The sequence below is a fragment of the Dromiciops gliroides genome, chromosome 2 (genome assembly GCF_019393635.1).
Source record: "Dromiciops gliroides isolate mDroGli1 chromosome 2, mDroGli1.pri, whole genome shotgun sequence".
In the NCBI taxonomy this organism is placed as follows: Eukaryota; Metazoa; Chordata; class Mammalia; order Microbiotheria; family Microbiotheriidae; genus Dromiciops; species Dromiciops gliroides.
The window spans coordinates 118776076-118920254 of NC_057862.1; the positions used below are offsets into that span (position 1 = coordinate 118776076).

Consider the following 144179-nt stretch of genomic DNA (forward strand, 5'->3'; position numbering starts at 1 on the left):
GTCCTCTCTAGCCACTGTGCCACCTAGCTGCCCCGAAAGATTGGCCTCTTCTCTGAAGAGCTGTCTAAAATACTGAAAACTTAAGGAATTTGCTCAGGCTCACACATCCAGTATGTGTAAAATGTGGGACGTTAACTCAGGTTTTGGCTCCAAAGCCAGCTCACTGTTTACTACAAAAACAAAACAAGGGGACAGATAGGTGGTTCAGTGGATAGAACACCAGCCCTGGAGTCAGGAGGATCTGAGTTCAAATCCAGCATCAGACACTAGCTGTGTGACCGTGGGCAAGTCACTTAATTCCAATTGCCTTCCTCCCCCCACCCCCCCAAAAAAGAAAATACTAGCTCTTAATCAATAAACATTAAGTTCCTGTGCTAAGCTCTGGCTACATTTAAGAGCTTTGCCTACATTATCTCATTTGTGAGATGATGCTGAGTTGACTAAAGACTATAAGGAAGGCACCAAAGGAATAATTATGTTCACATTGTGGATAAGGACTCAAAAAGGTTGTGAATTGTTCATTGTCACAGAGCTAACAAATGTCAATGATAGGAAGTCTTTGTGGCTCCAGGTATACTCTATGTATTATGACGTGGAGTGGGGGGGACACAGGAATGTATGAGGGTTAGTATGTCAGAAGCCTAACCCAAAAGATTGTTCTCTCCTCAGAGACAGCAAAGTCTAAAGGACTGTGTCCCCACCGTACAGATAGATGAGTTCAAGGACGATCAATAAGATGATGTAGTTGCACAATACCCAAGCTCACAGTCCAGATAACCATGGGGCAGTGGTGTTATATGTCCAAATTAGGCAAGGACCAGTTAGGAGTAAATGAGTGTCATTATTCCCCCTTGCCAATGAGAAGGTGTCGAGCAGGCTCGGAACCTCCCTTCTGCTACAGGCCTTTCCTCAGAACTGCTCACATCTTCCCTCTGGGATCGCCCTTCCCCTTATGTTGTTGAGATCTTATTTGTAATTTTCTTTTTTCAGACTGTTTCCTCCTGTTTTTTTGTTTGTTTGGACTCTTTGTATTCTAGTAAGTGCTTAATAAATGCTTTGTGGCAATTGTATCTGAAGGTAGTTCTGAAGAAACATCCCCTTGTGCTTTATCACAAGCATTATGCACCTACTGGGTACAAGGAACTTTATAAATTTAGGTGCTGAAGAATGACACAGGTTAAATAATGTTCAACTAGCTCCAAAGGAGTCTAATGGAGGTGGGGAAAGCAAAGCAAAGACAAACAAGGGTGATGATGTTGATGAGGGAATATGTGATAAGAGTACAGGAGAGATTCAGCAAAGTGAAATGAAAAATTTTAAAAGTGAGAGAGAGGGCAGGCAGTGAGTACATGAAGGATGTCACATATAGGTGGTGCAATGGATAGAGCTCTGAGTCTAGAATTAGGATACTTTCTAGCTGTGTGGCCCTGAGGAAGTCACTTAATTGTCCACGAGTTTCCTCAACTGTATAAAATGGGATTACTAGCATCTACCTCCCAGAATTTTTGTGATGACAAAATTTTACATTTGTATAGTGCTTTCTCGATCTTAATTGCTAGTTGTTATTTTATTTGAAACAGGCAATGAAGGAAGAAAAGACAAGAGAGGGTATAAAGGTGTGTGTGTTTTAGAAGGCAGGAGTGATGGAGGTCTATCCCTGGACAGTGCTTAGCACATAGTAGGTGAAAAAAGTGAATGAATTTAAAAAGTACTTAAGTGGTCACTACATGTAAAGGAAGAAGCAGCTAGGTGGCTCATCAGATGGAGTGCTAGGCCTGGGTCAGGAAGACCCAAGTTCAATGACAGCCTCAGACACTAGCTGTATGACCCTGGGCAAGTCACTTTGCCTTAATCTACTAGAGAACAAAATGGCAAACCACTCCCAGTATCTTTGCCAAGAAAACATCATGGGCAGTACGGTCAGACATAACTAAAGAACACTGTGCTTAGCAGTGGGAATATAAAGAAAAAAGCAGAAAGGTCCTTATGCTCAAGGAGTCCATATTCTAAGAGGGGAAACAACATATGGAAGAGGTTTCAGATGGAAAGGTCCCATGATCTCCAGCATACAACGAATGACAGAGGGAAATGCATCTTTTAACAAGTCATTTTCACTGCAGAGGGTGAACCTCTTGATGGTGCTGAGGAACTCTCCTCCATCTTCAGTGGCTGTGACTACCAAGGAGGAAGAGGACACAACACTTATGGTGAGACTTTCCAGGTTGCAACTCCTCAGTGGCTGTTTGCGTGGACAATAAATAGGAAGGACACAGGGTCAGGTGTGTATGTGGGGGGAACCGTAAATTCTTACTGATTGATTTTGGTTTTGTTTTATAGCAGGTGTCTATGTTAATGTCATTAAGTTCAAAGTTCAAAGGATCATATCCGTAGGATCAAAAAGGACCTTTAAAGCCATCTATTCCAACTCTCTCATCTCCCAAATTTGGAAACTGGCACCACAGAAGGTCAAGGGACAAGCTCAGCATTACATATATTGTAGGTGGCAGTGCTGGGATTCCAGCTGAGCTCGTCTCGTCCCGTCTGCTATCTGCTATCTGCTATCGGCTGTGCCTTCATTCGGACTGGTCCTTTAGGGGAAATGGGTATACTCCTGGGCTTACCACTGCTACTTCCATATTCTTCCTTTGTCACCATCACTCAGCAAGTTCTCTGTTGAAGTTCACTGTATTAAAATTTCCCAACCTGTTCAAATCATGGTGGAGGCCATATACCACACTAAAACAATTCTCTCTCCGTTCTCAAGGAATTCAGCGCTTGGTTTACTGCATTGCTCTCCTCCCCTAGTGGGGAAGTTCAACTCTCATACTGATGTTCCAATACCTAAACTTCTCAATTTCTCAGTCTCTCTAAGTATCATGACCTACACTTTCACTCCACTTCATCCACTGATAGATAGACATACCCTGGATCTTACCACTATCCAAAAATTCTATTTCCTTAATCAAAAACTCTGACATCCTTCTATCTGATGACCATAAGGGCCTCTTATCACTTCATCTCTCTCTGGCCTGGGAATTTATTGTGATTTGGAGACCCTGCCTTTGGGCTGAGATTAAAAAGCCTTAGGCCCTCAGTATTTTTTCTCTGTGTGAGAGGGACTGGTACCCCTACCCCTCCATTTCAGCTGCAGGGGGCCTCTGAGCCGGGATAACTGTGCCCACGAGATGCTGGAGTTTGCTTCGCCCAGCCCCAGCTCTGGGCACAGGGAGCATGGGGCTTGGCCGGCCCTGGGGCGGCCAGCCCCAAGTTTCACCTGAGAGAGAAGGTTAATAAAAAGAGATGCTGGGGGTTCACAAAAGAATGATAGAGAAAGCAAGAGAGGCTGACAGACAGAGGAAGGAGAGTACGAAGTTAGGGGGCTTTTCAGAGGAGTGAGGACGCCTTAGGGTTTTTCAGGGGGGTTAACAAAGCAAAGGGGGCTTGGAGTTAGAAGAAAGGAGCTGAGCAGTGAAAGCAAAGCAGGGGAGCTGGAGTGAAGGAGAAAAAGAGTGAAAGTTGGAAAGGACTGAAGGTGAACTGGTCCAAGTGGTGGCAGCACCCAGCAAACCCATAGGCGAGAAGTGGAAGATAGTTTAAAAAACTGACAGGTTGTATTTTAATTTTGTTATCCTTGTTTCTACATTTAACTCTAAGTTTATTCACCTAAATAAACCCCATATTTGCTTTAATTAAAAGAGGCATTTTAATCCTTTTTTCCTTATCAGTCTGAGAGGCAGCAGGGGAAGGAATAGCCCACATTATATTAATAGCAGTCAGATCGCCAGCCAGCCAAAAGTCCATAGATTAGGCCCACCAAGTAGTTAAAAATATTTTCACATTTGAATGGCAACCACGAAGGGATTTACAATCCACTTATAATTTTTCATATATCCCCCGTTAGAAATTTACAGATTAAATTAATTTTTTTTTACACTGGTCTGTGCCATTCCTAACCCTGTTCTTTGCTCATGTTAAGGACTCATTAAGGCCCTTTCTCAGGCCATCACTTCTGCTTTGATTTTTACTTTCTTTCTTTCCCAACCCTAATCCTCTAGTAAATCAATTCAACTCCACACTGTCATCTACGCTTTTATCACCCCCTCCATACAGCATTTACTACTGCTCCTTCCAAACCCTTGTCCCAATTACTCCCACTATCTGCCCATCCTCTACTCCTACTTCTTGTGCTACTAAACAAAGCAACAAGCAACCCAACTGACTTCCATTTTTTGTTGAAGGCACCCCCATTCTTCCAGTCTTGAAGGTTCATTACCATTTCCATCTCTACAATATCCCTCACTTTAGACTCTTTTTCTCAAATCACATGGCTACCACCATAGGCACTCATCACCTCTTGCCTAGATCACTGTCCTGGCTTCCTAATTATTCTCCCTGATTCAAATCTCTTATTCTATCCCATTTCATCCTTCATGTAACTATCAAAATGCTTTTCCTGAAGTACAGTTCTGAATATGCTACTGCTCTAATTTCAATGGCTTCCTATCATGGCCTCTAGGATAAAATATAAATTCTATTTGGCTTTTAAAGCTCCGAACAGTTTCATTGTACATCCTGTATTCTGGGGTTCCAATTGGCCATCTCTTTTCTTCATAATAGGCATGTCATCTCCTTTCTCCATTCTTTTGTATAGATTTACTCCCATGTCAAAACAGTTCAAGTACCACCTTTCTACAGGAAAGATCTTTTCAAGTTCTCCCCAACTGGTAGTGCCCCCTCAACTACCTTGCATTTTAACTGCTTTGTATTACTTCTATTTATTCTCTTTGCATTTATTCTGTATATATTCATGTATATAATTTTTGTTTCTCCCAATACAAAATAATGTTGAAAGCAGAGATTTGATTTGGGGGGGGGGCGGGGTGTATCTTCAGAACCTATCACAGTGCCTTGACATATAGCAGATACTTGATTAATGCTTACTGACTGGCTGGTAACTAAATATGGGGGAAGAAGGTCTAGTATGGGTGACTGAGATCGTGCTAAAACAAGAGTGGTGGAAATAAGGATGAAGATAGTGAATTCAGCTTGAGACACGAGTTTGAGATTAGAAGGAACATCAAAGTGGGAATATATCACAGAATCATAAAAATAAGAAGACTTGAAACCTGTCTATTCCAACTACAGCCTTAATAAGAAAATACCCTTCACATTGCTAATCAGTGGATGCCTAGTTTTGCTTAGAGACCTCTACTGAGGAGAAACCCTCCATCTCTGAAGACAACTCACTCTTGCTTTTGAAGAGCTCTACTTGCTATAAAATTCTTACTTAAATCAAGTTGCAGTTTGCTGCTCAAACTTTTACACAGAACTTGTAGGGTGTCCCCCAGGGCTAAGCAGCATAAACCTTATAGTTTTATAACTGAACCATGAAGGATGCTAAGAGACTGATAAGGCAAAGATGAAACATTCCAGAAATGAAGGGTAGTCTGTGCAAAGGATATAGAAAATAGTGTCATTTCTTTTTATTGGTGCAGTTCTGCCATGTATAGTGACGCTCTCGCCACAGCTGTCTCCTTTTATCCCCTTTTAAAGTGATTCACATTTATATATAAATTTTGTGACTCAGTAGGTTCATTTCCAGCTATTCTGTAATTTTTATAGTAACTTTGAATGGAATTTATTATCAGTCCTTCTCTTTTTAATATTATTGTATGGAACATGATTTTGTGGTTCATCTCGCAAGTTTGCTGTAGCCATTAATCATCTCAATGTTTCTTTACTCAATTCTCTGGAGTTTCTTAAGTGCAGTCACATCACTGACAAACAGGAATAGTTTTTATTTCCTCTGCCTCTGCCTTTAATTTTCTTGGTTTGTCTTGCTTCTACAGCTAGTATTTTTAGACCTTTTGTCAAGTAATTGGGGAGACGTGGGGACCTTCTTACTTGACCTATATTTGTAGATATTTCTCCACTGAAAACAATGCTAGTCCTTGGTTTTAAACACATTTTTCATATTAAAGGACCATTTTTTTTCCCACCTTAATTTCTGCATATAGTGGGCAGGAACTAGAATATCATGTAAGGGAATGGCATGTAGAGTGATCTGTTTAGAACAACTATGAAGGAGGCATAATGAATAATAGTCCTAAAAATAAAAACATTCAAATTTTAAGGCTTAAAGTGCCAAATGGATGAGTATAAAGTAGCCATCCTTCCTCTCATTAGTGATCACACCAAGTAGTGGGTCAATCCTGTTTGATCTGCTTTCCCTCAAGATATCTAGGCTCACCCACCCTTTTGCCATCACTGGCTTTCCTCAACTTCTGCTAATTCTACATTTTGGTGCTCCTGACACTATTATCAGAGCTGTCACACTTGTATTTTTTTTTTTTTGGTGGGACAATGAAGGCTAAATGACTTGCCCAGGGTCACACAACTAGTGTCAAGTGTCTGAGGCCACATTTGAACTCTGGTCCTCCTGAATCTAAGGCTAGTGATTCATCTGCTACACCACTTAGCTGTCCCCCTTGTACTCATTATTTACAGACTTTAAAAACATAACCTGGTTGAGTTCCCTACAAATCCATCAACGTTCATTTTTTCAGACAGGTCCACTTTTCCTTGAAATTCTCTTTGTATCTTTAGAATTTCATTAAAGACCCTCACATGCCTCCTAAACCAGTTTCTCCTGCAGATACATGGGATACTACTTATCCCTATTGTGAATTCTAATGTACGTCAGGACATTCCTTTTCTTCCCTACCACAAATTCCAAGATGTCATCCTGTGTTTTCCAACATGTCCACTTCACTAATCAATTCCTCCTTTTTGGTGAGAATTAGATCCAGCATAGAATTTTTTGTATGAAAGGAGGCTGAGAAGGAAGTGAAAGGAGGAGAGACATTCAGCAGGTGTCTGGATAACTTAAGATGTCCATCACGGTTATACTGTATCTCAATGGCAGGGCTGTGGTATTTCTCCTATTTCCTTTTTCTCTCCAGATTGATTACCTTGTAACAACAATGCTAATATTTATATAGAACTTTAAGAGTTAAAAAAAAGGAGAAAAAAAAAACTTTGAGTTGCAGAGCACTTTACAGATGCTCTTCCATTTGATTCACTAACCCTTCTTAGAGGTAGCAATTATTCCCATTTTACAGATTAGGAAACCAAGAGGATGAGTGACCTGCCAAACCGAGGGTTCATACAGCCAGTGTGCAAAGCAGGATTCAAACCCATCTTCCCAACTTAAGCTGAATAGGGTCTGGCACTCTACTACACCACTCTAGCAATGTTCAAGCAGGCAGTTAGCAATGTGGGACTAGATATACAGAAGATAGATTTAAAGGTAGCCATAAAGATTTGAAAGTAATTTGCTTGCTAACAGAAGCTAGAGTGGTGATCACCAAAAGAAACAAAATTGTGATAAGGGAATTACTTCTTATGAAACGAATATGTAGAAGTGATTAATAGAATCTCCACGTGTTCTTTCTTTACTCTTTAATAAATACTTAATGCCCCAAGACTGGTGCTAAAGCTTCTCATTTATAAGCAAACCCTAGCTAGCTTTCCCTACACTTGGGACAGAAATAGATTTCCACACATTTAGTTTTACTCGTCACAAGTTGGGAGTGCCTACCTGCTTTTAAACTCTTCTGTTTAAATGGGGGTTAACGTGCAAATCTTAAGGGAATTGACATAACTTAGCTTTTAAAAGCCAGCTGAAAGGACAAGATATTAAGCCATAAAAGCAGGTCATGGGGGGCGGCTAGGTGGCGCAGTGGATAAAGCACTGGCCCTGGATTCAGGAGCACCTGAGTTCAAATCCAGCCTCAGACACTTGAAACTTACTAGCTGTGTGACCCTGGGCATGTCACTTAACCCCCCCATTGCCCTGCAAAAAAACAAACCAAACCAAAACAAACAAAAAATCAGGTCATGTTGGAAGAGAATCTCCTGCTTCAAAGTGACTATTTTAGCCAGTCTTTCACTAGGGACAAATACTACAGGGATTATTAGGTACCTCTGTAAACTCTTCCTAATTTCTAATGAAAACAGAGCCCTATAGTACAGAGAAATTATATGAAGAGAGCCAGCAGGTTATGCTCAGAAGGCTAAAGTGTTTTCATATTGCAAAGTTGTAAAGTCTAAGGGCTTTTGATACAAAAGTTCCTTGAGAGGCCCAAAGCATGGAAGCAAGGGAATTGTAGTCATACAAACTACTTCCTTCTTGACCCTTACATATAAAGTCAGCATTAATTCTTAAATCACTACTTCATGTGTAATGTTTAATGGGAAAAGATGTGACCTGCATTTTATGGAGCAATGAAACAAACAAAAAAACCAAAAAAACCCCTGTACCCTAGGTACTGACTTTTACTTAAAAGATTTTAATCTTAAATTCTATATTAACAAGGCAATAAGCATTTATTAAGTACTTATATATGACAGACCTTGTAACAAGGTGTTAGAGTGATATAAAGACAAATGAAATATTTGTGTCCATTCCTTTTCAAAAGTGTATTTTATTTGTAAAAATCCACATTAGATACGGAAGCAAATGCTGTGTTCTGACTCTATTGATACATAGATGGGGAAAGCTTCTACATTTGGATCACAGCCACAGCAAGGAGTATCATTCACTTAGGTGGCTGCTACCTGGATTATCTGTTCCCTAAGTGACAAACTATGGTAAGAGCTTGCAAATTCAAACTTATGAAGAGATGACAAATGTCAAAGGGAGTAGGTAGTTTATGACCCCCAAAAGAATAAAAATTACAAATTTTTAAATGAAAAAAAAAATTTAGAATAGGTGATGACAGAGGCACTGGCAGCCAGTGTTACAGAGCTGAATGCTGTAATATTATAGTTCTTGAGGATCTTAATGGTACACAAAAATCTGCTGGGAAATATACCACCTGCAATTTGACACCTGTCAAAATCATGCATGTTATAAAATAAAAGACTTAACCTGAAAGGGAAGATTCCAGGAAAGGAGGAAGGATTTGTCATGAGGGAGGATAAAAATAGCAAAAAATGAGAGACAGGGACCATGCTCAATATAACAATGTATCTTCTTCAAATTAATGTATCTTCTTCAATAACAAATGTCACTTAATATAGATAAATGTGTCACAGTACTGATAAGTGTGCTTATCCATAACTATGTAAAAGCACCTGTCTTGTTAAATAGATTTTAATAAAATTCAGCATCACACCCACAGGATCAATTTCAGTTTGTATATACAATGGAAAAAAATGAAAGGGAGGGGCACAGCAGTGAGCTAGAGAACAGAGTTTGGGAGTTCTTTCCTTTACTGAGCACCTTTGGAAGTTCTGGGCATATGTAAACATGTGAACACTGACAGCAAAACATTAGTGCTGACAATGTTCAACACATTTAAATACCTTGATCCTTGAATACACATGAAATATTCTCTCCCCAACACCATCCTTGTTCCAAGTTTTCTTTAACACTAAAAAGTTCCTTATATAGCTATCCTAGAATACCATATCACATGATACTCTAAATTAAACTCAAAGAATATCTCATTTACTTGACATTTCAAGGGGATAAAGCACTCCATAAAAGTGAATATTCCAGACAACTAAAATTTATCACTCGTAAGTGCCACAACTTCTTAACCATTTGGAAGATTTCTGAAATGCATTACTAATTTTCCTACTTTCTTAAACAATATATACCAGGCACAACCTAACTTTTTTTTTTGTAATGACAGATCATCTACATGAGCAATCAATTATCATTGCTATGCTGTAATACAGCCAATATGCTCAAGATTTACTGAAGTAAATTTGCTGAAATAAATGTAAGTTGCCTGTACAATTAAATGACCCCATACTGGTAGGCTCATTGGCTGTCACTTTACAATGATCTAAGAATGCTTGCCTATAGCTGCAGGCTGGAAAACCAAGCCAGCAAGCTGATTTTAATGTGTCTCAAATAAAGAGTAAATGGACCCTGAAAAAGAAACTGGAAACCATCCTGCACTATGAGTAATACAATTTCACACATTCATTTTAGTTGCTCAATGGCTATTTTGTTTACTTCATAATCTCCTTCCCCTTGCTTGGTTCAATCTGCTTTCACATTTCTTTTCTTACAAGACTGTCACTGGAGGTGACAAGAGCCCTGGACATGGAGTCACAAGACAGGAGTTTTAATCCAACCTGTAACCTTGGGCAACTCATTATTTTACTGACCCTCAGTTTCATTAAAATGTCAATAATATTTGTACTAATTCCCTTGGGCTGGCTATTGTGAAGAAAAACCTTTATAAATTATGAAAACTAAAACTGCCTGATAGATGAATCAAATACTCAAAGCCATAAATTAATCTAACAAAAACTTGTGAGAGCAATTGCAAGTTTTCTGTCCTACCTCGCAATGTTCAGTCCCATGCCCAAACCACCATCCGGTGAATAAGGAGGATTTAGAAAATCCTACCGAGTGTTGTATACCTTGAGGTGGACCAAGAGAACTTCATTCTCCTTGTGTTCCTTAAGATCAAATTGAATGCATGTACAACTGTCATTTTGTTTTCAATCTCTGTGAAAACAGCTAGAGGAAGAAGTGTTCTCAATTATTTTTCTCCCAACAAATTTATTTATCTCCTCTCTCTGGTTCTGGGAACATTAATATAGAGCAACACAAAAAATATCCAGATAACAAAATGATAGGTATTAATAGGAAAGGTTACCAGTCATTCCTCTGGTGAGGTTTTTAAAATAGTGGAGGAAAAAAGGTGACTTGTATGGATTCACAAAAAAACTAAACTTGGGTCAGAAACCTAGGGGAAAAAAAGTTATTAATTTAATTCACTGAATTGAAATGCATTTTTTAAGTAAACAAAGTCCTCTGATATTCAGAATTTCATCATTTACAATTCACAAGAGAGTAGTTAATAATTTCATTTTATTTGAATTTTCAGTCACCTAGCTAGTCATATAAATAAACATAGGTAAGACATTGTTCTTCCAACGGGGGAAGCTGGTATCTGTCATTCCCTACATTAGAAAATCAGAATCAGAGACAAGAGTCAAAATCAACTGGCAGTGTGAGAAATGCTGAAACACAATGGGAGTTGCTTTGCCTTTCTTTTTTTTTTTTATTTAATCAAAGTTAAGACCGGTGGATAAACATAAATACAGCACAATTACTTCAGATCATTCTTCATATTTGTGTACATACAAACTGATGAACTTAATCCCAGTGAAACCTGCAGTCAGCAATGAAGTGCATACAGCCTTTCCTCCCCTCACTCAAAAAGAATTTTTTAAAACCACACAAACGTATAATCTCATTGGCACACACTCTCTCATTACAAATGATTCATACATAAATAGGTCGTGGGTGCAAAGAAGCTAATATGCTAACATATGTATAACCTTTGTTAATGAAAAACAGAAGCAGCCATAATGATTAAAATACATTCAGTTACTGATAACTAGCTGTGCCATAAGGGGCATTATCCAAAGAGAAATCGTGCTGCAGAGAAAAGCTAATAGATACACACACAATGAGAAAATGAACTGCTGCAAGGTTAACGCATGCATGTTTAATACTGGAAAAGCACAGCCCTCCAATATTTCTCCATGTTGGTTATAAAAGCCCTCTGCACTCAACTAAAAGTAAAATGATCTTAAAAGGATAATACTTGTAAAGTTTACTTAAGTCTTTTCAGCCACAGAAACTGCAATGGAAATAAATGTTCAGAGTCATTTTCAAAACAAAAACAAAAATCTATTCTTCTGATGACATGCATGATTAAAAGGTCTATGCAAGATACATTGCTCTACATTCCCAATGACTAGGAAAAAAAAGCTCAAGTCAATTTAGTTTGCAGATGGTCAAAAGGATTTTTGTATTCCAGCAGGAGTTCAAATCTTCTGAATCTTTTCCCCAACAACTACTGGATTTTCTTTTCTGATTTTCTCAGCAGCATCAGCTTTGTAATTGTAAGAGCAATTGTGCACATCTGAATAACGATGCACACCACAGTAAACATTTCCACACCGGCATTCAAACCCTGAAAACAGAAACATCAGCCTATTAGAGGCACAGGATCTTAGCCAAAAGGAACTAAAACATCATGGCTGTGATGGCTCAATGAAAAGACTTAACAATAAGAACAGGTCATATCAACACATCAACCATTTTGAAACCTGAGTAAATCTCAAGCCAAATCTCACATTTAGGGCAAACAGGATGATCCTAATTGCTAAATTAGTCAAAATAATGGGAAGCATGACTCAATGAGTTAAATGATATTTTGAAAACTAAGAGCTCTAATTTTGTTCCAATTGGTGTGATTCTCCATGTCTAAGTGACATCACCAATCTTGTGTGACCAATCCCATAGGATTGCTGAAAAAATGAAATGACGGTGTAAAATACGTCTCAAATTCAATGTCAGATGAATGCTCAACAAGTATGCAGAAAACTATTATCTATGCAACTGAAAGAAAACTAAGAAGTGAGATCCTAATGTTATAAGATATCATGGGATTTAGAGTTAGAAAGAATTTCATACATTAGTCATATCCTCTCATTTTTACAGATAAAGAAACTGAGGACCAGAAAGAGTAACTTGCCCAAGATCACACTGGGAATTAGTAGCAGAGCCAGAATTCAAAACTAAGTCCTTACCAAATCCAGTGCGCGTTCTACTCCATCACACTATTACATCCTAAGTTTAAATTGCCTCCCCTAAAAAACCAAACCTTTATAAAAACTGTAACAAACAACATGTGACTGATGCTGCACTTCACCTCTTCTTGCTTCCCTCTACCAGCCTCCAGCAGAGGTGCTAATGATTAATGAAAGAAATGGCCAAAAGATTAGCAGCTGTAAGAAAGAAAAAAAAGGTACTGTGGATAATCCACAAATTAATATGGTCATTACAACTACTCCTAATTTCTACCCAGTGGCTAAAAGCTACCTATTCTTATGCTGCCAAAAATTCTATAAGATGAACCATAGGAAGCAACTGGAAAATACAATGTAAAAAGTTCATCTCAGGAATTACCCTTCCTTTGTATGTCTAAGTGATTAATTAAAAGTACAATTAATCATACTAGCCAAAATTACATATATTTAATCATATTTATACAAATAGATCTCCTACATGTAACTTCATTTTGGTATTATTTAAAGGAAAAAATTTCCAATTCAAAAAATAATTACTCGATAGACTATTAAAATGGAAAAGGCTTTTTAAAAGGGAACATTTGGAGCCATCTTATTCATTACCAATTCTATGAATGTATTAAATGGGGGTTCAGATAGCATGATCTCTGCAAGCAATTGCTCCCTCTTATGGCAATACTCCAAGGCACAAAAGCAATGCGAACTGAAGTCACTCATAGGAAACCACACTTAGACGTCCTTTAAGTAAGTATCAGTTTAATCTTAGATAATGCATGTCCTTCGTTTTCTTACCAGTCAGTCCCACTTTCTTCCTGCACATGAAACAGCGATTCTTTTTTTGTTTTGGTTTGTCGAGAGACTTGTTTTGCTCTTCAGAGGGCTGCTGTGCAGTGTCCGATACTGAAGCTAACAAAAATAGGAATGTGATGCTGAAATGATCATCTGAGGAAATCTTGGTATAACAGAATCAATTAATATTAAATCTAGAAAAGCACACTAGATATTATTTACATCCAAACAAGTAGGAAACAGGAAGGGATCTGAAGCTTAAACTGGAAGAACTCATAGGTCAGATTAACTAACTCCAAGTTCCATGTCCCAGTATACCACACCATGCTCTCATTACAAGACTTAACTTCAAAACAGTAACAGAGATATTAAAAATTAAAATCTCAATTACAGGTTTCAAAAATGACAGGCTGGCCTGGCTAAGAATTCAGGTCACATAATTAAAGAATCAGGAAAAGAAAAAGAGGTATGAAGATAAAATTCTAAACTTAACAGAAATGGTTCCAGGAGGAAGCACTTTTTAAAGGTTAGGATTAGAATTACATTAACCAGCTGTACAACTATACAAAAATCCTGTGCCACCCATCCCCCATGCCCCAACTTCAATGGCTTTCTACCACATGCAGGACAAAGGTTATCTCTGCAACTTGATCTACTTAACACCTAACTCAAACCCTTTGCTCCTGTTGAACTCATCTATGTTGTTTCCCAAAAATTATGTTTATTTCTATCATCATAAGTTAATTCAATATATTCTCATGTCTAGAATGTCTAGTCTATGTTAATTCAATAACGTGTCTATTCTTCATCCCTATCTTTGCTTAATTAAGCTCTACTCTTTCTTCAAAGATAGTTTCAAGGTTAAGAATTTTCATCTTTTCCATAAAGATTCCTTTTTATTGCCCTAAACTTTAAGTAATGTCCCCTACCCACAAGTCCCATATCGCTAACCATCTGTAGTGCTCAGGTAGCACTCAAACAGCTGAGGTTATCTGACTTGGCTTCCTAATTAGTATAAACTCCCTGAGGGCAGGTATCTCATTTTACTCTCCCTCTCACCTATACTAAACACAGTACGTTCCACATAGATGCTTAACAAATATTAGCTATTAATGGTAGTGGTGATAATCAATTATTTTAAAAAGTTTTCTTGGTTAACTTCATATTCTTTTTTTAATTTAAACCAAGTATGACTGAGGTCAAAGTAACTTTAACTTGCCAAAAATATATGCTACTGAAGATTTCAAATAGTGTGCTCATTCTACTAAACTGATTTTCTGTATAAAAAGGAAGTGATAGTTGAAGGTAGTTTTATGGAATATGAAAATTCTATCCCTTCTGGAAAATAAAGATTTGATTGTATTGATTTAAAAGAGAGGAAAAGAGGTCCCACTATTAGCAAAAACTGTGTATGGAAGTGGTCAAATAACACTAGGCTGTGACCATGAAGAAAATCCAATCTCATTTTCAAAAACAGACAGATATCATGTCTAACTTGTATTTTCTCTTTATATCAATAAAAGTATGACATACAAACAACTTGAAACAGCCAGCACTATATTTTAGGGCAGAAACAGTTCTACTACAAGACTGTAAATTAAAAACTGGTTTGGACAGGTATCTGCACATTTCTTAAGTATTTACATGAAAATAAAGGGAAAATATTAATCTGTAATAAAATAGATCACCTTCATACCTAAAACCTTCACCAATAAGCTTTTACTGCATTAAGTATTTTTTAAATGAGCATAAGATAAGACACTGTAGTTTGTATATGAAAAAGAATGAACTTGGGGTTCTAAAGGCCAAAAGATCTGTCATCAATACTGCAAGCAATGAGAAAACTAACCCTACTAGACTAGTAGACAAAATGACAAGTACTTTATTATCTCTGATTCACAAAATGACTACTTTTAGATGAAAGTGTAAAACAGGAAGCTAATATAAGTGAATGAAGAAAAGTTCCTAAATAAGCTGTTGGCCTTAATTCAGGGTTAAATAACTTGATTTAAAGAGCAGGTAAAAGTTCAACAGATGTCTCGTGGAAAACTTTTTATTGAACTCGGGTTCAAAAGGAGACCTGATTATACTGTTAATTTTGATGGCACATATGTACTATCAAATCAGGTTTACAGAATCCCTATTTGTCATTGGCAAGCCTACACAGGTATTAGTAGCATGGTATATTATATTTTTAAGCCCCACTTTATTTATCTTGGTGGAGAGGGGAGAGTAGGAGAGTAGAGAGCTGAAAACAGGTCAAGATTATGGTAGGAAGAATGTGGCTTTCATGTTCAGCAGCTTCCATTATTTGGGTCAAATTTAGACTCAACCACTAGCCGTTAAGACTGTTTAAAAAGCACCAGGCAGGTAAAATTAGATTAATTATCCACATGGAGGATCACACTCAAGAGGAACAAGGCCCTCTGCTCTGAATCCTGTAAAAAAAAGAAGTGCATGAATAAAAAGTAGTACACAAAATTATTAGCACTTGTAAAGACAACTCTTCAGTATCTAGTTGTGTACTCAGATAAGCAAATTACGAAGTGAAATTCGTATTACTTGTACTCAAACTACAGACACATCATTATCTTAATATCTTAGGAAAGTCAGCAATGATAAATATTATAAAGAATGTACACTTATATATCATATTTACAGTTTCTTCATAACTCTGTAAGGTAGGTAGTAAAAGATGAAAAACATGACAGGTATATGTTGTATCTATTAATGAACACTTTCCTGGATGAAGTAAACCTTAACAAAAATGAAACAAATGATCACAATGTATACTTCAGCAGTAATACCACATTCTCATTTCAAAATGTAAATTAATCTTTATGGATTTTCTACCATTTATTATCTGAAGAACCGTCAGTGGATTACCCTTATTATGGCAACATTTTGACCACCTAATTCCTCTTCGCTTTCAAATAGCTATCTTGGGGGTGAGGAGGAGCACAGGGACAGGGAGTGTGAGAGGAAGAAACAGATGGCCATCACAAGAAGTCTCCTTTGTTTTTTTAAAGCTAAACATACCACATCCCATTGAGGAAGACGTAGGGAAACTGGAACACTAATGCACTAAGGGTGGAGCTGTGAACAGATCCAACCATTCTGGAGAGCAATTTGGAACATACCCTTTGACCCACCACTGGGTCTATAGCCCAAATAGATCACAAAAAAGGGAAAAGGAACCACATATATACAAAAAGATTTATAGACCTTTGTAAAGTGCTTTAAGGTTTGTGAAGCACTTTAAGTATCTTACTTCATTTAATTAGAAAAATGAAAACCAAAGGACTATCAATAACTTTAAAGTTTAAAAATTCAGGTTCATTTTCAACCTTCTACTGCTCCCTCATAGAATAATACTAAGATCTAGAACTGGAAGGGACTTTAAAGATCAATTTACTGAATTCCCTTCTTTTGCAGATATGAAATAGGTAATATAACAACATTCTTAAGGGCATACCGATTTAAGTAGGAGAACTAGGATTGGAACATAGGTTTGACTGAATCCAAGGGCTCTATCCACTATACTACATTTTCTTATAATTTCTAAACAACAAACACCAAGTTATCCTGAGATATAAGGTCTTAAACATCATAATCACCTACATTTACATAGGTATAATTTACAAAATATAAGGCAAACAGTATAAGTACTCTTATTTTAAAGACAGGACAACTAAGGCTCAAGGGGTTGTGTGGCTGATGATTCAAGAACTGTGCATACAAGTCTTCTAGTTCCAAGCCCAATGTTCTTTCTACAAGCTAATACTCCCTTCTCCGCTGCCACCCCATGCTAGTTATTTACCCTGAGACAAAGGAAAACATAAGTCTTTGTCTATAATAGTGGGTGCTTCAAGAATTTACAAGAGACATCAAAACGCATGTCAGCCAAAGGAATGGAAAATTGAGGGAAAAGTCAAAAAGAGAGAGATGACATGCAAATTATACAGTCTTCCCCTTTTATCATACAATCACATTTATGTTATAAGCTACCATATCAAACATGTCTAGCCTTTTATTCCTTATGTAATCCCAAATATTCAGTTGTCTTGAAAAACATGTTCACTTGAACTTTAACTGTTGAAAATAGGAAAAAAAAAATTGAGCTCATTTTCTTCCTTAAACTTTCATTCCTTCTCAGTTTCTAAAGTAAACCACTCTTTAGAAAAATAAGAATTTTTGAGGAAGTTCAAGATTTCCCAGGTTAACATAACCATCAATTTCCTTTTCTTCCTAAAATTCCCATTTTGCCTCCTATTCCAGTTTACCCTTAGAGATCATTCAATTGAGCACACTTGTTTTATAGATACAGAATCTAAGGAAGAAAAGTGAACTGCTTAAGTTCCCTGAATTGTATCTTAAACATTTCACTTGAAAACTCAGCTGAATTCTGTGAAATCTTATTCATTTTTACTGAGTGACCTCCTAATCACTTTTGTAATAAACTCAGGCTTCATATGTTTCAGTCTAGTCATTAAAATAGCCAGACCTGGGCCCTGTTCCTTCGGATTATCTCCTTTAGTTCTCCTCTTTTGTTTCCAAGCCCCTGTCTCCAAAGTAAATGTATCATTCTTTATCCTCTGATCTGTACTTTTTATTAGCACTATACATGACATGAGCCTAAAATCTATCAGAAGGGGTTTTTCCCTATGAGAAACTTTTTTTTTTTTAAGTGGGGCAATGAGGATTAAGTGACTTGCCCAGGGTCACACAGCTAGTAAGTTTCAAGTGCCTGAGGCCAGATTGGAACTCAGGTCCTCCTGAATCCAGGGCCAGTTCTTCATCCACTGCACCAGTGAGATGCAGCAGGGGCTGGGAAGCTCTTCCTGTGAAAAATGATTAATCTCAAGGCACTATAAAAGTCTAGATTGATCAACTAGATATCAGGACAGACATACCAAGGAAGTATGGGGAAATAAAAATATATAGCAGGAAGCTAAATGTTAATCAGGTGCTCTACTACCTGGTTGACCCAGGAGACAGATAATCCCAGAGGTCAGGATTGTCATATCAAAAGTCCCTCTTGGAACTTCAGGCGCTTACTAACTGTGTGACCCTGGGCAAGTCACTTAACCCCAATTGACTCACCAAAAAACCCAAAACAAAACAAAAAAACAAACAATAAAACTTCTCACCCACGCCATGACATATCCTTCACTTTCTAATCATTCTATAAAAATTAAAATACTTTTGGCTCAGGAAATACAAAGATAGAAGAATAAAAAACCTGAAGGTTAGAGGATACCATAAATCACAACACAAATAACTAATTAATTTTTGGTGACTCCTCTGTATATATTTTAAAGCAACTGTATTTTACATAAAATATTTTTTATTTAGAAATGCAAGATGTGTAGAGAACGTGGCATTTTCTTTTTAATTAGGCGTACATCAGAATATCCGCTTAACATTTCTTTCCCTATTTAGTTCATCCATTTTCACCTGTCTTCCTTTCTGTAAAAATTTCCTACTTATTCAGTGCCAGTCCTGTAACCATATTTGTTTCCTGATGCCGGGTGATGTTATCTTCATTTCTCCTCACCATGGATTCTGCTTTAGCCAACAAAGCTCCTTGTAGTCCTCTGTATATGTCTACTTGTATCACTTTGCCATCTCTCCACCCCACATTCTTGCTAAGAAAACATTCCTTTTACCTTCAAAGACTGAGATACATAAAACTTCCCTTTCCTAACCCATCTCCAATTGCCACCATAAGCATTATATTAATTTTCTTGTCTTTGGATATCTTTTGCAATCATGTGCTATATTTTATAGCTAATTAAGATTACAAAGCCCTTGTGGGCAAGGACAACACATCTACAATAGCTATACTAACAAACATACAATGCAGTTAATATTTATGATAATCCATTACTCTAAGTATGGAACACCCTAACTCATTTTGCATCTTTCCATAGTACCTACTATAGTGCTCTGCTCAAAATGAGCTCTGAAATACTACTGACTGAAGTATTACCAAGGGGCCTCACACTAATTCCCACAATAGTGTAATTTTTCTTTGATGTCATGAAATTTACGGCCAAATGCCTCCTTTTATCCCACTAATAATTCAGACTATGAGAAATGAAGAAAATAGCATGCAGTTTTATAAATGGCATCTGTTCCTATTAAATGCCATTCTGTGGTCACTTAAGGATGGAAAAGCAAAGTAAGAACATAAGACATCAGGCTGAGGTGGAAATCTGAACTCTGGCTTTGAACTGAGGGGAAAGTCTGAACTCAGTCTTTGGTCTCAAAGAAGCAGCATAGCAATCGATAGCCAAGTGGCAACTTCATCTGACTGTAAACAAGCAGCTGGTATGGACCATGTCTATTAGAGAATGATATATTAAACACCATTTTATTAGGGAAATTAAATGTTACTATGAAAACATAAATTTTATAAATTCTAATTTTTCACTGAAAACCATTTATTAATAAGTAATCAGAGATTTGCTTTGGGGGTAGGGGATGGGCAGTGTCTGTGTGTATACTCAAAGAAAGACCACACTAATTTAAAGGGATGGATAAGGTTAAAAGTACACTAAAAATTACTGTTGACAAATTTTGGTTAATTAAATTAAAACGGACTTTAAAAAAACCAATTTTACCAATATCTGTTAGACACATCTGTTTAGGAGTCTGAACAGTGAAATCAAATCTGTTTTTTAGAACTCTAATTAAGAAACAGTTACCAGTTGCAATGTTAAATAACGGAATCCTGCAAGAAGTCAAGAGTACAACTTACCTTGTGTGGAGTACTTATACATTTAAGTCTTAAATATTCTCTTAAATGTTTAAAAAGAATTTTACTAATTTAGTTTTTTAGTATCTCTATCATCTAAGTTCAGCAATTTTCACAGGTAATTTGCTCTTTCCTTTGGCATTGAATGTCAGAAGGCTACACAGAATTATGACGTCTAGGCTCATCTTGAGGTATCTCTGGATATGAGCAGAAGAAACTAAAGTATCAGTCAATGTGATGAAACATGAAAAAGGGTATTTATATAATACTATTGTAAGGGCACTTGAGCACTTTATCATTATTTCATTTTGAATGACAGTATAATGAAGGGAGCAAGTATATAACTCAGAAGAAACTTCCTCCTGAGGACAGAGTCCAATTTGTTAAAGAAAACTTTCCCACTTTCCTCCTTGTTCCTGTTGTTTAGGACTCCCATGTAGATCTAATATCCTCCTCCCACTCATCAACAGAGAAAGACAAGAAATGAATATAAAGCTCAGCCCTCCTATACCATTAAATACCATTAAATACCATCACCTCAGATCAACAGGGTTAAGTGAACCAGCTAAAAAGGAGGCTGCAAATTTTCCCCACAGTGTTTTTCTTTAAATGAGTTAGGCTAATAATAATTATCATTATATAAATATAATTATGTATCAAATAATTGTGTTATTAATTATTGTTAATATATGACATATAAATATAATTATATAACAAATAATTATATGAATTATTAATAGTTACAGTCAGGGCTGACAACCTCAAAACAATTACATTGCACACAGGAAAGAGGGAGCTAACTATGAGGTATAGTATTTTCAGAACCTCATCCCATTCTTATTTATGTGGTGCTCTAAAGTTCTTTTTGAGATGTATATAATTAGTTCTCAGTAAACTGAGGAGGGGAAAAGATCAACTGGGAAACACTCCTCTATTTTATCAGTTCCATCATATATTGTATGACAGAAATTTAGAAAATGCTAGTTCATAGATTTTTCTCAGTCCTTTAAATCCCACACCTTTCTGTTAAGACCTACAAGTTTATTTGCCTATACCTATTCCCTTCATAACCCTGGTGACTTAAATTTCATTCCCTCTACTGAAATTGTATTTTTGTAAGTCACCAATAGACCCCTTTTATTGCTGGCTTCAATGATCTTTTCTCTATCTTCATTCTTCTTAACAACACTGTTGTATAACAGTGCTAAGTATCTCCACCCTCTCACTTCTAAGATATTATGGTATTCTGGTTTTTATTCTACCTATGTTCAAGCTATTCCTACTTAAACTTCTCGTGTGTATGTTTTCTCTCCAACCGTCCCAGTAGGTTTAAACTTTGGCTTAAGTTTTTCCAGAGATGTCAGGCTATCCCTAAAGTCACTAGCTAATCTTGTCACTTCACTTCAGTGGCCCTTAATTTCCTCATTTTTAAAATGGTGGAGTTGAATGACACCATTTCCAAGATTAAATCCAGCACAGATTCTATTATTTCCCACTTTCTTTGCTAGCTCCCGTTTGCTCTGTTTAGCTATAGAAAAATTCCCAAGTTTTATCCTTTCTATATCCAAAGTCTCTCATTGAAACACTTGTATATTTTTTGCCTTAAACTGCCATCTTTCTATGATGATGACTTCCAAATCCATATGTTCAATCCTGATCTCTCACTCTCAACCTTTAAGTCTAACTATATATTAAAAATTTCTACTTGGATGCCAAACTCCCCCAACTCCCAAATTTAAAGCCAAATTCATCATCCTTCTGAAACAAGATCCCTCCTCTGTCTGGTATCAAGAGTCTCTTCTAAGGTCTAAAGATGCCTCTGAAGTCATTGTTGTTTCATAGTTTTGTTCATCATTTATACACAGTAGATATAGCCTAGTAATTTATGCTTTAAAATGTCTCTTTCCCTTCCTCTCCATTCCCACCACCTTAGTTCATCTGGCTTACTGCAATAACCACCTGTGTTATCCACTATGACTCTTCCCACCAAATCTGTCTTCCATACTGATGATCAAATCTTCATTAAAAAAACCTTTAAGTCATGAATAGTGTGCTGAACATAGAAAATGCTGACCACAGTGTGAATGATGTTGCATATCACTGGTGGGGAAGGGCAACTATAGCTACTGGATGTGCTCCCTCCTCTCTGGAGTGTAAGGAATGTGGCAGGGCAGGCGGCTTTAAGGATAATTAATGAAAGCTTCAAGACGAACTAATGATTGAGATCAAACCCCTTTGGCCTAAGCAAACCAAACCAATGTCCTATCATTAATAAGTTATAAACTAAGTAAAAGGCGGTTGATCAATTTTGTTCAGCTTTGAATTTCCTCTCTTTATAATAAACAAATACTATATATCATACTGTACCATTTGAGGCCCACTCAAATAGGAAGGGTTTTTTCAAGCTGGTAGTCAGTTTACCACATTCATTTAGTGATGCAATATGCTCAGGGACGCTGGGAAGGCATTAAATATAAAAGGGTCTCTTAGGAAGGGACATGTCCGTGTGCCTGCTCGGTCAGTTCCTCACCTTGCAGATCGTCTGTTTCAGGTACTGCTTTGTCCACAGATGTACTTTCCACTTGGGTAGATGCTACAGAGTCTGATAAAAGTGACTGATTTGATACAGGGCTAAAAGAGAGAAGGATAAATCTTTAGATTTAAAAAAGTCCGAGAAAGTTCATGTTTCAATTATTTAGTATTTTTAGATAATCAAGCAACAATCCAACTAATTGTAGTAGTTTGTAACAACATAAGGAATCAACAAAAGGAGGAATTTTTAGTACATCTAAATGTACTAGAAAACCAATAATATTTTTGAACTAAGTACTTCAGTTAGAAAGAAGTTCAAATGCCCCATTAAGTAATTCTTTCCATCAGAAGGTACAGTAGGAACATCTATAACATGCTTCAGGTACTAGAGGAAGGTGATATGAGTGACACAAAGAATAAATGCTTAAAAACCATTACGATTAAGGTAAACAGCCACAAATGATATGGTGGCACAGTGGTGAGAATGTGGACTTGGAGTGAGGAGGGCCCGAGTTCAAATTTTGCTTCAGACATTTAGTAACTGTGATTCTGGGCAAATCACTTAACCTCTCTGTGCCTCAGCTTCCTCATATGGAAAGAGAGGGGTTTGAATTGATGTCCTCTATAGTTTCTTTCACTTCTAAGTTAGGCCTTATGAACCTAGGAAAGTAGGAAATTAGTTTTGACATAATATATCAACTGTGGAGTAAGAACATAATGCAATAAAATTTGTTTAAAGTCTCTAAACTGACGGAAAAGTCAAAGTTAAAAATATACTAATGTACACATGAAGGAAGGCTTACTCAGTTTAATCTTCACTCAATGTATGGTACTATGTTTCAAAAGAATATGAAACAGACTTACATTCTTTAGCAAAAAATAATTTGTTAATACTGGAAAATATGTTGGATTTGGATTCACGAAAACAAAATGTCAATCATGGGTAGGACAATCAGCTACATGTATAACCTTTAAAAAGTCATTTGATCTACTAAGACCTCAGTCTCATCTGTAAAATGACAGAGAGTTGAACTACTTGGCTTCTGAGGTTCTTCTCAGTTCAGATCTGTGATCTGGGGAACAAGGCAATGAGCATTTTAAGCATCAGTTTACTTCTTTGTAAACTGGGTTCTAATACTATGTGCACTACATCCAACCCACAGGTAGGAAGAAAGCAAATCATCAAATCTTAACATATAAATGAACTTGGGACAGAGAAAACACAAGAGAACTTTATCAATAAATTAATGTTTAAAAACTTGACCAGCTATAATTCTTAATACTACAGAGGGATCCAAAGAATAAGGAAGTTCCCAGAGGGAAAACAAAGACAAAAATAAAATTGTTTTAATGTAAAATGAGAACAACAGAAGTTACAGACCTGGACATAAACCACCAGAATGAAACTCACTTTTTCACACACAATTCCTCAGGAAGCAAATGGGTCAAACATAAGTACTATATACTTTCTTTTTAATTATCTTTTTAATTGAGTCTTCAAGAGTCCTTACCTTGGCTGCATAGATGGGGAAGACGTGGAGTCTAATGTTGATTGAGCTTCTGGGACGTTGCCATCTGTGCACTGAACTGGTAAAGATTCAGACAGACTACTGACAGAAGTTGCTGTAAAAATACCACATTTCACATTAAAGTTTATATACGTTGGCAAGTTTTCCACTAAATATCAAACATTGTTTTACTACCTCATTTAGAAATACTTGTTACCATATACATGTTTCCTCAACAGATCTCCAATGAACTATTTTAAGCAAAGTAATAGTTTTAAGGTTAGAAGGATAAACTAGGAAGAAAAATCCACCCATTTTATTACTGTTGTTGTTTAACCCACAAACATCTCCCTAGTCTAAATCCACACATATGTGGTTGGTAAAAAACTTCAAAAGTGGTCTACCATCAAATATACCTTAAGAGTTTGAGGTTAGAATTAAATGTCATTCTCAGTCCAGTAGGTTATCCTTTCAAGTGTTTCATAAGTATAATGAAGACACTAAATGTGTACTGACATTATTGTCATTTCTAATACCTGTATCTAATGCCTACTTAAGTCCTTTAGCAATTTTTCCTCTAACGAACTTATATAAATATATATTTATATATTTATATATATAAAATTTATATATTATTATATAATTTATATATTTATATTTATATATATATATAAAAAACTCTAAAATCTAATCATCAGTTCTCATGAATATAATAAATACAAGAGTTAAAGCAAGAAAAAAGACCTACTTGTTTATATTACACAGTGTTGTTTTTGTTAAGTTTGTCCAATTCTTTGTGACCCCATATGGGGGGTTTTTTTTGGCAAAGATAGTAGTGGTTTGCCATTTCCTTCTCCAGAGGAAGAAGGCAAACATAGGTTAAGTGACTTGCCTAGGACCACAGTGCTAGTGAGTACTGAGGGCCAGGTTTGAACTCAGGTCTTCCTGACTCCAGGCCCAGTGTTCTATCTACTGAACCACCTAGCTACCTCCAAGGCAGAGGTTAAAGTGACTTACTTTTAAGGTGAATGCAAAATAGCAGAGATATTTCTTATTACAACTAGAAATCATTTAAAACTAATTTCTGTTTAAGTATCATAAGAACACTTTTGGAAATATCAACATGAAAATATAAAAATATTCTATCATCTACGGCAAAAATGCAATTAATCTTGAGGTGACAATTCTAATACAAGCTCCTGCTTATTCACTTGATTTAGAACCTTTTGGGAAACTGAAGTAAAAAAAAAATATATTTCAATATTAGCTTAAAGAAAAATCAGGGACATTTCCATTAAGTTGACTCTGGATTTTGATTTAGACTATGAAACAACAAAAAACAAACAAGGATTTTAGAAGCTGTAAAAAATAACTCATACTCTTCACTAAAATGTTTAAGGCATTTTTGTTTGTCTTTTTACCAGCCACTTATCACTATTAAACTGTGGGGACGCTCTTTTCTCCAACAGATGTCTTTTCTACTTATAAAGACATAAAATAACTCCCATTAGCTGGAGATAAAAATTTTCCCCAATGGAGAATTCTTAGTCCTCCATGCCTACCCCCTACACTCTGCAGATTAAGTAATACTTTCAAAGGTCTGCATGACAATTTGCAATATATTCTATAATTATCCTGGGTGAATAGTTAGTTAAAAGTTACCAAAGATATACATGTATCATACACACACATGTTCATATGTATATACACAATGCGTGTGTGTGTGTGTGTGTGTGTGTAGGGTGTGTTGTAGTAAGTGAGCAAAGAGTCTCTAGTTTATACACATTACTTAAAATAGATACACTCCTCATAAGAACTACTTACCAGGTGGGCTAATTCTACCATTACTACTATTCTGTCTTTGAAGATGTTCTTTATAGCATACTGAACACATGCCATTTGTACGAGGGTTTCCATAAAATCCACAGCCAGTGGAACAAAGCATAGGCACTTGGCTATGGTTAGTTTCTTGAGCCATGTTCCTCTCTTCTGTGCACCTGAAAATTATAGTCAGAGCATTCAGAGATAATACTCCAAGTGTTTTTTTCACATTAGTTTTGTATCATAAAAAAAAATATTTCTCTAAAAGCACATTATTTAGGTAACAAAGCTGCAATTCTTTTCCCCCAACAAGATAAAAATTCATGCTCCCTTATGTCAAACCAAACATGGAGTCAGAACAGAACTACAGTGGTTCAGGAATTAAGATAGTTTAGAAAAAGCTTGTCCTTAATATAAACTTAGGTTCTTAAGTTTCAGAGAGCTGTGGGAAGCTTAGAGCAAAGCAGTTCTTTTCTGACTCTCCAAGACTGGGCTTCTTCAATTCAAAAAATAGCCTTAATTAATAAAATATTGGATCCCTAAACCCAAGAGCAAAAATCTAACTGCTGAGAAATAATAGCACAGTTGATTTATAAAATAATAAAGCTTTCTAAACCATCAGCGTAGATGCCAGGTCTTCTCCAGCCAAATGATGCTAAAGTAACAGAATGATAGTGTCATTTGGCTGAGGGCTATCATTAATGGTGGGGAGTGGGGGGGGGCAGTTGGGGAAGCCCTCCATTGTGTCATTTTTCTACCATAAAACATGGCTAACATGACTGACATGACAAAAATACTACAGTTTCTTCTCTATGTTTGCAAAAATTCCTACATGGATGATAGTTAGAGATGAGTCTGTGCTAAAATAAAAACTAAGATATGAGGGAGAAAAGTTAATTTTGAAAAATTCAAAATTATGAAAACTATGCATTAGGAAGATTTTTCATGGATAATTACCTATAGTCTACTGCTTCACGTCTTCTGAGTCCATGAATCAAAGAAAAAAATATTAAGCAAATAGTAGCATCCTTACTACAGTTCACTGGATTAAAATATAAGCAACATATAAGACTTGATATGGAAAGGTATCAACTGCTACAAAATACAGATGGATGGGCCAGAAATTCATTGAAACATATCCTTGATTTTAGATCTTTAACACAGCTTTTGACTTTCCTAGCTTTTTGCATGGTTCAAATTTCTACATTTTATGTAGCATGCAAGAGAAATAGGTCTCTTTTTATAAGTACTTCCACTAAACCAATATATCAAGTAATAGAAAAAGCCAGGGAAATTTGTCTCAATCCAGACAAATGTTCAGTTCTCATATCCAATAAATGAAAGTAAAGTACTGGAAGAAGCAGAAACTAGTCAAGAGTGAAATCCCAGAAAATTCTACTAAATCAGTGAAGTTTTACATGGCAATAATTTTAATTAATTAGAGAGATTGGTTTATAATCTCGCCTCTCTCCCCTCCCACTCCTTCACCTCATCAAGTTCCTCTTAGTATTCTATTTGCTGAACTTTGGAGACATAAAATCAAGAAAATATAATAACCTTATCTTATTATTATGATACTCAAGTTTTTGCCTATTTCAAATATAAGCTTCTTGAGGCCAGAGATTATTTTGCTTTTTGCTTAGTTATCCTCAGTGCCAGTTTAGTTCCTGACATAAATGTTGAATAAAAAGTTCTCGATTGACAGTCCTTAAAGTTCAGCAGCTTTGTATTTCCATTTGTAACAAAAATCAAAATTATTTTAAAATACTTTTAAATTTGAAATTATATGATCCAGTACCAGATGCTGCTGAAAATGATGAAATGTTTTTTACTAGGTGCACTATTAACTTGTGTTATATATAACCTAAACTGGGCTCTCAGTGCTGCAAGGCAATCCTTTTACAATGCCCCCTAGGCAATTAACTCACTATTCCACTCACCACAGCAGTTCTTCCAAATACTTTCATCCTTCCTCAAAACTTCCAAGGTTTCCCCTTCTCAGTATCTTCACAGGAGTCCCCTTCTCTCCTCTAGCACTGTCATCATTCTGTTATAAGGCCCTTAGCATATCACCTCCATCTACTGAAGTAGCCAGATGGGTGATCTCCCTGCCGCAACTCTCTCCCCACTCCAGTGTACACTAAGCTGTCAAAGTATAGGTCTGAGCACACCATCCTCCAGCTCAGTAAATTCCAATGGCTCCCTATCCCCTGTAGGTTCAAATATAACATCCTCTGTTTTGTGTTCAAAGCCCTTCCCTCAGGGCTCCCCCCAACTTCTAGTATTCTTACTTCTTACACTCCTTACACTTACACTTCCTGACTTCAGGTGTTTTCACTGGCTGTTCCCTATATCCCGAATGCTCATCTCTGCCCCTCAGGCTTCCCAGGCTTTGAGTTTTAGCTAAAATCACTCCTTCTACATCAAACCTTTCTAGAGCCTCCTTAATTCTAGTGCCTTCTCTCTGCAGGACATCTCAAATTTCCTGTATATATTTATTTGTACATTGTTTTTTTGCATGTTATCTGAGAGAATGGATAGACTATTAGCTCCTGGAGAATAAGGACTGTTTTTCATTTTTCTTTGTATTCCTAGCATTTAGTACAGCACCTGGCACCTAGCAGGTGCCTAATAAATGTTTGCTGATTGACAGACTTAGTTGCAATATGTCAAACATATGAATTATAATTATACAGTCTCATAATAATTTTTACATTTTTAACTGACATTAGATTTGAAGAATAATTTTAAAATATTAAAACATGTTTGACACTAGAAATACAAGATTTCTAGAAATTTTGACATGATGGAATTTTGTTAAAGGGGAAATGGAGGAAGTTGAAGAATGGAAATTCTGAGGAAAACTGAAGAAGCCATATTTTTCAAAAAAACATTTTTCAGGGGGCAGCTAGGTGGCATAGTGGATAAAGCACTGGCCCTGGATTCAGGAGTACCTGAGTTCAAATCAGGCCTCAGACACTTGAGACTTACTAGCTGTGTGACCCTGGGCAAGTCACTTAACCCTCATTGCCCCGCCAAAAAAAAAAAAATTTAAAAAATTAAAAAAAAAAAAAAACATTTTCAAGGGCTGTTAAAATTTACTCTTAAGTTACTAAACATTTGCTTTAAACTTCAAAGCATAAAAGGATTCATCTACTAATGCAAAATCTACATTGCCCTTCCTAAATGTACAAGCGCTTTATTGAAATAGTAGTGTACCTTATTGACTATTTTGTTCTCCTCTTCTCCATGAACTTCTCAAATTCATCTTTTGTTACTTTCACTCCATCTGACCCATGTCGAAATTTTTCTTCACTTTGGAGTGGGTTTTTCTTACCCCATCCATCTTCAACCACCTACTTTTGACGTAAAACCACTTACTCTGATAATAACCTCCAACTACTATGTGTTTTCAATGAGATTTTGTATCTTATTTTAAATGTATGTGAATATTCTTTAGGATTCTAAATCTAATCTGCTCCCTCCAATTTGGGGTACGGTCTTTATTTGACTGATACTCAAATCTGCATTTTTACTCAAAAGGAGCTAATCAGGTCTGATTCTATTTATCAAGTGGAATGTGGGCCTGACATCTGCACAGAGTATCTCTGAGACAATTCCCCATGTAGAAGAAGGTACCTGCTTCCAGGAAAGGAAAGTCATGATATGTAATAGAAACACTTTGGAGAGACTTTTGACCATGTGAGGACATTCTGTAACTGATTCCAGACTGCTAACCACACAGTAAACAGCAGCCTTTTAACTAGGCTTCACATGTAAAACCAGATCTAGAGACATCTTTCAAAAGGCCTCAGTCTCAGCCTTTACCTCTCTTGGTTGAACTCTCTCTTTATTTGACTTGACTCCTTTACTTTCAAACATCCAGAGAAAGATAATGCTGTAGATAATGCTGTAAAGGGACAGGTCCTAGGCCTTTGTTCATCAGAGGCTGAGATGTGATCCCATTGATATTACCTGCCTCAGAGTTTATTCTTTCATTCAAGGTGAAAGGATGGAGGACTATGGCTGTAAGTTTTGAAAGGTCAGGGGAACTAGCTACCTGAGGTCTTTGAATACAGGCATCCAGCCCATGCAGGGTTTTGCTGCAAGCCCAGCTGATTGCCCCCAAAAGTGAGGAATGACCTTTGGGACCCAGGTCAAAACAGCCAAGCCCTCATCTGGGATAATGTTACATTTGGGCAAGAACTTTGTGAGACCAATGATATGTACAAACCACTTATGTCTGAGCCCATAGTAGTATAGGGAAGCATATGCCTTGAAAGTGCTGCAGGCAAAGGGAACATTTGTACTCTGTTCTTGCTTAATCACAGAAGAAAATATCGATTTGTGAAATTCAATTGATGTTAAGTTACTGGCACCTAACAGTGAGGGGAACACATCCATAATGGGAGTGTGAGTCAGTCGCATTAGAGATACCCCAACCCCTCACAAGTACTTCTAGAATCGTGAGAAGGGGATGTAGCAGCCTGACTCTGGGATAGTGAACCCAAAGAACACTTGCTACACAAATTAAAAAAGAAAAAAAAAGTAGTATTTTTATAGCTCTTTAAAGTTTGCAAAGCACTTTATATGTTATCTCCTTTGATCCTTGTACGGTAGCTGCTATTATTATCCCCAAAGCTGAAAGAAGTGAAGTGATTTGCCCAGTTACATAATTAGCTGCTCAGTTATCTGAGATAGGATTTAAATTCAGAGTTTCCCAAGTCCAGTGATGTATCTACTCTATCATATAGCTGGCAAAGCACTATGTAAAAGAAGCAAAACAGTGAAAGTAGCAAAGAAATATGGACTACTAAGGTGTGTATGTGTGTATACACATATCCTTGCAATTTTAAGTTTGAAAAACTACTTCTGGGGAAGCTAGGTGGCACATTAGATAGAGCACCAGCCCTGGATTCAGGAGGACCTGAGTTCAAATCCAGCCTCAGACACTTAATACTTACTAGCTGTGTGACCCTGGGCAAGTTACTTAACCCCAATTGTCCCCCCCCCCCAAAAAACCAACAACAACTACTTCCATTGCTATAACATTTTAATTATAAACCCTAAAATACAACACAGATATAGTGCTACAAGAATTTTAAATCATATATCATAGTTAAATTGAAATTGGCATATAACCACAAATGTTTTGGCATTTCTCCAAACCTAAAATACTCTAATATAAAGATTGAACTATGATCTTTCATTCTGTTAACTTAAAAGCACTTTCCTAAGCTTTTTTTTTTTTTTGGGGGGGGGGAGTAGAGACAGACATGAAGTAGGAGAAAATTTATAACAGAGTATTTTCTCATAAATATCCTCTTATTTTCCAGCCCTCAAGCTTGAAAGAAAAGCAGATTAAGAAGTATCACAGATGCAAATTATGAGGAGATCAATACCTTGTAAAGTTTAAATCCCTGATTATAAGGCCCTAGGCATAAACCAGGCTAGCTTGGTAAGGGGACAGTGTAGGAAGTGGAAGAGGGAAGGGAAAGAGCATGTTTCCCATGTTATAACCAACCATTTGTCGGATGACTAATCATATCAAAGTAACTTAGCCTGGCATTTCCAAGGAGGAAGTTAGGTAAAAGAGAATAAATGGAGAATTTAAGTCCTTAATTGCTATCCCACTATATTTAAGGAGAGACAGGGTGGTGGAGTAGATAGAGAGCTACCTTTAGATCCACAAGACTTAGGTTCAATTTCTGCCTGACCAATCTGGCTGGACAAGCCATTGAACTTCTTCTTCTTCTTCTTCTTCTTTTGTGCGGGGCAATGAGGGTTAAGTGACTTGCCCAGGGTCACACAGCTAGTAAATGTCAAGTGTCTGAGGCCACATCTGAACTCAGGTCCTCCTGACTCCAGGGTTGGTGCTTTATCCACTGTGCCACCTAGCTGCCCCAAGCCATTGAACTTCTAAGTCCTGTAGGCCATGCAGCTGCAGTTGCATGTGGTCCACATCACTCTGACTGAAACCCAAACCAGATTAAAATATAACTGGAAAATGTTTAGCAAGCAATTTAAAAATACAATGAAATATGGATGATTCTAATCTGTGGTTTCCTAAATCAATATGTAGTCTGCAGGTACTCATTTCAGTTTGACACTTGCTCTCTAGGCAGGTCTGTAACATTATAAAATGCAGAGGTGTCCACTTATTTAAAGAGGAAGTATCCTCATCTAAAAGTTTCCTATATAAATGAAACCTCCAGGGGGCAGCAAAGTGGCACAGTGGATAAAGCACTGGCTCTGTATTCAGGAGGACCTGAGTTCAAATTCAGCCTCAAACACTTGACCTTAGCTGTGTGACCCTTTGCAAGTCACTTAACCTTCATGGGGGGGGGGGGGGCGCGCAATGATTCATTAGCATGGGAGACACTAGAAATCATGAGAACAAAGATAACTTTGCCACCATCTGAAGAAACATAGCTATGTCCCTTAACATCTCTTGGCCTTAATTTGCCCATCCATAAAATGAAGGGATACGATTCAATAATCATTACTTATGTTAATTTAAAAATATATTCTTCCCAAATTCCATGCTAAAAGACTTAAAATACTGTATTTATTATTCTGAGGTGATTTTATAGCTCTAAAGAATAGAACCAGAAGAAAATGCTTGTTAAATTTGCTTCTACTCTTATTTCTCAGGTCATGACCTAAATTAAGCTCATTCCTACTATGATTTAGGATGATATTAAAAGGAAAACTTAAATGTTTTTTACAAAGAATGCTTTTAAATTGATAATTTAGGATCACAAAAACCTTGAAGGGACGTTGGAGATCTCCCTGAGGGTACAACTCCCTTGTTTTACAATAGAGAAAACTAAGGCCCCCCCCCCCCAAGATTAGCTGCCTTGCTCAAAGTCACAAGGAAGTAAACAGTAGAGCAAGGATTCGAACCCTCTTCCTGATTCCATAGGAAAGAGGACTAAGTATGCAAATACATTTTAACTATAGCTATTTCTCTTTGCCATCTACAACTTCTAACAACTCTTCCTTTGAAATGCTCTTTAAATCGTCCCCACCTGTGTTCATTCTTACTGTTAAGTGATGACCTTACTCGGTTTCCCTGTCTTCAGCTTCACCTTACTTAAATCCATACTCTCTCATATATATCTTATGCAGATAAGACCTCCAAAATACCCATTATCATGTCATTTATTCCCTAAAAAACCTGCCAATGGAGCCCAAATGTCAATATAAAGTCCTTAGTCAGGACTCTTTAATTTGACATTAATCCATCTATCCAATTTTATCTCCCTCTATTACCCAAATGCAAACACCTCAACACCTATGAGTTTGGTTTAATTACTGTTATTTGACCATCCAAATCTTCATTCCTTAACATAAGCCTCTGCTCAGATTCTCTGGATCCCTTCCTTCTTTTTCTTTTAAAGTATATAGCTGAAATCCCCATCACTGACCTCCAGGTGGGATTGCCTGTCTGCATAAGCACACTCTGATATCCTCCATCCTGAATCCCACTAGTCATGGTTATATACACTGGTATTCAAGAAAGGACCCCCGTGTCGAATTTATAGTAAAAAAGACAAAAGTTACATAGCATGAGCAGCTGTGGATGAATTGTAATCTGCATCTTTGGAGGGTACTTCAGAAAATCTATGAAATCTTCACAATTCAAAAAGAGTTGCCTATACCACTCATGTGTGGCATTTTATGGTGTGCCTTGCATGGTTATTTAACTTCTGTATGTATCTACTAAAATAAGAGCTCCTTAAAGGCAAGGACCGTGGTCTTATCTATAATTCTATTTCCTTAGCAGATTGCAGAATAACTTCCAAAAAAGTGCTTAATAAATGTTTGCTAAATGAAAGTGCATGGGTTTTATTGTCCCAATTAGATTATAAGATACTTGATAACAAGACTTACTTCCTCTGTAATCCCCAACAAAGAAACTCCCACCATGCTTGTCCATCTTAAGTATTCCATTAATATTCACTGAATGAAAAATGAGATTAGTGCTAATGTCATATTTGAAATAAAGTCCTTTTTAAATTGTAATTCGAAAAAACCATTTAAATTTTCATCTTATTAAAAAAGCCTTTCCTCTTTAGACAAACTAGTCACAGAGAAAATGAACACATCTGCTTTTATTTTAAGAATTCCATTTTGTAGACAGATGTATACCTAAGTAGGAAGATTACTGACTGCTAGGTAAGCAGTTAAGAATGTAGATTTCATTACTACTACTTGTGTTTCTCCTGGAGAGAAAAGGATTGGAAACCATCTTAATTATAAGGCTAGAATAACTTGTGGTAAGTGATCTCTTCTTTTCAACTTGGTAGCCAAACTGACTTTTCTATATTGTGATCTTCCAGAGAACAAAGGAAGATTGGAAGTAGGCATATTAGGAAAGCTAATCTATAAATTACTTCAAATCTGAAGACATGTTCACACTGATTATATAGTATAGGACACTTTTTCTGATACAAATTAACCAACTAAGTAGTGACTTATTTGACAACCAATAGAATTATGTGTAATAGCCTCTTGAGGCCAGAAGAGAGCAGAATAATAATGTCTTTTACAGGAAAATAACCACAGGTGCTTGCCAACAACTCATTTCATATTCAAGTTTTATATGAGACAGTAGGTAGGGAGGGGAAGAAAGAGATAGGCAGACAGAGAGAGAGAGAGAGACAGACAGACAGACAGACAGACAGACAGATGTTATGGGAAAAAGAAGGGTGGTCCAGAGGGCAGGAAAATATCTGTGGAGGATAAAGAAAGGAAAGGCTGTAATGGAATTAGCTAAGGAGTACTGCAATGACTCGCTTTGATAAAGAAGAGGGAAAGATGTTACTCACTCTGGTGAAAAAGTATAGGGATTTTGGATTTGGAGTACAGGCCTGCTACTGTACCAAGGATGTTCTGCAGTTCTCTCTCTGGGTAGCTGTTCCCACGTCCCTATGTCAGGTTGTCTTTCCCTCTGCAGCTTGGGCTGAAAGACAAAAGGTTTACATATGGCTGATGTGTGTAGAAGACTCAAGGATTACCCCCCCCCCCACACACACACACACACACACACACTCAATGATAATCAACTCATTCCCAAAATCCTAGGGCAAAAACATATAAAGTATATAAGAACATTAAAGCTTATTATAGTAATTAGAAAAATATCTTCCTCTTCCCCATCCTGCTACAAAATTTGTACCAAAGACCTTAAAGACCACAGCAGCATACTTGATACCACAGCCCATGTATAAGGACACAGCAGCTAACTATTGCTGAGAAGGGTACAAAGAAAAGACTGTACTGGAGAAGGAATGCTCATATTCCCAGTTAGTTCTCATATGGCCCAGTTCAATCTATCAAGTAACATGGGAAAAACTCAAACAGGGTTTCTAAAAACCCAAGCCTAATGCAGGTTGAAATCTCAGAATATTATTTCTTGCTTGATTCAATATTTAAGCATGCCTACATAGAAAGAGTATGGGCAGCTAGGTGGCAAAGCTGGAAAGTGCCAGGCCTGAAGCCATTAAGACTCATCTTCCTGAGCTGAAATCTACCTTAGACACTTACTAGCTGTGTGACCTTAGGCAAGTCACTTTACCCTGTTTGCCTCAGATCCTCATTTATAAAATGAGTTGGAGAAGGAAATGGCAAACCACTACAGTATCTTTGCCAAGAAAACCCCAAATAGGGTCATAAAGAGTCAGACGACTGAAAAATGACTGAACAACAACATAGGAATACATTTATCATACAAAAGAATAAGACCAAAAAAGATGCCATGATGAGAGATAACTGGATTACCTGGTGCCCTTTACACAGAGAGTGCCAAATGGAAATAATTAACAAGAATTTATAAAGCCATTACTAAATACTTGCCGATTATTGATTATGCCTAGTAGTTTAACAATAAAGTCAATTTCTTCTAATAGCAAGACATATACACCAGCACCATTTCAACTTATAAAAAGAATGGCAATACATGTAGCTTTCTCTACAAAGTTACTAATGACCTCTTAGCTGCCAAATCTAATGAACTTTTCTTAATTGTCATCTTTTTCAATCTCTCCATAGCATTTCACACTGTTGACTACCTTCTCCATTTGGATACTGTCTCTATATTTTCACAACTTTATCTCCTGGCTCTCCTACCTGACTGCTTCTTCTCTGTCTCTTTGAGTAGACTGTCAACCATATCATGTCCCAAAGCTCTGTCCCAGGGCCCACTTCTTTGTCTCTCTCATCAGCTCCCATGAATTCAAATACCATCTCTATACAGATAATTCCTTCTCTCTCTCTCTCTCTCTCTCTCTCTCTCTCTCATTCTAATACTCAATTACCAACTGCCTATCACACATTTCCAACTTTATGTCTGTTAGCTTCTCAGACTCAAGAAGTCAAAAACAGGAATGAACTTTCCCTTCCCCTTTTCCAAATAGGACAACCCTGTGTCATCCTCAACTCTTCACTTTTCCATATCCAATTAGTTTTCCCAATTTTGTGGTTTCTACTCATCACATCTCTAGTATACATGCTCTTCTCACTCAGTAACAACCCTAATTCAGGCATTTAACACCTCTCACCTGGACTACTGAAACAGATTTCTAATTAATCTCCCTGCCTTAAATCTCTTCCCACTCCAATCCATCAGCTTCTCAAAGTGCTATTCCTGAAGCATAAATATGTCTATCTCATAAAAGTACAGAGGTTCGGGCAGCTAGGTGGTACAGTGGATAGAGCACTATCCCTGGAGTCAGGAGTACCTGAGTTCAAATCCGACCTCAGACACTTAACACTTACTAGCTGTGTGATCCTGGGCAAGTCACTTAACCCATTGCCCTGTCAAAAAAAAAAAAAGTACAGAGATTCTCCATTACCTCCAGTTTTAAATATAAAAGTATAGTTTTTAATCTTTTATATTTTATTATTAAAAACAAAAAAGATTATTTCCACATACACATGAGAACACAATGAATGTATCGTATGAAAGTGAATCTCCATTTCAAACTATATGCTTTTCAAAAAAACACAAAATTACACATTACTTTCCAAACTAGACTACTTAGGCTTCCTTCTGAATTTCCTTCTGTTTTCTTCTGTGTATTTCTGAAAATGTTTCTAGGGTCATGACACCCCTCTCCAATTAAAAACCGCAAAACAAAAACAAAACAAAAAACCCCACCCCACTACATTGTAACAAACTGTAGTAAAGCAAAAGCCACATATTAGCCATGTCCATACATGCATCTCTTTTTGCACCTGGAGTTGATAATTTTTCTGTCAGGAAGTGGATAACAGGATTAATTCTAAGTCTTCTGGAGACATGGTCACTCACTACACTGAATAATAAGCTTCCTAAGTCTTTAAAGTGGTTTTCCTTTACAATACTGTTTGTTTTTGTATAAACTGTTCTTGTTCAGCTCACTTTACTATGCATCAGTTAAAATTGCTCAAGGTTCTCTAAAGTCATGCATGTCTTTCATTGCTTCTTACAGCAAAACAATATTCCATTACATTCACATACCATAATTGTCCAGCCATTCCCCAACTGATTTGACCTTAGAGTCTTGTGTTTTTTCAGCCACTACTCGCCCACCCCACCTTCCTTTATTTAATGCCGCTTCAAGATCAAGAAGTTTGTTTTATTTGTGGTAATTCCCCCCCCTCACCATCCTCCTTAAAACTCCTTTCCCTATTGCCACTTGTTTTCCTCTTGAAGTTCATATAGAGTGTCCCAAAAGTTTAGTGCAGTTTTAAGCTTATTAACACTTATCAGTGTACCCCAACAGTATATTGTAGGTCTTTTCTCTTGGTGACCTCATCAGGTCGCAAGGTGGTAATGATGATTTATACAGCCAGAAGGCTGCCAGATCTATATATCCAGCACTGTTTCTCTCTTAAGAGCCAGTTCAGCAGTACAAATTGCCTACTAGACTTTTAAAACTGAATGGGATGGGACAGCTAGGTGGCACAGTGGATAGAGCACCAGCCCTGGAGTCAGGAGTACCTGAGTTCAAATCTGGCCTCAGACACTTAACACTTACTAGCTGTGATGCTGGGCAAGTCACTTAACCCCAATTGCCTCATTAAACCAAACAAACAAACAAACAAACAAACAAACAAAACCCTGAATGGCAGGGCAGCTAGGTGGCACAGTAGATAAAGCACTGGCCTTGGATTCAGGAAGACCCGAGTTCAAATCTGGCCTCAGACACTTGACACTTACTAGCTGTGTGACCCTGGGCAAGTCACTTAACCCTCACTGTCCTACAAAAAACAAAACAAAACAAAAAAACCTGAATGGCCCTGTCATCAACTCAAACTAAACATGAATTCAAGGTATATAAAAGAAGTGTTCATGTCCAACTTTTTTGTGTAAAATCTTCAGCAAAGCCTAAAGCCTTGAGTTATTTGTCACATAAAGGTCATGATGATCAAAAATGAAATTCTGCAAAGTAGAAAAGCTTGAAGAGCACAACACAATACATTAGATTTGGAATTAGTTCTAGATCTGAACCTCAGGCTTGTCAATGACAATGCTTGTTACTAACTACTGTGACTTTGGGGCAAATTATTTTACCTTTCTAACCTAGTTTCTTCATTTGTAGAATAGGGAAATACTTAACACTGTCTACTTCATAAAATCATGTTGAGAGTGAAATGAGAAAGTAAAGCATTCTGCAAACATAAGCTAGTTATTACTACTACAAAAGATTCTTTGGAGAACAGATACAGAACTAAAGCAGGACACCCAAGTAGAATAGCTGTTTTTGCTAAGGTCAAGACAGTCAAAAGCAAGGGAGCCAGAGAAATATATTGGCAAATTCACATTTGTGCTTCTGTGAAAACTTGCATCAATATTAACCATTAGTCCACGTTAAAGGTGATGGACAGTTCTGTCAGGTAACATGGCTGACAAAGGTGACAATCACAAGATTCAGATTTGCAGTAACAGGTGCTGTAAAAAGATACTGCAATCAAAAAAAAATCTTTGAATGAGTACATAGTCTACAAAGACAGTTGGCTATATAACAGCAATTCCCACCCACAGAGGCAGCAACTATTGTTAGTAGACATTCTTGAATAAGGCTTCTACTTAGGGGATGGGGGAATAAAAGTTTCTTGACTGACAGTATAGTGAATGTTTTCCAACGTACTCCCCCCAAATTAATGCAATAAGCCTTCAAAATGGTGTACAAGTAATTCCATATAAAGTTCAATTGTAAAGTTACAAAAGAACTTCCTTTTCTATTTTTCCTGTTTCCCCAAAGGAATCAAGAAAAATACTAGAGGCTCATTTTTTTTTTAATTCAGGAAAATAACAATCAATTTCTAATAAGGTTAAAATATCAGAGTTATTATTTAAGGACAGTTCCTCCTGTGTTGAATGGCAAATTTTATTAAACATTTTGATATTTACATCTTTATACCACTGAATCCACAAAATTATGACTTTGGAAGTACTCTTTTAGCATAAGAAGTATGTGGTTGTAGAATACATAAAACTAACCACATGAGGTGCCTTCAAGGTACCTCTGATTATGTAGGAAAGCTTTTTGGAATCCATTTAATAAGTGGATTCCAACAGAAGACACATGCCAACCTGAAATCCAAAACTATTCTAGATCTGGTTCTTTATAATATACACAGAATCTGATCAAAGCAGACTACCTAAGCTATTATTTTATTCTAATTGGATTTGTGTGCAAGAGGGTACAATTCTTTAAAGAGGAATTCCTAAGGACCCCTACCCCAAAGCCCCAATTTCCCCCTAACACCCCTCAACTTCATATTTTGTTTCATTACTTTCAAATGAAAAGGGAATGCTAAATTGACACCACTTTCATACACTTGCTTAAAAGGGTTCTTTTCCTGTCTCTTAAACACTTAAAGAGTATATCAAAATCATTACAGAATTTCAGTTGGAAGAGCTCTTAGGGCTTTAGTCTAATTCCTTTAGTATAGATAGGGAAAATGAGAAGTGACTTTCTCAAGGTCACAATAGTTAACTTATGGTGGGGATTGGAACTCAACTCTCATTTTCCAGTTTAGTATTGTTTCCATTAGGCATTTTCTGTCATGAAATTTAAATTTGGCCAATAAAGGAAAAAATAAATTTCTTGATTTTAAATACATACAAGCAACGCATGCCTAATTTCCCCCGAAAAATGCAATTTTTAAAAACATTACCAAAATGCAGCTGATATCAATTTCAAATTTAGTTATCACACAAACGCCTTACTTTTAACTTTATTGTTTGCAAAGCTATATAATATAAAAAAGCATTATAATATAAACTTTATATATTATGGTCAATAATTATATATTGTATATAACTTATTATATATAATGCTGACTATAATTATTTCTGGGGGGGGGCATTAAAAACAAGCATTTATCAAGTAGTATGTAAGCAGTATATATGGAAAGACCAGTGAATGAACAAGTGAACTCAACGACTTAAGACTATTAAGAATATAAATACTTTAAAGCAGGGCAATTGTGAGGAAAACCTAGTATTTAGGAAACTATTCAAGAAAAAAGAAAGAGCTGAAGACAGGATATATTAATTGCTGATTTTTGTGGTACCTCTAATTCTAAAACAGTCCTATAATAATAACATTTATATTGTGCTTGCTATTACTAATTGTTTTGATGCCCACAACTTTAGGAGGTAGGTGTTATTATTATACCCATCTTTGACAAAAATGACTTGCCCAGGGCGGCTAAGTGGTACAGTGGATAAAGCACCGGCCCTGGATTCAGGAGTACCTGAGTTCAGATCCGGCCTCGGACACTTGACCCTTGCTGGCTGTGTGACCTTGGGCAAGTCACTTAACCCCCCATTGCCCTGCGCAAAAAAAAAAAAAAAATGACTTGCCCAGAGTCATACAGCTAGTGTCTAAGACCACACTGACTTCAGGCCCCTTGATCTATCCACTGTGCTTGCTATCACACTTGAAAAAAAAGTACAAATATCCAAGATTGCATGCATGCTAAAGAAAAATGATTCTATGTAAAAATCCTTGAAATAAGAACAACATAAAGTTCTTAGAACTTTAAGAGCAAATGATTCTATAACTTTTAAGACAAGGGAATCAAATAGATATTGCTTTCAAATTAGCAAAACCAAAGTTTAAAAACTTAAAATGTAACTAATGAAGATTTCCTGGATATAAATGTATTTTTAACGTAACTATCTTTATTTTTTAAATACTTAATATCATATATGTACATGGGCATATACTTACACCACTTGTGATTTGATCTTAGTAAGGAGCTTCTAGTAAGCTCCCTCCATCAATGCAGATCCACAGCTACTCTGCAACTTAAGAGTTTAAGAGTGTTTGAAAGCCCTGAGGGAATCAAATGACTGCCCAGGCTCATATGGCCAATAAAGTTCTGAATGGTATATGGACACAAGTCTTCCTGAAAGGGAGGCTAGCTCTCTCTTCAGCACATGGGTCATATCTCATAAAGAACACACAAGTTTAAGAGACAGAAGACCTTGATTTTTAGTCCTGGACTTTTTCAATAATTATCTGTTCAACCTTCATTATTTCACCTCTCAATCTGTTTATCTGTAAAATCAGGCAATCATGCTAGAAAACTGAGATTCTTTTGTTGTGCTTTAGATGTTTCAGTCACTCTTTATGACCACATTTGGGTTTTCTTGGCAGAGGTACTATGATGGTTAGCCATTTCCTTCTCCAGCTCATTTTACAGATGAGGAAACTGAGGTAAACCAGATTAAGTGACTTGTCCAGGGTCACCCAGATATTAAGTCTCTGAAGCCAGATTTGAACTTACAAAGATAAGTCTTTCTGACTTCAGGTTAGCCACTACATGAAATATAGCCCAGAGAGAACATTTGAAGTAAATATTTAATAGACTGGAACAGTAGAGAGGTAATAGCTCTGATTTACTACACCAAAGTCAGTAAGAGCCATATTTTTTAAAAAGCTGATTTATAATACTGCCACCTTGAGTCCAAACAAGCTGAGCTTCAGGGCCAGTGGAAAGAAGAGAATCTGAAGAGGTGATGTCTAAAGTATCGTCTAGCTCTAAAACTTCTGATATTATGATACTGGAATCTGTCTCCTAGAAAAAAGTAAAGAATCACAGAAGCTCCAGAAAGAAATGGATTCAAATGCATTCCTGTTTTTCTTCTAGGTATTATTATATGTCCTCTCTATCAAATTCTGGGGAGGGAGAGAAATACTGAAATTCTGGTATCCTAAACTAATTTAAAAATTTTTTTAAATCTTTTTTTCCAGTTTTACAGTTGTATCCAATCTAACTCAAACAATAACATATACAAGAAGTGAAGCAGGCACAATTTGATAACCATTAAAAGAACAGCAAAGTAAGTTCTTTTGACTTCAGAGTAAATATCAAAATTACTCAAGGGAAGAAAAAAAACAACTAAGCAACCTTTTGAAAAGTAGACTGCTGGGACAGCTAGGTGGCACAGTGGATAAAGCACTGGCCTTGGATTCAGAAGGACCCGAGTTCAAATCCAGCCTTGGACACTTGACACTTACAAGCTGTGTGACCCTGGGCAAGTCACTTAATCCTCATTGCCCTGCCCCCCCCCAAAAGTAGACTGCTGACCAAAGAAGAGAAAGAAAGCATTATGGGATGTAAAATGGACAATCTTGATTACATCAAATTAAAAAGGTTTTGCACAAACACAACTAATGTGGCCAAGATTAGAAGGAAAACAGCAAACTAGAAACAAAAATTTTATAGCAAGTTTCTCTAATAAAGGCCTCATTTCTCAAATACATAGAGAACTGAGGCAAATTTATAAGAATACAAGTCATTTCTCAATTGATAAATGGTCAAAAGCTATGAACAGTTTTCAGAAGAAATCAAAGCTATCTATGGTCATATGAAAAAATGCCTTCACACCTATGGGATTGGCTAATATGACAGAAAATTAAAATGATAAATGTTGGAAGGGATGTGGAAAAATAGTTACATTAAATTTTGGTGGAGTTGTGAACTGATCCAACCATTTCGGAGATCAATTTGGAACTATGACCAAACGATTATAAAACTGTGCACATACCCTTTGATCCAGCAATATCACAACTAGGTGCGTATCCCAAAGAGATCAAAGAAAAAGGAAAAGGACCTACATCTATGAAAATATTCAAAACAGCTCTTTTTGTGATGGTAAAAAATTGGAAATCAAAGGGAAGCCCACTAATTGGGGAATGGCTGAATAAGGCATGTTACATTATTGTGATGGAATACTATTGTGCTATAAGAAATGACAAGCAGGTTTCAGAACAACTTGGGAAGAATTACATGAAATTATGCCAAATGAAATGAGCAAGACCAGGAGAATGTTATATATAGTAACAGTAATATTGTCTGATGAAGAGCTGTGAATGACCTAGCTATTCTCATCAATACAATGATACAAATCAATTCTGAAGGACTAATTTTATTTTGTTTTAGTTTTTTTGCAGGGCAATGAGGGTTAAGTGACTTGCCCGGGGCCACACAGCTAGTACATGTCAAGTGTCTGAGGCTGGATTTGAACTTAGGTCCTCCTGACTCAAGGGCCGGTACTTTATCCACTGCGCCATCCAGCTGCCCCCCTGAAAGACTTATGGAAAATCCTCTCCACCTTCAGAGAAAGAACTGATAATGTATGAAAGCAGATTAAGGCATAATTTTCTTTTTTATTAGTCCATTTTCTCTTGCAACATTACTAAAATGGAAATGTTTTGCATGACTACATGTATAATCTATATAAAATTTCCTTACTTCTCGAGGAACGCGAGAGGGAACTCAAAATTTTAGAAAATTAAAGTTAAAAAATTTTGTTTACATGTAATTGAGAAAAAATAAAATTAAAATTAAATCCCAAAATGTGGACAACATACATGTCATCAAGAAATTTGAAAAACTAGGACAGTGATATAAAAGTAATTTCAATGTTCTCTCAAATTCTAACACTAGAACTGAGATTTACATTTATTCGTAGAATTATAAGCATGAATTATGTAGAAAAATCTTTCCCAGACTAAGTTTAAAGGTAAAGTTTAAAGGTTTGTCTTGGGCCAACTTCTTGAAAGAGGTACACCTTCCAGGTTCATATAGGATCTTAGGAAATACAATAAATATAAAGGTTTGTCACCATTTATTCTTGATATTCACCGATTACAAAACAAAGGGCTAAACAGTAGCAAAAGAGATAGAATATAAATTCCAAGGTACAGATTTTCTGAATGGTAAGAATAGCTAACGAAGTGATTCCCTTCCCTTGAATACTTTGAAAATGGGGCATCATTTTATGTCCTTAAAAGGGGAGTATAAGGGTAACTAGGCTTGAAATCAAGAGTACCTTCATTCCAATACTGACACTGCTAAGTAACAACTGTATGGCAGTAATTCTTAACTTCACTGATTAAGTCTAGTAAGATTTCATTATTTTTGAAATGTAGCATTTTATGTTCTAAAACAATGCCTTTTGACCAATATCCTATGAAATACCATATTACTCTTGGACACAAAAAAACTCTCTCACTGCTAAATTTATGAAGAAAAGACTGAGTAGAAATAGTAGAACTCTACAAATCAATTCTTATATTAGGCTAATGTTTTGCTTTTCAAGAGTAAGGCAATTGTAAAACATATTTAAAGACAAGCATCCTAACAAGTAGTTTAACACATAATTCCAAATGTACTTAACAACTACTTCAATGTAATCACTGTTTCTTTAACTAAATATTTATTACTGTTGAGTTTAAAATACCAAAAGTCAATTAATGATATAAAGGTTAACTTTTGGTATAATCTTTTCTTTTCAGAATATTGCTCCAAATTAGAATAGGACCTATTATTTACTGAAATCCTAATTTTCCACTATCATACAGTATATACATGTATACATATATTTAAAGAGATATAACTAGCTGTGTGACCCTGGGCAAGTCACATAACCTTCACTGCCCCTCCCAAAAGAGAGAGAGAGACTATTCAAAATTATATGTATATATAGTCAGTCAATTTTGTTTGGAGCTAAGTGAAAAATTAATCACATATCTCTAAATACCATATAGGGTATTTTTCTAAGAGGGAGAATTCCTGTAATTTGGAATAATTTTGGTATAAAAGAAGAAACATCACCACACGAAGTTTAGATATGAGTCTTAATGTTCACAGAAATACTTGTGGCAAGAGTTTTCTACTACCTTTTAAAACTATCACTACCCACGCCACCCTCAATAACCTACTCATGGCAGGGTGGGGAGGAGGCAGGGGGAAGAGAAGAGAAGAAAAGCAAGTCTTTTAAAATATTTAATCATGTTGATTTAACTACTGCTTCACAGAAACACAAGAAAAAAATTTATTCACTATGTCTAAGGCTCTACTCACACAGTTGAGGTTGATGAATAAACAGCTGTCCTGTATCTTGAGACAGACATTAGCTTCCTGACTTCCCTATCCTCATAAGCAGCTACTTAAAGTTTGAGTTTTATGCAAGAAAACATTTTAAAGCCTTCAGTGTTTTATTGCAGCAGACTTCAGTTTCATTCCTGTAACACATTTAATATGAAAGAGTTGAGACTGTTAAAATCCATTATGAACATTCTAAAAAAATCTAAAATTTTAAGGAACAGTTTCATTACTATTTATATCCATTAAAAAATAATCTAAAAAAAATTAAAAATAATGTTGTAAGAAAAACATTCCACCAGAAGCTTTTCATAATGTGGTTAATAAAATTTATGGATAGATTTAAGTTTAAAAAAAAAAAAGGGTTCCATACAAAAATATTCTCTTATTCTGTCTGGTACAGATCAGGAGCAAGCGCTACCTTTTGAAAAGTATTTGTCAACCCTCTCCATAACTGCTACCACCCCACCCCAAGTTCTCAGCTTGGTATGAATATTAAAATAATATTTTTTCTTATCTTCTTAATGGACACTGAGTTGTTTCACATAGACAGTACCTGACTTTTGCAAGACCTCATCATCCAAATACTAGACCTAGAACCCAAACCCCAAGTTCTCCAAGATGGGGAAGCATGAATTTCCCATTCCATTTGCCCTTGCTGGACTGTGTATGTTTGCATGCTATGAAAAGAATCAATTTTCTACCCTGAGTGGTGGTGAGGGGAAAGGAAGGGATAGTGGTCAGTCAGGGATATGCCATATTGGGATTTTAAAGACATTTCCCTGAACAATTCTTGCTACAAAATGGCAGGTACATCATATGTTAAATAAACTTTGGGGGGTTGTCTTGGGATTCTAACCATATCATTTATGTAGCTTCTACAAGTGAAAAATGGGTTATGAATTTCAAATATCTAACTTCCTAAGATTTTTGGATCACATACTGCAAATTTGGGAAGTGCCTTATAAATAACAAGATAACATCCCTTTCTTTACTTTTAACAGCACATACTAAATAAACATAGTCTTCGATTCTTTCTGCTCTCCAACTCTCCAAAGAAACCTCTCAATTTTCTTTTTTTTGGAGGGGGGAGGTGAGGAAATGAAGGAGAGGCAGTTTATGTACCAAGAAAAAAGTTTAAAGACTGAAAGTATACTAGAGTTTTTAATCAGTGGCAAAAAACCTAACTTTTAATTATTTTGGCTCCATCACTAAAATCTTACAATAGGTTTATTTAAACAGTAGATACTATTATCAAACACACACACACACACACACACACACACACACCAGTCACAGTTAGACCAACTAGCTGAGGTCAAGATTTTCTGTTTTATTTTTCTTTTCATATTATTAAGTGGCACATCAAAGTTGTGTTCTCATCCCTCAATCAAAATGCCACAAATGACAGATTTTCAGACTGTCAGAGCTAGAAAGAACTGCAGAGATCTAGTCTAGGGTCTTCATTTCAGAGATGAGGAAATTGAGATCCAAGGAAATGAAATGATTTGCCCAATGTCACACAGGTACTAAATAATAAATGTGGAATTCAAACCCAAGGCCCCTAACTCCAAGACCAGCATTTCCTATTAATACCACAAAAAGAGGCAGTTTGCTTCTGACACTACAATCAACGATGGACAAGAAACCACTATCTCCAAGATGAGAGATTCCTCTAGTTATAGCAACTACCTACAGGAATCTGTCTTTTGGTTGGCATGTTTTCTTTAGCTGAGTAATGATTGTGAAAAGTAACAGCTAACATTTACATAGAGCTTTACAGTTTGCAAAGTGTTTGACATTTATTATCTCATTGGATCCTCACACAACAAACCCTGTGAGGTGGGTGCTATTATTATTCCCATTTTACAGAAATGGAAACTAAGGCTAAGAAAGATTAAAGGACTTCCCAAGGGTCACACAGCTATTAAATGTCTGAGGCTGCATTTGAACTCTGGTCTTCTTGATTCCAGGCCAAGCATTCTATCCACACCACCACACTAAAACTCGCGGCTAATAAGACAGAGGATCTTCAAGATCTAGTTCCACCCCTTCATTTTGGAGATAAGGGAACTGAAGTAGTAGAGCTGGAACTAGATCCCAGGTCTCTTGGTTTGTGCTTCTGTCATATTCAGTATTTGCCATGGTGATTTTTAAAAAGAGGTGGTCCCCCCCCTCCATTATGTTGGGGAAAAAAATGTTTTCCTCATCTCATCCATACTAAATACATCATCTAATCGAAATAAATCAGAATCATGAAATCAGAATAACGTACTACTTTATACTGAAGCATCTGACATACCTGCTGTGCTATAAAAGGTGACCAAATGCACAGGTCCACTCATAATATTCCAAAAGTTTCTTTACAATCTAAGTTATAGCGTACATATACTGGTATTCGATTTACAGCACTGAAAGACATAAGTCAAAATCTCATAAGAATGTTACCATCTGACCATCTTTTAAACAGTTGTGAAAAGATTTGCTTCTAAGGTCTTTTAAAATGTGCTTCAGTAACATTTATTAAAACCTTATGGCTTTCAAATATATATTTGACTTTTACTATCTGTCTTCACTGGTAACCTCCCCCCAAAAAAATTTGCCTCAAACACTCTTAAATGGTAAGGCCTACAAAATTTTCCCTTGACTCTCTACACTTTAAATCTAGTAATTACCCATAAAATTGTTCTCTATATAACAATAAGGCAAACAACAAAAAAGGTAAGACAATATGCTAGCTTTATTCTAGGTGATACTAGTAAATATACACAATCATTTCAGGTACCTGACAAACACTTTCTACTCAAGGTAGAATAGAAGGCTACTAAGAAATAGCACTATTAAAAGGCAAGCAGAATGGCTATTTATATACCAGGTTTTAGAATTCTTGGTATTTCTACATCCTCTAGAAGAGGTATCACAAATATAGGTAGTTTAGTTATTCTCTACAATAGTAGACACTTAACTGGCTTTTTACAGAGAAAAGCAGTAAGACTGCTCAGAGATGACCCAAATACTAAACTTTGACTAAAAGCATGTATAATTTATAAACACCCTCTACCTTCCTTGATGGAGGTGAGTAGAAATTTTAAAATTCATCACATACTGTGGAATTCTAAACCCTTGAATTACTCCAAAAAAATCTGGGAGTCCCTGGCCCCAAAAGGATGTGTGTTTGCAGCTTTTAAACATAAAAGTCTTATACATTGTTAATGCTTTGGAAAATAACGTTCTAATAAGTATAAGTATGCAGGAACAAAACAAAAACTATCAGCTGGTTGAACAAACATACTCAAAACTTATCAACAGTTCCAAGTCAGTAAGGAGAGAGGTCTCTGATAGTATGCTGGAGAGCTCTTTTCTTGTCCCTATGCTGCTCAACTGTTTTTTTAATTAACTATTTGGAAGATGATGATATTTATTAAATCAGAAGCTAAAACAATAGCTAAACCATAGTAAGGTTATTGAGAAGTCTACTGAAAAGTTAAAAAGCAAGAAGACAATTGTTTAAATATATGATAGAGAAGACCTTGTGTTTGTGAAATAATTTGGGGGGGGTTTAATGAAACAGCTGTATAAAATCAACTGCTAAACAAGCTAACAATCAGGCTGCATTAAAGAAACTGAATTTCCAGACCACAGTTAGTAACGTAAGATTCCATATCACATCTAATAAAGAGGAATAATTATCAAAACCCTGAGGCTTTTACCTTGTAGCAGAATGGCATGTGACAAAGAATGGGAATAATCAATGTTGCAGTGGTAGTAGAAAGATAGGCAAACCAATACATATACTGTTCACACTGCTTGGTAGAGCCATTAATTGGTGCAAGCAATCTAACAAGGTAATTTCAAATTATGCTTGTAAAAAAAGTGAATAAAATGTCCACATATATTGACTCAAAAATTCCCCTGCTAGAAATACACCCTGAAGATGTTGAGAGAGTTCCATGGTAGCAAAAGAACTAGAGATAACATAGAAGGTCTGGGAAAACCTCGCTTCTCATGGTAGTATGACAGGGGACCCACTAGGACAAGATAGTATATACACGGTCAGATGCAATCACTGAAACAAATGTTTTTGTTTAGTTATTTCTGTCGGAGGGGAAGAGGGGATCTTTCCCAGAAATGTCTATGATATAAAACCAAAATAGATCAATAATATGGATTTGCTTTAAAATAAGGCAGGTGGTCAGTGATAGTGAGAACATGAAATAAAGACTTTCCTCAAATATTTTGTAATGCCAAAAAATGGCCTGCCACATAATCAATCGACTATATTAAACACCCACTGTGCAGCACATTATGGGGTTTACAATATAAAATACACATAGAAATATATTAATATAAAGTATAGGAGCTCTACTTAAGAGAATGAAAAGAAGCACTTAAAGGAGGAAGAAAGAACTACAACTGCCTCATATTTCCACGTTAACTCACACCGAACCAAAGGATCTCCAGAAATTTAAATATTTCCTGTCTTCCACATCTTAGTCAAACTTCAAAAAACAACTACTACCTATTAGCTGCCTTTTCTCCTGTTCCCCTACTATAAGAAAGAGACATATTATATTCCTACAACTGTGAGCTTGGTTCTGGCATCAAAACCTAATTTCTTGCCTAATCAAAATATCTTTTGATTGACGAGAAAAAAAGTCATTTTTTTTTCTTTTTTAAACTTTTAACTCTAAGTACAGGGCCAAATACACTAGTGTGAAATGTGAACAATCTAGTACAGACTAGTCTCTACTGTAGATATGGAGCTGAACCGGGTAAAGTTGAGGTTTGTAGTGTTGAGACATTAAATGAAGCATAAACAATCTACAGCAATGATTTTCTATGTCATTCTGGCTACCATCAAGACCTCTAGACAAAGAAGCACATTTTTTCATGTCACTTTTAGACTGCTTGCTTCTTTTTTGCCCTATTTTCAGTCACCCAACGTCCCTCTGAAGGGCCAATCCAATCGCATTAGACTGGTCTTCTTGTTCCACAGTTTTCACAGAATCATAGGATCAAATTTGGGGCTTTGAAGAATTTACACACCATCAATCTCTCTCTTCAATTATTCAAAGAGCCCAGCATCCCTTTAGTTAAAGTTGCTGCCTGGGGAAAAAAGGATTGGAGCAGGAAACCCAAAATACTGGAAACTTCAAATCCTAAATCCTAATTCCAAAACCCTAAAGTTTTTTTCTAGATATAAAAGTGAACACAGAGTGAGTTGCTTTGTAGAGAGTTTAAATAAAGAAAATATAGTCTAGGATTTGGATTTAATTAGTAATCACTTCTGGGCTCTGCATGTAACTTTCCCATTGGTCCTTAGAATGTTGAGCAAAAAAGAAAAAATTAAAACTCCTTTGAACAGCTGTTAAAATTTCAAGAAGTGTGTGTGTGTGGGGGGCAGCTAGGTGGCACAGCGGATAAAGCACTGGCCCTGGATTCAGGCCGACCTGAGCTCAAATCTGACCTCAGACACTTGACACTTACTAGCTGTGTGACCCTTGGCCAAGTCACTTAACCCTCAATACCCAGAAAAAACAAACAAAAAAACTGTTTAAGTAGGTGGGAGAGGATAGAACCGAGAACACATGTAGAAGGGCTGGCTGGCCTTGGCAGAACCATCTTTTTCAGAAAGTGGGGGGGAAAGGGAGAAAGAGGAAGAAATCAAGAGTTCTGTGTACAAAGGGAAGGAGAAAAGAGTGTGCTCATACCAAAATGGACTCAATTTTTTCTTTTCAATAAAGAGGCAAGGTCCTCAGTTGGAGAAGGGGAAAGGAGAAGATGTAGAAGACTTGATAGGAGAGATTTGAAATAGCTACTATAGGAAGTAAGATAAGCAATCAATTAGGGAGGAAAAAAGGACTGCCTTGCTATATAGTAAGGACTGAGGTTGGATAATAGCTATTTGTAATGACTGGGTCAATACAGTTCTTTTTTTTTTTTTTTTTGGTGGGGCAATGGGGGTTAAGTGACTTGCCCAGGGTCACACAGCTAGTAAGTGTCAAGTGTCCGAGGCCAGATTTGAACTCAGGTACTCCTGAATCCAGAGCCAGTGCTTTATCCACTGTGCTATCTAGCCGCCCCAATACAGTTCTAAGACTTACTCCAGCTTTGTTCACCAGCTCCTAGGTAGGAAAAGACTACAAAGGTGATATAAATAATACAGGGCTGTGGTTTGGCAAGACAAGAAAGGCAATATTATAGGCACAAAGGAGCTAGAGCAGAGAACAATGTAGAGCTGAAATGGCTAATTACTGGGTCATGGTCAAAGACAGAGCAAAGGGAATTCAGACAGGGGTAATGGCCTAATAAAATCCTAAGAAGTAGAGAGAATGGAGGTATCAATAGCACAGGTGAAGCCTAGGGAGGGAGGTAGAATGACAAAGCTGTGGACAGGTAGCAGAATGTAAGCATTTCTAATTAGCGAAGTAAGAACACTGGTGGGATTTAGTGAGATCTAGCTTATGACTATTTCTGTGAAAGGCTGACATAGAAACAGGTAGTATACTACTGTACTTGAGGAGGTGGAGGAAAGTGAAGGTTGGGTAGAGTTTGAGAGAGCATGTACATGGATCCAGTAGAAGGGCAGGAATTAGAGAGATGATGTTGAACCAGATGCTGAACTCCTTGGGATAGAAAGTAGAATGACCTGGGGGTCAAGTTATTACAACTACTGTAAATTGTGATTAGGTATAAATTTCTGAGTGGATTTCAAAAGAGGAAAGCTAACATAGTACAGGAAGTAAAGGGAGACTGGAAGTAAGAAGGTAAATGAGGAGTATTCTTCCCCTCGAAGACCAATGTGATGGGATGGAGTTGGGGGTGTGCAGTACTGCCAGTGACAAAAAGAATAGTGAAGGGTTCTGGTTGAGTGAAGGCTGATAGATGGAAGGACTATCAGAGGGCAGAGAAATTTGTTCACTATGGAATTCTAGAGGGCACTGTGGTCTTCTCACCCTGAAACATCTTGCCACACCTATAGCCCCTCTCCCATTGTTGAGTCCTCCCAGAAATTCTACTTTGAAGAGCCCCAGGCCAGACAACTTTCATTCCTCTCTTGGTTTTGCGGACTCCCACAACCTCTCCTTTCCTACACTGGGAGCCACCTCCAGCCCTCCTTTCCCCAAACCTCCCATGACTTTTCAGTTTCCTTTTATGTGCAGTCTTCCCATGTTAAAGTGTAAGCTCCTAGAGGGCAAAGACTTTCTATTTCCTTATATTTATATCCCCGGAGCTCAGCACAATGTTTGGCACAGAGTAAATGCTTACTGACTGACACAGTAGAAGGAACGGACAGAATCGGACTGGGTCATGGTTAAATGGCCTAATTATCTTTTCAGTAATGAGGCAAGATCCTCACGTAAAAGAGTAAAAGTGAGAGGAATGGAGATGACAGAAAACTCAAATGGTAGTGGGGAAGGGAAGTGTAGCTTATTACTTATGAAGAGTGTGAGGAAAAGAAATTTAAGTCATAATAAGGTAAATAGTGGGTCACAGATGAGAGAAGTTCAGTCTCCAAAGGATGTTGCAAAAAACAGAACCTGTGTGTATGTTCCTTCACCTGAGTGGCTGGTGGAAATTGGTAGTAGATGATCAAGAGCCAAAAAAAATAATACTCCACAACACTAATAGAGATTGCAAATTAAAAGAACTTTGTTTAATGCAATGTGAAGGCCAAAATTGGAAAACAACATACACAGTAAGTAGAGCAATGTAAATTACAAGAACCACACACAAAACAACTGAAATTGAATGTTGCAAAATTATTAAGAATTTAGAAAGAAGAGATATAAGAGGGTACCCCCACCCCACTCAAACCCATACTTTTCAGAGGTGGGAACATTGTATACAACACCAGATTTTTTTCAATGTTAACTGATTTTGCTGAATTTTTTTTCTGTTTTCTTGCTTTTTAAAATTTTTTAAACTTAGTTGTGAGAGGGATAAAAGGGAAAGTGTAGGCAATGTAAAAACAAAAGATATATACATATATATGGGTACATGTTTGTAAACACATGCATGTGTATATATCTATCTAGCCTGGCAAAGTTTGGAGAATTAGTTGCAAAGTTGAAAACAAGCAAAAGGCAAAGACATTCTTCTGATTCCTCCTTGCCAAGTAAGTGAGCCAGGTAAGTTCTTTCAAGACTATGCCTTTATGCTCCCCCCAGAAGTATTTACGTCCCCTGCTACTTCTACCTACTCCCAACTCCCCCATCCCTCTTCTAGTAAAAACCAGAGATTCCCAGGGGTGCCTGTATGGAGTCTATGGAACACCTGAATTTGGTTCAGAAAAACAAAACAAAATTCAGGTGCAGTTTTGTTCTGCCTTTTGGGAAATGTCAAAAATTATCAAAACCCTATGGTTCGCTCTTACTTTTTAGCCAAGTCCCTCCCTAAGCAAGAATGGCCTTACCAGGTATAATAGGACCAAGTATATATATCCTTCTGTCCTGGTTTTTAATTCATGTGTATTCCTTATTATTAATTAAAGTCTTCCATTACACTACCTCCCCATGGCTGAAATTAATTTACAGACAGGCATCATGAAATTATGATCAATACTGGGTTTTATATGCACCACAATAAAAATCAGAAAATAGAAAAAGCTTTAAGAAATAGAGAAAATTATATGGAAAGTACAAGGAAGATAGATGGGAGAGAGTTAAATCGTGTGCAGTTCTCACAGAGATGGTTACAGTTGTCAGTCTCAGAGTGTTCTAGACAGCCTCCATTAGCCATGGAGTAAGATTACCTAATGAGCAGATGCTTGACCACTGGAGCTTAGATATTAGTCCTCACCTCTCTTTCAGATTCTCTCTGATTCTCTGCCATTGTTGTCACTGAACATGTTCCTGCAAATTTCCTGCTACTAGACATTATTATAGCCACTGCCCTCTAAGACACAGAATTGCAGAAAACTTCCTCTAGCCTAGCATTCACAAGAGTCTTCTTTAGTCCATTCCAGAATGGGAAGAAACCGCTGTCTGGAACTACATTTCCCAGGAAGTCATAGGTTTCAGAACTTTTCCTCTGGTTCATATAGAAAAGCCTGAAAATCTAGTTATATAATAAACCACAAGTTTATCTTATATTCTTTATATTTTAGTTAGTTGGTAGATTGTTAAGAAAAGGTCTGGGGGCAGCTAGGTGGTACAGTGGATAGAGCGCCGGCCCCAGATTCAGGAGTACCTGAGTTCAAATCCGGCCTCAGATGCTTAACACTTACTAGCTGTGATCCTAGGCAAGTCACTTAACCCCAATTGCCTCACCAAAAAAAATAAATAAATAACTAAAAAGAAATGGTCTGTGGGACAGAACCAAGATGGTGGGATGAATTCTCCCAACATTCCCACTTAAAAATAACATTTCAAATCCAATTATGGAACAGCAGAGCCAAGAAAAGGTCTGGGGTGAGACATTTTTTCCAGCCTAAGACAACGTAGGAGATGGCAAGAGTGATCTGTGACACCAAGGTGGGGGCCAGCCTGGAGTGCGAGCAATGGCAGCATCAGTAGTGAGCCCTGGAGGCTGCTGCAACAGTAGCAGCAGTGGCTTCAGGAACTCCTGACCCAGACACAAAAAAGGGGATTGGATTACTCAGAAAGATTACAAGGGACCCTTTGTTGGCACTAGGTGCAGGACCTAGAGTTGTTTGGCAACTAACTCTATGGTCCATACACAGTTCTAGGTCACAGTTCCAGGGCAGAGAAGTGCCTGTGGTGGGTCACCAAGTATAAATATAAAGAGTATTTCCATAAAATTTTGTCCACCTTAATTTTCACGATTAGCAATTTGGCTATTTCTCCAATTTCTTAATTAGGAAAGATACTGAAAAGATATAAGAAAGCAAATTCCAAAACTATTTAATAATCCATCAGACGTGTACTGGTTTGCTGTATAAAACAAATCATCAACAACTACTACAGCATCCTGAGAACTAACATGCTAGAACTGTTTAAGTACCATGGAATTCACTATAGAAACAATAAGCCTTATACCAGCTGTCCCATTTTTCTGCATGAAAGGTACTCCTAGATGAAGTCCAACTGGCTCCAAGTCAATCACAGAAGCAACGTGGTGTGATGCCATTTTTTTTTTGGCGGGGCAATTGGGGTTAAGTGACTTGTCCAGGGTCACACAGCTAGTAAGTGTCAAGGGTCTGAGGCCGGATTTGAACTCAGGTCCTCCTGAATCCAGGGCCGGTGCTTTATCCACTGCGCCACCTAGCTACCCCAATGATGCCATTTCTTAAAATGGTGATAAGAGCTTCAAAACTCTCTCTTTAAATCCAATAGCATCATAAACCACATCATAATCCACCAGTGTGACTAGATCTTAAAGAATTGCACAGCAATTTTCAGGCTGAGAGTCTTTCTGGATTACAGGACCAATTTTCCTTAAATAATCCCAAATTCTCAGATTTAAACATTTATCTACTGGTTCATAGTAAAAGAGGGAACAAGAATCAAGATAAATATTAGCTGAAACTGTATTCAATTCACTACAGCTATACCTACCTACATGTGCTCCTGAAAACAGTGTATTATAAAAAAGTTGGCTATGTAAGGCTTCACCTAGAAAGTTCCAATGAAGTCTCAGCAAAGTGACTTTGACAAGGTAAGAAGTGAAAAGGTTATGCTATATATATATATATATATATAGATAGATAGATAGATAGATAGATAGATATAGATATAAATATATATATAAATGGAGGGGAAAAGAATTCAAAAAAGGTGATACTCAAAAATACTCAAAAGTAAATTGGTTTAAAAAAAAAAAAAGGCTTATGGGTAAAGATTGGCCACAAACTATGGGACATCTCAAAGCCAGAAAAGGAAGAGAGAGCCCAGATCAAGAAGGAGCACATATTTAGTGCTGGAAAGCCATTAACTTCTACCTCCTTACTTTATAGATACAGTAACTAAGGCTCAGAAAGGTTAAATGACTTGCCCAGGATCACACAGCAAGTAATTGAGGCAAGATTCAAACAAGTCTAAACTCCAAGACCAGGGTTCAATCTCTTGCCTGTACCACCTAACAGTTGAGCAAAATCAAGAGAACCCCAAAAGCATGGATTTAGAAGACTACAGAGATGGCTGTTTTGATGCAAAACGGTCATATATAAAACCAAACAAGAAAAACATAATTTTCTCCCAAAGTACAGAGTAAGAGTTTGCTAATCATCCTAGCTGGGGAGAAAACTGGCAAATACTACACAACTAAAACAAACTTTGGTTAGACCATGTTCATCTAGATGAAGTAATAAAATAACACGTGCAATTTACCTACCTGAATGGCTAATGTAACATGTGATGTACTCTGGGTCTTAATTTAATTTATAACATAAGGAGGGTTAGAGCAGCAGATCTCTAAGGTCCCTGGAAGCTCTAAGTATTTCATATCTCACAATGTTTGGAAAGAACTGGGTTAGGTTTGTGGTACAACTGTTGGATGAGGAGGAGGAGGATTATCATTTTTATTACTGTTAGACTTGGGATACAAACCCAGTAGAGAACAATCAGACTCAACTTCTCAAGATTTCAATATGATATTGTAGGGAAAGATAATAGACAAAAACCATGAAATAAGGGAAAATGTGATAAGAGTAATAGAAAATAAGAAGTCAGAGCAAAGGCTTAATGGAAAGAATAAGGTGGGCCTCGACAGAAGAGAGCTAGAAAAAACATGAAAAAGCACAGCCAGGCAAGGAAACTTTATTCCAGACATGGGAGATAGTATAAACAATGGTAAGACAATTGGAAAAGGCAAAACAACAATGGTAAAAACTGAGTGGTCCAATTTGGCTATGACAGTGCAAGATAGTATAAAAGTATAATATATAGTATATGATAGTATAAAAGGGTGAAAATATATGTATGAGGGTAGGCTATGAAGGACCTCAAATGTCAAGATAATGAATTAATTTATATTTACACTGGCAAAGCCAAAGAGCATCTTTTAATAGAGATGACATTTCCAAACTAGTACATTATGAAGATTTGTTCAACAGTAGTAGATAAGATAAACTGGAAAAGTAATCAATTAGAGAAGCAATTTCTTAAATTCTTTTTGTTTCATGGGCCCCCCTTTGACAGTCTGGTGAAGCCTATGGACTCTTTCAGAATAATGTTCCCATAAATTGAATATCAAATTCTAGAGCATACTAGAAGAAGATAGGTATAAAGAATAGGTTAAGTTGGGACAGCTAGGTGGCGCAGTGGATAGAGCACCGGCCCTGGAGTCAGGAGTACCTGAGTTCAAATTCGGCCTCAGACACTTAACACACACTTACTAGCTGTGTGACCCTGGGCAAGTCACTTAACCCCAATTGCCTCACTTAAAAAAAAAAAAAAGAATAGGGTAAGTTAAATTAATGTATCTTGAAAAGGGCAGCAAAAGTGTATGTAATTAAAACTGAAAAATGGCGGGGGGGGCGGGGGGGGGGGGCACCTGTTAGGTGACACAGTGGATAAAGCACCGGCCCTGGATTCAGGAGTACCTGAGTTCAAATCCAGCCTCAGACACTTGCTAACTGTGTGGCCCTGGGCAAGTCACTTAACTCCCACTGCCCTACAAAAAAAACACAAACAAAAAACAAAACTGAAAGACAGGATGGTTTGAGTTGTATGGGTAGGGTGGAAGAAAGATTCTATTTGTACACTTATATAGACTGAAAAAGCAAAAGGTAAAAAGAATAACAAAACAGATTCAAGAAATTTAGATTTCAAATGGGTAATGTGAGGGTGAACTCAGCAATACAACTTTAAGAGCTTATATGATAAGGAGGTTGGTCAATTACAGGAAGGAGGGTCTCACAAATATAAAAATATTTATACCTTCTCTGAACAGACAAAAAATTGAGGAAAAAAGTATGGGTCCATCAAGTAGGGAATGACTGAACAAGATGCAGTATATAAATGTCATGGAATATGTGCTCTAGGAAACAATGAATACAAAAAACTGAAAGAATAAATAAAAACGAGTTAGGAAAAGTATGGGAAGTCTTGTACAGAATCAATGGAGCAGAACAAGAAGAAAAATTTATATAAATGATGATTGCAACATAAAGATGAGACAAGCCATTATAGAATTTAGAGCAAAGATAATCAGTTTCAGATCATACACTCTGTTAAGAAATGATAAATATAAGCATAGAATACATTATGTGTTCTGTTACAATTGCTGTATTTGAACTTTTGGTGGGGGGGCAATGGGGGTTAAGTGACTTGCCCAGGGTCACAGAGCTAGTAAGTCAAGTGTCTGAGGCCGGATTTGAACTCAGGTACTCCTGAATCCAGGGCCAGCGCTTTAACCATTGCGCCATCTAGCTGCCCCCGGTATTTGAACTTTTTAAAGGGAATGTAATCTAGAAGATAATATTGGGAAATATATTGTGTCAAAAATCAATTTTTAAACTTTTTCTTTCATTAGAAAAAAAGATTTTAAAAGGCCTATCAAATTATGATAAAGAAAATCAAAGAGAAACAACATGTGTCTTCAACTAGCCTAGGTCTATATACAAAAAACACCACTACCCATGGGCACAGTGAAGTCAGGATGAACAGAGAAGTAAACCAGTTGGAAGCTTGTGAGTATTCACACCTTAAATATTCCAGGGATATTACCAAGGCTGCAGTGCAGGGGAAGAGAGGGTAGCACCCAGTGGGGGGAAAACTCAGATTTCTGATGGGTTCTGAAGAACACAGGATGATTCTGACTAGGATATGAGATGGGGATACAGGTTTGCCAGAAGTTTGAGGGAAAGGGAAGAGCAAAGTCCCAGACCTCTGAAGACTGTAGCACTGTTGACTCTAGGTGAAAGGGAAGCAGGGAAACAGGGAATGAAACTGGACAGCAAAAAGAATGAAGACCTAAACGGATACCATGCAAGAAGATGGAAGGTGTAGAGGCTGGCTGCTCCACCAACAAAGTCCAAATCAGAGACTGAGGCTAGATAGTTTAAAAAGAAAACAAAGATTATAGATCAAGAGACACCCAAGAGGTAAACTCCCAAAGAGTAACTTCCTAAGTACAAGTCCTCAGAGAAAATAAGAAAAGTACTTATATGAAATCAAAGAAGAAAAAAATACAAAACAGCTCTAAAGAAAAAAAATCGGAAGGAGAATAAACAGTTTAGAATAAGATAAGAAACAACTCAGAGATTCACTGGAAAATAGAATAGAGCAAGTTTAAATCAATGATTCCAGGAAAAAAAGAAACACAAAATCAAAAGGCTGAAAAAATTGAAAATGAAATATAACTATGATACATAACAAATGACCTGGAAAGGAGTTTAAGAAAAAAAAAATTTAAATCACTGAACTCATCAGAAACAATTAAACTCAATAACCAAGTGTTTGATGAATCTGGAAGCATAAATTACCTAGGAATTCCCTATCTGAAAAGAATGGCTAGGAAAACTGGAAAGCAGTCTGACAGAAATCAGGCTTAGGAAATATATTATAATCCAAAATTCATTAAAAATGGATACATGTTACAGGAAGACTCATGTGGGGCAGGGGAAGGGAATGGAACAAAGTAGAAGACAACAGGCCTCTCATAGGTATGGGTAAAGGGTGAATTCTCAACCAAATAAATATAAAAAATAAAAACAGTAATTTTGGTTGAACAAAACTAGTGCCTCTAGTATAAGGGAAGAAATTACAAGGAAAATTTTTTGTAGTGTAGGTATTAATTGCTCTTTGAATATTTGATCACTCCAAAAACCTCCAAATAATGCCATAGGACAATTCCTGGAGCAGCAAAACCCAGAAAAGAATGGGCTGAGATCATTTTCCAGGCAAAGACAACTTCAAAGGTTGGCAGGAAGGAGCTGCTGTATGGAGGCAGAAGTGGAGCTCAACCCCACAGTCAAACTGATACAAATCTAGTCCCAGGCAAGCGGAGCCAAGGAAAGAGACCCCCAGAGCCTCTGAATCAGCTGCAGCGCCAGTGTCATGTGGAACTAAGCTCATGGTCTGGTGAGAGGGCTGAGGGTTGGCCAAGGGGAGATTACAGGGGTCTCTACTGGCACTGAGGCAGAACGTGGGGTTTTCACTCCTGCTGGGAACCAGGAAGTAGGCTTGAGTGGTGGTGGCCCAGATGGGGAAGGGGCTCATTGGAGCAAACAACCACAGCACACAAAGTTTTGCTATCTGGTTAATTAGCAAGTTGGCCTATAGGGTTATCTAAGGACCAGGGAACCTGCCTCTCCTTAAATCTTTGAATATTTGATTCGATTTACTTGTAAATCTACTTGATCTAAGAGTTCTTTAGTAGTTTGTTAATGGCTTGTCCAATTTCTCTGATATTGAACTGTTGAAGATCTCAATGTCTTCTCTTAATTTGGTATTTACAAAGGGTGTCCCCAGACTTTGTAGACCTCCTATATACTGATAATGTTCAATTCTTTAAATTCTCAGGTTTTCCCCCCCATATTTAATGGTTAAATAGTAGTTTTTCCTTTTTATTTCCTTTCCATTCTACATGCATTTCTTATTCAATTTCATGCTAGTAAAATTAACCTCTTTTTAAAATTCCAATTAGCCAATGGTCTGTCAATTTTAGTACTTTTAAAAAATCTAGTACTTTTTAAAAAGTAGGGGCAGCTAGGTGGCGCAGTGGATAGAACACCGGCCCTGGGATCAGGAGGACCTGAGTTCAAATTCGGCCTCAGACACTTAACACTTACTAGCTGTGTGACCCTGGGCAAGTCACTTAACCCCAATTGACTCAGCAAAAAAAAAAAAAAAAAAAAGGCAACTAGCTCAGTTTTATTTACAACTTCCAAGAATTATGTGCTACTTTTAGTGTTTGTCTATTTTCCAATTTTTAATTGCACGTTTGATTCGTATACATTTGTGTGTGTACTATAGATTCCTATCTATAACTATGTATATAGCTAGCTATATCTGATAAAGTCTATGTATCATCTCACAACAAAATATTCCTTAATAAAAGAAAGAAACAAATCATACAACTCTAAACTGGGATTAAGTCGCAACCTGAATAATGAGGTAAAAGAACAAAGTATGGAATAAATAACAATGTCGAACTGAATGATAATCAGATAACCTTTCACACACCTTCTAAAAGAAACTCCCAACTGAGAACTTCTAGGAACACCATACCCAAAGTCCAGAGATTGTAAAGGCAAAGAAAATAAGTTATTTAAAGCAGACATAAATAAAGAGTTCAAGTTCCAAGAAACCAAAGACAGGATCATACAAGATTAGGAACTACTAATAAGAACAACAGAATGTTATTCTAAAAAATAAAAGCTTACACGCAGGAAAAACTTATCTACCAAGCCTGAGTATTTGGCGGGGGCGGGGGGATTTTATATCTTATTTATATCTTGAACGGAAATGGACCAGAGCTGAGTAAAAATGTTGAAATATAAACAAAAGTCACAACAAATCAGGAAAGGTAAGTATGTTTGGAAACTGCAAAGGGCCAAATGAACTGTAACTTGTCATAAAATGAGAAATTGTCCCTTCAGAATCCTAAAGATTAAAGAGGGAGTTAATTAAAAAGACAAGTGTGTGGGGGGAATTTGTTCTTTTAAGCAACTAATAAAAAAATGAAAAGGGAGGGGGAAAAGGAATACACTGGTAAAGAAATGAGGAAGAAAAGAGAAGAATGTAGTGTTGTTTTTTTTTTTTAAATTAGGGTGTACAAAGATAAGAATACAAAATATGGAGAAAGAAATGAGGGGGCAGGTATCATATGACATCATGGATCATAGAACTGAACAAAGGAAGGATTTGTTTTTTAAAATTAGACCTCCTTATTTTGTCTAAACAAGAAGTATTCACAGCCTCAATTCCACTAAAGACAGATCTGCACACAAACTTTGAACTGCTATTTCTGGCTTGGCCTAATTTTCCCCTCCTTTGGCAAAATGGTACTCTGGAGACCAAAAGAAATCAAGAGATGCACTAGTCTCATCATCCTCAGTAACCCGGGTTTGAGAAGTATCTGCAGCCCCTCCACACACACACTTAGAGTTTACAGTAGAAATACATTTAATTCAGCAGAGGGAAGGTAGGTTAGGGATGCCATAGTCATACACAAACTTCAGCTTCAGAGGGTGGTGATAAAATGAGGATTAATAAGAATGTGTAAAACCAGTTATCAGGGACTTATAACCAGGTGAGAATCAGAGGGGTCAGTGTTGCTCATATTCCTTCTCTTTCACCACCTTCTTCTTTGTGAAGCTCCATCTTCTCCCTTTTCTTCACCTTAAAATCCCTTGATAACATCTCACATTCTCTCTCCTCTTTTTCCACAATTTCTGTCAAAGACACACTGAGCTTTTACAATGGCATCTGATTTTGTCTGGTATTATTTCTCCAGTAGTTTGAATCCTTGATGACTATCTCTTTCCCCCTTCTCTTGAATTTGCAAGGTATCAACTAGTTTCTTCTGTATTGCCTTCCAACATAACCAAGTTTCTAATCCCTTAAAAAAAAAAAATTCAACTGACCATCCTCCAAAAGCTATCAATCTCTCTCTCTCATCTCTTTCTCAGCCAAATTCCTTGAAAGAGCCACTTTCACAATGACTCAAAACTTGATCACAAAACTGAAAACATTCATTCCAAAGTAATTAATAATTCAAAGTAGGGGGCAGCTAGGTGGCGCAGTGGATAGAGCACCAGCCCTGGATTCAGGAGTACCTCAGTTCAAATCCGACCTCCCACACTTAACACTTACTAGCTGTGTGACCTTGGGCAAGTCACTTAACCCGATTGCCTCACTAAAAAAATAAAATAAAATAAAATTCAAAGTAATCCATTTGCTTAAAAGCAACATTTCTGTGCTAGAATGTCTTTTCTTCTCCCTCTATACAGGTAAGTTCTGATTAGTACAACTAATGAATCCCCCAAAGTGGTTGCATGTATTCAAATTCAAATTATTCAAAGTTAAAATTATATAAAATGTGGTAACTGGTTCCAGCCCAATGGAAATATGTAGTGTGAATTCAAAAAATGTGATCACTTCATATCATAAGGATTCATCATTAGCACCCAGATGTGCAACTTTGTTTAGTGATCTCATTAGCTTCTATGGATTCAATTGTCATCTCTATGCAGATCGATTTAGGTCCTAGCCTCTCTCCTAATCTCCAGATTTGTACCTCCAATGCTTATTGGACATCTCAAATTGGATAACTTAGATATATGTTAAACTCAGTATATCCACAGCTGAATTTTTTTTTGGGGGGGGGGGAGGGCGGGTATGTAGAATACCTTTTCCTCTTCCTAATTTTTCTGTTGCTGTGGAGGGCACAACCATTCTCCCAGTCAAACAAGATCAAAATCTAGGTGTCATTCTTAACTTCTTACTTTCACTCTCTTATCTAGGCATTCTAAACTCTGCTATCAAACTGACCTTCCTGAAATTCATTATTCAAATTTAGATGGAGAAGCATTTTTGCCTAGGTCACCTACCATATCTCCTCCAAAACAACCTAGAAACAATGCCAGACCAAATTCTGAACAAAAAAAAACAAGAAAAAATCACAACGATTCATTTTTCTCATTCAGGGCAGCTTAGGAAGACAGAATTAAGAGTTCTAAGGACACTGGAATAGGGTATGTCTACAAACACAGCACAGCAGTGTCAGCAGAAATGGGAATGCGAAGCATTCCAGTAACTAGGGAAAGGGAACCAAGATAAGAGCATCAGAGCAAGAAGTACCAGAGAAGAAAAAGATGGCAGGAGACTCCTGAATTAGTGCTAGGAGTAAGAATGGGTTCCAAATGGCAAATCTTGTCACCTATTAGACAGTTTCAGGTCATATTTCCAGGGCAGAGAAAAGTGTTTTTGAGCAAACAGGTACTAGCTATGTAATTAGCAAGGAACAAATTCTATAAACTTAGCTATGTGGTTGAGCCCAAAAGCAGATCAGTGACTCATTCAGCCCTACATGTAGGACACTGCAGTGGAATAACCACAGGAGCAGACTTAGAGCAATGGGGAGCCAGCAGTTCAGTTGCTTTAAATCTTGCAAAACCTCTCAGCAGGCTACCAGTGACAATACCAGTCTACTGAAACTCAACAAACAAGCAAACACATCCAAACCTGGATCAGGAATTTGTAGGGGTCAGACTACAAGGACAAGGGCAGCTAGGTGGTGCAATGGATAAAGCACTGGCCCTGGATTCAGGAAGACCTGAGTTCAAATCTGGCCTCAGACACTTGACACTTACTAGCTGTGTGACCCTGGGCAAGTCACTTAACCCCTATTGCCCCGCAAAAACAAACAAACAGACTACAAGGACAGTGAACATACCTCTTCTTGAATTATCTAACTCTGAATGCACCAGAAACTTCCAGGAATATTATAGCCAAAATGCAGAGCTCTCTGATCAAGGAGAAAATACTGAAAGTAGTCAAAAAGAATTCATTTGCCACAGAGCCACAGTCAGGATTACATAAAATTTAGCTGCTGCCACCTCAAAGGAATAAAAGGTTTGGTATATTCAGGAAGGCCAAGGATCTAGCATTACAACCAACTATTATTTTTTGTATAATAGCTTACTTAGAGAACCCTAGAGAGTCAACTAAAAACCTGAGGGAAATTATTAGCAACTTCAGGAGGTTGCAGGATATAAAAAATAAATAAATAAACCCACGCAAGTCATCAGCATTTCTGTATATTACCAAAACAAAACAAAAAACCAAACTGGAAAAGTCAGAATAAGAAATTCCATTTAAAATAACCATAGAGAGTAAATATTTGGGAGTCTACCTAAGACACATACAAGAAACATATGAACATAATTACAAAAGATTATTCATGCAAAAAGAGACAGATCTAAATAACTAGGAAATATTAACTGCTCATGTATAGGATGAGCCAATTTAATAAAAATACTACCTAACAGTAAATACTACCTAAATTAATTTACTTATTCACTTCCATACCAATCAAACTACAGAAAAATAATTTTAAAGTGTTGAAAAAAGAGCTAACAAAATTCATCTAGAGGGAAAAAAAGGCCAAAGAATATTGAGGGAATGGGGGGGGAAACCACAGAAGGAAAAATCTAGCAGTACCAGATCAAAACTACACTACAAAGCTATAAGCATCAAAACCAAATTGGTGGGGTAGCTAGATGGCGCAGTGGTTAAAGCACCGGCCCTGGATTCAAAAGGACCCGAGTTCAAATTCGGCCTCAGACACTTGACACTTACTAGCTGTGTGACCCTGGGCAAGTCACTTAACCCCCATTGCCTAAAAACAACAAACAAAAAAAAATTTGGACTGGATAACAAATAGAGAGGGTTATCAGTGGAACAATAGATCAGGTACACAATCTATAGGTGCAAATGAGCACAATAATCTAGTGTGTGATAAAGTCAAAGATCCCAACTATCTGGGCAAAAACTCACCATCTGACAAAAACTGTTGGGAAAATGGTCTGGCAGAAATTAAGCATAAACCAACATCTTACACCACACAGTAAGCTAAGCTCAAAATGGGTAGATGATTTAACCAGAAAGGGTGTTATCCCAAACAAATTAATAGAGTAAAGAAGAAATCTGAATAGAGAAGAAATTAGCTGTCAGAGTTATAGATGTGGGAAGAGATTGACCAAACAAGAGATGGAGTTTACAGTAAGTAAAATGGATCATTGTGATTACATAAAGTGGTTTGGGGTTTTTTTGGGTTTTTTTTTGGGGGGGGGGGCAGCGCGCGGCATTGCACAGGGCAATGAGGGTTAAATGACTTGCCCAGGGTCACATAGCTAGTAACTGTCAAGTGTCTGAGGTCACATTTGAACTCAGGTTGTCCTGAATCCAAGGCGGGTGGTGCTTTATTCACTGCGCCACCTAGGGGCCCTTGACTACATAAAGTTTTGCACAAACAAAAATAATGCAGCTAAAAATTAGAAGAAAAGCAGGAAATGGGGAAGAAATTTTTATAGCAAGTTTCTTTGACAAAGGTCTTCTAAAATGTATGGTAATATATTCAAATTTTCCAAAATAAAGAGACATTCTATGAATGGGCAGTTTTCAGAGGAAGAAGTCAAAACTATCAAGTCATGAAAAAATGCTCTAAATCACTGTTAGAGAAATGCAAATTACAACATCTCTGAGGTACACTACCTCATATCCATCAGATTATCTAACGTGACAGAAAAGGAAAATGACAAATGCTTAAGAGGATGTGGGAAAATATGTAAATTACTGCACTGTCAGGGAAACTGTGAACCAGTCCAACCATTCTGGAAAGCAGTTTGGTACTATGCCCCAAAATCATTGAACTATAAATAGTTTTTCAGCCAACAATACCATGAGTAGATTTATACCTTAAAGAGATCAAATAAATAAAGATTCATATGTACACAAGAATATTTACAGCAACTCTTTTTCTGATAGCAAAGAAGTGGAAATTATGGGGAAATTTCAACTGGTGAACGGCTAAAGAAGATAAGGTATATGAATGTGATGGAATACTATCGGGATAAGAAATGATGAAGAGGATGATTTCAGAAAGATCTAGGAATATAAACTGCTGCAAAATGAAATGAGAACAATTTATATATTAACTGCAATACTATAAAGATAATCAACTTTGAAAGACTTAGTAACTGATCAACACAATAAGTCACCACAATTCAAAAGGACTCATGATGAAACATGCTATCTTCCTCCAGATAGAAAACTGATGGACTCAAAGAGTACAGGTAAAATTGTATTTTTTCTTCTTTTTCTTGGCCCTCCCTCCCCCTTTGGACGGCATAAGTGGGGACAGACATGGCTAATACAGAAATGTTTTGCAAGACTATACATATTTGTAACAAGCCCGAGCCCCCACCTTCTCAATGGAAGGAAAGGGAGAGAAATTGGAATTGAAAATAAAATTGAATGTTTTAAAAATTATATTCCTAAATAAAGTATAGATGTGAGTATTATCTAACTCCCACTCCATTCAATTAACTGGAGTGGTATCCAGTGGTACTTCCAAAATCAAATATAAAATCTGTTTGGCTTGTAAAGTCCTTCATAAGTTGGCACCTTCCTGTGTTCTGATGCCTGACTCCCACCAAACTCTGTGATCCAGTGAACAGTCTTGTTACTGTTTGTTGAACACAACAACTACATCTTGCAATTCCAGGCATTTTCATTAAATGCCTTCCATGGCTGAGTTCTTCAACTCTGAATCCTAACTTCAAGTTCCAGGTAAACACTTTCTACAAGAAGCCTTTCAAGATCTGCATGATAATAATGTTAGTGTTTTCCTTCAATTGATTACATTTAGTTATTTGCATACTATCTTTCCCACTCAACTGTAAGCTCCTGGAAAGCAGTCCAGAGCTTAGTACAGGGCCTAGCACATAGCAGGTATTTAATGTTTATTGACTTGACACTGTGCTATACAACAAGACTGGCCTTCTCTATGTTTCTCATTCATGACAATCCATCTCCCAGCTCTGTCTTTGGACTGACCATTCCCCAATGCCTAGACTGCATTTTCTATTGCCTCCTCATCTGATTTCTTCCCTTCTTTTACAAGGCAGTTCAAGTGCCATATTTTGTATGAAGCCTTTCCTGATCCCTCCAACTCCTGGTGTTCTACTTCTCAAATGACCTTGTATATATTTGGATTTATTAACTTTACATTGATACTTCATATAAATATTTACTGCTTCTCTCATTAGAGTAATAAGCACCTTGCTAGGATAAATTGTTTCATTCTTTTTATTCTCAGCATCTAAAATAATGCTTGGTACGCAAGAGGCACTTAAGTATTTGTTCACTGATTTATAAAGAGGAGTGCAGAGGAGCAAAGAAAAAAGGATAGGACAAATGATGGTGAAAATATACAATTAACAATCATAACTGAGCATGGAATAACACCCACAAAATGGAAGAGAATATTAGAATCAATCAATAAATAGAAGCATGTATCATATGCCAGGAACTGTGTTAAAACAGTGGGGATATAAAATTTATATATTTTTATATAAATTTATATAGTTTTTAAAAATGAGGAGATGGAATAGAATTTGTTTTAGGCAAACTCAGAAAAGCAGGTGTAGCAACCATGATCTCAGACAATGCAAAAGTAAAAAATAGGAGAGCTAAAAAGGAAAAACTCATTAGGTCTAAATGCACTACAGAAAAGGAATAACAATATTATATTTGTACCAAATGGCATAGACTCTAAGTACTTAAAGGGAAAGCTAAATAAAATGAAGGAAGAAATGGACAACAAAGCACTAATATTCAGAGACCCCAAGGTACCCCTTTCAGACCCTAGACATTAAAAAAAAAAAGATAAATAAGAAAGTTAAAGTCCTAAATGGAATTTTAGAAAAGCTTGCTACAATAGTTCTCTATAGTGATTGGGGACAGGGGGGCATAATTCTCAGTAGTACCTGGCTCTTTTACAAATAAGAAAAAAAAATTTGACCATAGACTCAGGGAATAAAGAGACCTCACATATTGCAGAAATGCCAAAATATTAAATATTGTTCATGGACACTACAATAGAAATTATAGTCATAAAAGACATTTGAAGAAAGGAATAAAACATAAATGGAAACTAAGTAATTTAATGCTAAGGAACTAATGGATCAAAGAACAAATCATTGAAATAATAAACGATTTCATCAGAGGGAATGATAGGAATAAGATGACAAAGCAAAACATTCGAGATGCAGCCACAGTTCTTATGAAGAAATTTATAGCTCTGAACACTTCTATCAATAAGAGAAGGAAGAGAAAAAGAAAAAAAAACCCTAGAAAATACACACACACACACACAAACGCCCTCACAACCAAAAATGAAATCAGAAAATTAGTGGAGATTAAAACAATAAAAGCAAAAAAGCAAATCATAAGCCAATAGCTGATATTTTTAAATAAGTAAAAACAAAGCAAAAACAAAAATAAAAAAGAATTCACAACAGAGATAATACATGGAACTATTTCCTTCAATAAGCAACAAATGTATAAAGGACCTAGATACAATTGTTTAAACATATCTAGATTAGAATTAAAAGTAGCACTCCAATAACACCATAAAAGATCACCTAATAAGCAAATTAGAGAAGCATGGAACAGGTTAGCTTTCACAATTTTGGATGGGGAAGACAGAGTCCAAAAAGATCTAATATTTATTCATCTATTTATATTTTATTTTATTTTGGAGGTAATCAGGATTAAGTAACTTGCCCAGTCTTCAGGGCCAGTGCTCTATCCACAGAGCCACCTAGTGCCCCCCACCACGATCTAGAGATAAAACAATTTTGATAACATAAAATTGGAGTTTCTGCACAAACAAAATCATTGCAGCTAAATTCAGAAGGAAAAGTTAATTGTGGGAGAGGAGGGGTTGCTGCAAGTTTCTCTGATAAGGGCCCAAAGTCCAAGATATATAGGGATCTGAATTGACTAGATAAGAACAAATATTATTTCCCCCAAAGATATGAACTAGTCAAGGAACATAAATAGACATTAAAAGAAATTCATGTTCCAAGTCACTAATAATAAAAGAAACACAAATTAAAACAACTCTTTAGTTCTACCACTTTACACCCACAGCCTGAAAATGCAGACAAGCAAGACAAGTTTTGAACTGCACCAAACTTCTTATATACTATTTAATAAAGCTATACATAATAGATTCAAAGTTTTATATATCATATTTTTCTGTTCTTTTTATATGGAAACATTCATGCTTGTAAAATTCAGAATAAATATTTTTAAGTGCTTAAATATGTTCAAGATCACAATCTTGGGTATGGTTTCAATGAACAGAATAAATGTAGATTATTTGAAGAAAGGGAAGATGCCGAGTTCTGTTCTGGACATAAGTCTGAGATGATAACAGGGCATTTAAGTGTAGGTGTTGAAATAATCAGTTGGGAAGAATGTCAGGAGTCAGTAAAGAAATGATAAATGAAACCATAGTAATGTTATAAAACTACCAGGAAACTAATTATAAAGGAGAGAACCCTGAAGGACAACCAAACATAAGGGGCAGGATTGAAAATGAGAAGCCAACAAAGGAAAGTAACAGAAAGAGAGGCAAGAAGAGTATCACAATAATTAATAATGTCAGAGGAGATATTAAGAAAGGTTATGATCAAGCTACAGAGAAATCAAAGAAAATGAAGGCTAAAAAAAAGGCCATTAGATTTGGCTTTACAAAGGACACTGTTGACTATAGAAAGTTATGGACAGAAAGATGAAACAGAAACTGCTCAAAGTCTCTAATCCAAACCTGTGAGAGAAACAGGATATGTATATGTATGTGTGTATATATATATATATATGACAATGGAGTATATGTGGAAAAAAGATTGTAGATTTGAGGTGAGAAAATCTGGATACAAATTCCAAATGAGTTTTATGACCTCCAGCAAATTACTTGAACTCCCTGAGTAAATCTGCTTCCTCATATGTAAAATGGAGATAAATACTTGCACTACATTATATTACTTGGTAACCACCTGGATCAAGTGAGATGTTTTACTATGCAAATGCTTTTATCATGACTACCATTGATCCTATAAATATAGTGTTTCTACATGTCTCCTGTCAAACTTTCAGCAGCAGTAGAGGAAGGATTAAAAAAACCCTGGATTAAAAACCTACCTATCCATTTTATCATTTCATTTCCTGCTACTGGAAACTTTGCCTTCTGATGGCTTCAGAGACACCAATATTGTGTTACTTCTGTTATTTGAAACATTACTTCTGACTTCTAGTCTTCTTTCCAACATCCTGATGTGGGTAAGGGTTTTGACCTTGGTTCTCTTCCTACACTCTTTCCTGCCTCTATGCAAATCACTCAAAATTCTAAATCTGCAGTCCTGACCTTTATAGGCCTCCATCAATAACTGGATACAAGACATTCTACCTGAATATTTCTCCAGAATCCAAACTTAAGACATCTCCAAATTGGGTTTATCTTTCCTCCTATGCCATCACTTAGTATCCCACATTCATAACCCTGGGGTTATCTCTGACTCATCACTCATAAAGCATCCCTCTAGACTACTGTAATAGCTTAAGACATGGATTCAGAGTTAGAACCTTAAGAATTCACTTAGCTCAATTTTCTCATCTTATGGATGAGATTCAGAAGTCAACCTCAAGAAGTCTGAAGAAAAAAAGACAGATGACAGCAGTCTTCAAGTATGTTCAGTGCCATTGCCTAGATGATAGATTAGATATGTCCTACTTGTCCCAAGAAAGCAGAGCTAAGAGCAATGAGTAACAATTACAAAGAAGAAAATTTAGGCTTGAGGTAAGGAAAGACTAATGACAAGAACTATTAAAAAAATTGAATGAGGGGCAGCTAGGTGGCGCAGTGGATAAAGCACAGGCCCTGGATTCAGGAGCACCTGAGTTCAAATCCAGCCTCAGACACTTGACACTTACTAGCTGTGTGACCCTGGGCAAATCACTTAACCCCAACTGCCTCACCAAAAAAACAAAACAAAAACCCAAACCCAAAACAAAACAAACAAAACAAACCAAAACAAAAAACTAGATGGGTTGTCTTGTAAGGTAGAGGACATCTAATTCAACCATCCTCACAGATGAGGAAACTAAAGCTCCAAGAGGTTAAGTGACTTGCCCAAGGTCACAAAGCTGTATTACCTTTGATATACAAGGGTATACAGAGCCAGTTTTAGAAATCAAATTCTATGACTCTAGAACCAGTACTTTTTCCACTGCACCATGTTCCTTTTATAGCAGATAACTTCTAATTATGTCCTTGCCTCCCTGACCTCCTAACCCTATTTTGTCATTTTCAAAGATTTAAATCATAGATGGAATTAAGAGGGACTATATTTAAATGTTAGTCCTTCTACTTCCAAGCTAAAGACCACCATCAAATTTCTTAACCTCTTGGACCTTAAGTTTCTTTTTCTACAAAATGAAGTTGCCAAATTGTTCATGTTAACATTTTTTCTCTCAGCAAAGAATTAGAAATAAAGAAGTTTGGCAAAAGATTAAGAAGTAGCTAAATATGGGGCAGCTAGGTGGCTCAGTGGATAAAGCACTGGCCTTGGATTCAGGAAGACCTGAGTTCAAATCCAGCCTCAGACACTTGACACTTACTAGCTATGTGACCCTGGGCAAGTCACTTAACCCCCATTGCCCTGCAAAAAAAAAAAAAAAAAGCAGTTAAATAATTTGTGGTACATGATATGAAATGGAGTATTATACTATAAAAAAACAATGAATGTGAAGAAAGCATGAAAAACTTTCTATAAATTGCTACAAAGTAAACAGCTATCTAAAGTCAATGAATCTAATTTTCAGAAAGCACTTCAGAAGTCATCTAATCCAACTTCCCATGTTACACAGTAATCCCTTTTACATCAGAGAATTAGCCTTGGAGGTCACTTGCTCAAGTTCCCCACCCTGATAAATGAGTACAAAGACACACAACAAAGAAAAAGATAATAAAAGTCTGACCTTGGTTAACAGAAAAAAGGGTACATATGTTAACGATGATGTATAAGATAAAAGACTTGACAACTAAATAGCTAGAAAAGGGAAGAGTAGAGACTATGAGGCTGTGTACAAGCCTAGCTACAAAGGATCATGGATCCTTCAACAGAAATAAGAAGTCTGAAAGAAATGTTTAGGATGAGGGTTGGGGAGGGGACGGAAAGAAGAGATCATCCTTTTGGGACCTGTTAAGTTAAAGATATTGAAAACACACCCATGTGATGTGTTTGTGTTTAGCTGGTGGTTTGCCAATGTGAATCAAACTGATGAATTTATGATGATACACAGATTTTAGTAAGTCATCTGAATAATAAATGATATATTAGCTATCTCCAATGTGCTAAGTGCTAGGAATACAGAAACAAAAATGAAAGTCCTTGCCTGCTAAGAACTTACTTTCTATCGAGGGAGACGGCATATACACATATAACTATACACGAAATTTAAAAATGGTCATTTTTGGAAGAAAAGGAAGAAAGAACTAGCAGCTGAGGAGAAAAACAGGAAAAGTTTCATGTACAAAGTGGAAATACGTGAAATCATGAGAGTTGATAAAATCAACAAGGGGAAAAAATGAAGGAGAGGATAGGGATTTGCCCTTCGGCTCCAAAACCAAGATTTCCATGTGAATATCCTGGCAGCACCTCAAACAATAATATTAGCTTATCCAAAGAGAACTATTAAAAACAACTAAGGATGGGGAGATTAGTGACAAGAAGATAAATTTTAGCTTCATAAAGAAATTTCAGTAATGTCGGATGTTAATGCCTACTTCTTTTACTTTTGTCCACTTTTCTAAGAATGATCTCTAATTGTCAAAGTGGGCCTTTCGGGGGCAGCTGGGTGGCGCAGTGGATAAAGCACTGGCCCTGGATTCAGGAGTACCTGAGTTCAAATCCAGCCTCAGACACTTGACACTTACTAGCTGTGTGACTCTGGACAAGTCACTTAATCCCCACTGCCCCCCCCCCCCCACACACAAAAAAACCCAAAGTGGGCCTTGGTTGCCACATCTTAGGGAGTATTTTTTAGAGATGTTGAGAACTTTATGTAAGGAAATCTCATAGGCAGCCCAAACTCAATATACCATCCAAAGAGAACTCCCCCTAAACTCACACCTTCTAATTTTCCCATTTCTGTTGAAAATATCACTCATCTTCTAGTCACCAAGAGTCACAACCTATGAGTTATCTTCAACTCTTTTTTGTATTTCTTCATGAGGTTTGTAATAACACCATGCACAAATGAAGAAAATGTATATCCTGCTTTTTGTCCCCATTTAATTATCACCAAAGAACCATTATACCTAAACTTTGTATTCAAGTCTTTTGACTTCTTTGGGATTTTGGTGGTTGTTGTTAGATGTATGTATCTCTGAAGTACACTGAGATTTCTCCCAATATTTTAATTTGATTATCTTCTTATCAATACTTTTCCTTTAAGAATTTAGATATTATGGAGCAGCTAAGTGGCGCAGTGGATAGAGCACCAGCCCTGGATTCAGGAGGACCTGAGTTCAAATCCAGCCTCAGACACTTGACACTTACTAGCTGTGTGACCCTGGGCAAGTCACTTAACCCCAACTGCCTCACCAAAAAAAAAAAAAAAAAAGGAAGTTAGATGTTATACTATTCAATGCATGTTTTGACATTGATTCAATGCTTATGTTGCCTTTAAACATGACGTATTTTCCCCACTTATTTTTTTTAATCCAGTATTTTTTTTGTTGTCTTGTCTGAAATCATGATTCGTATGTGTTGGGGGTTTTTTGCTTAATTTGACACACTTTAACTGTGTGAATTTTTAGTGTTTCCATTTGTAAAAGAAAATTAGACTAAATGGCCTCTACTATCTTTTATACAGATCAAAAACAATGATTCTATAATTTCGTGTAAACAACAAAAAGTTGGATTCTGCTTTCTAATCAGTCCTAATTCCCTCCTCCATTTTATGGGTTGATTCATCCCATTCAACTTCACAGTTGTGAGTATATAATTTCCTCCATACTATTCTATTATTTTTCCCCTCTATTTTTGCTTCCCAACTCCCTCCTTAAAGGTTCTGAGAGGAATGTGCTCAATGCTATTTTTTTTTTTGCTCAATACTATTGATCTATATCTGATCCAATCTGTTTCTACTCCACTACTCCTCTTCTCTTCTACTAGTCCGTGATAAGTTCTTACCATTTCTTGCCATCCTTTTATTTTTGAAGGGGAGCTTCAAGATCCATCCTCCAAGGAAAGGAGTTTGTTTTGCTTATGACTAATCTTTCCCTCAAAATACACTACTTCTCAATACCCTCTTTCTCCCAATTCCCTGCTGAGTTTAACATATTTTCACACTAAACTGTGTGTGTATTCAACTTTTTGTCCAATTTGCCTGTTCCACCATCAGCACCTTTGCCCCCATATTTATATAGTCTCTTCCCACACTTAAATTATGTGAAATAAATTCTACCATCTCCTTCCCTCTTTCTTCCCTAGAATTTTTTTTTCTCTTAATGTAATCAAAATATAACAAAACTACTCCCATGTTCTCAGACTTACTGACTCCTTCTATGATGCTTGAGAAAACATTAGGGCTCTCAATGTTTCTTCTCTCCCTATTAGAATACAAACACTTGACCATCTGGAGTTCCTTCCAATTGTTCAAATGTACTTACCCTTCTATGTTTCTCTTGCATCTCAAAGTACCTACTCAGGAATGTTCTCTTCATTAGGGATATTTCAAAATCCTCTATTTCATTAAAGGTTTCACTGTCTGTAGGCAGCTAGGCAGCACACTGGATAGACTACTAGGTCTGGAGTCTGTCTGGCTTGAGTTCAAATCCAGAATCAGACACTTCCTAGATGTTTGAACCTGGGCATTACTACCTGTATCACCCTGAGAAAGTCCCTTAATATGTCTGCCTCAGTATGAAGATGATAATAATAGTACCTACCTCCCAGGATTGTTGTGAGGATCAAATGATTTAATATTTGTAAACTGCTTAGCACAGTGCATGGCACATATTAGGAGCTTAAATGCTTGTTCTCTTCTCCAATCCCCATATCCTTAAGTCTTGGTTTTAAACATTTATCTTTTCTGGAATATGGTCTTCTAAGCTCCCCTCTCCTTTATAGTGGTAGCTGCCAGTTCTTGTGCAATCATTTTGGCTGTGGATCCTTGGTACCTGAATTTTTTCTTTCTGGTTGCTTGTAGGATTCTTCCTTAACCCGAAAGCTCCAGATTTTGACTATGATGTTCACGGAATTTTCTATTTGGGGATTCTTTGAGGTTACTGGTGGCCCACAAAGTGATAGAAAGGGAACCAGAGGCCTAATTAATGAGGCAGTATATGAAAGACTGCCTATAATAAGGTGCTCTGATGCTCACTCTCCATCCTCACAGGCTTTTAAGTCAAAGTGACACAGTTCCAGAAACCCTTGATTAAACCACATCCCCTTGTAATAGCTTTAGGCTCTAGGTGTCCCTGGGCTCGCTATCATCTCCACTCCCCAAGCTGTAAGGCTCCTAAGAGCTATGCTTTGGGACTGGACTATTTTATCTGGACCTCTTCCCTAGTGCCCATAGGCACCTGGCTGTCTCTTAGTGCTAACCTGGCCAGCAAAATGCAGTATGTCTTCTCCTTAAAAGTTCTTGGTCATTTTTCTGTGAGGCACTTAAAAAAAATTTTTTTGTTGGATTAATTGCAATAAAACTGGACAGTTTTTCCTCTACTCATTCAACCGTCTTGAGGCAAATTCATTCTCAACTCTTCATTCTCATCAGCCCGATTCATGTCTAATAATTTGCCATGTTTGTTGTTTGCATCTCAACATTTCCTCTAACACCTACAACTCAAGGCCAGACCCTCATGATTTTTTATCAAATCTGTGTTCCTGCAATAGCATCCTAACTGGTTTCCTTGCATATAGCCTTTCCCCTCATCAAGAATTCTATGGGCTGCTCCTCAAATGATATTACTAAATAAAGATCTAACAATTGCTAGAGAAGCTTCAGGAGCTCCTCATTTTATTTAGAATAAAATGCTAACTCCTGTTTGTCCTTTTAGGAAAGTTTCCTTTAAAAAATCCTATCTTTTTCTTTCAGTTATCACTTTCATTTCTCAATATATCCCTGCCCTATCCAGTGAGCTATCCAAATAACAAAAATAGAAAAAGAAAAAAAGCAGTTTAGCAAAACTAATACATCACCAAATCTGACAGCATATGCAGTTTCCCACATCGGCAGTCTCAAATACCTGAAAAAGAGGGAGGAATGGCCAAGCTTGGTCACTATAATCAATCCGTGAGAAGATCCTCCTTTCTCTACTCACCAGGCTCCAGGAAAGCCCAGAACCTATATGTAACAGTAGAAAGATCTACTACCACCTGTGTGTTCTTTCCCACTGCTTCTTGATGGCTCATATAGCTTGTCTGAAATGAGAGTCAACTCTTCTAGTGATGTAGATCAGAGGTGTCAAACACCAAGATTAAAATGTAATTGGAAAATATTTAACAAAATGAATTAAAAATATAATAGAACATCCATGTTAATGCGTGAGTTGTAAGTCAATATGCAGAACCTAGTACAATTTAATGGCCCATTTCTCTTGAGTTTGATAGCACTCATGTGCCACTGATAAACCTTTAGGACTATGGAACTTTTCTTCTGCCCTACAACTGAACCTTCTTTTATATGTTATTCTCAAGGAGCTCGTTTTTTCTATTTGCACTGTCCCACTTAAGGTGCTTGACACATTAAGTGCTTAAAATGCCTTTTCACTCATTCTGTGAATTGTTTTACTGGCTCTGTTTATTTGACTCTGAATTAGTTTCTATGCTTCCCTGAATTCTTTATATTGACTGTTTCTTACAGTTCAGTGACATGCCATTTCATTTGTGTACTATAGTACTGTAATTCTTTTCACTATGCCATGTGAAGGGCATCTAGGCTGATTCCAGTTCATACTACCACAAAAAGTGCTGCCATGAACATTCTATTGTATATGGGTCTGTTTGTCTATATTTTAGACTTTCTTGGTGTGTATGCTTAGCAATTGAATCTCTGGGTCAAAGTTTAGCAACTTTCTAGTATATTTTCAAATTGGTTTCCATAACAGTTGAAAAAGAATTTGACTAATTTACAGATCTACCAACAGTGTATTTGAGTGTTTGTCTTTTTTTATACCCTCTATTTGGCATTTAAAAAATTTGGTCTCTAGTCTATCTTTCCTTTTTATACATTCTTCCAGAACCTATCTTCAAGGACTGTTGTGAGGATAAAATGAGATACTATCTGTAAAGCCCTTAGTGTCTACTATATACCAGGTACTATTATCTAAATGCTAATTCCCTTCCCTTTCCCCATATGCTCTCCAGAAAATCTTCACCCAGCAGTTTAGGCACCCCTTCTTTTGGCCATTTCTGGAGCACCTCAAAGAGCTTTCAATGGCAGCTAGATGGGCTCTGGGCTGTCCTGAAGCCTGGTAAGCAGAAGGGCAGATGATTCACATTTTCTAATTAAACATTTGAAATAAATAATAAAATGTTTTTCTTCAGATATTAAATCATGATAAAACCGTGACTGGATTAACCTGAATGGTTCAAAATTTGCCAAAGTTTAGACAGGTATAGTGAAAAATTTCCAAGTATTTTTTTTTTCCCTTATAAATGTCAAACATGAGTGTTCTTCAATCAAGTACTCAGTTTTCATAAAGAAGATGACACCCCTCACTCTCAATTTTGCTTAACTGAAACAAATATGAATGCTATAAAATAATTAGACCTCATGGGATTTTCTTTTAAAGATACTCAGCTGTTGCTAATAACTCATAAGAACCCTGGGGTACAATTATTTCTTGTTGCCCATATTCTATGGTGCTTTCAACGTCACTACATTCCTTTTCATCTATTCTTACCCTTAAGAGTCAAGATGAACAAAGGACAAGTATTGTAGAAGCTATTTTCTCACTGACTATAAACAAGTTCACCTTTTCCTCTTGTCCAACCCTCCAAAAGTTTTCCCAATATACATTACAGGGGACAAAGGGAGATCAATTCAACATACAGCCATTATGGATGGCATGGGATTACCCATTCATCTATATAAAAATTGAATATACTTGCCTAGCAAAAAGTATATTAAGATGTACTATGGGGGGTGGCTAGGTGGCGCAGTGGATAAAGCACTGGCCCTGGAGTCAGGAGTACCTGAGTTCAAATCCGACCTCAGACACTTAACACTTACTAGCTGTGTGACCCTGGGCAAGTCACTTAACCCCTATTGCCCTACCAAAAAGAAAAAAAAAAAGATGTACTATATTTCATACTATTACTCTGCAAGTAGCTTAGACATTACTAATCCTCAGCAACCTGTTTCTAAATATCTTAATCCAGAGTTTTCCAAACTATGGGATGTGTAAGAAGCAATAGGCAAAACGACAGGCAATTTTCAAGAACTTCGCAAAAAATTGTTTAATTTTTTCAAAGAAAACGGTCAAAATCAACAAATATCTGAAATTGTTCTAATTGAGAATCCAGCATAGCAATTAAATGGTACATGCAAACAAGGTAAAATTTTAGTCAGTAGGTGTATGCATGTGCCACCAACCAGTTGTTAAATGCTGTTTGCTGCTTGGAATGTAAAGTATCAATTCAAAAATAATCTTGGTGCAGAAGTATAAAGTATTATAATTTTTCTTACATTTATCTTTATCACTTGTTTTACTAAATAAGTATGATAGAATGATGTGGTTTCTAAAAAAATTGCAAATAAAAAATTGAAGTAATCTGAAAACTGTTATGGGTAATTTGAGAAATGATAGGCAATTGTTTGAAATAATAATAAATAAATAATAAATAAGTTATTGTCATTTTCTTAAATTTTCTATTTTCTAAAGGGAAATAATAGCCCCTTTGTGAGTGGCAAACATATAAGCAGTATGAAGAGAAAGTCAACTGAAAGAGTGTAACTAAGAAGCAAAAACATTAGTGATGGGTTAGCCAGCAGAAATACAGAAAAAAAAACAAAACCCCAAATCCAGAAAATATACTTCACTATATTTAAAACTAGGATTCACAAGTATTGTTACTGATGGAGAAGAAAACACATACTGGTTTGCTTTATACACCTTAAGAGCATTTAGCATGAAACCTGTCAGCCAGCAAGTGCCTACTATGCTTCTAAACAAGCAGCTTACATTCTAGTAGAGGAGAAAGTGAGTGCATATAGTGTATATACACAATAAATACAATTGAAGGAGGTAACACATAAAGGTATCATTAGAAGGTGGTGCTTGACTTGAAGAAACAGTGATTCCAAGGGAAACAAAACTAGTACAAAAGAACAAAGAGGGGAGATGAAATAAAGTCTGTGAGAACAGAAGAAACAGTAGTAAGAAGGCCAGTTTGGCTAGAAAGGTTAATTGTGACCAGGTTGCAAAAAAGCTTTAAATGGCAAACAGAAAAGTTCCTACACTTCATCCTAGAGGCAGTGCAACAAGGATATAGTAACAACGTGATATAGTTATTCTGAACTTAATGAAAACTGCTTTGGAAATAGAGTGGATGACAAGATTGGAATAGGGAAATACTTGAAAAGGGAAAACCATTTAGTATGCAAATGCAATAATGCAGGCAAGAAGTGGGTGAGGGCCAAAACTAAGCCCTTGAGACTGAGTCAGATAGGAAGGGTGCTGTGAAGGTCCTAATGTCAAGATTTGGCAAATGACTGGAAAATGGGGATGAACTGATGACAATGCCAAGACTGAAAACTGAGAGATTAGAAATATGCGAATTGAGAAAAGAGGCTCTAAGTGTGTGGGGATGAATTATTTGGGGAGCATATCTTATTTTAGACATCTATAAGTGGGAGCTAGGCGGTGCAGTGGATAAAGCACTGGTCCTGGATTCAGGAGGATCTGAGTTCAAATCTGGCCTCAGAGACTTGACACTTACTAGCTGTGTGAGCCTGGGCAAGTCACTTAACCCTCACTGCCCCACAAAAACAAAACCCCCAAAAAATTAAAAAAAAAAAAAGATAACTATAAGACATAGTTTGAAATGTCCAAAAGGGAATTGACAATGAGAGACTGACACTCAGAAACAAAACTGGGAGCTATACAAAAAGAAATGATAGGGGCAGCTAGGTGGCGCAGTGGATAAGGCACTGGCCTTGGATTCAGGAGGACCTGAGTTCAAATCTGGCCTCAGACACTTGACACTTAACTAGCTGTGTGACCCTGGGCAAGTCACTTAAACCTCATTGCCCTGAAAAAAACAAATGATAGCATTCTTAAGAAAACACAGAGGGAGGAAAGGGAAAAAACAAAGCCTTGGGGGTATACCTACAATTGGTAAGCATAACATCTAAGATTATCTATTAAAAAGTCCTGAGCAAGAAGGGTCTTATCTTTCCAGTATACAAGCAGAAAGTTAACAAGGTAAGTTTTTCCAGAGAAAATGAAATACTTTTTTATAAGTAAGAAAATGAAATTCTTTTTTTTTTTTTTTTAGCAAGGCTAAGTTAAGTGACTTGCCCAGGGTCACACAGCTAGTAAGTGTTAAGTGTCTGAGGCCGGATTTGAACTCAGGTACTCCTGAATCCAGGGCCGGTGCTCTATCCACTGCGCCACCTAGCCGCCCCTGAAATTCTTTTGACAAAAACTTTTGAGGGCAGCTAGATGGCGCAGTGGATAGAGCACCGGCCCTGGAATCAGAGTATCTGAGTTCAAATTCGGCCTCAGACTAGCTGTGTGACCCTGGGCAAGTCACTTAACCCCAATTGCCTCACTAAAAAAGAAAAAAACTTTTGCAAGGTTATGTCTCTGACAGCAAAAAGGCTGAATCATATAAGGTTACTTAGAGAATAGGTAAGCAAGAAAGGCCCCATCGGAGAGAAACATAGGCATTACTACCTTCAGCTTTCATAGAACTGAAGCAAAGCTTATTAGCACATCATGTGAAAGAATTTCATATGGTTCCATTTTCAAATAATGTGGTAAGAAGAAATCATGCCTCCATGTCTGAAGACCTATGTGATCCATTAATTGAGAATCTAAAATCTTCCTATTCTGCACAAATAAAGAAAACTGTAGATGGAGCATGCCATGCCATTAAAAGTGATGTAAGGGAAAATGTGTTAATTTGCAGTCTAATGCTATATTAGGTTAAATTTTCAATATAATCAAAGATTTAAAAAATAATATTAAATCCATTTAAAATAACTATAGATACCCACATGTGCAAAAATATTTATAGCAGCGCTTTGTCATGGCAAGGCATTGAAAGTCAAGGGAATGCCCTTCAATTGGGGAATGGCTAAACAAGTTGTGGTATATGAATGTAATGGGATACTATTGTGCTATAAGAAAAGATGAGCAGGAGGGGGGGTTCAGAGAAACCTGGAAGGACTTACATGAACTGATGCTTAGTGAGATGAGCAGAACCTGGAGAACATTGTAACAGCAACACTGTGATGGACTTGGCTCTTCTCAGCAGTGCAACGATCCAAAACAATTTCAAAGAACTCATGATAGAAAATGTTCTCAACATCCAGAAAAAAGAACTGTGGATTATGAATGCAGATTGAAACATCCTGTTTCTACTTTGGGGCTGGTATTTTTTCCTTTTTTGAGGTTTTTCCCTTGTGCTCTGATTCTTCTTTCACAATATGACAGATGCAGAAATGTTTGACGTGATTGTACATATATAATCTACATTAGATTGCTTTCCATCTTGGGGAGGAGGGAGGAGAGGGTGGGAGAAAAATTTGGAATTAATAATCCTATGAAAACAAATGTTGAAAACTATCATTATATGTAACTAGAAAATAATTTTTTAATTTAAAAATTAAAATAAAGTAACTATAGATGATATAAAATACTTGGTTGTCTAATTGCCAAAACACAAAGAGGAATAATATGAATACAATTATAAAATGCTCTTCACAGAAATAAAAACAGATCTAAATAACTGGAGAAATATTAATTGCTCATGTATGGGCCAAGGCAATTTAATTAAAAACAACACTACCTAAATACATCTGGAGGAAAAGGTCAATAACATCAAAAGAAGGAAAAAAAAAAGAAGGAAAAAGGCCTAGCAGCACCACATCACAAATTATATTACAAAGTTATAATCATCAGAAACAGTTTTGTACTAGGTTTCAAAAAAAGATCAATGGATTCCAGGTCCATTAAGAATCTGCTGATCAACTGAACAGATTAAGTATACAATGTGCAGAAGTAAATGACCACAGCTAACCTGGTATTTGATAAAGCCAAAGATCCCAGCTACTGGGACAAAAAACTTGCTGACAAAAACTACTGGGAAAATTGTTAAGTAGTCCAGCAGAAAGTGGGCACAGACCTACATCTCACCTTGTATAGAAAGATAAGCTCCAAATGGGTTAGACAAAAATGATATCATGAGCAAATTAATAGAAGAGGGGAAGAGTCACAGATCTGGTCACAGATGTAGTATAATACCATTCGAACATAATGATATACTATTGTTGTACAAAATTATGATTATGAAAAATTCAGAAAAGCAGAGCAAAATATTATAAAAACATCTAGCATTTGTATAGTGTTTTGAGCTTTGCAAAATGCTTGACATATTATTTAATCCTCACAACTTGTTGAGTCATATGGCCAGTAAGTGTCTGAGTCAGGATTTGAAACCAGGTCTTCCTGACTCCAAGTTCAGCACTCAATCTACTGAGCCACGGATAATTGATAAGAAAAAGGGTAGGTAATGATAAAAGGGAGGGCAGATAAAAAGAAGGCAAAGATCAGAAGCAAACCAGAATTTCAAGGGACAGAATAAAAAGAGAGAAGGATAAACAGAAGAAATGGAATGAAGGGAAATGCATAGTTAGTAATCATTAAGTGTGAAAATGAATGGGATGAACTGATAACATGGAAGCAAATAGCAGAATGGATTAGGAACAAGAATCCAACACTATACTGTTTAAAAGAAACCCACCTGAAACACTCGAGCATGCCAGCGAACACGCGCGCGCGCACGCACGCGCGCGCACACACACACACATATTGTTAAAATAAGAGGCTGGAGCAGAATCTATTATGCTTTAAATGAAGGGCAGGGCTAGCAATTGTGATTCTCAGACAAAGCAGAACCCAAAAATAGACCTAATTAAAAAAGATAAGCAGGGAAACTCATTTTACTAAAAGGAACCACAGATGATGAAATAACATCAATACTAAACATATGAACAAAATAGCATAGCATTCAAATTCTTAAAGGAAAAGTTAAATGACTTACTGGAAAAAATAGACAGTAAAAGTATACTAGTGGGGACCTCTCAGAGATAGATAAATCTAGCCATAAAATAAGAAAAAGGTCAAGGAGATAAATAGCATTTTAGAAAGTTAAGATATGATAAACTTCTGGAAAAAACTGAATGGAAAGAAGTATGCTCCAATTTCACCAGCTAACCATCTATTAGGGCATAAAAAGCACACAAATGCAGAAAACCAGAAATATTAAATGCACCCTTATTAAGACCACAATGCATTAAAATTACATTTACCAAAGGACCATGGAAGCATAGATTAAAAGTTAATCTGGCGGCGGGGCAGGGGCAGCTAGGTAGTGCAGTGGATAGAGCACCGGCCCTGGAATCAGGAGGACCTGAGTTCAAATCCAGTCTCAGACACTTGACACTAACTAGCTGTGTGACCCTAGGAAAGTCACTTAACCCTCATTGCCCAGCAAAAAAAAAAAAAAAAAAAAAAAAAGCCAATTGGAAATTAAATAATTTAATCCTAAAGAATGAATAGGTCAAAGAACAAATCACAGAAACAATTTATTCAAGAGGATGACAACATTTCAAAATTTTCAGTATGAAGCCAAAGCAGTACTTTGGGGAAAATTTATATCTTTAAATGCATAAATCATAGAAACAGAAAAAGACCAGATCAATGAATTAGGTGTGCAATGGAAAAACTAAAAGATAAACTAATTAAAAAACCCCAATTAAACACCAAAACGGAAATCCTAAAGACCAAAAAGAGAGAAAAGTAAATATGAAAGTAAAAAACAAAAATAAAACAAAAAACACACTATTAAATGAATCAATAAAACTAGGAACTGTTTTTATGAGAAGGAAAATAAAATAGATAAACCATTGCTTAATTTAATTTTTTTAGAGAAGGGAAGAAAACTAAATTACTAGTATCAAAAATGAAAAGGGTGAATTCATCACCAATGAAGACAAAATTAAAGCAATTATTAGGAATTCTTTTGTCTAGTTACGCCAGTAAAACACACTAAATGAAGAATATTAAAAAAATATATAAACTAGCCAGATTAACAGAAGAGGAAATAGGGTTAAGTATTTTATCTCAGAAAAAGAAATTGAATAAACAAACCATTAATGAACTCCAAGAAAAAAAATTTCTAAGACTAGATGGATTTACAAGTGAATTCTACCATTTACAGAATAATTCATTCCAATACTATAAACTATTTAAAAAAAAATATGAAAAGAGCCTTCCAAATTCTTTTTATGACATGAATATGATTTTGATACCAAAAACAGGGAGAGCAAAAACAGAAAAAGAAAACTATTGACCAATTTCCTTTATATCAAGGCACATATTTTAAATAAAACACCAACAAAAAGATTACAGCAATATATCACAAAGATCATACCTTATGTCAGGTGGGATTTTTAACAGGAATATGGGCTCACTGAATATTAGGAAAACTATCAGTATAACTGACCATGTCAATAATACAACAAATACAACGATTATTTCAATAGATATCAATAGATACAGGAAAAGCCACTAACAAAATACACCACCAATTACTATTAAAAACAATAGAAAGCATAGCAATCAATGGAACCTCTTAAAATGATAAGCAGGAGGCAGCTAGGTGACACAGTGGATACAGCACTGGCTCTGGATTCAGGAGAACCTGGGTTCAAATTTGACCTTAGACACTTGACACTTACTAGCTGTGTGACCCTGGGCAAGTCACTTAACCCTCATTGTCCTGCAAAAAAAAAAAAAAAAAAAAAAAAAAGATAAGCACTATCTATTTAAAACCAAACAGTAAAGAGGATTAAACTTGAAGCCTTCCAAACAAAATCACATCACGAGTGAGGTAAAAATGTCCATTACCACCACCATTATTCAATATTTTTTACTACAAATGCTAGCATATAGCAGTAAAAAAAAAGAATTGACAAAATAAAAATAGACAATGCCAAATAAAACCATCACTCTTTGCAGATGACATGATGGCATACTTAGAGCACCCTACAGAATCAACTAATAAACTTTGCTGAATCAACTACTTTAGCAAAATTGGAAGATATAAAATGAACCCATTCCTCCACCCTACCATCAAAATCCAACAAGAAGAGATAGAGAAATTCCATTTAAAATAATTTCGAGGGGGCAGCTAGATGGTGCAGTAGATAAAGCACTGGCCTTGGATTCAGGATGACCTGAGTTCAAATCCAGCCTCAGATACTTGACACTAGCTGTGTGACCCTGGGTAAGTCACATAACCCTCATTGCCTCACCAAAAAATTTAAATAAAATAACTTCGAACAATATAAAATACTTGGGACTCTATCTGCCAAGACAAGCCCAGGTATCATATGAACACAATTACAAAACATCTCACACACAAAAACAGATTTAAATAATTGTAGAAATATTCATTGCTCATGGGTTGGCAGAGCCAATATAATACAAATCATAATTCCACCTAAGTTAATTTATTTACTTACTTAACACCATACCAATCAAACTAACAAAGAATTATTTTATAGAGCTGTGACAAATGAAAAGTTTGACTTAATTATAGCTAGTGAATAATTAACAAAAGGATGGTCATCTGGCTGTCTCTCCTACACCAAAGACCCCTCCTTGAGGCTCTTGGCCTTCATATACCCTTGGAAGAGTGGGTGTTCCCAACAAGGGGCAATCAACTCTGATTACTTAACAATAAGAATGAATATTATAATGAGAGAGACTTAATTCTAATGAGGCTGGTGGTCCTTGACTTTGATTATGTCATTCTTACTCCCAGATCCACTCCAGCCTAGGGCAATCTAGACAAAGGATCTTCATCAAACCAGGCGGAAATAGAACAAGATGGGTTGGAATTCACCTAGATTAGATATTCTTTGTAAGGCTTTTTCTAGTTGGAAGAGGTAACAATTCCACCTAGATAAGATGATTAACATGGGGTAAATTTTTGGGTAAAGTCAGTAAGCCTTTCAAAGACTGGCTGTATTAACCTATAAGAATTTATTTCTGAATGAGAAAATAGAAAGAAAAAAGTTAATCTCAATCATTGTTTTTAGTATAATAGTATAATCATTTCTCTCAGAGCTAGAAAAAAATAGTAACAAAATTCATCTGGGAAAACAAAAGATCAAGGGAATAAATAAAAAGAAAAAAAGATTATGGAAGGCATCGTAGCAATTCCAGATTTCAAACTTTACTACTGGAACGATTGGAATGACACCACCTGCTGGAGACTTACTGTAGAAGAGTTCCGCCCATGAAGCGGAGGTCTTTGAGGGCAAGACCAGGAGTCTTTTCTTTGGCGTCAGGAAGTGACGGGCTAGTGGGAGGAGGAAGGAAGAGACTGGTGCTCAGTCTCGATCTTTTTCCTGAGGACAATGGTGGAGAGCGGGGCTAGAAATGCGCTCTCCCTTTAATAGATAAGATGAATGTAGGCCTTTCTCTCTCTCTCTTTACCAAATTCTTATTCTCCTTAATAAATAAAAAAAAAGTCTAACTCTTGCTAAAGCTTATATAATTTATTGGCGACCACTCATTAGATATTTTAGACAGTTTAGCTAGAATTTTAGCTCTTAACACTACAAAGCAGTAATCATCAAAACAATCTGATATATTGGGCTAAGAAACAAAGTAAATCAATGAAACAGATTAGGTAAACAATACACAGTAGTAAATGACCACAGTAATCTAGTAGTATTTGATAAACCCAAAGATCTAAGCTTTGGAGGTAAGAACTCACTAACAAAAATTGCTAGGAAACTGGAAAGCAGTTTGGCAGAAACTAGGTATAGACCAACATCTTGATGTGGGATGGAGTCTGGGGTCAAACTGATGGTGTCAACCCAGAAGAATTACAAGACTCAGTGACTCAGTTTCCTAAAGTTTATTGCAATACTGTGGGTGACCACAGGGAGAGAACCAGAATAGCGTAAAGGTATCTCTCAAATAGGGAAAGAAAAGACAGTTACATTTATAGTATGGATAAACTGATTATCAGTCTCATTATAATAATCTCCACCTTGGGGAGGTACAGGGGAGGGCTTATCCAATTTGGAGCTCCTGGGGTCCTAAGCCAACCCCTGAGGCGGGTACCTTTTTCAGTGGAGGTGTGTTTTGGGGGTTTACATGTCATAAGGTGAATCTGGAGACAAATGTGACCTTTTCTGCACATGTCTCTGATTCCCATGGCTAGTTTCAAAATATCTCCATTTTTCTTTTATTTCTATACCCTTGTCATTTCCTTTATTGTGATAATGATGTAGGGGGCAAAAAGGAGTTAATAGAAAAACCCAAGACCCAAGCTCTAATATAGATATTAGCTCTAAAATGGAGTTAGATCCCAGTTAATGGATAACTTATGTTAGGTTCTGTACCCATAGTGATCAACATCCATAACGGACCAGAACAGGTCAGGTCAAAATAACAATAAAGGAAAAAGACAACCTATAGAAATTCTAATGAAAAATGATTATATCTTATTTATAAAAATAAGAGTCATTTCCCCAACTGATAAACAATCATGGGATTAACAGGCAGTTTTCAGAAGAAATCAATTGATTTCTTCTATTGAAAGTTATTGGGGGGGAGGGGAGAAGCTAGGTGGCGCAGTGGCTAGAGCAACGACTCTGGAGTCAGGAGGACCTGAGTTCGAATCCAGACACTTGACACTTACTAGCTGTGTGACCCTGGGCAAGTCACATTAAATTGCCTCACCAAAATAATAATAATAATAATAATAATAATAATAATAATAATAATAATAATAATAATAAATGAAGTTATCGGGGCAGCTAGGTGGTGCAGTAGATAGAGCACCAGCCCTGGATTCAGGAGTACCTGAGTTCAAATCCGGCCTCAGACACTTAACACTTACTAGCTGTGTGACCCTAGGCAAGTCATTTAACCCCAACTGCCTCACCAAAAAAAAAAAAAGAAAAGGAAGGAAAGAAGGAAGTTATCAATAGTCATGTGAAAAATTGGTCTAAATCACTATTGGTTAGATAAATGCAAATTAAGACAATTCTGACGAACTACCTTACACCTATCAGATTGGTTAACATGACAGAAGAGGAAAATGACAAATGTTGGAGGACATGTTGAAAAAGTGGGACAATAATACACTGTTGGTGTTGTATACCAGTCCAACCACTCTCAAGAACTACACATAAAGGACTATCAAACTTCAAAATCTTTGACCCAGCAAAACTATTAGATCTATATACCAAAGAAATGAAAGAAAAGAGCAAAGGATCTATATATAAAAAATTTTATGACAGCTCTTTTTGTAGTGCATAGAATTGGTAATTGAGGGAATACCCATCAGGCAGAACTATAACATTGTACAAAGTAACAATAATATAGTAATGGATAATCAAATACAAAAGACTTAGCTACTCTGATCAAGACAATTACAACAGAGACCCATAACGAAAATGCTATCCACTTCCAGAGAAATTGAACTCTGAAGATTGAAGCATATTTTTGTTGTTTTATTTTGCCTGTTTCCTTTTGCAAAACAGCTAATATAGAAACATAATTTGCATGACCTCAGAAGTATAAATAAAATCAAATTACCTTCTTAGGAAAGTAGAAGAGGCTGGAAAGAGGGCAAGAATTTGGAATTCAATAATTTTTTAAATGATTAAAAAATGTTTTATATGTAATTGGGAAGTATTTATCAAAATTAAAAAATATGAGTGTTGGAAAAAAAGGGAGGAACATATTGGGAAAGAAAAGGAAATATAAATGACAGCAGTAAGTTTATTTTTTTTAATTTTCTCAAAATAATTGCACATTTACTGGTTTTTTTTTTAACAAAGTACCAAAATATATTAATGCACAAGATCCTTGAATCAATAGATTCAGTTTATAAAAAGTTAGAACTACACATAATACAAAATATTTTGATGTTCTCCTGATCCCCTCAAATGTTCATGTACTCCATCCACAAACTACCTTTGATTCATTTTGTATACATTATTTACATATTTATATACGCATGTATTGTTTCCTTTATAAAGATATAAGCTCTTTAGAGGCAGGGTTTGTGTCACTCTTGTCTTTATAACTACAGCATTTAGCACAGTGCTTGGTACACAGTAAGCACTTAAATTTTCTATGACTAAAAGTCAGATTGGAAAAGGTAGAGAACTGAAAAACTGTAGGCAACAATCACAGACAATTTTTTGTAGTACATTAGCTATGAAATGGAGGGAAGATATGGGGCAATAACTTGAATAAGATATGTGACAACATGAGGTAGAAAATATAAGGTGAATATGAATTATTCTTATTATTAACAATATAGTTAGCATTTGTACAATACCTACTATGTGCAAGGCACTGTGCTGAGTGCTTTACAAATATCTCACAAGATCCTCACAACTGTGGGAGATAAGTGCTATTATTCTCATTTTACAAATTAGAGAAAGTGAGACAAAGGTTAAATGACTTGCCCAAGGTCACACAAACAGTAAGTGTCTGAGGTCATATTCCAGCACAACATTCTAATAACTGCACTTTTTAGCTGCCTCAAAGTGAAGAGGAGAGTTCCATATACAGAGAACTATAAAGAAACATGAGGAAAAACAAATTACTTTTTCCAACTTAGCTTAAGTAAATCATAAAAGGCTTCATAGTGAGAATAAAACTCAAATTAGGCACTGATGGAAGAAGGTATGAAGAAGGAAGAGGAACCAATTCTAGGCTCAAGTGATAAGGATAGGCACCGTGATGAGAGGGTGATAAGAGAACATAGAATAGCAAGTGGTTTAATTTAGGTGAAATACAAAAAGAAGTTAGAACTAGACTGTAGAGTGTTGAATGTCAAACTGAGAAGTCTGTACTTTATTTGATTTAAAGAAAATCTTACTTCAACAGAACAGTACATCAGGAATATTACTTGGGCAACTATGTCATGGGTGAACAGACACTAGAAACAGGGATAATAGCTTAGAAAATCATTTAAATAGTCCAAGGAAAGGCAACAAGACTCTAAACCAGAATTGAAACAGTGGGAGTTGAAGAAAAGAGAAATGGTATAGTAGATGTAAAATCAACAGACTCTCAATCTTCCTTATGAAATGTTATTTTTATCTGATAAAGATGCTTCATTATTTTTTAAGATACTTCATTTATAAGTGACACATTCTACTCTCAAAATATTGATTTCTTCCCAATCATTTAGAAAATTTGATAGTTTGTATTAATTGAAACAGACAAAGCTATAAAAGGACTGCTCAACTGCATTTTCAGAAGCAAAAATTTTTAAGAACCATTGATAGTCAACAGCTATGAACAGAGGAAGGAATCCAATCTGTCAAAAATCATATAAATATACTCCTATAATCACTATTCCAGAAATGCCTATTAAAACAAACTCAGACCCTACTGCACACTGATCAAACTGACAGTTGACCAAAAAAAAAAAAAAAAAAAAGGAAAAAAATGCTGGAGGGGCTGTGAGAAAACAAGTGCATAAATACACTATTGGTGGAGTTGTGAATTGGCCCAGTCATTCAAGAAAACAATTTGGAACTATGTCCAAAATGTTATTAAACTGTAACCCTTTGACCCAGTGATAATACTTCTAGGTCTATAATAGGTCCCTATACCCACCCACAAGATGTTTTTAGTTGTTTTTCAGTCATACCCAACTCTTCATGACCCCTTTTGGGGTTTTCTTGGCAAAGACTGGAGTGGTTCACCATTTCCTTTTCCAGCTCTCTTTACTGATGAAGAAACAAAGGCAAGCAGGTTTAAGTGACTTACCCAGATTCACAAAGCCAGTTAAGTGTCTGAGGCCACATTTGAACTCAGGACTTTCAACTTCAAGTTCTGCATTCTACTCACTGCACCACCCAACTTTGAACCCCACCACCCCTTCACGGAGATTAAAGACCCCAAATATACAAAAATATTTATAGCGGCTCTTTTTGTGGTAGCAAAGAACTGGAAACTTAAAGGAGTGACCACTAACCGGGGGATGTTTTAAAGCTTTGGTATAGGAATGTAATGAAATACTATTAATGCTGAAAAAAAAAAAAACGATAAAGGGGAGCATTTTAAGAAAAACAGGGCAAGATCTATAGGAAATGATGCCGAGGAGAGTGAGCAGAATCAGAAGAATTTATTCAATAACACAATTATTGTAAAACTAAAAACTTAGGAACTCTGATTTACACGACTAGTTGTGATTTCAGAGTACTAATGATAAAACATTCAATATCCTATATCCTGACAGTTAGGTGATAGACTCACATTGCAGATTGGGAATTTGTTAGAAGGGCTTTGTTTTTTCTTTCTTTTTCAACTGGGCTGCCTATGGGAGGTGGAGAGGGGAGTTGGGAGGAAAAGATCAAAAAAATGTATGTTAAAATGTTTTTGCTTATTGCCATAAACAATTTCAAATCTTAAATCCTAAAAATAATCCACTTTTGCAAGCAGCTGCAAATACAATCTGCCTTTAAGAGTCTTTCAAAGAAAATTCAAAATCTAAATCCTTGGTAATTACTAGTTACCCCTCACTTTCTAGCACTCAGATCTTCAAAAGCCAGAAGGGCTCACACCTGAACTGGACCTCACAGGCCATTAGGGGATGGGAATAAAGTTAAGGTTATCATAAGGAGAAGTGTTCTGCATAGAGAAGAAAGCAAGAGGGAACTTCAAAAGGAAAAGACTGCCAGCTCTACTTTCTGGCTATTCAGTTCTATCCATGTGGCCACTATGACTGATTCAGTAAAGGACAACATTGGGAACAAAAAGAAAACCAGAGCTGTAGTGTGGAATGAATCTCTGAAGTCAGTCGATGTGGGTTCAAATCCTGGCCCTGCCACTTGCTACTACTGGTAGTATGGCCATAGAAAACTCCCTCAACCTCCCTACAAGTCCCTTTCCTTATCTGTAAAATGAAAAAAATTGGTCTAGAAAGCTGCTTACGTTCCAGTTTCTAGATCCAAGATCCTATGATAACAAGCTTCAGAAGTATGAGATGATCAGTATTCTGCATGTGTTGCATTCACCTACTTTAAGTTCATTCAGGTTCCCTTATAATTAATTCCTAAGCCTCCCATACATTCTCTTTTTCCACAAAAGGAATATGATTCTTCCTTAATTCCCAATGGCAAGATGTCTAGATCAGGTTGTCCAATTCAAGGCTTGCAAAACTTCCCAGTGTGGCCTAAACCAAATTAAAATGTAACAAGGAAAAGTTTAAAAAAATTAAAATACAACATAATGTTAACTTGTGGTTTTCAAAGTCAATATGGAGCCTGCAGGGATCCATTTCGATTTGAGTTTGACACTATAGTGCCTAGATTCCTTTGTCTTAACCATAATTTACCTTGAATGTTATTTTGGAATATGTATTATTCTCTCCTCCCACTAGATTGTATTTCCTTCTCCTAGAGGCAAGAACTTTCACTTTTCTATCCTCAGCACTTACCAAATGCTTTATACATAAATGCTGAAGAGTAAGTTAGGGCTTTATGTCTTTAAAAAGCAAGTCTAAACCGGGCCAAAATGCCTATAATCTCAAACTTTAGGCAAAGAATTAAATAAATAAATTGTCATGGGTTTGCCCAAACTTCTACTTTTGAGGGTAGCCCATTCAAACTTTTTGTTTTGTTTGCAGGGCAATGGGGGTTAAGTGACTTGCCCAGGGTCACACAGCCAATAAGTGTCAAGTGTCTGAGGTCACATTTGAACTCAGGTCCTATGCTTTATCCACTGCGCCACCTAGCTACCCCCCCCATTCAAACTTTTCTCAGGGACTTGACATGATAAAAGTTTGAGTTTTCATATCTACATGTAGAAAAAGCAGTTGTGTTTTTGGAGGACAGCAAGAGCATTCACTTTTATTTCTAGGTCTACATTCAGAAGTTTATAGAACCATAGTTTTCTTCCCATGAGTCACTCTGCACTTTGCTCGGGAGGAAAAGGGAGAGGAAGGATTGGGAGGGCATAGTAAAGTCTAAATTAGGTTGAAGACTGGGGGTAAAGGAAAATAACTAGGTTAAGTTATTTTAAAAGGTACCATGGGGGCAGCTAGGTGGTGCAGTGGATAAAGCACCGGCCCTGGAGTCAGGAGTACCAGAGTTCAAATCCGGCCTCAGACACTTGACACTTACTAGCTGTGTGATCCTGGGCAAGTCACTTAACCCCCATAGCCCCCCCCCCCACACACAAAAAAAGTACCATCTATTTGATTTCTAAGATGCTGTATTCACAGGTGTATACTTCATATTCAGGTATACCTCATTTTATTAAGCTTTGCTTCACTGCATTTTAAACATATCACTTTTTTTATATACAAATTGAAGGTTTGTGGCAACCTTATGCTAAGCAAGTCTATTGCTGCCATTTTTCCAAAAGCTCATGCTCACATTGTTTTTGTATCATATTCTGGTAGTTCTGGCAACATTTCAAACTTTGTCATTATCATATCTGTTATGGTGATCTGTGATCCATGATCAGTGATCTTTGATGTTACTATTGTAATTGTTTTGGGGTGCTACAAACCCATATAAGACGACAAACTTAACTGATAAAAGTTGTATGTTACTGCTCCACTGACTTCCAGTCCCATCTTTCTCTTCAGGTCTCCCTACTCCCTGAGATACCCCAATACTGAAATTAGGCCAATTAATAACCCTACAGGTTAGAGGAAGAGTCAATTGATGAGGCACATTACACTGTTGTCTTATTTTAAGAAAATGTCAGCCACCCCAACTCAGCAACCACCACCCTGATCAGTCAGCAGCCATCAACATGGTGGTAAGACCCTCCTCCCCCCAGCAAAAATATTATGACTCACTGAAAGCTCAGATGATTAGCATCTTTAGCAATCAAGTATTTTTAATTAAGGTACATTGGTTTTTTTAGACATGATACTATTATATACTTAATAAACTACAGTACAGTGCAAATGTAACTTTTATGTGCACTGGGAAACCTAAAAAGTTTGTGAATTGCTTTATTGTGGACAATGGATACGAACCCAAAATATCTCTGAGGTATGCCCTATACCTGAATGCAGAAGTGACTAAATATAAATTCCAAGGCATTAGTATTTCACAGTATAGGGACTTATATAAAGTGCTTTGACACTCTGCCTAAGCTCTTTTCACACCATTTCAGCCCTAGGAGTTAGACACTTAACTAGGGAACAGAGCAGCTGTTAATTCTGCAACAAATAGAAAAACATGCCTTTTTTAACGTTTCAAAATTGTCAAAAGTACCTCTGGAACCATTTAGGGGCTTTAAGGAAGTAGGGTTCAATATAACCTTAAAAGAAGTAATAATTGCTTAAATTTTTTTAGGCCTTATGTTTAACACTTCATATCTTTTTTTTTTTTTTTTTAGTGAGGCAATTGGGGTTAAGTGACTTGCCTAGGGTCACACAGCTAGTAAGTGTTAAGTGTCTGAGGCCGAATTTGAACTCAGGTAATCCTGACTCCGAGGCCGGTGCTCTATCCACTGCGCCATCTAGCAGCCCCAACACTTCATATCATTTTAATCAAATCATGACAAAAGGTAGTACAAGTATTCTTATCCTGATTTTACAAATAAGGAAACTGAAGGTCAGATGAGAATAAGAGACTTGAACCCAGGTCTTAGACTCAGAAGACTTCAAAGTCCAGTGCTCGTTGTTGTTGTTGTTGTAGTACTAATAATAGAATGTATATAGAATATTAATATTTTAAAAGTGCTTTTACATGTTGTATCATTTAATTCTCACAATAACTCTGTGAGGTAGGTACTATTATTACCATCTTACAGATAAGGAAAATGAAGATGAGATAAGTTAAATGACTTACAATCCTACAGCTAATATGTATCTGCCATAGGATTCCAACTCAAATCTTCCTGACTCCAAGACCAGTATTCTATCCCCTATACCAAAAGTTAATGACCCTTGGGGAAAAAAAAAATCACATCAGGATGAGGTAGTTTTAAGCTAGATTTTTATCAGATGCAAAAATAAAACCAAGGATTAATAGGGGTTGACTGCTTCTTCTAGTTGTCCTTCCACTAGTCCCTAGCTCCTCCTGCCCCCCAAATAGAAATATTTCTTCCAGTTTGTTTCTAGTGATTAAAATACAGGAGGAAAAAAAGGAATACAGGAACACAAATTCATTAAAAAAGACGTTTGGAAGTATAAATGGTTAACAGCTTCTCTGGAATTAGGAACAAAGGTTACCTATACTAAACCATTTACCTACTTTCACAGAGAAGATAAACAGGAAAAGCAACCTACACTACTACTTTATAATAATAGCTATGTTCTATAGAATAAAAAAAAAATCTTGAATTACAGTAGTCACAATTCAAAGCTTCCAAAATGATCCATCAGTAGGAAACAGGAAGAAAATATGCTAGTAATCTGTGATTTTTCTCCCTATGGTCTCCTGATTAGGATTCTGTGCTTTCCCTCCTAATTCCTTGGGTTCAGTTCCCAGTCAGTTAAGGTCTTTAGGAGGGCATACAGTGGCATACTGTAATGGACGAAGGCACTGGACTTGGAAGTCCAAAATACCTGGGGTTCAAATTCTCAGCCAAGACACTAATTGGCTGTATATCCTTAGGGCACATCAGTTTCTCCTTTTTGTGCCTCAGTTTCTTCAACTCTAAAATGAGGTGGCTGAACTCTAAAAACTCTTAGTTTTCTTTCAGCTCTAAGTCTATGATTCCATGATCATGACTATATTTCACGCCCCATTTACAGAGTTATCATAAAAAGTTACAAATACTCATCTCATTCATTGGTCACCTAGCACTTATAAGCGCCTACTAAGAAATAGGCATTGTTAAAAGGTTAATTACCTTCCTCAATCTATTCATTTTATTTTTTTGTTGGTTTTATTTTGTTGTTGCAGGGCAATGAGGGTTAACTGACTTTCCCAGAGTCACACAGCTAGTATCAAATGTCTGAGGCCAGATTTGAACTCAGATCCTCCTAAATCCAGGGCCAGTGCTTTATCCACTATGCCACATAGTTGCCTGAGCTATTCATTTTAAAAGCATCAAAACAGCTACTGATAAACACATCTGGCCTCCATAAAAATCTAAGCAGGGGAGCATCTAGGTGGCGCAGTGGGTAAAGCACAGGCCCTGGATTCAGGAGGACCTGAGTTCAAATCTGGCCTCAGACACTTGATGTTTACTAGCTGTGTGACCCTGGGTGAGTCACTTAACCCCCCATTGCCCTGCCAAAAACAAACAAAAAAAACCTAACCAAGTTATACAGTCTTCTTATACCTCTTCCCTATGAAAACAAAATTATTCACATTTTGCTTCCTGACACAACCAAGAACCTTTATTTTGTACAATATAGAATGGCTACAAGAAAGAATAGTTTCTAAAAATCAGGAAATCTGAAGAAATTGACCAAGAATCACCAATTTGAATTTTCCTACAGTATAAGGGAAAGTTGGCCATCCTTACTTAGGATTCCATATACAAAACAAACTATAAAGAGCTTTAAAATAATTCTATCTGAAAGTTTAGTGAATGACAGTTTATTCTCAATATGCAGGCAATGAAACTAACTTTTCCATCAAAATAAAAGAAATGAAAGTCAAATACATTTTCTCATCAATTTTGAATGAGGTAAATATTTCATATGGATAGTTAAGACTAAATGGAAGTTTGGATTCAGTTATTAAGTGCAAAGTCAACTGTTCTATTAAAAAAAAGGTAGAAAATGCTTATGTTCTTACACATTAAGAAGCAACTTAAAAATACAAGCGTACAACAGATCCTCAAAGAAACTATAGTTCACTAAGTAAAATTGTTTGAGTAACATATGAAAGCTAAATTTCTATCCTTAGAACCTTTCAGTCTTAACAGACAAAATTTCCACCTATAAACAGAAATAAAAAACACATAATCACTACTATCAAGTCTAAAAGCTACAAGCAGTATAAAGTGAGAATTACTGCAACTAGTTAATAATCTTTTCGGAATGACTACTTATGGTATATGTTACAGAATGGATGAGAATGTTTTAATAAAATATTTGGCTTAAGGATAATTAACTCCTATTCACAACTATTTTTATCACTGTACCTTTATTGGTAAATGTAGCATTTTAGAAATAGTACTTACATTTGTTTAGCATTTTGCTTTGGAGGGGAATAGAGTGGGGAAGAAAAATCAACAGTGAGTGTCTAGACATAGAAACCAAACTAGTTCATTTAGCACAGAAATACTAGTAGTAATAAATGCATATAATCAGCAAGTCATCAGGAAACAAAGAATGCTATTAAAGAGACAAAGAGATATGTAATACTTGCCTATTATATATAGTATATACAATTAAGCATAAGCCAGTATCACAAAAAAAAACAATAAAACACTGAAGGGTACTGATACCACTTTTAAACCTAGACCTATTGTTTACTAAAACTAAACATCATTTTTGCTGTTCTTGAAGTTCATATAAAAACACTCCCAGTAGCTACATGACAATTATGATATGTACAGTGGACTGTCAGACAGGTAAAGAAATGGAAGGTTACTGGCATTGATTGCATTTTTAGACTCCTTTAATGATACTCTCAGTAGCTTAGAATAAGAATGTCTTAAAGTCCTAAATAGTTCTATATTTAAAAGCAAAGATAATATGGCTTAGATAAAAGCAAAGTTAGCACAAATATAAACAAACTCTTATTATTACTGAGAAATGGATAGTAAAGATGTTTCCTGGTTTCCACAAAGTATTTTCTCAGTTTCCTTCAGGTGGACACAGCAAGAAAACGATTTAAAAACATAGAAAGGGAACTTGAGACCAAGGGCATTAACTCCAGAAAGCAATCCAGTAAAAGTACTCTTTAATTCAGTCTTCATAATTCTTTTTACATTCCCCAAATGTATTAAATTTCTTATTTCTAAATAAAAGTTTTTTAAAAAAGCAGTGAAAATTTGCTGAGGTACCTTAACAAATCTGAGTCTGCAAAATGCTAAAGAATTTAAGCCTCCTGGGTAGGTGTTACTATTAAAAGCAAGGGAGCCATACTTTTAAAGTAAAAAGTCCCCTGGATTCACAGATGTAATGCAGTAAAGTCTAAAAAATTCCTACCTTTAACAAAGAAATGACAACTAAAATATACTATAATTCTTTTAATAAAAGACTACTGTATCATTTTCTTAAAGATATTTTTAATCTAAAGTTCGAATCATAATTCCAAGGCTTAAAAAAAATACTGTCCTATATTTCAATCTCTACCTTTTTTAAGAAATAAAGGTGTTTCAAAGAATCAAAGTGAAAGCAGTTTTGCTTTGCTTCTGTTTGCAAGATCAAATTGTACTACATATATTTTAATCTAAATTTCCTATTTTAGTACTTACAAATAATTAAAAGTTAAAGATGTTAGAACAGAAATGAAACTACAATCGATAATACCTATTCGATACATAGAGCTCATTCAGCTACTTAATCTCTTACAAATCAAACAAACTAGCAATTTTAGAAATCAAGCAGACCTAAAGTTCTCATTTTTTTATTCAAGAATTATTCTTCACATGAGCACTACATGACAAGATCCTCATATGGATGGGGGCTAGTTTTAAATAAAAGACAGGCACTACACCAAATTAAATCGTCACGGAAAGTCAAGTTGGATTCTCTGCACCCTATTTCCTGTCCAAACAGCCCTTTTGTTCTGCTTCCCTGCTTAATTCTCATGTTCAGTTAACAATGGAAAATAAAACAATGGAAAAATCTGGCATACGCAGAAACCTAAAGGTGCACCAGTGTGAAACAGAGGAACATTATGAGATGAGAACAAAAATCCTACCAAAACCTCCCCAATTTTCTGTTTGCTTCACCTCAGATTAACTTCACTTGAAGCTGTACTCCAAAGCAACCAACCCTGAACACCAAGCCCCGCCTTCTTCGAGGTTAGTGGCTGAAGAGTCAAATCTCCACCCTGTTGATCAAACTTTTCATTTTGATTGGTTAAGGCTAATATCCATTATTTTAAAGAACTTTTCCCAGCTAGCAGGTTAGGTTAAGCATGTTAAAACACCCTGAAAAAGCTGCTTCCTTAAAGAAACAGCATGTAATAATGAAGGTTCAGTTTCTCCCAACCTATCGAATTTGGGGGTTTGCCTACTCCGAAAATAAAACCGCATGCCTATTAAGATCATGGAGGACCACAAATTTCTTTAATGGAAGGAAGCTCATGCTGTCAAACCATTCAGAATACAATGCTTTAATTTTGGGTAGAATCAGCCCTTGAAAATGAGGTTAGATTTTTTTTTTTAACCGGACTTTACTGGATTTCACTGTCTAAAAATTAGTATGTACCTCTCCCACACACCCCATTATTTCTTCCTGTCAGAACTTTTTAAAAAGGAGAATTAATATCCTACCAATAAGATACTAACTTGAAATTAGAAACTGATAATGCGAAATTGTGGTCAGTAACAGGTGGGATATGCTGTTTTGAAAAGAGTTTCAACTAGTTTCAGTCTACTAATTTAGGAAATGATTCAGCAACCTTCTTAGCTTTCACGACTTGACTAGTTTGGATACATAAATCAACTTTCTCCATGGACAAAGTCATTCTGAAGATTCACTAATACTTATAACTATCATTCAGCATAAGCTACTAAAAACTCCTTTCTGGGATATCTCTAACATTTTTTGACAAGTTTGCCCTCAGTATCACAAAATTATAGTAAGGTTTTCAATTGTGTTTTAGACTAAAGGAAAAAACGTTACAAGGAGAAATAGTATTTCCATATTGTGATAACTTAAGAGATCTGTCTGCCTGACATTCCATGTCATTTTTATAAAGTTATTCTAAAGTAAAGTTATTTCATCTATTGTAAACAAAGTTCAGGTTCTGGTAACCTAAGTAACCAAGTTTATTTTTTGTCTGATCAATAGAAAGTAATTTTTACTCTTCTCAAGAATTTCTCCTTTAAGGTACTGACTGTGTGTGTGTGTGTGTGTGTGTGTGTGTGTGTGTGTGTGTGTGTATGTACACAAACATATGGGTCCTAAAGAGAGCTAAAGAAATTACACCCAGAAGATATTGCTAAAATGAACTCCTCAACAGAGTAAGTTTTAAAATTTTAGATAATTTACCAATTTTGAAAATTGTCTTATGAAGTTTTCAATTAGCCCTACTTAACAGTTCACCAAACATCCTTTTTAGTGGTTCAAGGAATTAAATTTTATAAACATGATTACTGTAGTCATGCCATTGCAAAGCAATTCTTTTGTGATATTATGCCATTTTAAAGCAACACATACAAAGGTGCTTTGAATACTAAATGAGGGTCTTTTTAAAAATAAAATAAAAATCACATATTTGTCTCTAAAGCTCAAACATGAGGCAATAAAGAAAAAAAAAACTAAACTCAAGAAGGCCAGACAGCTGCATAATCTATTATGCTGTTTAAGTGTACAAATTGAAAGAGCCAATTCACAGAGTTCTAGTCCCAAGATGCTTTGCAAGGACTCAGCGCTTTGAATGCACAGCACTACAAGAGTAAAGTTCACCAGGTTTTCTTCTAACCTAACTCCCCATTTGTTCTTGAAAAAAAAAAGTAAAGCCACCAAACTACCATGTGCACAACATACGCAATAAAAAAAATAATACTCAACTAATATTGCATATGTGGTGGGTGTGTGTATATATGACTAGTAAATTTTAGGGGTCACAAGAAGATACAAAGGGCAAACATTTTAAACATGAAATTTGGTAGGTATGAAATTGGAAGCAAATAGTTGCAGTTACAAAACAAAACAACCTTTGATCTGACCACAATCATTCACCTACAAAAGTTAATTATTGGTATGAAAAAGACACAAGCAACTTAAGATACAGGTTACAATTCAGCAATCCTGCTCAACCAGGATGTCATCAACACACCTGAAACCTGTATTTAGAAAACAAAGACTAAAGAAAAGTAGGGCATTAAATTCAATGAAGGCACTCAATTTCATAAAATTGCGAAATAAAAATTCAAATATTTGTTTTTCTAAAAAAGAGAAATGTTTGGTATCCAAAAGTTCTCCCAGGCATAAAAAGCACTCAAAACTGGTTATCCCAGTATGGAAATCCCCTTTAGAGATAGGTCAATTTAGAAAGCTTCATGGCAAACTAAAAGGGGACACACAAAGAAATCCATGAACTACCAACCAACAATTGGGGAAGACTTTTAACCAACATAAGGAAATCAGGTCTCCAATTTGATGTCAAAGAACAAAATATTACCACAAAAATCCAAGAATTTTTCCATATGATCATCTTAGAAAGAATCTGAAGTTATTCAGTTATTCCGCTGGTCAAGACCCTAACAAGAAAAGCAGGAGCCAGCATATGAATAACACTACATTTATAGTACTTTAATTTTTAAGTGGAGCAAAGAAGGCCTTTTGTACAATTTCTATAACTGAAGAAGAAAAAAGTCACTCAGATCTTTCTAAAGAATCACACTTCCCAGAAGACAAAGGTCTGGCAAAAACACTTTTTAAAATCATTTGGAATCACCAGGCAGCCTAGACTGGCCTTACAGGGTCACCACGAAGAAGCCAAGAAATCATTACTAGGAAGGGTAATTATGGAAAGCAGATAGCTTACCAAAAAACCCCAAAACAAAACAAAACAAAAAGACCCACAAAACAGTATCAGGCCTATGGGAAAAGGCAGATAAAATTAATTTTCTACATTACTTATAACATTATGGAAAATCATTTCCTGAATGAACCTGCAACGAATCTGCAAGAGATGATATGGGCGGTTTAAAAAAGTTTTTTAAAAGTTAAAAAACATATTACTAAAAGTGTACTACTGGGATTTCTTTGAAAATTGAGTCTCTCTGCTTTTACATCATCTACATTTGTAATATTAAACAACTTTTAATAATTTATGTAGCTAAATTTGCTTTTCATCTACAATCAATGTTTCAATTCCACCTATTAATATTATCAAACTATGATAACCACATGGATTATAATAATAGTTACCTATTAGGAGGTTCGTGGTAGGAGAGCCTTAGATTACTTATATTAACGATATCCTTTCCATTACAAATTTAATTTTGATCTGGACAGTATTAGTGAAAATTTCCCAACCATATCGTGATCAATGTTAAAGTCAAAAGCTTTACTTCTCCCACGAGAGGAAAATACTAAATTTGCCCATCTAGAATTAGAAGCCTGAAATATTGTTGTGACCTGGAAGGAGAGTATTTTAATACAAGCAGCAGAAAACCCCCAAATTCCAAGAAGACTAGCTAAAAGGGCAGCTGTGTGTAAAGAATGACATAGACCTACCAAATTCACATTCTATGCCAAAGTCGCTACCTCCCGGAGAGAATAAATCAGGAGGGATCATCTAACACCCAGGACTTCTATGCCAGAGGGCATAAAAAACGAGTCCTCTACCATCCCCTAGAAAGAGACGCTACCAAAGCATTAGATAAGACACTCCAAAAGGATGAAACACTAGTTTGGGATGTTATACAGGAATAGTAGTGAAAGACATAGAATCTGTTTTAAAGGTGCTAAAACGTGTACATCCCGGCAAACGTCTAAAGAAACTCCCAACACCATCAACAGGGGCATAAAATTGGGGTTAATAGAGCAACGAGAGGTCGGGGAACATTCGGGCAAGAAAGGAGTTACCCAGCGACCTAAAAAGGTAAACAGGTCGATTAGCGACCAGTTGCCCAATGGAAGCCTACTTTTACCCCACCCCCGCTGCCCCCCACCCCACCCCCGGGAAACGCTGCCCAGGGCTACACTTAGAAGGGCCGGACCCTCAGAATCCAAAACGCAGGACCTGACCTAGCTTTCAGAAAACAAAGTAGACTCTAACCCCACCCTAACCGGGCCGGGCCACGAGTCTCCTTCCCCTCCTCTCCCACCCCAGAGGACACAGCACACCCTAACCTAATCCTCCCACCCCACGGCTCGCCCCGCCCCCGGACACCCCCCCACACACACACGCGGCCTCCCCCAAGCCTCCGCCCACCATCCCGCCCCCGCCTCTTCTCTCCCCTCCCCCCCATTATCCCCTTGGCCAAGAATCCCCTCCCCCACAAACGTCCCCTCATCTCGCTCCCTCCTCTTCTCTCACTCTCTCCCCCACCCCCCAAAGTGCGAGACCCACAAGGCAGGGGGAGGTCCCTCCCCACCACCTGCTGCGTGGGCGCTTCCGGCTCCCCCCTCCCCGCCTGAGCCGGGAGGGGCAGAGGGAGGCGCCTAACTCTGGGCTCGAGCGCCGCCCGCCAGCTTCTCAGCTTGCCAGCCGGCCGGCCGGCCGACCCGAACGGGGGGAGGGGACAGCTCTAGCCGACTAGGGCTCCGGACCACTCTCACCTGGCGGCGGCTCCTTCCGCCTGACGCGCCTGCCACCACCGCCGCCGCCGCCGCCCCCGCCGCGGGTGAATGGGGACAGGTGAGGCCGCCGAACCTCCTGCTCGCTCCGGCTCCGGCCCCGCCGCTGCCGCCACCACCGCCGGCCCCTCCGTCCGCTGTTTATTAAACTTTTCTGTTTGGTTGTTCGGCCCGTGACGCGACCGCCGGGAAGAGCCCTGCGATTGGCCGACGCCCGGCGCTGACGCGGCGCCCCCCTCCCGCAGACTAATTATTACCGGCGGAGGCGGAGCCGGCGGACGGGGGATGGGTGGTAGGGGTGGGGCGACCGCTCGGAGCGCGCGACGATTGGTCCGAATTCACAGAGCGTCGCTCCCCCGCCCTCTCTCTTCCGTTCTCCTTCCCCCTCTCCGTCCCCACCTCCTCCCTGTTTGTCCCCACCCCCTCCCCGGTCCCTCTTCCCTTCAGCTCCTCCCTCCTCACTCCTTCCTCACCCTCACGTCCTACTCCTTCCCCCACTGGCAGCTGCGTTCCAGGCACCTAATAGTTTCGAGCACGGAGGGGGGCGTGGCCATGACGCGCTGGGCTTTCCCAGGCGAGGTGAAAATTTAAAGAGACAGGCGCAGCATAGGCAGCACCTTCCGCCTCCCAACCAGCTGGTAAGAGGTGGGCGGGGCGTTTCAGTCCCTGAGTCACGCGAGGAAGAAAGCGCCTGGTGCTTGCACCTGTGAGCACGTCTGCTGAGCCCCAGTCTCCAGTTCCTACTTATTCCAAACTTATAAGGACAAGGGCAGAAACACTAGGGATCTCCGGGTGGAGATTCTGCGGCAAAAACAAATTTTTAATCCTAGTTTTCGGGGGTAAGTGTAAAGTCAATGGATGCTTTTCTTTCCAAACTAACTGGCTCCAGCTGCTTGCAGTTTTCCCCTAGCTGGGCAAGTGTGGCTGGTGACAGACCCCCACCACACATGCAGGGGTCGGTGGGCCTCTAGAGCAAAACCACGTTTTTTTAAAGAGGGAGGATCTTTTGCAATGTTGGGCCGCTCTTCCTAAATTCTGGAATACTCACTCTTAGGAGAGTGTGCCTCCGCCCATATTAGAGGCGAAGAAAGCCCCCCCCGCGCCCCCCCCCTCCGCCTCCCTTTTTTCTTCACAATTCAACACCTTAGTTTAAGCCAAAGAAGTACCAGGATAGGAGGAGAGTGAATGACTGAAATAAGGTAACTTCTCAGTTGTCTATTTTGCAGCGCTCTCATAACAAATCCCGGGCACTATAAAGTTGATTTGCTACCAAGGTCTTCTCCTATGCGACCTCCTGGGCAAATCTCTAAAAAACTCTGATCCTGTTTTGTCCTCTGTAAAATTGGAATAACCCGTTTCCTAAGGTTGTTATGAGAATCAAGATTTGGCCGTTTTTGAGAGTTTGTTATAAATTTTCTACATGCATTTTAAAATATACACCTGAGATTGATTTCTAGGTGTGGCTATCAAACTGATAAATAATTGATTTTATCAGCTGTCATCATGGACTCAAAAGTAAAATGGAAGCCTAAATCTAGAGATCAAGTCAGTAAATTCCCACCCTTAATGACTGAGATGAATGGTTCTACGCATCTCTGATAGGTCTATCTATTTATGGAAAATTGGACAGCAAGATTAAAAAGGACGAACCCCTGGAGTCAGGAGACCTGTGTTCTCTCTTCCGCTTATTAATTGTGTGATTTCATACGTGTCAGCCTCTTTGAACTAAGTTTTCTCATTTGTAAAATGGGACTCATGATACTCCCCTCCCCTCCTTTTGAAATAATGTAAAGTGCTTCACAACTTTTTTTTTTGGTTCAGATTTGTGTTTTTATTGGTGTAGGGAGCTCTTTGGTGAGTAAAATCAAACCAGATCTGAAACTTTTAGTTTGATAGAGTTGCCTGGGGGCACTGTAAGGTCAAGTCATTTATCCAGGTTCTTATAATCAGTATAAGCGGCTGTACAGGCCCCATACATGGTCCTGACTTCAAGGAAAGCTCTTTATCCACCATTGCAGTTGCCTCTCTTTTCTTTAAGTTACTTGCTTGCCAAGTGCTGTTATATAATTATATCCCCAATCTCCTAGCCTGGCACTTTGTAAAGCTTAATAAATGCTGCTTGATTGATTGAGCTCATCTACTCTCTTCTACCAGTTACTGGTTATTACCACATAAAAATCAGTCCAGTTTCTGTCCTGGGCTGGACTTCCATTTCCAACTGTTTTATACTACAAAGTCAGCATATCTAAAATGTAAGCCATTTTCCCACAAAATGTGCTCCTCTTCCTCCCATCCTTATTTCAAATAGGGATCAAATGAGATAATACTTGTGAAGCACTTAGCACAGTGCTTGGCACATAGTAGATACTATACAAATACCTATTTATCCCCTTCCCTTCTCCAATTTCTGTTGATAGGACCATCTTCCTCTCAGTAACCCAGGATCAAAACTTGAGGCATAAGTCCCCTTTTCCTCTTCTCCCAACATACAGTCATTCACTAAACCCTTTTCAACTTCTTTCCTAATCATAGAATCACCTTGATCTCACAGACTTCACAGGTCAGCTTGTCCAACCTGTCTGTAAATAGGAACCAGCTCTATAACATTCTTGACAAGTGGTCATCTAGCCTCTGCTCAAACCCTTCCAGTGAATCACCCCATCTTTTCTCTTGTTCTACTGCCTCCACCCTAGGTTATGGCCTCCAGGCTCACCTGGAATTATAATAGCCTCTTGACTGGTATATGAATGGAAGTAAGAGGAAGTAAGCAGAACCTGGAAAATATATCAACTACAGCAATGTGAAAGGAAAGAATAACAATAAAAGTAATGCAGAACCTGAGTAATTATAATGACCAGCATTGCCCCTAAAGAAGAGATGCTGGAGTGTACTTCCCTTTCTCCCATTCTTCTTTGTAAAAACAGAGGGGCTGATGACATATTTTTAAATTTTTTCTTCCTTTTAATTATTTTTTTTATTTTTTTAGTGAGGCAATTGGGGTTAAGTGACTTGCCCAGGGTCACACAGCTAGTAAGTGTTAAGTGTCTGAGGCCGAATTTGAACTCAGGTACTCCTGACTCTAGGGCCGGTGCTCTATCCACTGTGCCACCTAGCTGCCCCCCTTTTAATTATTTTTAAGGGATAGTTTTCTGTGTGGGAAAGGGGATGGGGATATATTGAGAAATGAAGGTCATATAAAATAAAGTTATCAATAAAATCATAAAATAAATTTCCTCCTGACTATTTTTCCTAAATCTCTCCCCATACCCTTACCCTCTAATCCATCTTGTGTATGTATTTGTGTCTGTAAATTTTTCTAAAGCACATTTCTAGTAATGTCATTCTTTTGTTAAGAAACCATCAGATTCGGGGCAGCTAGATGGCGCAGTGGTTAAAGCACCGGCCCTGAATTCAGGAGTACCTGAGTTCAAATCCGGCCTCAGACACTTGACACTTACTAGCTGTGTGACCCTGGGCAAGTCACTTAACCCCCATTGCCTGCAAAAAAAATACAACAAACAAACAAAGAAACCATCAGATTCTCCATTGCCAGCAGGTAAAGGTCAAATTAAATGGATATTCAAAGACCTTCATAATTTGACCTCAACTGACCTTTCAAATAGTATTCCCTTTGCATGACTGCACATGTACAACTTAAATTGAATCAATTGATTTCTTAGGCAGGGGTGGGGAGAGGAAGAGAATTTGGAACACACTTTTAAAAAATCAATGTGAAAAATTTGTTTTTACATGTAACTTGGGGAAAATTCTAAATAAATAAGTTTGTTATTATCAAATAGTATTCCCTACTGTATGTCTTCATGCCCCTGTACTCAGACCAAACAGGCCTAGTTGCTTATTCCCTCAACATGTCCCTAATGTCCTCCCAGCCCATCCAGCCCACACCTTCTGAAAACCTGCCCATCCTTCTAGACCCTGCTCAAATCTCTTTCAAGAAGTCTTCTGGGGGCAGCTAGGTGGTATAGTGGATAAAGCACCAGCCTTGGGTTCAGGAGGACCTGAGTTCAAATCCGGCCTCAGACACTTGACGCTTGCTGGCTGTGTGACCCTGGGCAAGTCACTTAACCCCCATTGCCCTACCAAAAAAAGAAAAAAAGTCTTCCTTCCCTCCTCCCAAACCCAATGTAAACTCTCCTTCTGCTAAACTAGCAGACCTCTGTGTGACTGTTATACCTTATACCTTGTGATACACCAATAGCTCTATTTACATATGTCATTTCTTTTACTAGACCTATAAGCTCCATGCGGGCAAAGACCATGTCTTATTCATCCATATATTGCCTCTTCATCAACAGACCATCTACTCAGACCGCTTTATGATTTGCAAACCCCAACAACCCTAGGAGGCAGATGCTATTATTTCTTCATTTTAGAGATGAAGAAACTGAGGCAGATAGAAGTTAAGTAACTTGACCAGGGTCGCAAAGCTACTGAGTGAGACCACATTTGAACTCCCGTCTTCCTGAATCCAGATCTAGAGCTCTATGGCTCCACCTGGTCATAGAGTCCACTAGACATTTAATAACTTGTTTTGAGCAAATGTGGAAGTACCCATTCTACATACAGCAAGATTTAGAGATACCTCATGATGATCTACCTAGTATTTGTATTCATCAGGAAGTGACCAATTTATAATTCAACAAGTGACTAATAGTCTGAGGCAAGTAGTTCAACATGCCAAGGTTATACCATAATCTGACCTTGAACTATAATTTCATGCTTCATAAAATTGCAGTATTCCATGGATGATTTAGGGCTGGCATACTCTTCCCTCTCACCAGGAAATGGTTCTGCCAGACAATCTCAAAAGAATTAGCCTTGCTACTGATTCTTCAAAAACAAAACAAAAGCCTCCTCAAATCTTAACGACTTTTGAATGTAATGTTCTATAGAAATCTCATTTTAAAAAAACTATCCTCAAAAGTTTTTTTAAAAGTGACTCTAATATATAAGGCTTCTTGTGTTGAAATACAACGCGTTCTTTCCTCTAAGAAAGTCAGTAAAGGCCTGGTGATGGTTTCTCTGTTTAGTTTCCAAGGGCTAGGCTAGCTAAATTCAATAAGGCTCATTACCAGGTTATCCATAGGTTGTATCTTTCAACCACAGTGACTAGCAAAGTTGGTGGTTTGAGGGCAAATACTTCAAACTGACCTCAATCCATTTAGGCCCCAGGACCCCACTGACCTTAACAACCAGACAGGTCGAGGGATGTTTATCATCGAGAAGCTTAGAATAGTTTCTGAGATACAGTCCATATCACTCTCTTCCTCCTATTCAATTTTGAGCATAGCTCCTGACCCTCAGCACTGCTGGTCCAATATATAGACATACTGATTCATTTTATTTACTACCCATCTAATCAATTGGAGAGTTGCTATTCTTCAGCCACTTGGATTTTCTTAATGCGGATTTCTAGGCCAGTCTCTTCAGAGTGTCTGTCCACCTTATTGAGAAAGCCCTATAGTATTCTGTGACTTGAATCATTCAGTCATCTGCAAATAAGAGTAGCTGAAGGACCTCTTCCATTTAAATTCTGTACAGATTATCAAGTCAGATCAAGTCAAGAAGCATTTATTATATGTTTATGATGTGCCAAGCACTGTATTAAATGCTGGGAATACAACTACAAGAAAAAAGAAAGTAGTTCCTGCCTTCAAGGCTTTTATTTTCTTTTGGGGAAAGACAATATATAAAAGGAGTTTGGTGGGGAGCTAGTATAAGGATCGTGGCAAAGTCCAGAGAATCAGAAGCAAGAATGAGAGAGGAACAAAGTATAGATGGTCTAGGCCCCTCTTCAAAATGGGGGTTCTAGGAGAAGCTCACCAGTGTGAGAAAGGTACCATATGGGTTGAAGAATGTTCCAAGATTAAGTCACATGCACTATATAACTAGCTGATAGCTTTGGCAAGCATACTTAACCCTTTTTAAAGTACATCACTTGATATTAATAGTCAAATAAATCATTGAACAAGATTATTTTTGTGGTTGTACCTTTGAAGAAACCTTTGAAGAAAACATCTTGCTGGAAGAGACCCTTCAAGGTTGTATTTTGCTCTACCAGAGCGAACGCTTTTGTAATTTCAAAAAAGGATGATGCTCTCTGTTGCATACTATGAAGATATGATCTGCTATAGAAATACATCTACAAAAAACATGCCTCGTTCCTTCACATCTTTTCATCAAGGATACTCTCATTTTGTGTTTAGATTATTTTACAAATATTTTATAGGGATGAGAAAGTTGGTCAGTTTATGAAGGAGGCCAACATCTATTAAAAAAAAAAAAAGAACCAGGTCTTGACAGTGAATCGGGAAGATTAGGAAAGGTAAGAGGCAACAATAGTGCAATGGAAAGACCATCTCTAGATTTTTTGACTCTACTCTTTCCTCTTCTCCTCCTACCTGTTTGACTACTCCTTCTCTGTCTCCTTTCTGGATCTGCATCCACCTCACACCTGCTAACTGTAGGAGTCCCCTAAAGCTCTGTCTTGGACTTTCTTCTCTTCTTCCTCTAGATTATTTCTCTTGGTGATCTCATCAGTTCCCATGGTTTCAATTATCATCTCTAGGGAAATGATTCTCAGATCCAATCATCCAGTCCTAACCTCTCTGCTGACCTCTAGTCTCCCACCTACAATGGCCTATTGGACATCTTGAACTCCATATCCCTTAGACATCTTAAACTCAATGTGTCCAAAACTGAAATCACTTTCTTCCCACACACTTTCTTCCCCTCTTCCTAACTTTCCTATTACCATCAAAGGTACCACCATCTTCCCAGTCACCCAGGCTCCCAATCTAGGGGTTATCCTTACCTTCTCTCTTACTCCTGCTATCCATTCAGTTGTCAAGTCCTGTGGTTTCTGCCTTCTCTCTTCTGACACTGCCACTATTCTGCTCCAGGCCCATATCACCTCACGCCTTGATTACTACAATAACTTGCTGGTTTATCTCCCTACCCCAAGTCTCTCCTCTTTCTAGTCTATCCAGCTGACAAACTGGTAGTCCTAAAATGAAGGTCTGACTTCATAACCACCCCCCCCCACTTTCAATAAACTCTATTAACTCTATCATCCCCAGAATCAAATGAAAAATCCTTTGGCTTTTAAAGCTCTACATAACCTGGCCCCTTCCTACCTTTCCAGTCTTTTACCTTACTCCCCTCTACATTCTCTGGGATCCAATGACACTGGCCTCGCTACTAGTTCTAGAACATGGCACTCCATCTCCTGACTCCAAGTGTTTTCACTGGCCATCCCATCCCCCATGCCTGAAATTCTCTCTCCTCCTCTCTGCCCCGTGTTTTGCCTGACTTCTTCCTTCATGTTCCAACTAAATTTCCACCTTCTGGAAGAGGCCTTTCCCAGTCTTTCTTGATCTTTGTGCCTTTTCTTGAGATTACTCCCAGTTTACTCTAGCATGTATCTTGTTCATACACAGTTCTTTGCATGTTGTCTCCCCCCATTCAATTTAGAGCTCCTTAAGAGCACAGACTGGGTTTTGCCCTTTTTGTTTGTTTGTTTCCCTAGCATTATGCTTCTATGCAAAATGCTACTTGACCGACTGACAGATTCAGCACATTGGGCCGGCCATTATTTATAATTGTATATCGTGAGCATTTTGAATTGATGGAAAGTTTTAAAAGGAAATGAGCAGTTGTGATTCCCTATTCTAGTTAAACTTTTTATTTATTTATTTATTTATTTATTTATTTATTTTTTTTTTTTTTAGGCAATGGGGGTTAAGTGACTTGCCCAGGGTCACACAGCTAGTAAGTGTCAAGTGTCTGAGACCGGATTTGAACTCAGGTACTCCTGAATCCAGGGCCGGTGCTTTAACCACTGCACCATCTAGCTGCCCCGTTAAACTTTTTATAAAAAATTATTATTCTTAGTAAGTTTGCTTTCTTTCCTTCCTTTCTACCCTCCCCCTCTTTCCCCTAGCAATTGCATGGATCCAATTCAGCCTTCATCTTGACACAAATAAAGCACCTGTAAATAATGCTGATTTCACAGATCTGTAATAATTTACTTCATTGGGTTAATGTTTTTTTTTTCTTAACTATAAATTAAAAATGTAAAAAAAATATTCTTCACTTTTCTCAGTTGATAAGATCTGGGTTCAAGTCCCTGTGCCACTGGTAACCTGGGAAATCAGAGGGGCTGAATTGGAGTCCTTGCTTCTCCATTTACTAATTAAGTCACTTTGGACAAGTTACTTAACTTATTTGAACCCTATCTTCCTCATCTGTAATGTGAAAGCAATAAAATAACCCACCTGGCAGTGTTATGAGGAAGGTGCTTGGTAAGTGGCAAAGTGCTATGTAAATTTGAGCTTTTGTTAAAGGTCTTTATTCTTGGCCAACAGTGAGATACAAGTCAAGTATCATTGGGGGCCAGAATTTGTTGAGATCCTGTTTGATAAATGTGTGTATGCATAGGTGTGTGTGTGTGTGTGTGTGTGGATACATATGCCTGTGTGTATATATGTATATGCTTTTGTGTATTTATATGCATATATGTGTGTGTGTGTGTATATATATATATATATGTATGTGTATATATATATATATATATATATATATATATATATATATACTGGGTGTGTGTGTGTGTGTATATATATATATATACTGGGTGTTGTTCATCTTGGCACTTTACCCATCTTTATTAAAAATAACAAAAATGCAAAAGGTTTCTGAGTAGGCATGGGGTTTTGCTGTGAAGGCAAATGTTTAATAGGAATACATACATAATTTTCATAAAAATAATCAGAGATTTATTTTAATGTTAGAGGCAGCATTCGCATTTGAGTTACCCACTGATTGACAGAGTTTTAATGCAAGCATACCAGGTGTGATATATACTGTTTTTATAACATGCTCTCATAATACTTCAGCCCAGTCATCTCTAAACAGAGGTAAGGAAATCTGAAAGCCACTGTTGATAATATTGTGTCTTCCCTGACCTCCTGAGGATGTCTTATCTAGTTTTCCTTGCAAGATATATGAGAAGCTTAATTTGGTCCCTGGTGCCTTTCAGAGAATTGGCAGATATTATTCAAGTGTGGTCCTAGGAACAGACTGTATCTACTTTCCAAGAACTAGACTAGATAACTGTGGAGTACCTCATCACCAGTAGGCTATCCTCTTGTTGATTCTTTGGCCTTGACAACCCAGGGATTGGAAACAACCAAAAACTGCATTTCCAGAAGTTTGGAGTCTGTTCTAATCCCTATTAGTTGCTTTATGCTAACAAGTTGATTTATTTTGCTTGACTGTACTTACAAGAGAGAGGATTAAATGGGGTGGGGGTGGGGAAGGGAAGATAATCATTGGTCAGTGTGTCATACCAAAAAAAAAAAAAAGAAAGAAAGCATCAATAAAACAGATAGAAAGAAAACAACAGGGGCAGCTAGGTGGTGCAGTGGATAGAGTACTGGCCCTGGAGTCAGGAGGACCTGAGTTCAAATCCTGCCTCAGACACTTAACACTTATTAGCTGTGTCATCCTGGGCAAGTCACTTAACCCCAATTGCCTCACTAAAAAAGAAAGAAAGAAAGAAAAAGAAAATAAGAAAAAAGATATATAGATATTATCAGGTCAATAAAGACATTTTTAGTTCGTGTAGTTTGTGTTGATATTAGCCAGTGGTTTCAGAAATTCATCTCTCTTCTCTCTCCATTCCACTCCCATAAACTCACAAGTCTTGTTGGCATTAAATTCCCCTAATAGAATGTGAGCTTCTTGGTGGCAGGGTCTATTTTGACTTTGTCTTTTTCTTCCCAGAGTTCAGCACAGTACCTGGTACAAATAAAGAACTTAATAGATTCTTGTTGGATTGACACCACACTGTATATACTCCATGTTATTGGAAAAACCTGTCTGACTGTACACAACCAGGTGATTTGAAAAAGGCACCCATAGAGCAGCTAGGTGGTACAGTGGATAAAGCACCAGCCCTGGATTCAGGAGGGCCTGAGTTCAAGTCCAGCCTCAGACCCTTGACATTTACTAGCTGTGTGACCTTGGCCAAGTCACTTAACTCTCCTTGCTGGGGGGGGGGGGGGAGAAAATGACACCCATATCATTAACCAGTCATTTCCTGACCTGAGATACTGTCCATTTAATTTCTTGTGATGTTTAATGCTTGCTTTTTCTATCGTGTGTGTATGCATGTATATGTATGTATATATGTATATACACATGTGTATACTCATATATGAATAATATATATGGAGAGAAAGACAGGAAGAGGGAGAGAGGCAGAGATAGAGACAGAGACAGAGAAAGAAATTTGAAGCCTCTCTTTAGCATATAAGCCTTTTGTCCCCTTCATTTCTTAAACATGAGTCACATTTTCCAACATAATTTTCATGATCCTACCCATGCTCATTTTCATATTGAAATCACCTAGTAGTTTATTTTTATGTGTTTTTGTGTGCGCACGCGCACACACACACGCGCATGTGTGTGTGAACTCATGAGAACAAAGTAAGCAAGACCAAGAATAAAAATAAACTTCAAATCAACAAACATTATTAAGTACCTAGTCAGCTAGGCAATGTGCTAAGTGCTGAGGAATACAAAGAAAGGGAAAATTAGTCCCTGTTTTCAAGAGCTAACATTCTAAAAGGGGAAGCAAAAATGCAAATAGTTATGTACAAACAAGAGACATACAAGATAAATTAACGATAATCCCAGCAGAAAGGCACTGGCATTAAGGGGAAATGGGAGGGGCCTCTTGTAGAAGGTAAGACTTCAGTTGAGACTGGAATAAACCCCAGGAAGCAGAGATGAGGAGGGAAAGAATCTTAGCCATGAGGGATAGCCAATGAAAACACTTGGAGCTGAGAGATGCAATGTTAAGAAATCACAAGGAGGTGAGTGTCACTGAATCATAGAGTATATGGAACAGTGTAAATACAGAGAACAACAGCCACAGCAAAATGAAACTCAGTATTGTGTAATTATACTGACTAAACATGACATGGAAGAAGAGATGAAAAAAATACATTTGCACACCTTTTTTTTTTTTTTTTCCGGGGGACCTGGGTACTATGGGTATAGAACATTGACACATTTGTCATGATGGTTAGTTTTGCTAAACTATTCTTTTATTTTTCCCCCTTTGTTATGAAGGATGGCCTCTAGGTAGGAGGAAAGAAAGATATATGAAGGTTCTATCAAGACCAAATATATTAATAAATACTAAAACCATTCTTAAAGTATATGTTAGTTGGATTTGAAGGGTCTTATAGACTTCTTATAGCATTACATACTTCATAATAGATTTTCTCTAGCCTTTCATCCTTTGCAAAAGATATGGGGATAGAAGTGAAAATCATTTTCTGTTAGTTTTTTTTAAAATGTACTATAGTATGAGCCAACCAAATATTCTAAAAAATTATTTTTCTTGTTGCCTTTGGAGATATGATAAAGCCAACTTTACCAGCTTTTTAATTTGTCTAAGAACAACCCACGAGCCATCCCTCCTTTTAGCTGCAACTTCCTTTTTTCTTCTAGTCTAATAGTCAAGTTTCATATAATTCTTTTCTTCCAGTAGTTAGACCATTCATCAGGCTCTGGACAAGAGTATCAAATTTAGAGTACCGCTACTTAAGTTAATGCTAATAGTGTAAAAATGTGATTCTCAGCATTCTTTTCCATGATTCTGCAGCTGTCACTGGGGAAGTAGAAGGAGACCACATTGACTGAGAAACATTGTGTATTTTTTTTATATTGCACCTACCTTGCAAGGTGGTTGTGAGAATCAAATGAGATAATAGGTTTTTTTTCTCTTGCAACAAACATTTATTTTATTTTATTTTCCAGTTACATGTAAGGGTAGTTTTCAATATTCGTTTTCACAAAATTTAGAGTTCCAAATTTTTCTCCCTCCCTCCCTTTCCACCCCCCTCCACAAGACAGCAACCAGGTTATATATGTACAATCCACAAGTGCTCTTTTTATCAATTCTTTCTATGGGGATGGATAATAAGCTTCATCATTAGTCCCTTGGGATTGTCTTAGATCATTGCATTGCTGAGAGCAGTTAAGTCATTCACAATTGCTCACTGAACAGTACTGCTGTCACTATACACAGTGTCTTCCCAGCTTTGCTCACTTCACTATACATCAGTTCATGAGTCTTTCCAGGTTTTTCTGGGATCATCCTGTTTGTCATTTCCTATAGCACAATACCATTCCACCACAATCATATACCACAGCTTCTTCAGTCATTCCTCAATTGATGGACATTCCCTTGATTCTCAATTCTTAGCCACCACTAAGAGTTGCTGTAAATACTTTCTGTACAATTTTTCCCCCTTTTCTCTTTTTCATGATTACTATTGTTAACTGTTTCCCTTCCATCTTATTCCCTTCCCCATGATATTTATTCTATTATCCATCTTCTTTTGTCCTATCCCCCTTCAAAAGCGATTTCCTTCTGTCTGTCCCCTCCCCCAATCGGCCCTTCCTTCTTTTGCCCATCTCTCTCTATCCCCTTCCCCTCCTATTTTCCTGCAGGGTTAGATAGATTACTCTACCTAATTGAGTGTGTATGTTATTCCCTCCTTGAGCCAATTATGATGAGATTGAGGTCTTTGAGCCAGTTCTGATGAGTGTTAGGCTCATATACTGCCCATCTTAAATAGATTGCTCTACCCAGTTGGGTGTATGTATTAATCCATCCTTGAGGCAACTCTGATGAGTTTAAGATCTTTGAGCCTTTTCTGATGAGTGTAAAATTCATTTACTACCCTGCTCCTCCCCCATCTCTTCCCCTACTCCATAAACCTTTTCCTGTTTCTTTCATGTAGGATTTCACCTCTGCCCTTCTCCTTCCCCCAGTGCATTCCCCTCAACCCTCAATTTAACCCTAAAGGTGTCATCATGGGGCAGCTAGGTGACACAGTGGACAAAGCATCCACCCTGGACCCAGGGGGATCCCAGCCAAAACCCAGCCTCAGACACAAGACCCACTGCACAACCCCAGGTATGTCCAACATCTCCAATTTTTTATGGTTCTCTAGGGTCTTTTATTTGAAAGTCAAATTTGCCATTCAGTTCAGATCTTTTCATCATAAATACCTGAAAGTCTTCCTTTTCATTAAAGTCCCATTTTTTCCTCTGAAAGATTATGATCAGTTTTGCTGGGTAGGTGATTCTTGGTTGTAATCCCAATTCCTTTGCCCTCTGGAATATCATAATCCATGTCCTCCATTCCTTTAATGTAGAAGCTGCTAGATCTTTTGCTATCCTGACTGGGGCTCCACAGTACTTGAATTCTTTCTTTTTGGAAGTTTGCAATATTTTCTCCTTGACCTGAGAGCTCTGGAATTTGGCTATAATATTCCTAGGAGTTTTCCTTTTGGGATCTCTTTCTGGAGATGATCAGTAGATTCTTTCAATTTCTATTTTATCTTCTGCTTCCTGAATATCAGGGCAATTTTCCCTGAGAATATCATGGAAGATGATGTGTAAGCTCTTTCCTTGATCATGGTTTTCAGCTAGACCAATACTTTTCAGATTATCTCTCCTGGACCTATTTTCCAGGTCAGCAGTTTTCCCCACAAGATATTTAACATTGCCCTCTATTTTTATATTCATTTGTATTTGCTTTATTGTGTCTTGGTTTCTCATAAAGTCACTAGCTTCCATTTGCTCAATCCTAATTCTTAGGCAATTATTTTTGTCAGAGATGTTTTGTACCTCCTTTTCCATTTGGCCAATTTGACTTTTCAAGCTGTTGCCTTTGTCTCATGTCTTTCCTGCATCACCCTCATTTCTCTTTCCATTTTTCCCTCTACCTCTCTAACTTTATCTTCAAAGTCCTTTTTGAGCACCTCTATGGCCTGAGACCAATTCATATTTTTCTTGGAAGCTTTAGATATAGGGGCCCTGATGTTGACATCTTCCTCTAAGAGTGCACCTCAATCTTCCTTGTCACTGAAGAAACTTTCCATGGTCCTCACCTTTCTCTGCTCATCTTACCTTTCTTTTACTAGACTTTTAGCTCCTTAAAGTGGGGCACTGTTTCCAGCTTGCAGTATCCCAAGCTTTAAAAGCCCCAGGTGGTATGATTTAAGGAGGATTAGGTTCTTCACTCGCCTGGCCTGTTCCCTGGTCAGTAGATGACCCCAGACCAACTTGCTAATCAACCAGCTTTGTGTGTTGTGGTTGTCAGCTCTGATGAGCCTGTGCCCCTCCCCAACCTGGGCCATGGCTACTAAAGCCTACCTCCTTGTTCCCAGAAGGGGTGAAAAACCCAAGTTCTGCCTCAGCACCAGCATAGACCCCTGTAGTCTCCCCCCTGCCAAGGGCTCAGCCCTCTCACCAAACTGTGAGCTTAATTCCAGATGACGCTGGCTCTTCAGCTGATTCAGAGGCTCTGGGGGTTTCCTTCTCTAGTGAGGCCTTCCTGGGACTGGATCTGTGTCATGGTGACTATGGGGTTGGGTTCCACTCCTGTCTCAGCACAGCAACTCCCTCCTTCTGACCTTCCAAGCCGTTATTGGTTAGAAGATGATTTCAGTACATTATCTGTAGGTTTTGCTGCTCCAGGCATTGTCCTTTGGCATTATTTCAATGTTTTTTGGGGTGATCATGTCATGAGTTTGAGAGCTCTGAGATAATAGGGTTAATAGGGTTTTTTGTTTTGTTTTGTTTTTAATTTTGGTGGGGCAATGGGGGTTAAGTGACTTGCCCAGGGTCACACAGCTAGTAAGTGTCAAGTGTCTGAGGCCGGATTTGAACTCAGGTCCTCCTGAATCCAGGGCCAGTGCTTTATCCACTACACCACCTAGCTGCCCCCGATAATATATTTTTTTAAACTGCTTAGCATAGTGCCTGGCACATAGTAGGTGCTATATAAATGTTTGTTTCTTTCCCTTCCCCCTTTACCATTGTTGTGGTCAGATTGCCATGATGAAATAATTCATCATCTAGTGGTTGGCATATTGGTGATTTCCCTCTCTACACTTAGCTAGGCTGGTTATAGGAAAGCAAACACAATCTGCTGTTGGAATTATACTTTAAGCCTTTTTCAGTACAGTGGAAATTGCTGTCCCATTGGCAAAGCCTTCAAGAATGGCATCATCTGTGTGACCCTGGGCAAGTCAACCCTCATTGCCCTGCAAAAAAAAAAAAAAAAAGAATGGCATCATAATGTTGCATTGGAGTAGGATTTTTGTGAAGGTAAATCTTAACTGGGATAGCAAACCTTAAAGTGCCAGTATATAAATACTAGTATATGCAGTATGTATGCACTTCCCGGTGTCTACATTAGTCCACAATTATGCACTTATACTGCTTTAGGACCTAGTTTCTGTGGACACCAGATCGGAGAGGTGACCTAGGGTGCTGATTCAGCCAACAAATAAGGTATATAATTCTACTAACTTAATTTATTCTATCCCTGGTGAGAGGTACACAACAGTAGGCACAAGAATATGACAAGGTTTTTGGAGTCCAAATAAATCTGTTCAGTCTCATTTTTTATCATTGAGAAAATAGTTCAATAAGTTAAAGGTTGGAGAGTTGTGGAGGCAGAACCAAGATGGTAGAGCAAAATCAGGAAGCTGCCAAAGCTCTCCCAAATTTCCCTCAGAAACAACATTAAATTAAGCCTCTCAACAGATACTGGAGCTGCAAGACCTGCAAAACAAAGAAACAACAACAACCAAAAAAATGGAGTGAAACAATCTTCTGACTTGATAACCTAGAAGATCTCCAGGAAAGGTCTGTTTCTTAGTCATAGCACAAATCAGCAGCTGAGGACCCATGGTCCTAGCTCAGCAAGCTAGTGGCACAGCAGACCAGTTGTGAGGTCTCCAGCCACAATGCAGAAGGCAATCTACATGGTGGGGTATCTGCTACCCAACAGGCTGAACTACACTCAGCCACTCCAATGCAGTGAGCAAACTGCAAGCTGCAAGCTGCTGATGTCTCAGAGCAGAAACCTGATGAGTCAGCCCCTGGCCACCAGCAAAATAAGCTTGGGACAGTGCACGCTGTACCCCTGGAACTGAACTCAACCTAAAAAGGCACAAAAGAGGCTGAAATACTAATAAGAAACAGAAAAGAACCCTCATCATTGACAATTACTATCGTGACAGGGAGGATCAAAATATAAAATCAGAAGAGGACAATGATAAAACACCTACATGGGGAAGAGGTCTTGCTCTCAAGACCAAAAAGCCCTGTTGGAAGAACTTAAAAAGGATTTTATAAACCAAATAAGAGAGGTAGAAGAAAAATTGGGAAAAGAAATGAGAGTTATGCGTGAGAGAGTCAATAGCTTGGAAAAAGAAAATAATGCCTTAAAAATACAATTGGATGAATGGAAAAGGAGGTACAAAAGCTAACTGCAGAAAATAATCCTTAAGAGTCAGAATTGGGCTGATGGAAGCTAATGACTCAATGAGACAACAGGAAGAAGTAAAGCAGAATCAAAAGAATATAAAAGTAGAAGAAAACATCAAATACCTCTTTAGAAAAACAACAGACCTAGAAAATAGATCCAGGAGAGACAATATAAGAATAATCAGACTACCTAAAGAACCATAACCAAAAAAAGGGTCCAGACAGCATATTTTATGACATCATCAAGGAGAACTACGCCAGTGTCTTACAACCAGAGGAAAAAGTAGTCAGTGAAAGAATCCACCAATCATCTCCTGAAAGAGACCCCCCAAAAGAAAACACCAAGGAATGTCATAGCTAAATTCAGAACTATCAAGTAAAGGAGAAACTACTTCAAGCAGCCAGAAAGAAACAATTTAAATATCAAGGAACAACAATCAGAGTTACACAGGACCCAGAAGCTTCAATATTAAAAGATTATAGGGCTTGGAATATGATATTCTGAAGGGCAAAGGAACTGTGATTACATCCAATAATGTACTACCCAGCAAAATTAATCATAATCTTTCAGGGGAAAAGATGAGTATTCATAAAATAGGGGACTTTAAAACTTTCCTAAATGAAAAGCCCATAAGTGAACAGAAAATTCAATCTATAGATACAAGACTAAAGAGAAGCAGTTCTCAGGGGAAATTTTGTATCTCTAAATGCCTCTGTGAATAAAATAAAGAAAGAAGAGATCAACTGATTGGACATACAACTAAAAAAGATAGAAAAAGAGCAAATTAATAATCCCCAAATAAATACCAAATTAGAAATTCTGGAAATTAAAGGAGAACTTAATAAAATTGGAAGTAATAAAACTATAGAATTAATAAATAAAACTATGAGCTGGTTCTATTAAAAAACCAATAAAATAGATAAACCTTTGGTTAATTTGATTTAAAAAAAATAAAGACAAAGACCAAATTACCAACATCAAAAATGGGAAGGGCAAACTCACCATCAATGAAGAGGAAATTAAAGCAATAATTAGGAGCTATTTTGCCCAACTATATGCCAATAAATTTGATCATCTAAATGAAATGGCTGAATATCTACAAAAATATAAACTGCCCACATTAACAGAAGAGGAAATAAAATCCTTAAATAAGCCCATTTTAGAAAAAGAAATTGAACAAGCCATCAGTGAACTTCTTAAGAAAAAATCTCCAGGGCCAGATGAGATTTACAAGTGAATTCTACTAAACATTTAAAGAAAATTCATCCCAATACTATAAAAAATATTTGAAAAAATAGGTGTAAAAGGAATCCTACCAAATTCATTTTATGAGACAAATATGGTGCTGATACCTAAACCAGGAAGAGCAAAAACAGAGAAAGAAAATTATAGACCAATCTCCCTATTGAATATTGATGCAAAAATTCTAAATAGAATATTAGCAAGGAGATTACAGCAGTTTATCACCAGGAAAATACACCATGACCAGGTGGGATTTATACTAGGCATTCAGAGCTGGTTCAACATTAGAAAAACTATCAATATAATTGACCACATCACTAACAAAACTAACCAAAATCATGATTATCTCAATAGATGCAGAAAAAGCTTTTGACAAAATAGCACTCATTCCTATTAAAAACACAAGAGAGCATAGGAATAAATGTAACTTTCCTTAAAATGATAAGCAGCATCTACCTAAAACCATTAGTAAGCATTATATGTAATGGGAATAAGTTAGAGTCATTCCCAGTAAGACAGGTATGTCCATTATCATCTCTATTATTCAATATTGTATGAGAAATGTTAGCCTTAGAAATAAGAGAAGAAAAAAATTAAAGGAATAAGAATAGGCAAGGAAAAAACAAAATGATCACTCTTTGCAGATGATATGATGGTATGCTTAGAGAATCCTAAAGAAGCAACTAAAAAAAACTACTTGAAACAATTAACAACTTTAGCAAAGTTTCGAGATATAAAACAAATCCACATAAATCATCAGCATTTCTATACATGACCAACAAAACTCAGCAGCAAGATATAGAAAGAAAAATTCCATTTAAAATATCTTTAGACAATATAAAATATTTGGGAGTTTACCTGCCAATACAAACCCAGGAACTATATGAACACAATTACGAGACACTTTTAACACAATCAGATCTAAATAATTAGAAAAATATCCATTGCTCATGGATAGGCCAAGCTAATATAATAAAAAGGACAATTCTACCTAAATTAATTTACTTATTCAGTGTTATACCAATTAAACTACCAAAAAATTATTGCATAGAGCTAGAAAAAATAACAAAATTCACATGGAAGAACAAAAGATCAAGAATATCAAGGGAATTAATGGGAAAAAATGCAAAGGAAGGTGGCCTAACTGTACCAGATCTAAAACTATATTATACAGCAGCAATCATCAAAACTATTTGGTACTGGCTAAGAAATAGAGAGGTGCATGAGTGGAATAGGTTAAGCACACAAAACAGCAGTAAATGAATATAGTAATCTGTTTGATAAACCCAAATTCTCTAGCCTCCAGGATAAGAACTCACTATTTGACAAAAACTGCTGGGAAAACTGGAAAATAGTATGGCAGAAACTAAGCATAGGCCAACATATTACACCATACACCAAATTAAATTCAAAATAGGTACAAGTTCTAGACATACAGGGTGATAACATAGGCAAATTAGAAAAGGAAGGAAAAGTTTACTTGTCAGATCTATGGAGAGGAAAAGAATTTATAACTAAGATGAGATAGAGAACATTATGAAATGCAGCATGGATCATTTTGATTACATTAAATTGAAAAGCTTTTGCACAAACAAAACCAATGCAAACAACATTATAAGGAATGCAAAAAGTTGGAATAGTGTTTCTGATAAAAGCCTCAATATCTAAAATATGTAGAAAACTGAATCAAATATAAAAGAATACAAGTCATTCCCCAGTTGAGAAATGGTCAAAAGATATGAACAGGTAGTTTTCAGATGATGAAATTAAAGCAATCTGTTGCCATATGAAAAAAATGTTCTCAATCACTACTGATTAGAAAAATGCAAATTAAAACTATGCTGAGGTACAACCTCACACCTATCCAATTGGCTATTATGACAAAAAAGGAAAATGATAAATGTTGGAGAAGGTGTGGGAAAATTGAAACACTAATGCTCTGTTGGTGGAGCTGTAAACTGATTGAACTGTTCTGGAGAGCAATTTGGAACCATGCCCAAAAGGCAATAAAACTGTGCATTCCCTTTGATGCAGCAATACCACTGCTAGGTCCACATCTTAAAGAGATCATTAAAAAAAAAAAAAAAGAAAAGGACCCACATGTACAAAAATATTTATAGTTGCTCTTTTTGTGGTAACAAAGAGTTGGAAATTGAAAGGATGCCCATCAATTGGGGAATGGCCAAACAAGTTGTGGTATATGAATGTAATGGAATACTATTGTTCTGTAAGAAATGATAAGTAGATGGATTTCAGAAAAACCTGGAAAGACTTACATGAATTAAGGCTGAGTGAAATGAGCAGAACCAAGACAAAATTGTACACAGTATCAATAGTTTATGATGATCAGCTATGATAGACTTAACTCTTCTCAGCAATACAATAATCCAATTCAATGTCAAAAGTCTTATGGTGGACAATGCTCTCCACATCCAGAAAAAGAACTGTGGAATCTGAATGCAGATTGAAACATACTATTTTTACTTTTGTTGTTGCTTTTTTGTTATTGTTCTTGTTTATTCTTTCTTGCATTTTTTCCTTTTGTTCTATTCTTCTCTTACAACATGACTAATGTGGAAATATGTTTAACATGATTGTAATGTATAACCTTTATCAAATTGCTTGCTGGCCTTGGGAGGGAGGAGGGAAGGAAGGGGGGGGGGGAATTTGGAGCTCAAAAAATATCTCTACGTGTGATTGAGAAAAAATTTAAAATAAAAATATTTTTTTTTTAAAGTTAAAAGGGATCCAAAACAATCCCAAAGAACTTTTTTTTTTTTAGTGAGGCAATTGGGGTTAAGTGACTTGCCCAGGGTCACACAGCTAGTTAAGTGTTAAGTGGCTGAGGGCGGATTTGAACTCAGGTACTCCTGATTCCAGGGCTGGTGCTTTAACGCCATCTAGCTGCGCCATCTAGCTGCCCTCCAAAGGACTTTTGATGAAACATACTATCCATCTCCAAAGAAAGAACTGATATTGATGGAACAGACTTTTAATCAAGTTTTCTTGTACAAAATGACAAATATGGTGATAGTTTACATAATCATACATGTATAACTCATATATGATTGTTTTCTGCCTCAGGAAGGAGGGAGGGGAGGGAGGGAAAGAAGAATAAAAATTGGAACCCCTAACTACAAATAAAAATGTTTCTTATTAAAAAATAAAAATAAAAAGTTAAAAGGTCACTGAACTTGTATTAGAGTAACAGTAACATATTCTCTTCCCTTCGGTGTCACTTACTAAAGGGTAAAAACAGTGGCCTCTTAATTATTATCCTCTACCTCACCCTCCAACCCATCCTAAAATCTAAAATCAGATTACTCATATTCATGAATAGTTCTGAACATGCCATTCTCAGTCAAAGTTCATCACTGGCTCCCTATTGCTTGCTGAAAAAAAAAATCCATACTCCTTAACCTGGCTTTCAATACCCTCTACTATTTGGGCCCAACCTATCTTCCAGCTTTATGTATCTTGTTCTGCTCTCTTTTTACTTAATCTATACTCTAACCAACCTGGGTTACTTACCATTTCTTTTTTTTTTTTTGTGGGGCAATGGGGGTTAAGTGACTTGCCCAGGGTCACACAGCTAGTTAAGTGTCAAGTGTCTGAGACCGGATCTGAACTCAGGTACTCCTGAATCCAGGGCCAGTGCTTTAACCACTGTGCCATCTAGCTGCCCCTGCTTACCATTTCTTAGCTGTGTCTCACTGTCAGCACCGTGGCCAGGGGTAGTGGGGTACCTGGAAACTGTGAGGGGAGTCAGCACTTCACAAAGGACAGCACCGCACCCCTGCAAATTGAACTGCATTCCTTCACCATTAGGAGTGTGCAAGGGTGTGTACTGGAGATTTTAAGCAAGAACAGATGAAACTGCTAATAGTTGTAGGCTGGCTATTACTACATAGATGTATCATAGTGTAAGTTGCTTTTATAAGTTGATCAAGATTTGAGTGAGTTCCAGGGGCTTGGAATGAGTGTGACAATGGTATTAGGACTTCTGCAGGACCTTTCTGATATACAGATATGTTAGTGTATTATACCTGAAACCCAGGTCTAACAACTGGAAAGGTGTCCAGGGAAGATACAAATGTTTCCCTTTTCCCTAGGGTGTCTTATGCTGTAACAATGTCTAGTAAGGCTGGGAACTAATCTTCTAGGATAAGCTGAGTCTAAAATACTAGTTCCTTCCTGCCTACGTCTTCATCTCTTATACCATCACTGTTGGACACTATCCATTCATCCTATGGGATTTTTATTTTTTTAGTGAGGCAATTGGGGTTAAGTGACTTGCCCAGGGTCACACAACTAGCAAGTGTTAAGTGTCTGAGGCCGGATTTGAACTCAGGTCCTTCTGAATCCAGGGCTGGTGCTCTATCCACTGCGCCATCTAGCTACCCCTATCCTATGGGATTATTAACACTAACATCCACATTTTTCTGCTTTTGTTTACAACAATACCTTTCCTAGGAATTCTACCCATGATTAGCTGTCAAAATCCTACCCATACTTTAAAGTAGGGGTTCCTAAACTTTTTTGTGTCATGGACATCTTTGTCTGGTGAATCTTATGGATCCCTTGTCAAAATAAATTTTTTTAAGTGCATACAATAAAATACATAGAATTACAAAAGAAAACAATTATATGAAAATATGGTCATATTTTTAAAACAATTTCATGAACCGTAGGTTAAGGATCTCTGATTTAAGACCTGACACAAATACTACCTTCTCCATGAAATCTTCTTCCATCCCTCTCATCTTTAATCCTCACCTATAATTTATTGCCTTCTTTGGAATCCTAAAAGAATTTTATATCTTTCCTTTCTACTTATTAACTTGTTCTATGAGGATGAGAAGGTTCTTGAGATGATGTTCTTGAATGGTGGAAGGAAAGAGGTGGAGATGAGAGGGTTCTTGAGGTGATGCTTTACAAAGAGTGGTGGAAGGAAATAGGTAGAGGTGTTTTTCTGAAAAAGAGAAGATAACAGGGGGTGATTGCTATCTTCAAGAATTTGAAAAGCTGGCATGAGGAAAATTTATATTTGTTCTGATTGGTCCCAGAAGGCAGAACTAAGATCAAAGGGTAAGGTTTAAATAAGAAAATTTTAGCTTGATGTAAGGGAAATTATTGTAGCACAATAATTTTATCCAGAAGTTTAATAAAGTTAAATGAATTGTCACAACAGCAGACCAAAAGTGCCTAGGAAGCACCTAAGTCAGCAAGTATCTGCCTTGCTTGCCAAAGAGAGAGATGGCTGCCAAAGGCAACATAGGGTTAGAATATAAACTCGTTTGTAAAATCCTACAAAGAAGGATGATGGATGATTATGAGCATTATTATCTCATAAAGCAGAGAGAGGCAAAGGAGAGAAAACCAGTTTAAAGAAAGCTTGGCAAGGTATCTGCTTCTACAAAGTTATACCAAGGGCATTTAGAGATGAAAATGGAAGAAGGATAACAAACAGAAGGAAAAAGGAAAGATTTATAATCTTTAAAACAAACTATTTTCTCCATCCACAACAATAGAACTACCATACTTCCTAGATATGTTTAGAAAAGTAGAATTGACCCTGACTAAAAAGAATAAGGCAAGAAAGTAGCCAGATTGAGGGTATTGAAAAACTGATATTCAAGGAGGGAAATAGAATATAGTCATGGTGAAAATCTCAGACCTTATTATTATTTTTAAAAGGAATTCACAGTTGACATATATGCCTACTCTCCCATCTAAACAAAATTTTTATGAGGATTGTATGCAAAAAGAGAGTATCCTTGGTAAGGAATAAACAGGCATTTGCAAGCAATATCCAACAACAGACATCTTTACCAATTCCCAATTAAAATATGTAGGAAATTTAATATCTAACTATATGTATTGTTTGTGTATTATGAACAAGCATTTGATGTAATAAACACTACCTTATAAGTTCTTGTACAACAAAGTTTCTCCTATCCACACGTGAAAGTTAATGGAGTTTTCTAAGAGGCATAGCAACAGAAATTGGTGTTCAGTTATTTCCGTCACGTCCAACTCTTTGTGCCCCACTTGGTTGGTTGTTTTTTTGGCAAAAACACTAAAATAGTTTGTCATTTCCTTCTCCAGCTCATTTTATAAAATGAAGAAACTGAGGCAAACAGAGTTAAGTGATTTGCCTAGGGTCACATAGCTAGTTAGTGTCTGAGGCCAGATTTGAACTCATGAAGGTAAGTCTTCCTGACTCCAGGCCCAGCATTCTGTTACCTGTTCACTTAGGTGTAACAAAAATAGCCCTGTTCAATGATCCCATAAAACAGGAAGATGTACACTGCCCAAAGTTGTTTGCAAATGTGATAGAGGAGATGCCATACAGACTCTAAATTGAAGGAAGATTCCTTGTGGATGGTGCAGTCCTCAAGATGCTCCTGTTTGTGAAACACATTCTGCTTAATTAATATCAAACCACAGAATATTGCAGAAACTCCTAGATGGGATCTGTAATAACTGAAAGGAATTTGGCCTGCCCATCTACACAGGAAAAGCCAAGTGAAAAAAAGAATGCCTGTTCTCGAGATGGCAACATGCATTGGGATAGATAATCCAGAGAGCTTGTCTGCCAATGTCTCTCGAACAGAGAGTGCAAGTAGACAATGAGTCGGGTCAAGAGTTAAACAGGAAGAAGAAGATAGACTGAATTGTTTTCAGGAAATTGCAAAGCTCCTTTAGTGGTCTGAGGATTCCCATGAAAGCAAAGGCCCGTATTTTTAATACCAACATTATATCAGTGTTACTATGTAGAATTGAGATGTAGAATACAACAGTCTTTGAAGAATTAAAAATGCCTATCACACAGAAAGCAATGGAGAAGAACATAGTGGATATCTGCAGCCTACACCATACTACTAAGGAAGAACAGAAATAAATGTTGTCACTAAGGAATATAAAATAGAATGGGAGGAGCAGCTAGGTGGCGCAGTGGATAGAGCACTGGCCCTGGATTCAGGAGGACCTGAGTTCAAATCCAGCCTCAGACACTTAACACTTACTAGCTGTGTGACCCTGGGCAAGTCACTTAACCCCAATTGCCTCACCAAAAAAAAATTAATAAAATAAAATAAAAAATAGAATGGGAAGATGAGGTTGTCACATTGTGAGGACTGACAGATATATGTCCATAATGTTCCACCAATACTCTCTCAATGTCAGGAGAAAACAAAGAAGTCATCCAGCAACTTGGGTAGGAATTCAGCAAAATTTAACAAAACCATCAGTCAAATCTGAAAGTGTTTGCAATGGTTCGCACCCATGATCCTCCACCTCTAAGAAGAAATATGAGAGGTTCATTTTCTCATGTCTTCTTTAGAGCTAAGTAAGGTCATTATAAGAACAAAGTGTTCCATTTAATTTTATTTTTGTGCCTTCCATTTATGTTGGTGGAGTCACTGTGTATATTGCTTTCCTGCTTCTGCTTATTTCACTCTGATTCAGTTTGTATAAGTCTTCCTGCACTTCCTTTAATTCTTCATATTCATTATTTCTTATGTCACAGAAATTACACATATGTACCACAATTTGTATCCATTTGTTTGGAGGCCATAACCTTGTATAAAAATTTCTTGGTATTTTCTACTTTTTAAAAAAATAATAAACATTTTTTATAGTTTTGGGTTCCAATTTTTATCCCTCTTTCCCTCCCTCCCATTACTCCTCCCTGAGGCAGCAGACAATCAGATGTGGGTTATACGTGTATGATTATGTAAACCATTATCATATTTGTCATTTTGTACAAGAAAACTTGATTAAAAGAAAAAATGAAAGAAAGTGAAAAATAGCATGCTTCAATCTATTTCATCAATATCAATACTTTCTTTGGATGTGGATAGTATGTTTTATCAGTATTCCTTTGGGATTGTCTTGGATCATTGTATTGTTGAGGATAGTCAAGTCATTCATGGTTATTCATCAAACAATATTGTCTCTATATACAATGTTCTCTTGGTTCTGCTCACTTCACAATACATCATTTCATATATGTCTTTCCAGGCCTTTCTGAAATCATTCTGCTTTCATTTCTTATAACACAATAATATTCCATCACCATCTTGTACCACAGTTTAGCCATTCACCAATTGATGGGCATTCCTTTGATTTCCAATTCTTAGCCACCACAAAAAGAGCTGCTATAAATATTTTTGTACAAATAGGTCTTTTTCTCTTTGGGGGGATATAATTTCTACTTTGAAACATTTTTCTTTGTATTAAGTATTTTTTTTGTATTAAGCATTTTTAAAAGAATGTTTTCATTTTTCTCAATTACATATAAAAACAAATTTTAACATCCATTTTTTTGGCAGGGCAGTGATGGTTCAGTGACTTGCCCAGAGTTACACAGCTAGTAAGTTTCAGGTGTGTGAGGCCAGCTTTGAACTCAGGTCCTCCTGAATCCAGGGCCAGTGCTTTATTCACTGCACCACCTAGCTGCTGCTAACATTCATTTTTAATAATTTTCCAAATTCCTTCCCTCTTTTTCCAACCTTCTTGAAAAGGCAAGCACTCTAGTATAGATTATACATGTTTAGTCATGCAAAACAAATTCCCATATTGACCATGTTGCAAAAGAGAACACAGATAAAGAAAGGAAAAAAGAAAGGTGAAGAAAACAATTTTTAAGTATGCTTCAATCTGCATTCAGACTTTATTAGTTCTTTCTCTGGAGGTGGATAGAATTTTTCATTGTTCTTTGGAATTGATTTGGATTGTTGTATTGCTGAGAAGAATCAAGTCATTCACTGTATATTAAACCTATTGATCATTATACACTATTGCCATTACTGTATACATTGGTCTAGCTCTGCTCACTTAACTGTGCTTCAGTTTATAAAAGTCTTCCTATTTTTTTTTCTGAAACTATCCTACTAATCATTTCTTATTGCACAGTAGTATTTCATCACAACCATATATCACAACTTGTTCAACCATTCCCCAATTAAATCTTGTTGTTATTTTTCCTTCATTCCTCGAGAGGAGCATGATATTCCATTATCCCCAACTGATGTGTATCCCTTCAATTTCCACTTCCGTGCCACCACGAAGAGTTGCTATAAGTATTTTTTGACATATAGGACTTTTTCTTTTTTATCTCTGTGATGTAGATATAGTAGTAGTATTGCTGGGTGAAAAGGTTTGGTTGCCCTTTGGTCCTAGTTCCGAATTGCTCTCCAAAATGGTTGGATCAGTTTACAGCTCCACCGACAATGCATTAGTGTCCCTGTTTTTCCACATTCCCTCCAACATTTGTAGTTTTCCTTTTCTTTCATATTAGCCAATCTTATAGGTGTGAGGTGGTACCTCAAAGTTGTTTTAATTTGCATTTCTTTAATCAGTAGTGATTAAGAGAATTTTTTTTCATATGACCACAAATAGTTTTGATTTCTTCTTCTGAAAACTGCCTGTTTTCCTTTGACCATTTGTCAATTGGAGAATGATTTGTATTCTTATACATGTGACTCAGTTCTTTATATATTTGACAAATGAGACCTTTATAAATTTGTATCAGTTATCTATTTATTTGAGAAACAAGGCCTTTATCAGAGTTGTAAAAAAAAAAATATTCCCCCCCAGATTCCTGCTTTCCTTTCAATCTTGGCTGCATTGGTTTTGTTTGTGCAAAATCTTTTTAACTTAAAATAACTAAAATCATCCATTTTACATCCGGTAATGACCTCTATCAGTTCTTTGGTCATAAATTCTTCCCTTACCCATAGATCTGACAGGTACTCTCTGCTCCCCTAATTTGCTTATAATACGTTTTATTTCTAAACCATGTGTAAATTTTGACCTTATCTTTCCATGCAGTATGAGATGTTGATCTATGCCTCATTTTCCCCAAACTGCTTTCTATTTTTGCCAGTAATTTGTGTCAAATAGCGAATTCATGGAACTTTGAGTCTATCATATACTAGATTACTATGGTCATTTACTACTGTGTGTTGTGTACCTAATCTATCCTTCACTCTATTTCTTAGCCAGAACTGGAGTGTTTTGTGGGTTACTACTTTATAATACAGCTTGAGATCTGGTACAGCCAGGCCACCTTCTTTCATATTTTTTAAATTGATTCTCTTGATATTTTTGACCTTTTGTTTTCCAAGATGATTTTTGTTATTACTTTTTCTAGCTCTATGAAATAAGTTTTGGTAGTTTGATTGGTATGATGCAGAATAAGTAAATTAATTTAGGTAGAATTGTCATTTTTATTATATTGGCTCAGCCTATCCAAGAGCAATTAATATTTCTGCAATTGTTTAGATGTGACTTATTTGTGTGAAAAGTGTTCATATACTTCCTGGATTTGTCTCGGCAGGTAGGCTCCCATGTATTTTACCTTAAATGTAATTTCTCTTTTTATCTTGTACTGCTGTACATCAACAAAATGCTCATGATTTATGTGGGTTTATTTTATATCCTGCAACTTTGCTGAAGTTGCTAACTATTTCAACTAATTTTTAAGTTGATTCTTTAGGATTCTCAAAGTATACAATCATATTATCTGGAAAAAGCAATAGTTTTGTTTCCCTAATTGCCTATTCAAATATCTAAAATTTCTTTTTCTTCTCTTATTGCAATAGATAGCATTTCTAGTACAATATTGAATAATAGTTGTGATAATGGTCATTCTTGTTTCACCTGTGATCTTACTGGGAAGGCTTCTAGCTTGTCCCTGTTCCACATAATGCTTGCTGATGGTTTTAGATAGAAACTACTTATTATTTTAATGGACTCTACATTTATTTCAGTGATTTCTAGAGTTTTTAATAGGAATGAGTGTTGTACTTTATCAGAAGCTTTTTCTGCATCTGTTGAGATAATCATGAGTTTGATTGTTTTTGTTACTGATATGGTCAATTATGCTGATAATTTTCCCAATATTGAGCAAGCCCTAAATCCTTATTATAAATCCCACATGGTCATAGTGGATGATCTTTGTGATATATTGTTGTAATCTCCTTGCTAGTATTTTATTTAATTTTTTCATTAAATATTCATTAGTGAAATTGCTCTATAGCTTTCTCCCTTCTTTTTTTGCTCTTCATGGTTTAAGTATCAACATCATGTTTGTGTTATAGAAGGAATTTGTTAGGACTCCATCTATTTTTCCAAATAGCTTAGATAGTAGTGGAATTAATTGTTCTTTAAATACTTGGCAGAATTCACTTGTGAATTCATCTTTGCCTTGTGGTTCTTTTCTTAGGGAAATCATTTATGGCTTATTCAATTTCTTTTTCTAAGAATGGGTTAAGTATTTTATTTCCTCCTGCAATTCATATTTTTGTAAATATTCATCCACTTTGCTTAGGTTATTAGATTTATTAGCACATAATTTGGCAAAATAACTCCTAATAATTGCTTTAATTTCATCTTCATTGGTAGTAAATTCACTCTTTTGATTTTTGATACTGGTAAATTGGTTTTCTTCTTTCTTTTTTTTTTTTTGAACATTTGAAAACATTTTTAATATGGCTTATTAAATAAATCCACATGGGCTAAACTGGGGAAAGGTCCCTAGGTTAAAAAAAACCACCGGGCTCCAGAGAAGCTGGGTAAGATTTCTCTGTTGACTTCCATGGAATAACAACTCAACACCTTCCCAACAAAGGACCACAAGGTGGGATCAAACCATTTATTCTTATTGACCTTAAATGAAAATACATCCCGGTATCAGAGGAGGGGCCTTGCGGGGTCCAGGTCCCTGCCAGCCCTGGCTCCTCTCCCTCCCTCCCTCCCTCCTGCCATGTCTTCCAGGTGTTGCCGACAGTTCTACGGGACTCTCCTCCATCTCCCCCAGCACCGGGCACTGCTATGAGGTCTCCATCTTGTATCCGTGTTTCTCCAGTTCAGTTCGTAACTGATTGGAGAAGTCGTCCTCGACGTTGTCATCATCCCAATTATCTTCCCAAACATGAGCGTCCTCGTCTTCATCTAAACCAGCCCAGTCTTTGGCCGGGAACTCCTCAAACTCATCGTCCTCCTCCAGGAGCCCCAGGTCCACCGGCTGCTTCTTCTCTGACATGATGGTGGCCGCCGCTGCCGAGCCCCTCTTTCTTTTTTAAAATCAAATTAACTAATGGTTTATCTATTTGATTGTTTTTGTTTTTTTTCACAAAACCATCTCCTAGTTTTATTTATTAGTTCAATGATTTTCTTACTTTCAATTTTATTCTTCTCTCCTTTGATTTTCAGGATTGCCAATTTTGTGTTTAATGGAGGATTTTTAATTTGTTCTTTTTCAAGTTTTTATTTGTAGTTGCATGCCCAATTAATTGATCGGCTCTTTCTCTATTTTATTCATGTAAGCATTTAGAGATACACATTTTCCCTTGAGTACTGCTTTCCCTGCATTCCATAAATGTTCATATGTCATCCTATTGTCATTATCTTTAATAAAATTATCCATTGTTTCTATGATTTGTTCTTTGACCCACTTGTTCTTTCAGATTAGATTATTAGTATCCAATTGATCATAAATATATGCTTCCATGGCCCTTTATTAAATATATTTTTATTTCATTATTGTCTAAAAAGGGTGCATTTAATTTTTCTGAATTTGTGAGATTTGTGAGATTTTTATGCTTTAATACATGGTCATTTTTTGTATAGGTGCCATGAAACATTGGAGAAAGAATTGTACTCTTTTCTATTCCCATTCAATGATCTCCAGAGGTCTATGATATCTAACTTTTCTAAAACTTTATTCATCTCCTTGACTTCTTTCTTCTTTTTTTTTGTTTGTTTGATTTATCTGGTTCTAAGAGGGGAAATTTGAGGTTCCCCTAGTAGTATAGTTTTACTGTTTATTTAATCCTACAACTGATTTAACTTTTCCTTTAAGAATTTGTGTGCTACACCATTTGGTGGATATATGTTTATTATTGATATTGTTTTATTGTTTGTGGTACCTTTTAGTGAAATGTTGTTTCACTGCTTATCCATTTTAATTAGGTCTATTTTTGGTTCTGCTTTGAGATTATGGTTCCTACCCCTACCTTTTTGTTATTTCAGCTGAAGTAAATGGATTCTGCTAAAGTAAAGATAAATTCTGCTCCAGTCCCTTATTTTTATTCTGTGTATCTCTTTGTTTCAAGTGTTTCTTGTAAACATCATATTGCTGGATTCTGGTTTTTAATCTTTTTAATAATTTCTGCTATCTGTTTCCATTTTATAGGTGAATTCGTCACAGTCACTGTTATAATTACTGTATATTTCTCTCCATCCTATTTTTTTTGCATCTCTCTCTCTCTCTCTCTCTCTCTCTCTCTCTCTCTCTCTCTCTCTCTCTCCCTCTCTCCCTCTCCCTCTCCCCCTTTCTCACTTTGTCCCTCCTCCAAAGTCTGTTTTGCTTCTGACCACTGCCTCACTTAATTTGCCCTACCTTCTTTCAGTTCTTCCACCACCTTCTCTTAACCCCTTCCATAGCTTTCTATGCCCAACTGAGTGTGTATATTATTCCCTCTTTGAGCCAGTTCAGATAAGTACATGGTTTGCATGTTGCCCACCATCCCTCATCTTCTCCAATATAAAAGCTTTTCCTTAAAACCTCTTTTATGTGAGATAATTTTTCCTATTCTTCCCTTCCCTTCCCATTTCTCCCAGTGCATTTCTTTTACCCTTTAATTTTTTTTTTAAATCACTTCATCATAGTCAACACACTATCATGCCATCTGTTTATGTGTATTCCTTTTAACTGCCTTAATAATGATATGGTTCTTGGGAGTTACAAGTATCATCTTCCCATATATGAACATAAACAGTTCGACTTTACTGAATCCCTTGATTTCTCTTTCGTTTTTCCTTTTTTGTGCTTCTCTTGAGTCTTATGTTTGAAAGTCAAATTTTCTATTCAGCTCTGGTCTTTTCATCAGAAAAGTTCTCTATTTCCTTAAATATCCATTTTTCCCTTGAAGGATTTTACTCAGTTTTGCAGGGTAGGTGATTCTTGTTTTCAATTATAGCTCTTCTGCCTTCTGGACTATGATATTCCAAGCTCTCAGATTCTTTAATGTAGAGATTTTGTGTTAATGTGAGATCTTGTGTTACCCTGACTGTGGTAATTGAATTGTTTCTTTCTGGCTGCTTGCAACATTTTCTCCTTGATCTAGGATCTCTGAAATCTGAGTATAATATTCCCGAAAGTTTTAATTTTGGGATCTCTTTCAGGTAGTGATCAGTGGATGCTTTCAATTTCTATTTTACCCTCTGGTTCTAGAATATTAGCTCAGTTTTCCTTGATAATATTTTGAAATATGAAGTCTAGGATTTTGTGGGATGCTTTTTGAGGTATGTGGGGAGGTAACTATTAGTGTGGTTAAGTTGTGTGGCTGAGTGGATAGAGAGTAAGCTTCAAAGCGAGGAAGATCTGGATTCAAATCCTACCTGGCTAGGTGGCGCAGTGGATAGAGACCGGCCCTGGATTCAGAAGGACCTGAGTTCAAATCCGGCCTCAGACACTTAACACTTACTAGCTGTGGGACCCTGGGCAAGTCACTTAACCCCAATTGCCTCACTTAAAAAAAAAAATCCTACCTGGACTCATTGCATTATAGGAACCTCTCTAAGATTATAAATTGCAGAGAAGATGCCAACTTGCATTAGTAGAGGGAATCCCCTTCCCTGGAGGTTTCTAATACCAACGTGATCCCAGGTCCAGTCTCTATCCATACTTTTGCAAGGAACTGTAGGGAATACAAAGAAATATGTCACAGACCCAGTTTTCAAAGAGCTTACAATCTAGTTGGGTACATAAGAAAGACCTGTTTGCAAATAAATATAAGGCCAATTCTGTACCCTGCCCCCCCCAATAAGGCAAATGATTTTTTTTTCAATGTTAGAGGTTTTCAAAGTTGGTAAATCTCTTTTCTCTTTATATCCTAAAGCCCCAAGCCCCTCAACAAATAAGATCAACTGCACACTTTTAAGACTTAGGATGAAAAACAAAAACAAAAGCAAAAAATGGGGTATCTAGGTAGTGCATTGGTTAAAGAACCGGCCCTGAATTCAGGAGGACCTGAGTTCAAATCTGGTCTCAGACACTTGACAACAACCAAAACCAAAACAAAACAAAGACTTAGGATAGCACCAAATCAGAATGAATCAAGCAAGATTAAATGGAAAAATAATTTAAAGATATAAGTTCCATACATAGGATTGTGGATTTAGATTTTCTGTCTTTATATGTTACTACATACTCCATCCTTCATTATCAAGCATCTATTGATTGCTGCACCTACTCATTTTACAGATGGAGGAAGTAAGGCCTAGACAAATTAAGTGATTTTCCAAAGGTAACACAGACAAGAAGTGCCACATTCAGGATTTGAACTCAGGTCCTTTTATTTAAAATCTAGTACTGTTTACATTTGGAAAGCTAGGTGGTACAGTAGATAGGGTGCTGGGCCTGGAATCAGGAAGACCTGTTTTCAAATCCAGCCTCAGACACTTCTTAGCTGTGTGATCCCAGGCAAGTCACTTCACCCTGTTTGCCTGAGTTTCCTCATCTGTAAAATGAGCGGGTGAAGGAAATAGCAAACCACTCCAGTATCTTTGCCAAGAAGACTCCAAATGGGGTCAGAAAGAGTCAGACATGACTGAACAACAATAATTGTTTATACTATATGATACATAATTGGTCTTAAATTCATTATCATTTTTCATGAAACTCTAGATATAGTTATTCTAAACTTTTTATGATCTTTGCCAAGAAAATGATTTCATTTAACTGAAAGAGGGGAGAACTTTTATGGTGAGTACTGTTCGAATCATTTTTGTGGATAGTGATTGCATTTACTTTTGCTATAAAAATCTCTTTATTGATGGTTGTTTTTAAGTTAAATGATGAGGGGCAGCTAGGTGGCGCAGTGGATAGAGTACCGGCCCTGGAGTCAGGAGTACCTGGGCTCAAATCCGGCCTCAGACACTTAACACTTACTAGCTGTGTGACCCTGGGCAAGTCACTTAACCCCAATTGCCTCACTAAAAAAAAAATAAATTAAAAAACAATAAGTTAAATGATGAAGCTTGTTTCTTACAAACAAGTAATTTATATATAAGCCAATTTAAGATAAATAATCACAGGCTTGATTGCTTTGGAAGCACTAGAAATGGGCCAATTAATAGAGATTACCTAGGGCAGAAATTCCAAGGGCCACTAAGTAAAAATTTTAGTAGAGACATCAGGGTTTAACATGTAGCTTAGAAGCAAATATCTCCTATGTGAATATGTGCCTTTTAATTTATAGTCATAAATATTTAGGCAATATGTTTTTTTGTTTTGTTTTATTTTAGTGAGGCAATTGGGGTTAAGTGACTTGCCCAAGGTCACACAGCTAGTAAGTGTTAAGTGTCTGAGGCCGGATTTGAACTCAGGTACTCCTGACTCCAGGGCCGGTGCTCTCTCCACTGCGCCACCTAGCCGCCCCTAGGCAATATGTTTTAATGGATAGAGGCCTATCATAAAAATAAGGAAGAGTTCAGTTTAAATATAGACTGACACATACTAGCTATTTGAGCATGGACAAATTGCTTAATCTCTCAGTACCCCCCAGCCAACTTTTCTAAGACTCTAAGAGAAGTTGCATATGTCTAGATGGGAAAAGTTTCCATACTCAGAGTCCCCATGTCAATGAAATCACAAGTCTGGATCAAAGAATTTTTAAATGTCTGTCATTTTTGGGTAAATATTATAAACAACAATGGTCACGCTCTTTTCTTTAAAAACAATATTTATTGATACATTTTTTAAAATTTTGACACAATAAGTATTTCCCACATATTAACAGAAACAATTCTTTTTACAAAATACATTCCTTAGGGGCAGCTAGGTGGCACAGTGGATAGAGCACTGGCCCTGGATTCAGGAGGACCTGAGTTCAAATCCGGCCTCAGACACTTAACACTTACTAGCTGTGTGACCCTGGGCAAGTCACTTAACCCCAACTGCCTCACCAATAAAAACAAAAACAAAACAAAACAAAAATACATTCCTTAGAAAAGTTTTGGTTATTTAACATAAAGAAGGAAGAAATGAAAGAATGAAGGAAACAGGCATTTATTAAGGAACTACTATCTGCCAGGCACTGTGCTAAGTTCTTTATACATATCTCATTTGATCTTCACAGTGACCTTGAGAAGTAGATATTATTATTATTATTATTAATCTCCATTTTGCAGTTAAGGAAACCGAAGCCAACAGAAGTTTTAATCGGTAGCAAAGCTAGTGTCTAAGGTGGAATTCGAATTTGGATCTTCTTGTGTTCTATGCCCTTCCCCATTTAGCTGCCCCTAAAAAGAAGGGGTAAAGGGAAGAAAAAAGAGCTATATCCTTTAACTCTGACATCATGGTTACTAACATTGCCAAGAATTTTGTTGCGTCTTCATATTGGTCTTACTTACATACTGTAGTCTTTAGGTATCCTGCTCTTTTGGCTCTGCCTTCATTGTTCTGTAACACTTTATACGACTCTCCTCATGTTTCTCTAAATTTTTCACATTTGTCCTTTATGGCATAGTAATAGTCCTTTACATTTTTATAACAGAATTTGTTCAGCCATTATTCAATCTTTGGGTTCATATTTAGTTTTCACCTTTTCTTGACCCAAATAATACTGCTATGAACTTTTTTCTTTGTATATGTAACTGGGTTTTTGCTTATTCATGTGTAAAAAGAAAAGCCCATGAATGAGACCCCATCGGTAGAAATCCTTTTGATATATAGGTATGTGTTGCAGATGTGAGCACCTCTCAGGTGTTCTCAAGGAGAAACCCACCTAACTCTTATCCTTTAGCTGGCTACTGACTCATTACATTATTAATTCTCTCACTGGGTTTAATGGTAGTCTAGGGAGTATGAATGGGATTTATTCAGAAACTAATATGTAAAATCTCATTAATTATAATTTATGTCATACAAATAATGTAGAAAATTTACAAATTACACAAACACACATGTCTTTTCTTTTTTTTTTTTTTGGTGAGGCAATTGGGGTTAAGTGACTTGCCTAGGGTCACACAGCTAGTAAGTGATAAGCATCTGAGGGCGGATTTGAACTCAGGTCCTCCTGAATCCAGGGCCGGTACTCTATCCACTGTGCCACTTAGCTGCCCCACACATGTCTTTTCTTAATATAAGTTAACTTTCTTAGGAAATAGTCCTAGCAGTAGGCTCTGGATTAAAAATTAAGAACAATCCAGTATCTTGCATAATTCCAAATTATTTTTGCAAAACAGTTGAAATAATTTGCAGCTATATTGGTTATGAATTACAAGATTTTTCTTCCCATAATTCTTCAAATGGGTTTTCCCATCTTTATTACATTGATATATGTGAGTTGTTAACTCAAGATTACTTTAATTTTCATTCCTATTTTTATTAGAAATTTTGAACACTTTGTTTTTTAAATTGTATTATTTTGAAGACAAAAACCCTTATCATTAATAACTTGCCAGTTATTATCTAGCAAACACACTTGAAGGAACCTTGGATATCATCTAACACAACTCTTCATTTTATAGGGGCTGAAACTGAGGCTCAGAGAGGTAGAATGACTTATGCAAAGTCCAATAATTCATTCAAGGCAGCACTTGGACCAGAATCTAGATTCTCTAAGTCTCAATCTCTCTTCAGTAGTTAAATTCCTTTGAATGAAGGTACAAAACTAACCTGTTTTACAGAGAAGTCTATTCAATGTTACATTGAACTTTCAGAAAGGACCACAGGACTTTGTACTTTGACTTCTGCTGCTTGACTCCAAGGGCTGCACAAGTAACTTCTGGAATATATGTATTGCTGTGGACAGGAAGGGAATGAGTTGAGTGCAGCAGCTTTCAGGAAAGCAAGTAATAGCTAATATTTCTATAGTGCTTTAAAGTTTTCAAGATGCTTTACAAATATTAACTTACTTTATCTTCACAACAACCCTGAGAGTCAGGTGCTCTTAGCATTCCCATTTTACAAGTGAAACTGAGGCAGACACATGCTGAATTTCTTGTCACAGAGGTTGTAGCTATTTAAGGCAGGATTTGAACTCCATTCTTCCCAACCTCAAACCCAGTACTCTATCCACTATATCACCTTGCTGCCTCAAAAACAATTTGAATTCAACATCAACCTACCTATACTTAATCATATATTATTGAAAAAGTTATTCTAGCAAGATGTCCGTATAATTCTTCTTTAGTGATGATACTCACTATTCTCCACTGAAGTACCTACCCCCATGTCTCATCACAATGTGAAGGTGACCCTGGCTAAGCTAACAGATCCCAAGCTCTGCCAGTTCTTACCAGGCTGGAAAGAAGGGCTTTGAGTACAGATGGGCTTGTAACAGACTCTCTGTCTGCCTAGCCAAATGCTGAAAGGCTCATTGCCAGGAGGTTGGCCAACAGGTAATGAATGTCTTTGGCCCTAACAACTCATGACACAATTCAACTTGGTGTAAAAGGATTTTCAATCTTCATTAATGGAAAGAATGCCCACACAGATGAACCATTTAAAGTACTGAAATATCCTCTGGCTTCTTGCTTCCCTGGCTTTCTTCAAATCCCAGCTAAAATCCCACCTTTGACAAGAAGTCATTCCTGATCTGCCTTCGTTCTAATGTCTTCCCTCTGTTGAATATCTCCAATTGATTCTATATCTATCTAGTTTGTACACTGTTGTTTACATGTTTACTTCCCCCATTAGATGGTGAGCTGCTCAATGGGGAGGACTGTCTTTTGCCTTTTTATCCCCAACCTATAGGCCAGTGTCTACCACATAGTAGGTGCTTCATGAAGTCCTGTTGATGGATTGACTAACAGTCATTATGAGTAGACACATTTCTTCTAGGAGAGCTGACATTTCTGTGGCACTTTGAAGTGTATAAAGTGCTTTACATTTAATATATTAATTAAGCTTCAAACAGACCTGTAAAGTAGGTACAACCTACCCCATTTCCCTCCTTCATGAGAAAATGGCTAAAATTAGTTAAGCTATTGCCTTACAGTTACACAATTAGTAAGTATCAGAGGCAGAGTTTGAACCCAGGTCTTTGATGATTCCAACTCCAAGTAAGCTAATGACTCTACCATCCTGTCTCTCTCCCAATAGGTTCTCTAAGCCTTTTGAGGTGAGCTTGTGTGTGCTATACCAGAAAATCCAATGGACTGAAAGTCAGGAGGCCTGGGTTCTGCCCAGTCCTGCCCTTTCTTGACTAGCTATGTGGCCTTGGGCCAGCCATTGAGCAAGTTTCTGCCCTGGCCTCAGTTTCCCTATCCATAGAATGGGGGATGGGGGGGGCAGTGAATGAGATAGACTCTAAGGTCCTAGTTCTACAAGACTTGGGAGGAAGATGTCTTTTTGTACTTGACATACTCAAAAGTTTTAACAAGCTACACTGTATTAACTTTGCTCTTATATTTGTTTGCGTTCCTTTATTCCTGGCATTCTTCAATAGAAATCCCTTGAGCCACATATTGAAACAGAGCCAGAACTAAAAGAATAAATGACAGTCATTTTTCATGAAGACACCCAGAGTCCTGTAACAACATACTTCAGTGAAGGTCAGAGATAAACAGGAGTATAACAGATAGACTTCAGTCTAATGATTTTCCATGCAGCCTTCCTTTCTTGGCCGAGACCATTCCCCCTACCTGGAGTTCTTTTCCCATTTCCTCCTGGTTATCCAAGAATCAGCTCAAGCTGAACAATTTCCCTTCATAAATCAGATATGCTGTATATGCCACTTTCATCATGTGATCCCTTTATATAAAACCCTTCAGTGGTTCCCCATTTCCTAGAGTCTCTGGCTGAAATGCTTTTGTCTGGTTTTCCTTGCCCTCCACAATCATTAACTCACCCTAATCATCCAAACTTTCTTTCTACTTCTTCCCCAAAATCACCCTCTGAAGTCCTCAGAGGGGTCTCCTCATTCTCCCCTCTCATTCACAATTGTTGTTTGTTCCTACCTCCATGACTTGGTTCATGTTGTTCCTCTTGCCTGAGTTCTTCACTATTTCCTGCTTACCTAAACGCAGTCTATTGTTCAAGTCTCCCCATAATGCCTAATTCTTCTAATAAGATTTTCCTAACTACTCTAGCTTCTTTGGATCCAGTTCAATTCAATGAATATGAATAAAGGCTTATTTTGTACTGTTGATATGAAGACAAAAACAAAATAATCCCTGACCTCAAGGAGTTTAACATTCTATTGTCTTCTCTGAAATTCTACAATCCTTCTAGCTTGCGCCACACAAATTCATAGTTAATCTATCGTATTGTCTCATGTTTTGATCTGTCTCATAATAAAACATGGCATAACTTTAGACAGTTGTTTCTTCACATGGAAAATGAAGCAGTAAATCTAGATAATTCTTAAGGTAAAACTCTAAATTCTATGATCTTAAATTATTCCTCATCCTTCTATTCTGTCAGAAGAGACAAATTCACCATTATGTGGCCCATAGATACTAATGCCCTTATAGATATCCGTGGATTATCAAATTGATGCAGGTTTATGAGAAATTTGGTATGTGGGAATTGCTTATAAGGGCAAACTTGTTCTCACTTAAAATAGGCAGTCAATTACCAATTGGAGGCAAATTGGAAAAAGTTATGAAAAATTCATTCATTTATTCACTCATTCATTCACCACACACAGTGGAAAGGGCACTGGATCAGGTGTCAGAAGATCTTGGTTTACTATATTCAGGTTTTGACCTTTACTATTTGTGGGATATTGGGCAGGTCTCTGAGAGAAGGGAGGGCTAGGCTCTTTGAGTCATGTGAGTCTCTTTAGTCTCTTCAGGTTCTGCAGTCACTTTGGATGCTTCTGACCTCAAACTTCAAGAGAGAAGATGGGAGATACCAATCCCACATCAGGTTGATGAAGGAAAAGACTCTGGGAAGAAACTGACATGAGAGGAGCTGACAGTCTCCATCATGTCCCTATCCCCAGCTTGCTACACTAG

The 144179-nt window shown here is 37.0% G+C and overlaps 2 protein-coding genes across 7 annotated transcripts; both read right to left on the reverse strand.

Annotated features, from left to right (window-relative positions):
- Positions 1-11520: 11520 nt before the first annotated feature.
- Positions 11521-104719, reverse strand: ZFAND6 (zinc finger AN1-type containing 6). 6 transcript variants are annotated; one of them, XM_043982676.1, is made up of 8 exons: positions 104552-104719; positions 77132-77178; positions 34875-35008; positions 26044-26216; positions 24223-24334; positions 22710-22810; positions 13423-13536; positions 11521-12011 (listed from the first exon to the last, which is right to left on the reverse strand). In XM_043982676.1, exons 2-8 carry the CDS (start codon positions 77144-77146, stop codon positions 11863-11865), a joined length of 798 nt encoding a protein of 265 aa, XP_043838611.1. In that variant the 5' UTR covers positions 77147-77178; positions 104552-104719; the 3' UTR covers positions 11521-11862. The 6 variants fall into 6 exon arrangements, with proteins under 6 accessions (XP_043838611.1, XP_043838612.1, XP_043838617.1 ...); XM_043982677.1 differs by lacking the exon at positions 77132-77178; XM_043982682.1 differs by lacking the exons at positions 77132-77178; positions 104552-104719 and adding an exon at positions 104371-104469.
- Positions 104720-133979: 29260 nt separating this feature from the next.
- On the reverse strand, positions 133980-134259 carry LOC122743273 (26S proteasome complex subunit SEM1-like). The gene has a single exon (XM_043988107.1). It carries the CDS (start codon positions 134248-134250, stop codon positions 134038-134040), a length of 213 nt encoding a protein of 70 aa, XP_043844042.1. The 5' UTR covers positions 134251-134259; the 3' UTR covers positions 133980-134037.
- Positions 134260-144179: the final 9920 nt, after the last annotated feature.

Coding starts and splice junctions, on each gene's coding strand:
- ZFAND6 (XM_043982676.1), bottom strand. Junction 13,537..22,709: donor TGAAACAGACGATCTGCAAG/GTGAGGAACTGA, acceptor TATTTTTGTTAG/CTTCAGTATCGGACACTGCA. Junction 12,012..13,422: donor GAAGAAAGTGGGACTGACTG/GTAAGAAAACGA, acceptor TTCTGTTTTCAG/GGTTTGAATGCCGGTGTGGA.
- LOC122743273 (XM_043988107.1), bottom strand. CDS start 134,250: ATGTCAGAGAAGAAGCAGCCGGTGGACCTGGGGCTCCTGGAGGAGGAC.